The following is a 119,559-nucleotide window of genomic DNA, read 5'->3' as shown; positions in this document are numbered from 1 at the left end:
GCTGCGGACCAATTTAAACTTTGATGTTTGTTTTAGCTTGGCACTTTCAGGTCACCAGAAGGGGAGTTTTTTGTGGAGCCCCTTCATAGCTACAACTGTGAACATTATGAAGAAGAACACATCAAACCTCATGTCGTGTACAGAAAAGATGCTTCAACAAAGACTGTAGATGACCCAACTACACGTGAAACTTCAGGTAAACAGGAACATGTGCAAATCTTACCTTTTGAGTGGAAAAGTTTTAAGAGGTAAAACATGCAGTGATTTAAAAGTGATTCTTTCATAATTAGCTATCAGGGTCCAAAGTAACATTTGTTATTAATGTATATTTTAGTGAATCCTGCGTAAAATGTTTAAGTTCAGCATACAAGGATATATGTCTCAGTTGCTTTATAATAGTCTATATCAGCATTATTTATTGGGATTCAGCCACCCTGCTGCCTAATAACTGGTATCAGCTTAGGTAGCAGCCACTGAAGAACACTTATCAGTCATATAAATGCACATTGCTGGGACACAGGTGTTGGGACAGCCCAAGATTGGGAAACTACCATATACACGAGAAACCTCTGTGGACTTTATTAGTGATGTATAGTATATCATGTCATATTCTATTCAAGATTATGTTGAAGGTCAGGTAGTCAAATTTACAGCGCTCCTTGCTCTTTAAATGTAAAAGTTTGACCAAAAGCTGTTTTTATAAATGTAAACGTCAGTTAGTCTAAGAACCATCTTATAAGAGAGAGGCAACGGAACTGAATGTAGCCATAGCTGCACAGTCTGAAGTAGGAACAAGAACATAATGCACGTTTGCATGATCGTTATGAGTAACATATTCAGTGATTTTAAAATGAAGTTTAGTCTGCACGCTGCATTAGCGACACATATGGCAGGAGTGGCTTTCTGAGAGAGGGGTGTCTCTTAGAGTACGCCCAAGTCTCGGCTAAAGTAATCAGCAAACTGGAGACCACCACAGTTGCATCGACCCCCTTTCTGGTATTATGCATGCAAACTAAGAGCTCCGACCGAGCGCTTGTTAGCGACATGGAAGTCACTTCTATTAAGTAGAGGAGAAAAGTTTTGGATGTGGCAACCGTACGGCAGAAATACCGGGTGAGCGCGGCTTCAAGGAACAGCGGATAAGTGAATTCGGGCTTGCTTGCATTGATTTTTTTTTAACGTGGACAATCATGTTTTTGTTCTTCTGGGGACTAAGTTTTTTATTATTACTCTCTGATTTTATGAATGCACTAGCTTCAGCAGGGACACCGCGAGGTTCAGAAAAAGGTACGAGCTCTTTTCATGATCTTTTACTCTCTCATTCAACTCAGAACTTTGAGGCGCGGAGAATGAATGACTTTTCCTTGCTTGCTTCTGAGCTCATAGCGTGCTGTATGAAGAGTCTTCGAGTAATAGTAACTGACTGACACCTGATTTATCTCGTGGAGTCTTAGGGGAAAAAAAAACAGTTAGCAACTATTTTGATGGAGATTTTTCTATAGGCTGTATATTTTGTAAGTAGTGTAGCCTGACAATGAATTCTTTAAAGAAAACTTAAAGTTGTGTTCCTTATGCATCAACCCTGTTACTATTATATTTACCTATTTGAGAATAATTATCTCTCTCATTCTAAAAAGTGAGCTCTTCAAGTACAGGTTTAAGTGTTCTCTTTTTCATCACTTAATGTTTTATGTTCATCAGTAGACACGATCTTTCACTGTCAACCCTGTTACCATGATAAGTAGGTATTTCTGGAAATATCGACATTAAATTGTGACACTCTGGCAAGTGTAGTTTCGCTATCTTGTAATGGCAAATTAAAATGTAAAACTTTCAACCCTGTTAGCTACCTGTTTGTTACTAGACGCGCAGAGCAATACTTGATCATTTAGACAGTATGTCTGAAAAAAATGCTTAAATGTCACAAAAATGTACTTTACAAGTCACTGCAAACGACATTTATAGAAAGAATCACTTGTTGTTGCTTAATTTTTACTATTCAGTCTCTATTTTCTACCACAGCGAAATTATCGCACTTTGGCGCGTATGAGATTGTAACTCCGGCCAGAGTGAATGAAACCGGTGACAACCTGCCAACGGGCGTGCACTTCAAGAGGAGAAAGCGGAGTACCGACCCAGTAACCGGCAACATCTCCCATCATTGGACCTCTCCGCACGTCTATTACCAAATATCTGCCTTTGGACAGGACTATTACCTTAATCTTACACTCGAGTCGGGATTTATTGCGCCAGTTTACACTGTCACGATACTCGGAGCATCCAGTGAAGGTTATAATTCAGAAGTGTGGGATGAGGAGGACACAGAGTATCAGCACTGCTTTTATAAAGGACATGTGAACGCTGGGCAGGAGCATACCGCAGTAATCAGTCTCTGCTCCGGTTTGGTGAGTTTAATAAACGTTTATTATTAATAATAATTATCTTAATCATAATTTATGCGATACAGGTCGCAGTATGCATTCGGAAACTTTGCAAGTGTTCATGTGCACCCCAGATCCTTACTGTGGTTACATAATTACTCGCACACACTCACAGAGAAGTTTGGTGCAAGTTATTAGTCGGATACATGCGCACCAATTTTGAGACAGATCGGTTCGAAAGTATTTCCCCAACATTTTAAATAAGGTATCATACAAAATTACGCTCTGTGAACGAGCTGGGTGACGCACACTCATCAGGGGCATAAGCAGCAGTAGTGTGCTGACGTCAACGGCAGTCCATATATGGGACTCAGATGTCATCCGTTGATGTGAACGTGAGTTCGCGCCATGTGACGCCGTTTCTCACAGATCAAAAGTAGTCTTGGGAACGAACTAGGGAATCGGTTCTTCCGAATCCTTTAAAAGAACCTGTTCAAACCATATTTAGTGGTGCTTTCTTTGTTATGTGGTCCTTGACATACAGGCAATGCATGCTCTAAATTCTGAAACATTTAGATGATGATGCTGAACCTATGAAGTTTGGATTGCCTGCATAGATAACACTACCCCCAGTATAGAGTGCCTGTAATTGGGAGATCATATGGTTATGGTATTTTAATGTTAAAGTTATTGCACATGTATTCTTATGCAGAAAATCTGCAATTTTTAGTAAATTTGTCAGGCTTGTTTGGAATGGCCAGTTTGTATCCCTTAATACTCAGGTGTATACAAAAAATGTATCTAAAATGTGTTATCTGTAATACAATAACTGGCGTCAAACCTGTTCAGTATGTTTCTTCTTGAAGATAAGGAGGGCATTTACCAGTGTGCTTCTCGCTGGCTTTTAGGAAATTCACATTTCAAAACTTTATGCTTCGTAAGTGTAGCAGAATGTTCTGATAGTTATCAACAAAATTCTGCATTCATTACCCCACTGAGGCCAGTACACTGATATGCATTCAGTGTATGTTTATTTTATCACTCCATCAGCCACTTAGGATTTGTACGTAAATCAAATCATAGGGGGAAGTTGTAAGGGCAATATACATTCACACACAGAATGTGTCTATAGACTTCACTGGCTGCGGACCAATTTAAACTTTGTTGTTTGTTTTAGCTTGGCACTTTCAGGTCACCAGAAGGGGAGTTTTTTGTGGAGCCCCTTCATAGCTACAACGGTGAACATTATGAAGAAGAACACATCAAACCTCATGTCGTGTACAGAAAAGATGCTTCAAAAAAGACTGTAGATGACCCAACTACATGTGAAACTTCAGGTAAACAGGAACACGAGCACGTCTTACCTTTTGAGTGGAAAAGTTTTGAGAGGTAAAACATCTGCTTTTAAACTTTAAAGTAAACCATTGTCAGTAATATTTACAATAACAAAACTATACTGGACCGTACTGGATCTTGCATTACTGTAGTGAATTCAGTGACTCCCAGTGCATTGTACTGACTCATATTCAAGATAAGAAGCATTAATTTACCATATTGTTTCTATGTAGTTTTGCAAATGGTATGCTAATGCATAATTAAAACTAACTAACTAAATATGATTATGAATATAAGCAGAGCACAACGCTTTTAGGCACGGAAACGGATATGCTATCATTGGCATTCAAATACTCATAGTGCTATTCATGGTTTCTTTTGCATCCTTTGCTTTTCTATTTTGAAATGTCATTGAGTAGAAGTCAGTGGAACAGGAAAAATCATTTTGGAAGTTCTTGGTATCATTCCAATCTTAGTTTACTGCCACAAAATCCTGTTGACTCTTGCACTTCCTGTGGCCTGAAGATAAGGAAACTCAAGAGGCACAATACCATGAAAGCCACGTGGTGAGATGCATTCTAGTAAAGCAATGCCAGTTTTAAATGTTTGTAAATTCAGTGTTACAAAAGTAAAATATTTGGACATAGCTAATACATGCTGCTGCGTATCAATAGCACTCATCAGCAGCTTTGTTTTTTAATCCTTCGGAAATCATTCTAATAGACTGATTGGCACTCAAGAAACATTCTTCAGTTCAAACTAACTTTTACTGACCCTAAGCAGTTGCATGCATTCACTTTTATGGAAGCTCACCTGTCTACAATCCATATTATCATCTAATATATATAATGATTAACCCTCCTTGGATGCATAATCACTTCACTTTATTTCTTAACATGTATTGTTTTCTTCCTTTAATGCAGGACATAAAGAGCCACACCGCAGACGCAGGAACAGACTGAAGAAGAAGTCGCCCTCAAGCATGTTGTCCGACCTGGAGACTCTTAATTCCAGTCTCTTCTCTGCCCCCTTCCCCTCCTCAGAAAACAAGCACAACTCCGCTAATGAAAGCAGTGACTCCAAGCCACACCGGAGATCAAAGCGTTTCCTCTCCTACCCCCGTTTTGTTGAAGTCATGGTTGTGGCAGACAGCAAGATGGTGGAACATCATGGAAGCAACCTCCAGCACTACATTCTTACACTGATGTCCATCGTAAGTTCTGCCCAGTTAACAATAGTCTCCTGGTTTGATGGGTTTGTGTCTGGGTTTGCTTTAGGTCTGGTGCTCTTGCTCTTACACTTACTATGCTCTTACGGGAAAGATTATTAGCATGGGGTGAATATGTCTGACGGACTTGATGAATGTTGATTAGAAAACAAATAAAATCAGGTATGTTGCATGGACTGCATGCTTTAGATGCTTTTTCGTTGGAACTCGCAGGGAGGTTAGATGACCTATATTTTGATCTTGGCAAAGGCTGAATTCTCAGCAGGGTCTGGCAGCACAAGCTAGTTCTCAATGGCCAAGAAACAATTTTTTTTCAACAGCTGAGGTTAACATCACGTGTTCAACGAGGTCTTTGTGTACTGAAATTCAGAAATCAAAAAATCAAGACAGCAAATGTAAAAACCACCCTACCAAGTACTTTCACATTTAAAAAGATTATATTTTGATTGAAATATTTTGTGATGATTACAAAAGATTTAAAAACATTCTAAAAGTTTTTTGTCTCTTATGCTCACCTAGGCTGCATATTTGATCAATTTACAGTAAAATTACACCTGTTTTCTATGTTAATATATATTTTTAAAAAATGTAACTTATTTGTCTGATGGCAAAACTGAAATTTGAGTAGCTATTACTCCAGCCTTCAGTGTCGTATGATCTTTCAGAAAACATTCCGATACACTGGTTGGTGCTTAAAAATACATTTCTTATTCTTATCAATGGTGAAAACAGTTATGTAATATTTTTGTAAAATTGTAAAGATCTTTACTGTCACTTTTAATCAATTTAATGCGTCCTTGGAGAATAACAGTACAATTTCTTACAGTCTTACTGCCCCCAAACATCTCTGAACAGTAGTGTATAATATAATAACAGCTGAAACTCTCTGAGGCCAGTAGTTTGAGACCCCTGCTGTAAAGTAATTATAAGCCCTGACAATGAATTCCAGTTGTCTGTGTTCTCTCACTTAGGTTTCCTCCATCTATAAGGATCCCAGCATTGGAAACCTGATTAACATTGTTATTGTGAAGTTGGTCATCATAAAGAATGAGCTGGTAAGAGTTCTTTGTGTGGAAGTGTGATAATTAATGGTTGCATTAAGGGCACTTTTAAAATGAACTTAAGCAGTATTTTTACAGTTAAACCTTAACCTTATTCAAATGTTATCATCTGTATTCTATAGGATGGTCCCACTATCTCTTTCAATGCACAAGCCAGTTTGAAAAACTTCTGCATATGGCAGCAGAGTCAGAACCACCTGGATGACAATCATCACTCGCATCACGACACTGCCATCCTAATCACAAGGTAAGAACGTTTTTTTATGGAATGGTTTAGATTTTATTTGCTCACAGATGTTGTAAAATACAAAATGTTATGCTATGTTTGGTGTCCTCTCTCCACGGTATGATTTCAGTACCATTCATTTAGCAACACAGGAACTTTATACTTAGTGTGAACCTTGAGCAATACAGTACAGAAATTATTTGAGTAACAAAGTAATTATTTATGGTGCTACAACTACTTAGCTTATACTTTTCAAGTCAGTGAATGCATGAATAAATAAGAAAGCAAAGTACAGCACAGACACAAATGCAAGATAAAAGAGTATCCAAATTTGTGAAGCCTTGTCCTTTTTTTTTGATTTTAGGCAGGACATCTGTCGAGCACGGGACAAGTGTGACACTTTAGGTAAATCATCTTTGTGTGAAAATGGTGGTTATGATCATATTAAAGTTGACAGTTTAACTACGGTGTTTTCTCATGCACTTTCAGGTCTTGCTGAGCTGGGTACAGTTTGTGATCCCTACAGAAGTTGCAGTATTAATGAGGATAATGGACTCAGTACTGCTTTCACCATCGCTCATGAGCTTGGCCATGTGTGAGTACTATTTTTGTGAAATGTTTCACTTTGTAAATGTGTGCATTCTTTCCCCCTTCAACATAAATGCCACTAGAGTTAATTATTTGCTTTTTAGCACAATGACAGTCATGCATTTCTAAGTTTTAAGTGTGGCTTAAGTGTCAAAATAATTGTCTTTAAATCATTTATTTTTAAGTTTTGAGTGTGGCTTAAGTGTCCAAAAACTTTTTGAGCTGTAACATCTCCTACATTATAAATACTGTTTGTCACACTGACTTTGCTTGAGAAGATCTCTTATTATACCTAGAACTAAATTGTCTTTAAATCATTTATCTACTGTTGTGTTCTACTTTTGTAGTAGAACTTCTTCAAGGTCCACCAGTCTGCAAGTTTCTCAGGCCTCTTCACTGCCTTTTTTCCCTATTTTTTAGTTGTGTGTCTTTTATTTTGGTATGTTTTGGGGAGACGTGATTGCCATTTGTACAGCTCGATAATAGTCTGTGAAACTTCTCAAGGTCTGTTCATCACTGCTGAAATGACTCAGTTATGCTCTGTTTTTTTTTTTTTTTTTTTTTTTTTTAGCTTAATAAAGTCTTGGAGGTAAATTATCTTAATAAATGAGGTAATGGCTCATACAGTGGTCTCATGATGGTCATGTACAGTAAAACAGTATCTGTTTCCAATTTCAGCTTGGCAAAAATCTTCAATAAAAGGCTAATATTTATGCCACAATATTGAAAAATGGATCTATGCCTAAGTTTGCATGTACAGTCATATGGAAATTACATCTAAAAGCCCTTTAAACAAACTCGCTTTCTGAATTCCATTCTTATCCGGTGGCAGGTGGTGACATCAGTGCCATGTGCTTGTGTGAGGATTTAGTCTTGGTGCTGTACAGTGCTATGCAGCGCGTACCACTTCTCTCCCCTATGGTAGTCCCAGAATTAGATATGTTCTGCTGCTCATAGGATTATTACTTTCCTTACTGGTGGCCAAATGATATAGTTTTTTTTAATACTGGCAATATTCCTAGCAATATCTAGGGGGAGGGGTTTGGGGTGGCAAAAGGTCTATTTAATGCTGATATAAATAATACAGTTTATTGACGACAAATGAAAAAAAAAAAATCTGAACTAAAATAAACACTTATTTTATGCTGTATTACTGAAATATCCTTAATGCTTTAGGATATTTAATTGTTCATTCTCATCTCCCCTATCTCCCCCATTCCCCCTATATATATATATATATATATATATATATATATATATATATACATATATATGTATATATATAGATAGATAGATAGATAGATAGATAGATAGATAGATATGATATACATATGATTTTTAATACAGTGAAAAAATTGCTGGTAAAATTCCTAAAAAGAAAGTTCAAGAAACACATTGAAATAAATGTGAAATTTTGAAGTAGAAAGACTGAATGACTTCATTAATCTTTGTTTAATTTCTAAATTAAAAAAAAAAAAAAAAATTCATAGTAGGATTGTGGTGTAAATGGGAAAATAACTGGTTTTGGCCAGTTTTACAGATAGTGTGCAGATCAGAGTACATGTGTCCTGAACCTGCTCATCATATTGTCCTGTTTGTGTGTATGCATGTGTGTTTTCAATCATGCCCTTAGGTTCAACATGCCTCACGATGACAGTAACAAATGCAAGGAGGATGGAGTCAAGAACCAGCAACATGTGATGGCCCCTACTCTCAACTATTACACCAATCCTTGGATGTGGTCCAAATGTAGTCGGAAATACATCACAGAGTTCCTCGAGTATGTAAACCGCATTTTACAATCCATATAGTCACAGGGTGTTATTGAACCTGTGATGTTGGTTTGAACTCTCGATGTTGAGCCCCACATGTCCAGCGTCAACTTGCATTTGTTTTCTTCTAAACATTCTCAGTTGGAATGGAAACATCGTCATCTGTAGCAAACGGAACAGATTAATTTTTTCGTCTTCTGTAACTTACTGAGACCATTTGTGTTGTGTGTGTCTTGTTTTTCTTCAGCTCATTTGTTTATCATTTATCATTAGCACAGGGTATGGTGAGTGTTTGCTCGATGAGCCAGTTTCTAGGCCATACAGTTTGTCCCAGCAGCTGCCTGGACAGATATACAGCGTCAATAAACAATGTGAGCTGATATTTGGGCCTGGGACACAGGTGTGCCCATATATGGTGAGACGATTCCCCTCAGGGAATTACATACTGACATGGATGTTTTCTACTGTGTATTATCTGCTGTCTAATATTATTTATGGAGATGTTTTTAATAAAAAAACGTAAAGAGAATCCATAGTACAGCTAATAATATCAAAGTGACATTCTAAGCATGTTATGTGTGCAGAAAAAACAAGTGTCAGTACAAATTTTGTGCATAAGAGTGTGTGTTTAAGAGTTGTTTAAGCTAACAGTAAGTGTTTGGATGTTGTGCAGACACAGTGCCGAAGGTTGTGGTGCACCAGTCCAGAAGGAGTCCAGCGTGGCTGCCGGACCCAACACATGCCATGGGCCGATGGGACAGAGTGTTCTCCTGGAAAGGTAAGCACTCAGTAAATCAAATGTGAGCATATTTAGAAAAATGTCATTGGGCTCCAGTGTTGTTTAGATCCCAGCAATATCTTCTATTGTGCTAAATGACATGAGGGTGAATAAATAATGATAGAAATGTCATTTTTGGGTGAACTGTCCTGTTAAAGATAAGATTTGTGTAGAGTTTTCTATTGTGAAGCAATAATACATTTGGCTGGCTGCTTGTGGAGACTATGTTATTAGTTTTGTGTATGTCTTTAGCAGATGAAAAGCAGATTCTTCAGTGTAACTTCAAACACATATTTCCTCCAAATAGCAACCAAATAATTTCCACAATGACACTCATCCTCACTGATATACTGCTTTGCCCCTGTCTCTATTTTACACAATGTTTCCCAGATTGTGAACCCAAGTCAGACTTAATTAATGGTAGTGATTGTGAACGGCAATGCATTTCTCATGACCTCCATATGAAAACCGTTGCATCACAGAAGGGCAATTTTACATGGTTGCTAGGTATCTCAACATTAAATTGCTGCCATTCATTGTTTGTCATATGCTTTTGGTGTGGTATCATGTGGCTTGATGTATCTAGATATGCACAGAACCGGTCTCTTGCAGCTTGTTTTGATTTTCACGCTGGGACCACCCATAATATGTGGATTGTCTGGTAGCCATTGAGTGAAACTGTTTTAAATCTGAGCATTGCATCACAACGCTTGACCCACGTGCAGTTTGATGGTGGAATAGTGCTGTAGCTTGGCGCTTTGCTCCATTAAGTTTATTGCCACTGAAATAAGTTGACATGAATAATCATTCTAGTTGGTGGACTTTATAGCAAGCAGGCTGCACTGACTGATTTTGCAATGAGCTCATCTTTTTTGTGTTTGTTCCTCGCTTGCAGCATTGTAAACATGGCCTGTGCATCCATAAAGAGCATGAATCTGTTCCAGTAGAGGGGGCCTGGGGCGTCTGGAGTCCCTTTGGCACATGCTCAAGGACCTGCGGAGGGGGAATCAAGATCGCTGTGCGCGAGTGCAACCGACCCGTGTAAGCTGCCGCTCTTTGTAGTCTTGCATCCTCACTGGACTGTGAATTGGCACCAGGTTTCTCAATGTTCCTTGACAAATGACAGCAGCACAGCCATCCTGAAGAAGAATATTCTTCAAAAGAGATTGCTTACTTAATGCACATGGGTAGACAGCAGGTTTTGCTCAATTTAAATTGCAGTCAGACACAAACGTCATCAGGAAAGCAAAAGGGACTTTCTATGAAAGAAAGTTTTATTTATACTGTATTTCTAAATGTGAATATGTGCTCTGTCTATGTGTTTTCATGACTTTTAGGCCCAGAAATGGGGGAAAGTATTGTGTCGGACGCAGGATGAAATTCCGTTCCTGTAACTCTGAGCCATGCTCCAAGCAAAAGAAAGACTTCAGGGAGGAACAGTGTGCCAACTTTGATGGGCGGCACTTCAACATCAATGGTCTACCTCCAAATGTCCGCTGGGTGCCAAAGTATAGTGGAAGTAAGTTGCAGCTGGCACACTTCTCAATAGAGAAGAAGATTTTTACTGAATAATGACATGGGCTGCATTTCCCAAAAGCATTGTAAGCCACCAATGGTCTCTACAATTAACTTCGTTTATGATGCTTTTGAGAAACGCAGCCATGGTCTGTTCCTCACACAAAGCTTAAATGTACACCAATTGTTTTGGCTACATTTATGATGCTCTATTGTCACTTGGGAGCTTAAAAGACATCACTACACGGAAACAACTTAAACTATAATAATAATATTAAACAATAATAAATAGAAATATTTTTAAAAGTATTAAAAAAGACAAACAAAATCTAATTCAAAATATTAATAAATACTGTTATACTAAATAAAAAATACTGAAATAATGCTTTAGATGTCTCCCTTGATGTTTGCCAGTAGCTCTCAGTATTTGTTGAAGATATCCCTATAGAATAAGTTTCTTAATTGTTTCAGTTCAAACGTATTATTCGACCAATATACAGTATAATTGCTTTCAGTATGTATAACCCACATTAAACAATAACCCAGATTTTCCTCGTGATTTGAGACAAATCAAATTACCAAACACAATTCGATTTTAATTAAGTTGATAATTGTGTGGTACAAAGATGAATAGCTGTGATGAGAAACATATGATCAGTGTCCTGAAAACAGTAAGTCAGACTGTATTAACTCTTTCTCATGGCTGTGTGTGCTGTAGTTCTGATGAAGGATCGCTGTAAGCTGTTCTGTCGTGTGGCGGGCAGTACAGCTTACTACCAACTCAGGGACAGAGTTATTGATGGCACGCAGTGTGGGCCTGATACCAATGACATCTGTGTGCAGGGCCTGTGCAGGGTGGGTGCAGTTGTGTGTCTATGTGGTGTGAAAATGCACCTTAAATCAGTGAATATCCTGCATAATCTGAAGCATTAGTCCTGTATAGTCCTGATCAAGTGTCCTTTGAATTAATTCCACATTCTGTTTCTGCAGCAAGCAGGATGTGACCACGTGTTAAACTCCAAGGCCAGGAGAGATAAGTGTGGAGTGTGTGGTGGGGATAACTCATCTTGCAAGACTGTGGCAGGAACGTTCAACATTGTGCATTATGGTAGGTGACGCAGGCTGTTATTTTAGCGCAGTTCTTTTCATGTTAGTCAAGTAACCCAAAGCAATTTAATTCAAATTTAGCTTGATTCACTTTAGTTCCACGCAGTTCATTCCAATTACAGACCAAAACAACAATAATATTTACTCTATAATAATATCTTTTGGAGGATTATTTTATTGATTTTTGCTTTTTTGCAGGTTACAATGTTGTGGTGCGAATTCCCAGCGGTGCTACAAACATAGATGTGAGACAACACAGCTACTCAGGGAAACCAGAGGACGATAACTACCTCGGTAAGATAAGATAATGTGAATTACATTAGACATTAAATATAAGATTTTTTTTTTAGTTGTAGTTCAGTGGTAGTTCAGAGGATTTAAATAAAACTTGAAAGAGTAATAATAAAAATGAGCATGCACTGATAAACATGCTGATAATTATTTTCATATCATATTCATATTAAATTAAAATGATGTACTATTTTGTAATTAAAAATAAAACCCTATGTATTCTTTAAAAAAAATACTAAAATCTGTAAAATACTGAATTCTACATAGTACTGAATTATAAAAAGTTATTTAATTATTTAAAGATGAACTTTAAATGAAGATTATATGTTGGCAGATGTAATGACAAATGAGCGATTACGATTAATATCCAACACTGGCTGACAAGTTTTAATAATCTCTAAAATCCACAAATAACAATATTGCACTAAAATACCATGCGTCCCTTGTAAAAATGTAATATTTATGTCAAGAGTCTATAGAGCATGCTATAATTCAGTTAGTGCTGGTGCTTTACGCATCATTACAAGACAGTTGCCAATTGGAAAATTGATTTGCATATTCATCATGATCAGTTCTTATTTAAAATGAATCCTACGGCTTTGATGTGCTATAGGTGAACTGATGTCAAGATTTACTGCAAGCTACAAGAGGCTTTTGTAATTGTTTTCATAAATGTTTTCGTGTTAATGCTTCTGAACTCTACAAACCTAAGGAAATATGTGCTGTTTTCAACAGTTTACTGAGCTGTGCTTGTGTGTTTATTGATATCTTTGCATGCCTATGTGTATTTGGCGCATTTATGTGTGTTTATGTATGAGGAGCAGGGGTTGGCCGTTGTAATGTGTGAAGTAGTGAGGAAAGTAACTCAGGAAATTAGCTACATAATCACATTAGTGCGCATTTTTGAAGCACACTGACTTCAGTAGAGCAAGACGTGGCCTCTTCACAGAATGCTGGATTTCTTTACCCCGATTAGCCTAATCTGCCCTGACTGTTGCTAAATCTGACTGTAAATGAAAATGTTTTATTCCTTAGGTCATGCAGGTCTTGTAGTGAGAGATATTTGTGTTTAAACAAGTGGACGCTATTTAATTATTTATCCTGTGGCATGGCTGAATATATATCTGCTTTTTGCGCTTGAACATAAAGAAAATAAAGCATGTATGTTGTTTCAATTTTGTTTTGCAGCCTTGTCCAACAGCCGTGGAGAATATTTACTCAATGGAGATTTTGTGGTCAGTATGTTTAAAAGGGAAGTCAGAGTAGGGAATGCTGTTATTGAATACAGCGGCTCTGACCATGTTGTTGAGAGAATCAACTGCACTGACCGCATAGAAGAGGAGATTATTATCCAGGTAATATGGCTTCAGTGAATTCAATTTGAACTTTTATGTTGTCTTACATTGTGAAACCTCACATTTTAGCAACGTGTGAATAATGTTTAAAATCTTTGTAACACCATACTTTTGGCCTATATGTGATCTTTTCCAACTAGGTGCTATCCGTAGGTAACCTCTATAACCCTGACGTCAGGTATTCCTACAACATTCCCATAGAGGACAAACCTCAGCAGTTTTTCTGGGATGTGTACGGCCCGTGGCAGGATTGCAGTCTGTTGTGCCAAGGTGGGTGTGAGAGAAGCAACAAATACTTTTTGTGAACATATGCCAGAAAAGTCAGTTTAGAATTCGGTAAACTTGAACCAGACGTTTAATGCTGGCGGGGTCATCCAGTTCAGTGTTTCTTGGAAATTTGGAGAATGCAATGAGGAACTTTGTTTTTTCTTTCTTTGTCTAGATCACAAACATGTGTTTGAACTTGTGTATGTCTTGTGCTGTTTGTTATGCGCATCAGGAGAGCGCAAGAGGAAGATCTTGTGCAGTCGTGAGTCGGATCGAGTGGTTGTGTCTGATCAGCGGTGCCATGGCTCTCCCAAACCAGCTGTGATCTCTGAGCCATGCAACACAGACTGTGAACTCAGGTACATGTCCACATTCACTAGTTTTATAAACTTGTGTGTGTGTGTGTGTGTGTGTGTGTGTGTGTGTGTGTGTGTGTGTGTGTGTGTGTGTGTGTGTGTGTGTGTGTGTGTGTGTGTGTGTGTGTGTGTGTGTGTGTGTGTGAAAGAAGTTAAAAGGATAGATTACCCAAAAATGAAAAATATGTCATTAATTACTCTTGTATTAATTACATTAATTATTAAGCCCTTCATTCTTCTTCGGAACACACACAAAAATATATTTTTCATGCAATCCAATAGTTTTCTTATCCTGTAGAACATGCTGCTTTCCATAGAACTCACATGCGCTGCACCTTGTTTACAAACAGAATAATGCACACGCATGTGTCGTGGTACTCTCGATAAAGGGAGATGAAGAATTGTTGAATAAAGTGATTATTTTTGTTTTCATTGTGCACAAAATGTGTTATCGTAACTTCATAAAATTATGGTTAAACCACTGATGGACATGGACTATTTAAACAATTTCCTTAGCACGTTTCTGGCTCTCTGAATATTTTAGTTACATTGCTGTCTATGCAGGGTCAGAAAGCTCTTGGATTTCATAAAAAATATCTTAATTTGTGTTTGTGTTCCAAAGATGAACAAAGGTCTTAGAGGTTTGGAACAACATGAGGGTGAGTAATTAATGACAGAATTTAAATTTCTGTCATGACCATGAACAGCCAGAACTAACGCTATACGCTTGATTTTACTGTTTTTGATCAAATAAATGCAACCTTGGTGAACATAAGAGGCTTTTTTCAAAAACATTCTTACTGACCCTACAATCATTTGAATTAGTCTATTATTTAGTTAGTTAGTTTTTGTAATGAAACCAGGGGTTTAACTTTGTTGCATTTCTTCAATTTGCAGGTGGCAGGTTGTTCGCAAAAGCGAATGTACAGCCACATGTGGTCTGGGCTTCAGGACTTTGTACATTTACTGCATCAAACAGAGCAGCTTGGATGGGAAAACCCAGAAGGTTGATGACCGTTATTGCAGCAACCAGCGCAAGCCTGAAGACAAGGAGGTGTGCCATGGAGACTGCAACCCTGGTGGATGGGAGTACTCTTCCTGGTCTGAGGTTCGAAAAACCTCATTGGTCTCAAAACAGCTCTGTTAAATATATTCATGAACTTGAAAGAATGTGGACTGTATATATTTGACATGTGACTTACTTTGAGGATTTTTTTCTTGGTTTTCTAGTGCTCCAGGAGCTGTGGAGGAGGAACACGTCATAGGAGTGCAGTATGTGGAAAGTCAGCAGAATCTGATGACGAAACCAAGTGCAACCCACAAGAAAAGCTCACAGTCCAACCTTGTAATGAGTTCCTGTGTCCTCAGTGGAAGACTGGAGACTGGTCTGAGGTAAACACCGACCAATGCATCCCATGAAAACATGGGCAGCTTCAAATGTAATCTGGTTTTATGCAGACTATGCTTAAACCATCAGAGTAAAAATCTAGTCATCCACCATGACTTATTCTAATGCTGCTTTGGAATTCATTTTGTAGTGTTTAGTGACTTGTGGGAAGGGCTATAAGCACCGCCAGACTTGGTGTCAGTTTGGAGAGGAGCGTTTGGATGACCGCTTCTGTGATTCCTCCAAACCAGAGTCAGTACAGGCCTGCCAACAGCAAGAATGTGCCTCCTGGCAGGTGGGACCCTGGGGACAGGTGAGAAGCAAACAAACAAACAAACAAAAACAGTATTTAGGTGCATGATATGTTTAGGTATGTCAGGTATTACATGAAGTATATTTGATGCTTATGCGTGTAAAATGAAAATTCAAGTGTATTGTGATAATGGCAGTTCTTGAAGTGGGTCGGTACGTTCTGGTACGCAATACCTGCACTTCTATATTTTAGTCTTTAGAGTATCTTGCACTTTTTTTGTGCGTACCGCAACTTCTGACATGTTACAGGTACTCTAAGTAAAAATGTCAGTGTCTGGGTAGTTAGAAATGACACTATATAAATCACACTATACCCAGGCGGGATCACCTCTCATCTTGACCAATCACGTGAGCCAATTCAAGCGGAATAGGTCTACCTCATGTGTGGGTTACCAATCAGAGCATCTAGAGTAGAATAATTAATTTATTAAAAAAAATATATTGAGTGCTAATTTGAATAGTACTTTATAACGACAATAATACCTTAAAAAAAAAAACCTTTTGCGTTCACATCCTTTTAAACTGGTAAACTTCTGGAAAGTCCAAGCTAGGATCCAGTAAATTAATTCAGACAGTAAGTTCAAAACAGCGCTAATGCAGAGAAAACATGGCTGTTTTCTTTGGAGATTGCGGAGAGAATAGTCGCTTACGTCCAGATGTCATTAAATTATTCTGTCCAGTGTAATGTTAAATAAACAGATTCTTATTTTAATTTTATTTTTTTGGAGACTGTGGTAGTTTTTTTCAAGAGTCTTAGGAGAATAATCAGATTAAAAGAATTTAGTTGAAACTAAAATAAAATAATTTAAGAGTATTAAATATAAGAAACTTTTTTTTAGCATATTGCAAATCATACAGTTGAGCAGAATGTGGTGTTCAAATCTTTTTAAGCTTTTTGTAACAAAAGCCATCTTAAATACTTTTTAAAACTTGCAGACTCCATGTGAATATCATCTATTCATGGATAATCTGTTTTCTATCCACTTGAGCAATTTAAGACTGTCTTCAGAAAAGCAAATAGATTTTTTTCCAGAGTTCACCCAGGGGAATCATATAATTTGTAGCATTTGTGTGGGCAAACTATCTTTAAGTCCTAAAGTATGATAGAGATTAGACATCACTCTTGCATAGATTAAGCAATCATGATAAATGCATGTTTGAGGTGCTTTACTGAAGCATATGCGATCTATCTGCAAATGTTGGCACACAAGCTTGACCTTGATGTAGTCAAGTCAGCGATGAGGAAAAGAGATAAAGAAAAGGAGAAAGATGGCCCACAAATTACTGGCCCAGGTTGTCCATGCGGGTGCTGATCACATCAGTGCTGGATTGATGCCAGCAGTCCAATAGTGGCAATCTTAAATATCAACTTATTCTCCTGGGTAATTCATAGGCATTACAATGTAACATTAAATGAGATACTTTCCCTAACTGACATCCCTCTTTATTTGTGTGTGTAGTGTACCACCACATGTGGCCCGGGCTATCAGATGAGAGCTGTGAAGTGTGTGGTTGGCTCATATGGCTCTGTCATGGATGACTCTGAATGTAATGCAGCAACACGTCCAACAGACACTCAGGTAGGAGCGTTGATATCTAACATTCAAACTTACTCTCATTCACTTCTCTCTTTTTTTTGTTATTGATTACAAACTTAGAACTGTGTTAGTTTTTCATAATATAACTACTGAAAACCATAAAGGGGTGAACCAGACTTCCTGGTTCAGTTTGCTGTATGCTTGATGAAATTAAAGAGCAAGAAGCCAGGGAGTGTGTTAAAAGTTGCTTTTAATAGCTGAACCACAGCACAATTAAGAAACCTTGGAGATCATGCATTACCGTTATTGCAAACACTGTTTTGCCTTGAAATAGACATGATTTGTGGCACTGATACATTAGAGGGATAGTTTATCCAAAAATGAAAATTCTGTCCTCCTTTACAAATTGAGTTCTTTTTTCCTGTAGAACATAAAAGATGACATTTTAAAGAATGGAAGTAAGTGAATATTAGCAACTGTTATAGGTTTGTATCAACTTTAAGTGATTACAGAATTTTCATTTTTGGGTGAACTATCCATTAAAATGATTCTTTTACATTTTAAACATTACACATCACTCAGTTTTTAAGATAAAAGTAATTTTTTAGGTATTTTATTAATGACTGCGCAGTCATTTGAAGAGAGGTGTTGTCTTTTAGGAATGTACAAGTATTATTTTACTAAGTAGTTTTACATCATCCTGAAATGAGAAACTGGAAAAGAGAAAAAAAGTGCGTGCAGGTACAGCCTGAAAGGCAGGAAGGAAGTTTCCCACCCAGCATATTTATCACCTGCACTCAATAAGGCCTTGTCTGAAGGAAAAGCATGGGTCTACACACACAAAAAAACATGCTGCATCAGGCCATTAACAGGAAATTAACCTTAAAAGTGTTTCCATGGTTTTGAAATATCTGGAAATATCATGGAATTTAAAATTTATGTTATTTAGTGCTGTAAATTCAGATGATTCATTAATCTGAATCTGAATTTTAATTATTAATATTATTTTAAACGACTGGACAAAAATAAAGAAATACATTGGTCAAATAGTGTGGGAACCCTGTATGTGTGTGTGCACCATTAACTTGTGTGTTTGCATGTGCAGTTTTTTCTGTTGTGATTATAACTTCCATGTCTATATAGTTCCACTGCAGATTTATATTTAATAGTCATTTAAGTTCATTTGCTGTCATCTGGATCTTTATTTACTTAACAATCTGCACATACCTGCAAAATTACATTAACCCCGTTCCCCCTCCCCCAGTGTAATTGTGCTGCAGAGCTGGAGTGGCTGAATGCTGCATTTCACAGAGTATTTTATGAACTTTCCTGAGGCATTGGTTTTATAGAGCTTCATTTTCACAAGGCTTTTAGGAGATGAAAGAAAGAGCCCTTTTTTCCCACCATCAAGCCAACCAGGTTGATAAAAGTCTAAGAACATGTATACAAAAGACATATATTGTAATATACACTATAAGAGACAGAGAGAGAAAAGAATTTAATAAATAGGGGATATTGTACAGACAGACAGATTATCGCAAAATAAACCCAGGCAGGATGATCAGGACCCGGACGCGAAAGTGGAAGGATCTTGTATCACCCCGAAGGAGTTTCTTTTACGATAATACCAGGATGACTGTACATTATCCCACATATTACACAGCTACTTACCAAAGTAAAATTTTGATTTGAGTAGATATTATAAAGTTACATAAAACATAAACAGAAAGAACAAGCATAGCTCCGCAGTAAATCGATTGCTATGTAGAAAAACAGTCAATTATACTATAAAGTCTTTATACTAAACTATTTGACCGCAGAAAGCTGTTATTGACCAATCAGGGTCAGGTATTTCAGAGGGACATGTAAAATGATTGGCGAAGGCAGAAACCAAGGGGGAATAAGTGGAGGTAGGTGGGAGTGTGAGAGAGTCAGGAACCGAAAGGAGGGATATGGCAGACAGAACGAGAAAGCAGGAGGCCCCCTGGTTTTAAATCCTCTATTTGCCGTAAGGCACAGTGACCCAGAACAAGTGATTTCAGCCAGTCAAGCATAAATCAAGCACACTGGCTCCAGTCTTGAAGCCCTACCGGCCTCACCCCTAGAGTCACGGATCTTCATTACCGAAAATTGATTGTCCTTCCCCACTTCCTCCCTTCCACAGGACTGTGAACTCTCGCAGTGTCCTGTTACTCATCCTGTTGCCCCAGAGACCAAAGTGATGTCACATCCAGCTCATAAAACACAGTGGCGCTTTGGATCTTGGACACAGGTACATTCTTGAATAATGTCCTGTATTTGAATTACTGTTAGTAGTTATTGTGCTAGACGATGTAGTAGGTTCTGTATTGTAAAATGGTTGTTCTTTACAATAGTGCAGTGCCACCTGTGGAAAAGGCACCCGGATGCGGTATGTAAGCTGCCGTGACCAGCAGGGTGGAGTAGCAGAGGAATCAGCCTGCTCCCATCTTCCAAAACCTCCTGCTAGTGAGGTTTGCTCCATAGTGGCGTGCGGACAGTGGAAGGTCCTGGAATGGACTCCGGTAAATAAAATATACCTTTTTTTATCATATATTTAATTTAATTTAATTTAATTTAATTTAATTTAATTTTATTTTATTTTATTTTATTTTATTTTATTTTATTTTATTTTATTTTATTTTATTAATTTTAATTTTAATTTTAATTTTAATTTTAATTTTAATTTAATTTAATTTAATTTAATTTAATTTAATTTAATTTAATTTAATTTAATTTAATTTAATTTAATTTAATTTAATTTTTGTTTATTGTATTTTTTTTTGTGAAAAGTTGAAAACAGATGATTTTTGTATTTCAATGAAACAAGGAAAATCATTTGCAGAGATAGTTCACATGGTCAGGATCACAAATTTACTTATTTCATCTGTGACCTAGAAATAGTGCATACCTTTTTTTGCTCTTTTCTTCTTCTTCTTCTTCTTCTTCTTCTTCTTCTTCTTCTTCTTTTTTTAATTTTTTGCCATCCTTAAATATTTTGTTTATTTTCAAGTTTAAATTACATTTTGTGGTCTCAGACATTTGGACCCTACTGTATTTATTCAGTTTATTTGTGCAATATTAACATACCACTGTGTTAGCCAGCATTGTTTCAATACTGCAAGTATTTGTATTTTCATTCACAGCTGTTCTACAGCCTAATATAATAGACCACTGACCTTGATCATTCTGCTCTCATTCTGGTGTTCAGAGCTCAATTGGAAACTGATGAGAGTTCATTTTGTGTGGCTCTTGTGTGCAGATGGGGCTCGGTGTGCATACTGTTCACATTTATAAAGGAAGACAAGTATTAGTGTGGTGTGATTGCTTTGGCTAATGTACTCCTGCTTTTTAGTTTTTAAATCAAGACATTCAGATATTTGAAAAAGTCAAACACAATAAATTAAGGGGACTATTTTTCTTCCATTTTTAATATAAGTAATAGTTCATTCAAAAATAGAAATCCTGCCAGTTTTAAGTTTAACCATAAGCATGGTAGGTTATCATCTTAATATATGGTGTTATTGTTCAGTATAATGTGTTACAATGTATGCAATATACAATATAATGCAATCATGTGTGTGTGTGTGTGTATCTGTCCGTATTTACAGTGCTCCGTATCCTGTGGTCAGGGTAAGACTACACGGCAAGTAGTGTGCGTGAACATCAGTGATCAAGTTGTGGAAATGAATGAGTGTGACCCAGATGATCAACCAGCAACAGAGCAGGAGTGTGCCATGCCCCAGTGTCCGTCTCGCTCCAGCGACCACGGGGGCTTTTCACCTAACAATGATTCTCGGAAAAAAACAGTTCCCGCCGGACGAACTGACCGTAACAGAGCTGGCAGACCCCAGTCACATCAATGGAGGACTGGACCATGGGGGGCGGTAAGTACCTCTAAAAATGATTATGTCTCTGCATATCTTTAATATTTGATATATTCCATAGTCCTGTTAGAGGACTTTTTGCAAACCCAGGAACAGAATGACATCTAAGGTGTTGAGCTCACCAGTACATGAACTCTCTAAGAAGTCATCCAAGCAGCAGCATTTCCTCTTTCTGATAAATGCTTCTGTTTCCTTCATGATATCATTGCTTTAAATAGTCTTTAGAGTTCAAAGAACAGCTAAATATTGTGCAGCAGTTGGGAAGCTCTTCCTATTTGTCTTAAAGTAGGTATTTGTATAACTTTTGAAAAGTGCTTCCTTTATAGCTATATATAATTTGCATCCTTCCAAATGATGATAATCATGAGCAATTGAATGATTCGGATTCCACTTATTAAGGATATAATTCATGATACTTTGAATATTACTATCCATTAGTCACATTACATCTGTATAAATATACATAATTCAAAAGTTCAGGTAATATTAGAATTTCTGAAGAATCGTGTGACTCTGAATTGTGAAGACTGCTAAAAAGAAATTCAGTTTTTTCATCACAGGAATAAAAGAAAAAATGGAAAAAGTCATAATCTATTCCAGTCATAATCATTCTCATCAAAGGAGGCAGGGTTGGTCAGTGTTTATGTATTGATGTATATTTTCTGTCAAGGCTAATGGAATGTGAAATTGGTCTATTGAGAATGTGCTTTGTTTGTGATTGTGTGGAAGGCTTGTGTGTGTGTGTGGCCCTTCTCTCATTATGTAGCTTCTGTTTCTCTTCCACACTTCTCAGTGTTCAAGTACCTGTGCCGGAGGATTCCAGAGGCGTGCGGTGGTGTGTCAGGATGAGAACGGCCACCCTGCCAACAGCTGTGATGAAAGCACTCAACCCATAGAGCAACGCTCCTGTGAGTCCGGCCCCTGCCCTCAGTGGTTCTATGGCAGCTGGAGTGAGGTAAGATGCTCTCAGTTCAATTCAACTGGTTTTATTTACTACTGTTAAAAGGTTTGAGGTCAGTAAGATTTGTTTCAAGAAATTCATATTTTAATATTTTATTTAGAAAGGACACATTAAAATGTTCAAAAGTGACAGTAAAGACCTTTGTAATGTTAAAAAAGATTTCTATTTCAAATGTGTTCTTTTGAACTTTCTATTCATCAGAAAATCCTGAAAATATAAGAGGCACAGCTTTTTTCAACATTGATAATAATAAGAAATGTCTCTTGAGCAGGGCTCTGAACCGGTTCAAGGAACGAAAACGAAAACCGGAAACGAACAAAATTTTGACAGCAACAGAACCAGAAACAGAAACTAAATCAAATTTTATAGTTCCGAACAGAATTGAAAATTTGAAATGGCCATTAACCGGTTAATAACGTTATTTTATCATTCCATTTAATATTTGAAATTTGCTGTCAACCAATCACGAATTACAGTGGTATGGCCTATGCAAATGTGATGCTGAAGCCAACGAGTGAAATGTCTGCTCAGCTGTGAACTCATCATAGGTGTTGCAATGGCAATACACCCCCTTAGAGTTTATCTGAGGATAGTGTAAGATGAATTCAACAGATCAAATGCACCTGCAGCGCTTCTGTGAATGGAGAAAACAGGAAAACTATAGCCTTACATAAAAAGGAATATAGGCATATACACTTAATATATTTCACTTAAATCATATTGACAGATTAACGAAACGAAAGAAAAAATGTGCTAAATTACGGTTCATTGTGACACGTTCCAAAGTTTTCGGAAAGGAAAACGAAACAGCAGAGTAGTTTTCTTTATTTTAAAAAAGCTTTAAAGTTTTAATTATTTTGCAAAAGCTTGACAGCTTTTAATAATGTCTTGCTAGCATTGGTATGACCATCACGCCGATGCCTTATGCACAAACACAACATCATTTTGCAATATTGAAGCCTGTTCATTATCAAAATAAAATACAGTTAAAGAAACAAATAAAAAAGTTACACTGCTCCGTTTTACAAAATTTGTTGCGTTCCGCGTGACCACGCCTCACTGTGCTGATAGAGTCAATGTGAAGGATGATGTTTTATGTCGATGAAAGTACAAACACTATATAATAAATAATATTTTAGCATCCAGATATGTCGGGAATATGGAAACATTTGGATTCGCGCGGTAGACATCAGCTTCACCTTAAATTAATTTGTTTTTTGGATTGACATTTTTATAGCCTAAACTTTAGAGGATTTGTTTTGGAGAGAAACTAATAATTGTTTTTAGAATGTTTGTAAACATTTTGCTTCAGCCTTCAGTCATTTTAGCCTTTGTTTTGTTTAGTAGCTTACATTTGGCCAAAATCTAGAATAGATGATGCTGTATTGGCTGACTAAGCGCAGCGGGTTATTGGCTAATGTTACCAGATCTCTCTTTTTTCCTTTTCTTTTTGAGTAAAGAAAACGCTGTACTTTATTATTATTATTATTAGGCAAATTATAGGCAAAGAAAATTGTTTTAAAAAAAATAACGTTATTAACCAGTATTTCTTCCATCCGAACTGGTTTCGGAACGAAAGGAATGCAGGAACAGAAACGTTAAAATATAGTTTTTTTTTTTTCGTTTTCAAGCCCTGCTCTTGAGCATCAAATCAGAATGATTATGAAGGATCATATGACATTGAAGACTGGAATAATTTACACAGAAATCAATTACATTTTAAAATGCTTATACTGTATGAAAGAAAATAAATCAACCCCAAACGCATGTATGTATATGCAATCCATTAGCTAAGTAAGACAGGTTTTGGTCACATTACACGATTTACATTTTAATCATGCATCAACATTTTTAATCACATTTACAACTGGTTTGTAAAATTAATTTCTTGCATTAGGGTCAATATAGGATTTGTTTGCTGTACAGACAAAAATACAAATGATATTTGAGTAGGATAAGCCGATATGTCTTTTGTCTATTTGAACGAAGCTTTAGAAGTGTGCCTACTCAAGAGAATTGAGACGTTATATATGTGGTCCAAGGCATCTTTTGAAAATGTGCTCTCTGAAAAATGCAATCTTTTAATAAAGCCAGACTTTCACTCTTTCTTTTCTCTCACCCATACTCTGTTTCTGCCTCCCTAGTGTTCAAAATCCTGCGGAGGAGGGATAAAGACCCGGTTGGTCGCTTGTCAGCGGCCCAACGGGGAGCGCTTTAACGATCTGAGCTGTGAAATTCTTGACAAACCACCCGACCGAGAACAGTGCAATACTCAGTCCTGCTCTATTAACCCTCACTGGAGCACAGACCAATGGAGCTCGGTACGCTCGTAACTATTTTCACTTTTTCCCTTCATAAGTTCTCATTCTCACAACATGCCAATGTTTCTTTACGCTCAAGACATGAAGAAAACAAACTGAAACTCAAATGGTTTGATCTTCGAGGAAGCAAATAGCTGGTTTTGATGTTTGCTGCTTTTTAGCGAGTTTCGGTTGCACTTAAAGATCTACCAAACATGCAGTTAAATATTGTTTTAGAGGCTTATTTCCCGACTGAAAAAGTGAGCATCTCTTTGGTCGAATGCTGTTTTGTTTGCTTTTTTCCCCATTTAATTTTCTTTGTTAGCTTTCTTTTGCCCAATGCAGCTGTTCTTTGGATAAATACAAATCATTGTGATGCCCTTTGCTGTGGCTTGTGTTCAAAACACAGTACAGTTGTATATAATATTTAGAATACATGGGCAGCAACACTTGTATCACTTCACTTCAGAGCTATTACTTCTGGCCACAGGCAGTTTACTTTATTATACTGAAACAATCTTTCTGTGGTTTTTCTACCGATCTTCATAATTCATTTTTTTCAACCATACCTCACATGAACTCAGCTAGCCATTGACCTTTTTTAAATGTATGATGGTGCTTTTTCAGTACAAGGGAGACTTTATGTGAAAATCTGTCTATAGTTGCTATATTTTTGTATATTTAAGGTAACTTACAGTAGTACATTTTAAGTAAATACAAAAAGTGGTGACCTAATCTAAAATCAAATGTAGTTTTGTGTCATTTTGTCTGTTGATTTGTTCTGCAATTGTAATATTTTTCTAGGTTATTTACAAAATCAGTAATATCTCTTTTTTTGTGTGTATTAAGCAACAAAAAAACGTTTAGTGTAGTTTGTAAAATTCCTCATTGCATTTTCCTCAGACCCAGGGAAGGCCAGTTTTTTTTCTTCTTCTTCTTTTTTTTTTTTTTTCTTTTTTCTTTTTTTTTTTAAATATGCTTGTTGGCCAGTTGCTTGTGTCTACCTCAGACTTAATGAAGAGCCCCACATACATCTTCCATCCACTTTATATTTGTGGATAGTGATAACAAATGCTAAGCTATCCTGTAACATCCATAAGCAACCATTCACTGCTTAATTTGATCTCTAATCTCTCATGGATATATTAGTACATATTTAAAGAAACATACAGTGATATAAAAACAAAATCATTATTAAAAGTATGATTTATTATATTATAATTTATTTTATCTATTAACATTGTCAATCCAATGTCTGTCCTACATACTACATTTTTCATCGGGTGTACTTACTTTTTCACACCACTGTATTTATACAAATTTCTATATTTTTTTTTCCAAAGACGTCATGGTGCTATAGTGTCTATGGTGCTAATCCCTTTCATGACATGGTCTGTTAATGTAACCAGACTGAAAATTAAGCGGTTTAAATCAAATGGCAGTATTGATGAAGGTGTGCATGAACATTTCTGTATATTATTGCATGTATTTGTATTTATTTCTGCTGCCATATGTTTGTCCATATTAGTTTGAACCTGTTGATGATGATGGTCAAATTAAACAACAAGCTTTTTTTATTTTTTATTTTTTATTATTATTATTATTATTGATGTGGTTTGGAAAACTAGGCAAATTTGTGTAATTAATTAATAATACTAGTTGATTTGTGAATTAGTGATCTAGAAAAGAAAATGACTTTGAATGTTGAATGTCTTGTATTATTCTGAAGGTGTTGGTTGTTTAAAAACATAATTTGCCGATTAAGCATATGTTTTCAAATCAAAGAAGGTACAAAATCACTGAGCTTAATATGTGTTTTTTTTATGTGTCAAACTTCCAATTCTGTATGACTTTTTTGTGTTATCCGGGTGCTTTTATTTCATTTCTCATCTGCGTATTCAACATCTTTAACCTGTTTTAATGATCCTTAAATGGGGGTATTTTTTTGGTGCTCACTCACCTCAATACCTACAGAAGAAGTCTATTTCCTTTTTGACAGTACAGGATATTAACCAGCCCTGATGGTGGTGATATGGTCACAGTCAACCGAGTGAGCATACATCAAAATAACAAGGGCATGGGGGGTCAAGGATGTCCTTTGATGTGTGGAGGTCTTTACTGGCCTTCCCAGCTCATCTAATCAGAATGGACACACTTCTCGGAAAGTGCTTTATTCTTATGGGAAGAATGAACGGCAGGAGAGATGCCCCTACATAGCACGGAGGCCTCTGCACCCTGGTTATCTGTGTGCAGTTTGATACTTGGAAGTCCTCACGTTGGAATGTAGTGAGGCATGTGGCCAAGTACATTGCCATTCCTGGACTGATCATTTGTGGCAACAATTTAAAGGAAAAACAAAGCAATTTTGCATGGTCTAAAAAGCCATGATCAATGAACTAATGAGTGGCATTACAGTTAAACTTATATGGTTTGATTGCATTCAGATGTCATGAATTGGAATATTTGTTTTGAACGTGTCTTATAAGGATAACAAATATGAATGTTTTGTTCATTTCTGACAAAGAAACCCCATATACACTTGCTTTTAATTTGTGTTTTATTTTTCTATTGTAAATTTGCTGACATTTGGTGAAACAGTTTAGCTCTGGGAAACAAACCCAAGCTTGTGCGTTTCAGGATTGTGGGTGGGGAATTTCTGAGTAAATTACCCTGCATTGGAATCCTTTTGAGGGAAAAAATTGGTCATTTGTGCTCATTAAATCAGTGGTGCATTCATTTAACAACAGTATGGCAGCTTTCCACACCTTAACCACGACTGAAATAAAGGCCTTGCCATGTGAAAACAAATGAAATGATATATGTTATGATAAACTAAATGATATGGCCCCTTAAGATTCATACACATTATTGCTGTACTGTATGTAAAAATCATTTCAGATGTCAATAATTAAAATACCAGCCTCTTTTAAGTTTTTTAGAGCTGATTACAGAAATTAGCACCAAGATACAATTTATTAAATGTATGCTTATTGATGTTTCATATCAACTAAAGAGACCTTCACACACTCACACAAAACTAAGCATGCAACTTTTACACTTGTAATAGAATCCCTAAAAGAACATATATATTCCACATTGTCACACATAAGCACGCACTGTAATAATCTGAGGCAGAGTACGCAAGTGTATGATTTATTATGAATCAATATTTAGGGCTTTGGATGAATTATTAAAGTGGATCATTATAACAATGGTACATGAGGTCTTGCTTTAAAGATAAGTGTATTTTTATTTAATTTTGTGTATGTAATCAGTTGACCCAACTGTATATATTTTGGTACTGTAAATATTTGTAAAAGCAAATATATATATATATGAATGTTAAACCGTTTGCCCAAGACCTATTTTGTTCAAAATGAATTCCATCACTTTAAATACAACTGTGACACACTGACTTGCTAGACTTGCTTAAAAAAGTATCCCCATGAACACATTATCCAGTTGGGGAGTTTCTGTTCTCTTAGTTCCTGTATTTCGTGAATGCATGCTGGGAATGGACTCGTTCAACTTCAGACTTGTCGCATCATATCCATCCTCCCTCTACGGGGCCCTTTGATTATCCGTTCCTCTCCCATCCTGGGGTCCAGGGAAGCCTCTCTCTCTTTTCCCTTTACCCGCTTGTGCCAGAAAATATGTCACTGTTTCTTCAGCTCGGCAAGCGGATGTAGCAACTGCCATTCATTATGATTCAGAGACACTTTCTTTCCTCTTTTCATACCGTAAATAGTATTTGAGTTAAAAACAAATGATTTGTTTATGCTGCTCCAGTTGTATATCATGTATTATGTTATTGGTATCTTATATTGTAAATGTCCATATACTAATAGTCCACATAATATGATGTGCTGTCAAAATGGTAATAAATTTGAAAGTAATTACAATGATTACCACAGGTCTGATCTGTTCTTTTGTTTACTTTGACTTACCCATAAATTCACATGTTTAGACATAATCAGCTTCATAATCAAACATAATCACCTCAAATGACACACCAATTAGGCTTGTGTTTATCAAGCAGTTGGATTTCACTGTAGCTTTTTTCCCTTTCTTGCAGTGCTCTGCGTCCTGTGGGAGAGGATACAAGTACCGCAATGTGACTTGTGTCAGTCACACGGGCCAGCCAATCCCAGAAGAGAACTGCCTACACCTGCCCCTCCCACAAAAGCAAAGGCGTTGCAGAGGTGGGAGGTGCCCCAAGTGGAAGACGGGAAGCTGGAAAGAGGTAAAACTCACACTTTATTATATATTCCAATGTGTGTGTGTATATACGGACTACCATTAAAAATATTTGGGGTCCGTAAGGTTTATTTGTGTTTAAACGTATTTTAAAAATGTAATTTTAAAGACTTTTCATTTAATAGCATTGTGGTGCTTAATATTTTTATGTAAACCCACATAGATTTTTTTTCAGGATTCTTTAAAAAAAAAAAAAATTTAAATAACTTTTGTTTGTTTGTTTTAATTGAAATAGAGATATTTTGTAAGAATGTTAAAATCTTACCTGTCACTTATGATCAATATACTGCACCCTTGTTGAATAAAAGTATTAATTTCTTAAAAAGTTCTTTAAAAAGTTCTTAAAAAGTTCAAACTTTTGAACAGTAATGTAAATAAATATCAAGTTTTAGAGATTTACAGGCGCAGTCTGTAGTAAATAACCGAAGAGAATTAAAGCAGATATGCAGAAAGATATACAGTATGTATTTGTATTCCACAGCATGTCCCAATTTCACAAAAATCTATTAAAGCCCTCATTTAATCTTCACTTTACTTATCAATTTGAATTTGAGCAAAAAAAAAAAAAAAAACCTCAGTTTGAATACTGCCCCAACCAAAACCAATGTAATATATTTAATAAGTCATTTCAAATGTATATTGTTCTGTTTCTGCAATGCAAACATATTCATAGTGTAAGATGTGTTCAGAGATCACTCACTGTTTTAATATATTTCCCAATAGGATACAGTAGCACTCAAAATCTTTCTTTTCTATGAAAATTACTTCCATACACAGAATATCTCTGCCTGTTATCTTAAAATATTCTTGATAAAAAGCAATTCAACAACCTTTCCAATCAACAAACAAACACGCATGAACAAATGACTCAGCATGATCTACACACAATATTTAAACTCATGCAAATGTATGGAGAGCCCAATTCCATCTTATTTCATTTCATCCAGTTTCACTGCTGTTTTAGCTAAATGTCAAACTTCATCTTCTGTGTAAGCAGGCTTGATGATACAGTGAAATGAGAGTTGAAAGTAAACTGGCAGAATTTGTTTGGCAAAAATACTTTAATGGTTATTTTTATGGAAGAGTTGAATTTCTTTTCTTCTCCCTTTTACGCTTGTCTGCATTTGGATGGCATTCATGCAATGAAAAACCCACCTAGGCTCATCACATTTACAAAACTAGAAAAGAGAATAGAATATGCATGATAAAGATAAGAACTTTTACCTTATCCTTGGTTTTTCAGTGGCCCCAGCTAAAAAAAAATGCTGGTTGCTGTTGAAAGTCGTGCACATACGTTCAGGTACAGCAGCACTTTTCTGAGCTATAACGGAGCAGGATTGTGCAAACCTCTCAACAGACAGCTCATTGTAATCCTGTCATCACATTTTGATTTATGACTTTCAATGGAAGTAATTACTATCTGAACAAACTAGAGGACAGCTGTGATTTGTTAAGGCTTACAGTATGTAAACAGATCACAGAAATATAGAATTGATGAGTTCCATTAACCCACCTGTGTCGTTCTCCATAGTGTTCATCATCTTGTGGAAATGGGCTGCAGCATCGTGAGGTTTCTTGTGTCAGTGGTGACGAGCGCAGGATGCAGGAGTCTAAATGTTCCCGTATCCTTCGCCCGCCCTCTACACAGCCTTGCCGGGTCACCGATTGCATCTCACACTACAGCTGGGCCAAAGGAGACTGGCAAGAGGTGAATAAGTGACAAAGTGAGAATTAAATAAATGTGCATGAGCAGCGGCAAGTGTGTGTATGAGCATACGAATGCACCTCAAACCGTTCTCTCTCAGATGATATGGGCAAAATGCAATCAAGCACAACAGTGACCGCCTACTTTTTAATCATCCCCATCTCTGGAAGTATTTTTTTCCTTTAAAGGGATAGTTCACCAAAAAATTCTGTCATAATTTAAAGGGTTAGTTCACACAAAAATGAAAATTAGCTTGTGTTTTACCCACCCTGGAAGCATCCTTGGTGTATATGACCTTCTTCTTTCAGACAAATCCAGTCGGAGTTATATAAAAAAAATTATCCTGGCTATTCCAAGTTATATCATTGCAGTCAGCGGGTGTTGTACTTGTACAGTGCACATGTCGTCAAATAAAGCTTGCGCATTCATAATAAAACGTGCCGCAGACAGCTCTGGGGGATGAATAAAGCCCCCCTGTAGCAAATCCATGTGTTTTTGTAATAAGTAATAAACACTTTCCTCTTACTTCCGTTATCTGTCATACGCGGATCCGTTCCGGTGGATGGCGCAGCACGTAATATGCGCAGTGCACGCGCCTCTGAGATATGCTAGTCTCGTGGGTTTGTTTATAGGAGCAAAGAAAAGAAGCAAAGTTTCCTTACTTTAGCAAAGGAAAACCAGTCTCCTCTTGGGTTATATTGAAATCCTCCGACATTTTTCTTTACAAATCCTTGGTTTGTACTTCTAATTTTAGACTGGCGTTTTGTTTTGTTCTCTCTATGCATTCATCACTAATCACGCAATGCCGCGTGTCTTACGTCATCCGCCAGAACTGCTTCAGTGTATGACAGTCAGTGGAAGCAAGAAAAAAGTGTTAATTGCAACTGAAATATGGATTTTTTTGTACAAAAACACATGTATTCGCTACAGGGGGCTTTTTCGTCATTCCCCGGAGCCATCTGCAGCATGTTTTATTATGAATGCGCAAGCTGTATTTGATGATTTGTGGACTATACCTTAAACTTAATTTCCCTATATCATCACCTCCAGTTTCTGATAATAATATATTGCACAATATTTCTGCTAATATTATATTATACTGGGGCCTTTAAATATCATGTTAGACCGTTGGGGGGTCTTTGAGTCAAAAAGGTTGAGAACCGCTGCTCTACACAAAAACTTTTCAGACAACAAAAACGGTTCCATAAGACTCGAATCTGGGTCATCTAGCAGCATGAAATCACAGCACTTAAAAGAAGTGTAATTAGTTGAGTGCACTGCTCTAGAGAACACCTCCACTTCTCCCCCCTCCACAGCAGACACAGGCAGCTGGAGCCTATTAGACTAGCTCACTTTGCCTGTCGGATGCTTGAGGGGCCAAGTTGCCTCGCACAAAGCTTGGTGCTGCTCACTGTCAACACTTTACAGCATATGACAGAATTCCCAGAAACAGGTACCTTTCTTCCCACTTCTTTTATTTTGTCTACATTGCAGTTAACCCCAAAGTAAAGATTCCAGTCCAGGTTAGCATTCATCTTACATTATATTATTGGTTAAAGCTGAATTTTGCTTTTAAAACCACTAAAACACAGAGCGTATCACAAATTATGTAGTTTTTAAACAGAAAGGTGCACACATACTGTATACAAGATTGTGATGTAATTTCCTCCCACGCCTTATCTAGGCTTATCAAATTAGTATCAGTATTATCCTGCTTGCTGGAAATTGATGATCACTTTTCTGGATATCGTTTCCTTCAGTGCAGCAAAACATGTGGTACTGGGTACAAGGTTCGAGCAGTGGTGTGTTTGGATAAGGATGAAGATGAGGTGCTTGAGGAGTACTGCATGAACCAGAGAAAACCAGCTGATAAGGAACCTTGTAACTTACAACCCTGTGAGTTCATCTGGATTACAGGAGAATGGTCTGAGGTGAGAGACAGGCAATAATACAGTTATTTTGAAAATTATATTTGGAAATAATTTTACAGTTTAAGTTGCTTTGAATCCTGAATAACTACTTATACTGAATAAATAAATAAATGGATGCAATTTGTAAAGTGCACATTTATGATACACCAATGGACAATTTACAGTAAAGATTTAGACACTGTAGATTGGGTTTCGTTTCCATCAAGGCTGTTTTTCATTTTAGTGCTCGGTCACGTGTGGTCTGGGGTATCAGAGGAGGCTGGTATCCTGCAGTGAGGTTCACGCTGGGATTGATAATTATGAGTATAGTCTTAACTCTTCATTAGACTGCCCTGGCACCCCTCCTGAGGACATCTTGCCCTGCTTTCGGCTGCCTTGTCCTGCTTGGAGAGTGGGTATATGGGGACCTGTGAGTTTATTAAAGCAATTCTTCAGTTATTTGAATTTTTCTAATAAAATGTTATATTTTTAAGGAATGACTCTAACTCTTTAATCGAAAAATGTCATTTTGTACAAGAAAAAGAAGAAAAGAAAAATGTATAATATGTGGTTTTGCTGAATTTAAGAAAGATCTGGACTGATAATAATATATACCTAATTGAATAATTCTACAAGATATAAAATTATATTAAATTACTAGATGTCATTACTAAACCCATAATGTCTGTTTTTTGTTGTTGTTGTTTTTGTTTTGTATATTAGTGCTCTGCAAGCTGTGGAAGTGGTTGGACAGAGAGACAAGTCCAGTGTATATCAGCAGAGGGTGAGGTTTCTGAAAATTGTTCCTCCTCCTCCAAACCCGAGGAACTGAAATCCTGCATCAGTCCTTCTTGTGAGTAACAATGAATTAGTAGTAGCTGCAGGACAGTGAATTACAATGAATGTCCTTATAGTTTATTTATGCTCATATAGCGGTAGAAATTAAAGGTTTACCACCAAGGGGCAAACAAATCTCAGGTTGCTGTAAAGTTATATTATGGACAGTGTAGTTCTAATGAATTCACCAGTGTTACTATTACTATTATTTTATGTTACTATTGTTACTGTTATTATTAAACTCTTTTCTGTTGTTTAATTACCAGTACTAATTTTTTTATTTTTATTAAATAACATCAGTTTTTTTTTATTTGAATAAATATTTAAATGTTTTACAAGTATGAGCAAGATAAAATATAAATAGCCAAAATAGTTTTAAAAAACTACAGCAGGGAAAGTGTCCATTAACAATTCTAAAAAGTAGAAAAAATGCATCTGCTTCTGGTATTTTAATTCTCAGTGCTGAGAATACATCTCTGGTAAGTATACTTAAATCTAGTTTGAGTGACGAATGGAGCTTACCTTCCTCCATCCCCAACTCCTCCTTACATGATCACTAACTGCTTGCCCACGGAGGTATATCATCTATCCAGCTCATTGCTAAATTTGTCCATATTTATTCACAGTGCTGTATTACTCTACTGCAATATACAACTGTTGCATATAAAATATATCGCAATTGCTTAGGCTTTGGGGTGTTCAAACCTCAGCGGGGTTTATCTGTGGATAGCTCAGAATCTGAACCCTTCAGAGCAATGTCTGCCGCCAAATATAAAGTTCAGGACCTCTACAATAATCTTACTCAAAATTGTCCTACATCGCTGCAGAAGTACCGACCCAGTGTTTACAAAGTGAACATGCAAAGAAGTTCAAACGCCCTTTACAAAAAATGTAGGTTGATTTTGAAGTTGGAGGAGAAAATGAGATGGGAGTTTTTCGACATACCCTAACTGTCATGAACTGGAAAAACCAAAGTTCATGCAGAGCTAGACAAGACGAGCGTTTGAGGTTATGAGTTGAGTACATCATCTGTAAATTTTTGTTCTGGATGTGAACTACTCCTTTAATCACAAACTCTGAGTTGACAGTGAAAGTTTGTATCGAGCTTTGTGAGCCCAGTGAACCTGATCTAAACCAGGTTGGCTTTATCGGCTTTTGTCAACTGAAAACTTACTCTGCAACTCTGAGTTTGTTCATCTCGCTTCGTGCTACAGACCACTGATCAGATGTGATCAGTACTGTACAAATTCTTTTCCTCTCTCATTCTCAGGCCACTTCCCCACTAACTGTAGAGATGTACGGCTCCAGAAAGGTATCGTCTCTGACGGTGAACAGACTTTGAAAATTGATGGAAAAATGTTAAAAGTAAGATTAATTTTTAGGTCTCATTTGAATTTCAGCTGTTCTATGAAACATTTCAGAGAGAAGTGAACTTTGTTATTTGGCACAAATAATGAATTCCTGATTTAAAAGAATTTCTTAGTTTAGACATTATTTTTTTATTATTTTTTAAACTCCACTTACCTCCTCTATCCCTCAGATCTACTGTTCAGAGATGAACACGGACAGTCCTAAGGAGTATATCACGCTGATCACCGGAGAAGAAGAGAACTTCTCTGAGGTCTTCGGATACAGGTTACATTTAACCCTTTGACTTCCATTACGAGTGTATAAATAGGCATTATTGCATTATTTTATATGCTTTTACAAAATACATTTGTATTATATATTTATATTATTAATTTTTCCTTCAAAGAAACAACATTTCTTTATGTTCTTTGTGATGTTGTCCAGGCTGATGGACCCCACACAGTGCCCATCCAACCTAAGCAGGAGAGAAGATTGCCAGTGTAGAAGAGACTATACAGCTGCTGGTCTTTCTACCTTCACAAGAGTTAGAATGGACCTCGGCACAATGACCATTATAAGTAAGCCTAGCTAACACACATTTTACCAGAAATTATTTTTGTTCATTTATTCATTGCCCTTTTAATCTTTAATATGCCTACCTTAAATTTAAAAATGCCATTTATTCATTCATTCATTCATTCATTTTTGCATAGCCACAGACTGGAAATTTGCCTTTGTTCATGAAGGGCATAGGGTTCCTTTTGCCACGGCAGGAGACTGCTATAGTGCTGCTCGCTGCCCACAGGTTGGTAGCACACCCCACAGGGCTTTTCACACTCATTTCTCAAACCTGTTTACATAAAGACATCCTCATATTTCCGGTTTATATTGCTGTCTTCATGAATTTTTTCCTTAGTGGATTTTTGGGCTACAAAGTCTCTCTTCTCTGCTCTATTCTTCATTGCAATTTACATCTCTTTTTGATGTTTTCCCCTTTAATGTTGAAATAATTATTTATAGAACACATTTCCCTGACTGTTCAAAGCACATGAATATGAGACACGCAATTGGCTATCCCTTACCAAAAAGTAGTATACTTCGTTTATTTTATTAAGTATACTTAAGTAAAGTTCAAACATATTTTTAAGTATACTTTATGTAGTAGGTATACAAATATCAGTGTTCTAGTAGTATACTTGTAAGTGTAGTGTTTCAATACCCTTTGGGACTAAATTGGCCCACTTTCTAGTATATAAAAGTATACTTTTAAGTATACTTTAAGTATAACAGTAGGAAACTTTGAGTACACAGCTAGTTTACCTCTATGTTTGTAGTTTGTACTGCAATTATACTAAAAGTGAACTTATAGGTATACTGATAGTTCATTAATTAAATACTTTGTACACTTTGAAGTATAGTCTGAGTAAACTACTAGTTTAGTAGTTTTATACTGCAAGTATACTCATAAGTTTTCTTTAAGTGAACTTTACATCATACTTTAAGTACTGTATACTACTATGTCCCTATTTAGGTTTTAATTAGTCTATCTGACTGTAATTATTACCTCTTCATCAGTCAACATTTTATTCCATAACATTACACAGTTTTGATGCTGTTTCATGTCAGATGATCATGTTAGATTACATGTGTTAGCATCTGTTGTTTATTTTTCTTCTTCATATGTGTTTTTTTTTTGGAAATTCTGTACAGAAGATGTGTACTAGCGCCCTCTACTGTATAACAATGAAAACACAGATTCTAGGAGCACAAGTATAGCTAATATATTTAGACTTTTTGTAAGTATAAGTCAAGTATACTTAAATGTCATTTTAAGTATATTTCTGAGGAGTACATAATGCCCATTTCTGAGAAGTAAAAAAGCATACTTTCCTATTTTTAGTTTAAAAGAAGTATACTAATAGCACACCTGAATAAACTTCTTTTTCGTAAGGGGTCTGTTGCTTAGCATCTAGCCATAACATTCTAACACTGCGTCGTTTAACAGTGCATAAATGGTTCTAACCCCAGGTAACATACAGTGCTACCCCTGCTAATGTATATTTGTGAAACAATTCTCTATCCAGTGTTAAAAACAGCATTAATAATGACGATAATCAGGGGTTAAGCGCAGTGCGAAAAGATAATTTTATAACATTTTTACTCTTTCTATATAAATAAATATATGAATGACATGTTTGTCTTTGATTAGTTTACTCATCCAGATTTTAGTGTTCAGATAGTATGAGGTTAAAAGTCGTACTACTGTCACCTGTTGCTAGGAGGTAAAATGTTTTGACTACTCAAACAATACGCTCTTTTTTTCAGGGCCGGTTCAGGATTAACCTCTCAGGAACAGGATTTAAGGTGACAGAAAGCACTAGGTGGATTTCCCAAGGGAACTACGCCACAGCTGACATTCACAGGTCTCAGGTAAGTCCACCACCATGTACTGACTTAAAGAATGCTGAAAAGAAACTAATTGAAATCATAAAATCATGCATTAATACAGTTCTTTGTAATCCATTTTTATACCAAATTTATACAATTTCTATTTAGCCCATTAGGATGTTGTAATTCCACATTTCCCTTTCAATATAAAAGTTTTTTTTTTCGTAGTATGAAAACACAGCATGTTTAAGAACTTTATAAAACAAAAGATACTCTAGCTAATGCTGACTAGAAGGCCTAATGATTAGAGTAAAATGTGTGCAAGTTCACCAGACCATGTGTTGTTCCTGGAACCTGCAACTCTGAATGAATAGTAGATTAAGTATATTGTCCATTTTTGGCTTGGAATTTGTTTTTAAGCACATGTAGTACATCATCCATCTTATTTGGTATAAGTGTCCTTTTAATTAAACACAGCTGAGGAGCTGCTGTGCAGATCCAGTCCTTCTTGAAGTCAGCAGAGGGATAGTTTTTGCAGGGGCGCCCCCAAGGGGTATAAACTCTGGCCACCCCTGTGGCCACCCCTAGGATGATTTGCAGTGGCTACTATTAATTTAAATCTATTTTAAATCTATTAATTTTAGATCTATATAATTTATATATCATTTAATATAGTTACTATCACACGAAGAGTGACGTTTTTCTCCAGAAGTCTGCATAATTGCAAATGTGACATTGATTTCATACAACAGTTCAATAAAAAAGAAGTTAATATCAAGAGTTTTACGTTTTAGACAACATTCACTTTTTGCGCTCTATTTCTAAAAACAAAAATCATTCCAAACACAGCCACTGTTTTGCATCTCTGAGCAACATGACAGTGTTTCGTTCCTGAATGAATCAACCGTTTAAATGATTCGGTTCAATCGCAATGACTCACTTATTAACAGTGACTCGCTGCCACCTACTGGCTGTTTTAATTTCACAATTAAGGTACCATTTCATTTTTTAAACAATTTCAAACATCAGTTTTAAATGTTTTATGTTTAAAATATCAAAACATTATTTATTAATTTGTAACTCCAGGTTAAAGTATTCCATGTCCCTCAGAGCTCCATTAAACAGTGTGTAAAAACATCTAAATGGCACTTCAGATTCAGTTTCTGTTTTCTCTGCATTGCAAAGATCATTTTTGATGGTGCACACTTTTAGAAAAAAATGGCGTAAAGGTTAAAAAAAAAAAGCCTCAGCTGTCAGCACACTTAGAAATAAGATATCAGCACAATAACACACAGCAAAATATTGTCTAATTTTCGTTATCAATAAAATCCCAGAAATCACAGAGATATCATTTTTGTCAATATTGCAAACCCTTTATTTATTTATTTATTTATTGATGTGCCACCCCAAGATTTACTGTGGCCTCATCTGGCCACCCCTATTAAAATTTTCTGGGGGCGCCACTGAGTTTTTGGTGGAGATTAAACAGAATCCATTCAAAATGATCCACTGTCCTAAATCAAGAGCTCTGGAGGACATGCAGAGAGAGAGTTTTATCTTTAGCTGAAGTCTGTTGAGGTGTGTTTTCATGCCCTTGGGGTTTGAATTTCTCTAAATTATTTTTAGCGCGTTTTAGCAATATTAAGCAAACTTTAGATGTACTTCTTCTTGTATCCACAGGATGGCAGTAGAGTTTCTGGGATATGTGGTGGTTATTGTGGAAAATGTACTCCCTCCTCCAGCCCTGGACTTCTTGTTGAAGTGTCATGATGGCAGGTGTACTGGTCAGGTCTGCAGACAAACCAGCAGGAAAGTGTATGACCTGTTTCTAAATACTTATTTCTACTGTCAGACTTAATTTCTTTTAAAGGGAAATCAAAATTTTATGTGTATGATTCTTTAAGTGCCATACAGTTCACTTATGAGCCATTAGGAGTGATGGAAGTATAGATTCTTTGGCATCTATTTTGCTGGATGTATTTATACACTACTGTTCAAAAGCTTATTGTTGGTAAGTTTGTTTTTTTTTTCTTCTTTTTTTTGAGATCTCTTACGATTTTAAAATATATTTGAAAGAGTTTTTTATACTTGCCAATTTGTTTAATTTGAAATACAGTAAAACAGTAATATTGTGAACTATTATTGAAACGTAAAATAACTGTTTTTATTTTTATGTTTTAAAATGTCATTTGATGGCCAAGCTTAATTTTCAGGATCATTACTCCAGTCTTCAGTGTCTCATAATCTTTCAGAAATCCTTCTAATATGCTGATTATATTGATTATATTAATATAATTTATATTTTTTATATATTTAATATATAAACAAAACATTTTCTTAGATATATACATGTATGTATGTGTATTTATATATGCATAATAAAAATACGCAGTACACACATATATCATGTAAAAAAAAAAACATTTATTTTGAATGTGATTAATCAGGGTTAATTGTTTGACAGCACTACTTTTGATCAATGAAATGGTTAAAATGGTTAAAAATCCAAGCTTTTTGAACAGTAGTGTATGTTATTCCTAATTATTTATGAATGGTATATTTGTTGTGAAAATTTCAGTGATTCAGTGTCTTCTTGAATTTTATAGATGATGTCGTGTCTGGTAAGTTTAGTACTTTTCTTGTAGAAAGAAGGCTAAAGAGATGAGATATGACTTGTGTTCAGATTTTTGTTTTGACAGAGCAGGAAACATCTTAGTGGGAGAGTAGAGTTTAGATAAATATCTGAGAAGGGGAAAGAGAAGTCTGCCTATAGCAAAAGAGGGGAATTTGTAGGTTGCACGGTTGGAATTAGATAAAGGTTTACAAAATGAGAATTCCAAACTGTCACTGGATGGTATCTTTCAAAAGATTTAATATGTACAGTTTAGGTACTTGTACAGTATGTACCTTTAAGCTAGTAACATTTAGGGGTAAATAAGGTAAAAAAAAAAAGGTTTTGTACCTTAGAGTAACCATCCTAGTGACAGCTTTGTGTTTTGAACATTTTATTTTGAGAGTGTGAAGTTGGTCATCTTGTTCATTGCCTAAGCAGTACATTTTGAGACAAAGTGTTTAGCTTAAATAAAATTAAGATGGTCTAAGACGTTTGAATCAAATTTTTTAAATGATTTTAGGTGTTCCAAATATCAAACAGAACCAAATATCAGAACAAGTCTGTAGCCAGAAGCAGTCTGGAAGAGGTGACATGCATCAAAATTATGCCTCAAGTTGCTGGGTGAAGTGCAGTGTAATGTGATGTTTTTTTATTTTTAAATACTACCTCAGTCGTGCCTGTTGTAAGCTTTTATCTGTTTCATAACTTATTGAATAATTATTGTCATAGTAAATTACATGTTTCACTAATAACTGCACTGCCATTATGTGTATATTTTTTTACTGTGTATTTATTGGGGTGATAATTCATTCAAATCTATTGCCGCAATAATTTATGCCAATTGGAATATTGAAATATTATTATTTTGGTGTATTCATTACATAGACCATCGCAATATCAAAAGAAAAACATGCTCAAAAGACGGGTCAAAAAAAACAAAAAACAAAAAAACAACAAAGGCAAAGCCTAAAAAGCCAATATTGTAGTACTTGAACACATTTTTTAAGATTAAAGTACTAAAAAACATTCCCAAATTGGTCTTTGCTAGATGGTGCTGTTTTTTTAAATATTTGTTTTTAAATTTACTATGGTTATAAAATTATCAGATTAATTTATTTGTGTTGTTTTGTAGCATGTACCTTTAAATGCATATAATCTAATAATTAAAAAGGATTTTTTGAAATTAACAAAGCAATTATCTAGATAATAGAGCGATATTTCCTTAAATATTGCAGAAAACTGATGCGTCACTTTGAGTAATGCTGAATGCCTGAAGCCATTATTGTAAATGAATGTATATCAAATCATAAATCAGTTAATTTTGCATGTGAATAAAGTTAGACAGAAAATTCATAAATATTTTAAAACATTTTATACACAAAAATATAATTTGTAAAAATGTCTTAAACTGTTTCAATCCATCTTTTGATAAACTAGTAGCCTATTATTCTCTTCTTTTTCATTCCTTTACAGAATATAGAGAGAACACACATTTTCCTATTTACAGTTTTTTTTTTCTTTTAATTTTCCATCAGACAACATTTTCACATAATATTTATGTTACTGTAACATATTACATTTCAGTTGAGCTGCTTGGTGCAGGTTGTGATATGAGTTATGTGTAAAATTATGTATAAGAATGATTTAATGCAATGAATTTGTCTTGTCAATAAAGTCTACAATAGTCTTTAATGTCAAAATTAATATAATGTGTATGCCTCACGAATAAATCCCTTTGATATGATGTTGTGATGTTATGTTATGATGTCTCTTTGATTAACCTAATGCAGCCAGATAGACAAAAAATATTTGCCAGTGAGATGTGGTTTCTTTAATGTGTGTATATATAAATTATAATTTTGATTGATTTGGGGGTAAACTATCACTGGGCCGTGTTTTATGAGATTCACCCATCTTTGTAGTCACATAGTTATTAAGGTTCCTTTGCTCAGTGACATGTCCAACTCAGTCTTTTATAGTTATTTAGTCTTAAGGTTTGTAAACTCTTTAGTCTGGCCATGTTAGTTTATTTATGACCATGGAAGATTATGTTTTACAGCTGAAGCACCCAGAAATCTGTTGAGACAGGTAATGTTAACTGTCACCAGGACAACACACAGGCTTACTACACAACTTCCACTAACACCTACAGGAGTCATGGCACTACTGAACCTCCTCAACGGTGCACATCTTTGACAAAGACTGTCTTTGATTAAACCTATGTGCTAGTAAATATACCAGAATTCTTCTCATAAGAAGTCTAGTCAAACAGACTGCAATAAGATTGGCCAGAGATGATGGGACTCAAAACACTTTGTGTTGTTTCACAAACTTTTATTATTTACATTAAAAGTTGTAGAAAACTTCATAGTGAATTGGACTGACGTATTTACAGCTCTTTTTAGTGTTTTCTGTCAGTTTTGTAGGCATTCACTGCACATACTCCTACACAGAAGTACTGAGCTTGCTCTTTGAGCCCCAGTGAATGCTGAACCAAGACTGCACTTATTAGTGAGGTGATCAAGGAAATGTCTCTGTAGGGTCCTTGACATACAGCTTTGTTGATATCCTTTTCCTCTAAGTGCATCTTACTGAATAGCAAGAACAAAAAATGTAAAGCATTTCGGCACTTAGCAAAAAGAATAGACTTTTAAAAGGACTTTAATTTTATGCTTTTTATAAGTTCATGCATTCCTTGGGAATAAAACCATATTGCTAGCTCTATACTAGAAATAACTTCAACATAAAATATACATTTTAAGGTTAAGCATGCATTTATCATGCATTTATTATAGTAATCAAACATATTCAAAATAATGGAATTTACCATCGACAAATATACACTCTCACCATTGTAAGTGAAACGCTTATATCAAATTAAACAATTCACATGAATATTGATTTTTGTCGATTTTTTTTTTACACAGAAACTCAAATTCCTTTGAAACAATTACACCGTCGGAATCTGGGGTTTATATAACTGCGATTAAAGAAACGGTCTCACGCATTTATACAGGAATGTACCTGACGTTTACTGGGTTAGTTCAAAAACCCACTGGCGTGTCCGGAAATGCAGTAATTTCATTCACAAGCTCACATGGCACGGACTGAGAGAGCGCGCGGAGATGAACGGTCCCACCAATGCTCTCTTTCTTATATTGACTCGGTGACCCGTTCCTCTGCGCTTTGACATTCAATCCCTCACACTGTCATGATGTTTGCTCGAAGCCTTAAGAAGAGAAACTCCTGTCGGTCGGTGAGTAAATTGGTACGGGGTGTTTACATTTTAACGACTTCTAATTTTGCGCACGGTGCATATAAGACATTCAAGTATGGGGCTCTTTTTTGTGATTTATTTGGGCGGAAATGAAAATGCTAGATGTGATGAACGTGCGGACGGCTCGAGCTGCTCTGTGACGTGTGAAGTTATGATCAACAAACACTCAGCACTACATCACACAGGTTTGATACCTCAGCCTGAAGCGCCTGATATCAGATTGGTGCTCAAAAATTGGATGATTTTTTTGTTTAGCATTTTATTGTTAAATTAACAAATACATCTATCTTAAGTGTGACATCATGTTATGATATGACAACATTTGAGCAGATATATGTTGCTGTGTGAATTGTATTGGGTGTGCAGATTTACCAAATTTTACTTTTTGGACAGCTGAATGAAACAAACTGCATGCCTTTTCTGAGAAGGAAAAAAAAAAAGTTAAGAAAGTTGGATACAATAAAATAACAATGTAAAATTTTATGTGAGGCAGTTATTTGGAAATAAAACTATACCTGTTTTAATGTAACTCTGTGCTTTCAAATAATTCCAATCGATCAGTCAAATTGAAGCAATGAATCACTGACATGTTTACATGTACTGAGAGTATGATTTAAATTAGTGCAATCAGTAAGCTAATTACACTATCTATAAACCCTTTAAATATTATATGTATCAAATATGCTAGTTTTATCTGTATTATTACTCATTTAACATGTTTGTTTTAATGGCGCTTTGACGTAGTCACCATCTTTCAGAAGGATGAGCTGAAAATAATCAGCTTTAGTCAAGTGACTGTTTACACCTACCATGTAAAATGTTATCAGACAATATCAAGATTCTTTTTAAACCCTTACTATGCAAATGTACAATTTAGTCACCGGTGGAATTAAATGTGTGCAACCTAAAAATGATTTGGTGAAGTACTTCAGAAAGAGAATATGAGTTGACACTATTTAGGTGCACACTTTAATGCAAGTAGAGTATGCATTTTACATTTGGATGTTCTTAATGCCATACACATGCATTTATGTAGTAATGCCTTTTCTACAAAGTACCGCATAGCTTAAGTTTCTATGAAAAATAACTCTTGGCTCTCTATTCAACTTCTAAAGCCCACTGTGCTTGATGACTTAGAAAGAGGACAACCTTGTACCACATGTGGAGAACAGTGTCCTGGCTTCATTCTGCATAAGTGGAGGTGAGAACCCCGTCTTGCTAGATCTAAGCATGCTTTTTCTTGTTTTGCTACATGTTCAGGCATTCAGAGGAGAATAAGCTGTTATTTGACTTCATCCTGATAGTCAGCCTTTAGTGCAGGAGAATCCTCACCATGCATTTCAAAGCTAGGGTTGGCGTTTTGGAGCAGTATATGGTCAGTATTGAATGGCATCAGCATTTCCAAGCTCTTGGAATGTTCAGTGGAAATTTAGAGGTTCTTTGCCTTTAGATAGAGTCACTATAGGAGGATTCAATAGAATCTGAATTGAGCTGACAGTGCGTGTCTGAGCCAGCTGACAATTTGCAGGACCTGTATGTGCAAAGATAACAGCGTACACTAAGCTAGCTATTCATGCTTTCCAGGACATTCAGGCTTCATTTTTGCTTGGGTGAAACCAAAAGCCAACATTTCGTTTTTGGCTCAGAAGTGAGATGAACTGCTCTGCTGGACCACTCTGTGATTGGAGAATGTGATTGGTTAGAATTTAATAACATCTAATAACAAAATCATATTAAAACCAAGGGATAGTTCACCCCAAAATGAAAATTCTGGCTTCATCTCTAACATTCATGTTTGCTTTATAAAAAAGCCATTGGAGTTTTAGGAGTATCCACAGAGAGGGGAGTTGCTGGGATGGAGGGTAAGAAGAACTCCTCATCTGCCTGCTCTCCATTGCTGTAAACTATTATGGGGCAACAGTTAGCTCTGGAATGTGCCCTTAATTGCAGTGCTACAATAAAACTAAATGGTCTTCTAGACAAACTTAAAGCGGACATTTGTAACATAGTACTTTGTATCCGTCTTTGTGTGTGAGTGGGAGACCTATGGAACAGTATGGGGTCTCTTACACAAACAGTAGCTCCCGAAGATTTTTTATGACGACTGCAAAGGGACATATTTGAATGCAGATTGCTATTTGGATGGCTATTTAACTGTGTGTGTAAAAGAGAGAAAGAGAAATAGAGAGAGTTTAAGTAAAATTTGACCATTATTTGACCATAGACAGAGCAAGTAGGTGTTCATGCTTACAAAATTTTAAGCATGCATTCATGTCATGCACACTGAAGTTCATTGTGCATTGGCTAGATCATTCAGGGATTTTCCAACTGGATTCCTAGGAGTCTGTGGGGAAAATATATAGATGCACCATTTGTTGGATAATGAATAGTATAAATTGTAAGATATGAAATGGATGGTGGCAGTAGGAATGTCAAGATTTTGGTCCTTTTGTGTTCTAACAGGTAGAACCTATACTTGTATGCCTACCTAAAAATAGCTGTCCTGTGACATCACCAAGATGTTTTTCAAAATGAACTGATGTGCCATATAGGGACTTTGCTTAAAAGCAGTGGGTTAGAGCAGGGGTCTTGGAATTGGTGAAAATGAAAAGGCCATGCATCAACTCACATTCCAATACTTTTAACATCTGCTATGCCTAAAATGTACTTAAATATTCATAAATCTCTAAATATTAATGAGACGGTTGAAATATCTGCTGGAGCAGTCTAGTTTTCCTGCTTCCCCACCATTGTATAAAACCAAAAGGGGTATCCTGGGGTATGAACACCACTGTCTATTCAAGGATTTAATTAGTAATTCAGACAGTTGTGGGCTAGAATAAGCTGCACTGTGGACCAGACATTATCCCTATAGTCAGAAGTCTGTTTATGTGAAACTTGTACAGCTAAAATAATTTATTAGTATTTTTTTTTTCCTCAAAGTACCTTAATGATGTTTTTATGTGTCCAAGCTGCAGTCCATCAGGTTGTATTGGGCATGCTATGTAGAAGGAACGAACCAAGATGGTAGCATGCGTGTGTAACATGATGAGTTAAATAATTTATGAGAGCCGTTGGCTTGATTGATTTCTTTGTGGTAATGAGTCTCATTACTGCCCCTATTAGCATCAGTGCTTTGAGTATTTGCTATCTGATCAGCCAGCTTATATGACCCATTTATTCAGGTTGGCATGTAGCTGTAGGTTGTTTGTTCATTCATGATGATCACAGACCTATTTTAGCTGTCAGTGGTTCTTGTTCTTACACCAACTCAGTTTACAGAATAGCCTTATATTATACCACTTATTTATTTTATTCTGTATTTATTTTGGTTTGTTTCTGTATGTTTTATTTTTTGCAAATGTTAAAATATAAGGATGGTCAGTCCACAGTTAATCTTTTTATTTTCTCCATGTGTGCATTAAAAAGAAGTGTCTGAAATACAAAGCACTTAAAAGTCTGTTCATCATGAATTTTAATTATGATTAAAATTCGACAGTCCTCTGGTATTGCCAATGTGTGTAACTGTTTTTGTTAGAGAGCCAGCAAAACTGATTACTGGTTAGTCTTCCACAATGACTTCTGTGACACACACTTAATGGTGTTTGGATGCTAATGCTCACTTTTTGCTGTATAAAAGACAATTTACTGGGTAGATGGTCCATTGTTTTTGGTGTTCTGACACATTGTAGTGTTAGCATTTGGTAAAATTATCTTATTTTAAGCATATTTAAATATGGAAACCAGGACAAAATACTGATTAAAAATTATTTCTGAAGTGTAAAAAAATAAAATCAATTGTAGCTGCAGGGAGAGCTGCTGGACTCTGTCCTCCAAGTAACCTCCTCCAATCTGCATAACAGTGTCTTTCAATGTGTTAACAAGCGGCCCAGCCAAACCAATCCGTCAGGGCAGTCTGGCACATTGAATGGGCCTTTAAAGTGGAGTCTCCTTTTCAGCAGGTCAGGAGGAGGAGAAAAAGAGAGGGAAACCTTGGTCCTCAGACATATACAAAGAGGGCAAGAAGGCATAACAACATTCACCTCTAATGGTATAAAATCACTATATCCACTCCCAATGTGCTTTGAAGTGATAACCAGAGGAGTTTATGTTGCCTGCTAACGCTTAGTCCACTCATCATGTAAATGAGCTGGGGTTTTTTATTGTTTATGTGACTATTTGAGGTTATTTTGACTAAAGATTGATATTTTGGGGCCTGTGTAAATTAATGGGCTACACTATAGCCATGCAGATGATTCACAGGTTGACCATTCAGATTCAGAAAGTGCTTTTACTGGGGGGTTGAGACGACTGTGTGTGCATGTGGTTGTCTTTGATTGGGTGTAATGATAGGGTCATTTATTTGCTATTGTGGTCACGGAAACGGTGGGGTGGGTCACATACATGCAGACTGAGGCCCACTAGATACACAAATCACAGCTCGGTGCTGGTGAAAGTAACAACGGGTATCAGAAACCAAGATGCATTCAGGTTAATCTCTAACTAGAAGCTTAACTATTTTCCATGGTTTTGGGAAAAAAAAATGTTACTTGAGCTCCAAATCAGTTCATTAGAATGATTTCTGAAGGACCATGTGACTTTGAAGACTTGAGTAATGGCTATTGAAAATTTTCCTTGCCATCACAGGAGCAAATTACATTACAAAATATGTTCTTCTTTCCTTCCTTCCTTCCTTCCTTCTTTCTACAGTGTTTCTGTTTTACTGTGTTTTTGACAAAATAAATGCATTGAGTGTAAAATAATTATTTTCAAAGATTACAAAATCTTACTGCCCACAATCTTTTTAAAAGTAGTATATACTCCTTATCTGTTTCTATCTTTGCACATATACCTCTAATTGAAGAGTTTATTTGCAAAAACAGATACCTTTATTATTATTTTTTTTTATTATGTTATCATGTTTGTATTGTGTTAGTTAGCTGTAATTTTTAGTATTTTTTAACCTAATCAAAATAACCCAATTGCAGTTTGATTAATTGGAATGCACAATGAAAAAACATGATTTTTGAAAATTGTTTTTGCAAATTAACTCTTCATTTATCTTAAATCTATCTGTTTGTAAACATTTTGTCTCTATTATAAATATTATACAACAACTTGTGAAAAATCCCTAAATTTTTAAAACCTTATTTACCTTATTATGATTATTCAATAAACTTATACTGTAAACCTTAAACTGTAAAACATAACCAGATCACCAATTCACCATTGTAAAAAAAGTTAACATTATTCAGTATTTCTTACATTTAGTGCATCAAATATATCTATTCACTATGGCCAGTACATGCTGCTTTGTTGTTGCACAATTGCCTATTAAAATTAGACTTTGGCTAGACAAGATTGACTTATGAGGTCATTTCTCAACATCAGTGATAGTGTTTTTTTTTTTTATGGAGAGCTTCTCTGCCATGAGGAGTTTCATATCAAGAGGTTTCCTTTTCAAAGTTTTCCTTTTGATTTGAACATGCATTTGTGTCACAGGAAGAAAAGAACATCTCTAGGGTTTGGTTTTATCACACCTTCATATTTTACACCTAGCAGATGCTCAATAGGGCTGGAGTGGGTGTAATTGGAGAATGTTTTTATCCCTTTGTCTCTGAAGCTGTAGAGCTAATGATTACAGAGGAGTGTGTATGTGTGCCAGCTTTTGGGTACTCCATCTTTACCATAGTGAGCTTGTTTTTCACTACCCCATTATAATGTGTGCGAAAGAAAGAGAGCATGTGATGACAGGATGGGGCCTATTACTGGTGTCACATTGCCTTCAGTTCACTCTTTTTCTGACAAATCAGCTGCTTTATTGTAGTTATGTCATCATGTGGACCTTTGTTAAGAAACAATTTTTTTTGAACAATCTTGTCCTATTATACAAAGCATTACCTTCATTGAGCCTGCTTATGTAATACCAGTGCTGGTAAATTGCAGTCTGTGATTTAAAAGTTCAGACTTGTTTTGATGCAGTTTTTTTACGTCATTCACAACACAAATAATTGCAAAATGACTCAAAATCAAATGTCATTCGGCAGAACCTTGGCAACAAAATGAGTCCTAGTTTCTTGTTATTCAAGTACATTCAAATGCCATTGAGCTTGAAGACAGTGATTACTCATTATTGAGCTTTTTGAATTTTTATTCCTTTTTTTTTGCAATTAGAGAATCTAATTCATTGTCCTTTTTTAACTCTTTCAGTCCATAGCCTAATTCATGCATCATTCAGACGTCATCTCTCAGAACTGGTGGCTCAGTGATCTCTTGTTTGCTCTCATCAGTGAAGGGCATATTTCAGTCTTTGGTCAACATCACACCACAATCTAGATCTGACAACAGTCCTCATCATTTCAAGAGGCCTGTGACCAGGGTCCTGTTTACACCTGGTTCTAACATGCCTCAAATGTGTCTCCTGTGACCACTGGTGATCAGATTTCAACAAGGGTCTCTTGAATGACTGTCTGATTCAATTATTACTTTAAGTGTGTTTCTACGTGGACAGACGAATGGACAGACAGATGGATGGAGAGATGGATGCTTTGAGTGATGATAGATGGATGGATTGATAGATTGGTGGACAGACGAATGATTGGAGAGATGATGGAGGGATGGATGAATAGACGGATACATGAATAGACAGATGGATGGACAGATGGATAAATTAGTTGAAAGATGCATGATTGGAGAGATGATTGATGGATGGATGGATGGATGGATAAATAGATGGATGAACAGAAATAGATGGGTAGATACATGGACAGATAGGTAGACAGAAGGTTGCCGTGATAAAGAGATGTGAAATGGGATGGTTAATGTGGCATGAAATGAAATGGATGAAATTAGTTATTCTACTGCAAAGACTAGTGATGTGTGCAAACAAAGGGCAGCAGTGCAGTTGGTGGAAGAGATCAGAGATTGTAGTTGGCAGTGGGCTATGTTTCTGTGTATGAGAAGAGAGCTTACGCCTTATTCTCTCTTTGTCCCTGAGCTCAGGGTCAGTTGTCTGCTTGGTCTGTCCAGACCAGCTGCAGCTGCTAAACACAGAGATCATGTCTTCATCACCTCTAATTTACTTGCACAAGAGCCTCAAAGTGCCACTGGAATCCACACCCAGTTAAGTGATAGAATAAATGCATGGAATGTATGTGGATCAAATGCTACATTAAAAATGCATTTAGTCCATATTTGGCCTTTTGTCTTCCTTCTCCTGCAGCTGGCACTAAAGGCCCTCTTCTGAAAGCTTCTTAAACTTTATATCCCCTCAATACCCATATATTAAACAATAAACAGTGCTATTTTTATATATCATTGGATCACAACTGGATAGGGGTTTGAACATTGAATGCCATGAAATTACGCCATGCAAACATAATACCAGCTGCCTTGAAAAGTTTTTAATACCAGAAGGGTAATGTCTATTCAAACTGGATGGTTTTTTAAAGCATTTTAAAGCATCTTTCCAAAATATAAAAATAAATGTGTGTTTTTGGTTAAGTTGTCATTTTTGGAGATCATGCCTAGTTTCATAATGTATCAAAGCTGCTCTATTTCATATTTCAAATGTATTATATGTACGTATGCACTACCAGTCAAAAGTCTGAAATAATTAAGACTTTTTTTAAAAAATGGTTTTGAAATAGGTCTATTATGTTTACATTTACATTTAAAATTTTTTTTTGATTGCATTGTTTTGAAATGTAAATTACTCCAGTACCGACAAAGCTGAATTTTCAGCTGCCATAACTTCATTCTTCAGTGTCACATGATTATTAATGGCTCTTATTATTATGAATTGTAATAATATTATGAATGCTTTGGTCACATTTGATCAGTTTAATGCATCCTTTGACGAAAGAATTTAACAAACTTGGATTTAACCTTGGTGCAGCTTGCACGCTACACAAAAAAATATGTTAAATATTTTTAGCTTGGATGTTTTATCTTGCATAGGGCAATATATAAGTGCATGGCGCCCGTGTAGGGCTATTAAGATTTCTTGAGACATTAGTACTGTGATGTACCATCAGTTTTTGGCTCCATACTAATCCTTCATTGTAAGCTGTTTTCTGTATAGTGATCCATCTCAAGATGGAGAGAATAAATGGCTGCAGGCGCCATGGCTCTGCGACACTGCTGATCCGTAACCCTATCAGAGAGCTATAGGAATGAAAGGCTCTTTGAATGCGCTCAGGATTGGGTAGACATTATACTTGTGACTCCAGCTCAACAGCAATGGACCGCAATTGTGAAGTGTGCATGCAGCAGGGCTACAGTATGTCCACTGTAGTATGTTGTTGATATACATGGGCACAGACACGCATGCACCCACAAACACACAAACAGCTTGGGAACCACAGGTACAGTATCTGAACAGCTCCCTGCAGCACTTCAAACTGTCCTTTGATTCAGTTTTTCCTCTTCCCTCCCTCTCTCTCGCTTTGTCATCTGTCTCTCACTTACATGGAGAACTTTTACACCACCTCTACAGCAGTGTGGGTTGTTCTTTGGCTGCAAATTAAAACTTGTTCAGTCTCTTCTCTTCTTGATACCATCATGTTTTTTTTCCCATCCACTTTTCTTTCCTAACCTCTCAAATGGCTGCCATTCATTAAAAACTGCATCTGTGTGCAAACTGCTCTGTTGTAAATGAGCTTTAAATGGATGCATGTGATTAACACTGCTGCTGGAATCCTGCGGGAAAATGTGATTTTATAATGGCTGTGAGGTCAGGGCCAATTGCAGCAATATTTGTGAAGTAAAAACTTTATGACTGAATTGAAAGGTTAGTTTCCTTTGTTTTGAACAGGCAAAAATAATTTAATTAAAATTAATTGTATTAAAATGTCTAGTTGTAAACTGTGCTTGACTTTTAACAGCTATATAGTAAGGATGATTTAACAAATTACAGTATATAACTTTAATGTATATATTAAAATCAAAGATTGTTTTATATACTTTACATTGCATAATATAAAAAAAGATGTTGAAAGATGCCATGTAGTTTATTAGTAGTCTGTGAGTTATGAAAAGATAAAAAAAAAAAGTTGTGATAAAATGTAAGAATATATGACCAGATGGTTGTTGTCCTTGAAATATTTGGTTGCTGTAACTTTATTTTGTCAACAGAGGGCACCATTGCATTTGCATAGTAGTTGTACAGTACATCGGCTGCTATTCTCCATTAGAAGAACACATTTAAACTTGACAAACTACTGTAGTGTTGGGGCCAAATTCAGCTTTTGTTTCAGATCAGTTTTGTTTTAATGCAGATGAGCTGACAGTTTACCTAGTTATACACATCTGCAGTTACTGCATTAGTTGGTCCGCGTGAACATAAATGTGAGTTCTAAGGAAATGAAGGGTGAATGCTCAGGTATATCTGAATAGAAACGAGTCTCTCTGTGACAGAATAAATCTCAGCCTACAAAAGTGAAGAGCGCATTAATATGTAAATTACATCCCATCCTCTGCCTTACTGTACAGAATTATTTCAGAATCTCAGTGTATATTAGTGACGTATGTCCCTGTATGCATGCATTTTAGCATGTGTATGCATATGTACATGCATTGCTCAGCATGACAGGAAAGCAGTCATGGCCTTTCTGCCGCTGCCTATCATTCCATCTAAAAGGAAAGCACAGGAAATTGCTCTTAATAGAAGAGCTGAAGCAGTTCCAATTTCCTCTGATCACAGAGCTGGCACTCTCATGTGAGTCTAATTCGCACGTACACACACTCAAGTGCACTTTTTTGCCTTTTATCTGAACTGAACAGTGATAATCCTGTATATTGATAAGCCAGTGTTCTAATGCATGAAACACTGTAAGTACATATTACTTACCTCAAAGATTTACATCTGTAAAGGCATTTTCATTAATTGGTCTGACTACACCCAAACTTTTGTGAAATTAGCATATTTAGCCAATGGTAGCTAAATATAAGGAACATTTTCACAAATGGAAGAAACTGAAATGTAACTCTAAGAAGTGACTCTCGTTCAAAATGCTGTCTTTTTCGCAGTGAGTCATATAAAGAGAAGTGTTTCTAGGCGCCGGTTTCCAGGGTGATGGTACTATTCACACTCCTTTGGTGCTGTGACAACCACACTAGAAGGCAGACGAATGAGGGTGAGAGTGGTCAGAAATCAAGCACGACACCCCCGAGATGTGAACAAGGATCCGGTCTCCTTCAGTTTCATTCCTCCATGTTTTTGACAGCTGTTTTGTAGATAAATTGTGGAAAATCTCAGCCAAAGTCTCATACCGTTCTTAACATCCATGACAGTCCTGTTTGTTTGAAGTCCAGAATAATTATTTCTACATTAGGACAATGGGCCAATAAAAAGTTAAGCGGAACAATCTGCCTTCCCTTATTTGTGCTTAGAGTCTCTAGCTGTTGAGCTCTGACATCCCCACCCAAACATACAACAGCCACAGGGAGTGTAAAATCAAAACCAGACATGGCTTCTTTCCATTAATTTTATGATAGATTATTGGTAATGTAAACAAACTTGTGTGAGGATCATTTCAAAAGAATCCCAGGCTCAAGAGAATGCAGATAGCCTTCACTTAGTGACCCAAGGTGAGTCTTAAATTTGGCAGTTTTGCGAGCACATGCCTCAGAAATAAGAAACGTGCACAAGGTCGTGCATTTTTCAAAGGCTGAAAGCTATTCATCTCTTGATATGATATCCTTGTAGCTCCAATGAAGTGCAAAAGTCACTGATTTTGAACTTGAAAGCATTCAGATTTGTTTCGACTGGTCATGTGATATTTGACACTTTCCTGTCGATGACATCACAGGTAAATTAGGCAAGACAGGCTGAAAATTACATTGATTTTGTCACTGTTGAGAATGCGAAGCCAAGCGAGACTGCTTGAGCAAGGAAAGGGTTAATTATACAAGGGAAAGCCAACTGTGAGCTTCAGATCAGCAATGGGTGTAACTGCATGCTTTATCTATCCAGCTGCAAAAACTGCATTTGATACAGAAGATTTGAGATCCACATGTTTTTCCAGTCATTTGAAACATGAACAGTTCCTTTGCTTTGAAAAGCATACTCGCATATAAAGACAGAGTTATGCATCATGCAGTATTATGCCTCAAAATTAGCATTTTACATTCTAAATTACATACTTTTTTTTGTAATTTAGAATGTAAAATGAAATTACATACAATTTTTGACTACAATAAAATTACATTTCAGATAGTTTTAAAATTCTGCTATTGTGTTCTATGGAACAATAACAATGTACAGTTTTGGAGGGTCATGAGGGTGAGTAAATGATGACAGACCTTTCATTTTTGGATGAACTTTTCCTTAAACTCTTTGAAGTGTTTCTGCGAAACAGCCTTACAAATGTGACGCAGAGCCCAGCATTATAAAAGCATTCCTGTCTCCTATACTCAGATGAAGCAAACCCCTTATGATTCACGGCTACCCTCAGCTGTTTAGGAAGAAAGACTAATCCAGTTTCGAAAGTCAAGAAAAAGAAAAGAAAAACAGACTGAAATGGGAAAAAGAGAGGGATGCGATGACATCATCCTGGCTAGCCTGTGTCATTTTTTATCACTTCATTCTTTTTATGGAACGATTAAACCAACGATTATTCCATCAGTGCATCTGTGTCTAATCAGGGGAGAGAGCTGTTTGTTTCTCTAATAATATGTTTAAAAAGTCCAGCCCTGACTATGTTTATTGGATAAGTGTGTTTTGTGTGGGTTACTTATACTTTGGGGACATAATTGTCCCCAGAAGTTAGCTAAATCTGAAAAAGACTTCCTTTGGGGATACATACAAATGGGTATACAAAATCAAAACACAACAAGGTCAACAAACTGTTGCTTTTGAGAAAACATTTAAATACACTTTTAAAAGCTTAACATTTTTGAGCAGAAATAATTAAAGTATTTATTTATATATTTTTAAATGCAAAACTATTTATTTGGGGAAAACCTCTAGAACTTCTAAGTATTAAATGCAGTTTGAACTCAGAACTGTTTTAGGGTTCAGATTTTTTTCATTAGGGTTAGTATTTGCTTTATTTAAAAATGAAGCAAGTATAGGTCTTCATTAGGCAGCTAATTATCAGCTATTATTCATTAGACAGCTAATTATATCTATACTTAGCTATACTTTGGGGACAAATTTGTCCCTTGAAGTTAGCTAAGCATAACAAACTTCCCTTTTGGGATATTTGGGGCCGTCCTTATTTGTGATTCATAAATAAAACTAAAATGTTTCTTGTGGATTTAAGGGTTTAGTTGACTTTTTAGTCATTAACATTATCTTTGATATAACAATAATCAAAGTCTATGCTGGACTACAAATGTAAAATGCAGTAACTACACAATCCTGAAACTGAAAAAAAAGAAAAAAAAAAAAAATATATATATATATATATATTTTTTAAATAAAATTTTCAAAGGATAGTTTACCAAAAAGGAAAATTGTCATACCCTCATGTCGTTCTAGACCCATAAGACCTTTGTTCATCTTCAAAACACAAATCAAGATATTTTTGATGAAATCCGAGAGCTTTCTGCCCATGCATAGACAGCAACACAACTACCACGTTCAAGGCCCAGAAAGGTAGTAAGGACATCATTAAAATAGTCCATGTAACATCAGTGGTTTAACCATAATATTATGAAGCTACAAGAATACTTTTTGTGCGCAAAAAGAACAAAAATAATGACTTTATTCAACAATTTTTTCTCTTCCATGTCAGTCTTTGACGCACGTTCATGAGAGTACCACAAAAATATATTAATTTGTGTTCTGAAGATGAATGAAGGTCTTACAGGTTTGGAACAACATGAGGTTTAGTAATTAATGACAATTTTTATTTTAGGGTGAACAACTTTTTAGTACTATTTTAAATAGTATTTTTCTGAATATGGACTCATGCTTCGCCAAGAGACCCAGTTTCACTCATTATGTAATGCACTGATATCAAAATATTGTCCAGTAATTAGTCAGTAACCAATAGGGTACTGATAATTTGCATCCCAAGCTTTTACAAAGCAGTATGGTTTGTTCTCAGTTGCAGACAACCCACTTTATTAAACGTGTGTGTGTGTGTGTGTGTGTGTGTGTGTGTGTGTTGTTTTTGCATTCCAGCAAGTCCATCATCTTCTTACGATGATCAACCTATTTTGCTAAAGGAGAGCCTGCTCATGCTCAAATATGTTGAGTGAACCTCTCAACTGCCTCTCTCCTGTTTTGGAGAGGTACTTTTATTTTCTTGGCTCTTGTAGGAGATCTATGCCACTTAATCCTCTATTTCCACTGTGTGCTTTTGTCTTTATTCTAGTCTCTTACACAGCAAGCTGAATTATGGTTCCATGAGGAGTGAGACAGGCATGGGATAAGAATGAGCTCTTGTTTCTCCATCAGATGGCATTTGCTCTCTCTTCTCCGGTGCTGGTTATTGTATGTGTGTGTGGATTGGTAGACACAGCAGATGCCAGGTGATCATGCTTTTCTGCCCTGAGGCGAACGCTTACCATGTGCACCATGTGTTTGTACTTGTGTGTACGGGTGAAACCATGCTGGTGGATTTGGGTGTAGTCTGCATGTGCACTGGGGGACTCCTGTGCGTTGACTAGAAGTGTGAAAGTGCGACATCGGTGCCAAACGCGTGTAAAGCAGAACTTCTGTCATGCCGATTATCTAGTCATATGTTACACAGTCTGCTGGCTGGGATGTCTGGGAACAATTTGGTTCAGTATGAGTGAATGGCCTGTGAGGCTATGGTCTATAAGCATATAAAATTACACACACACAGACACACACATATAGTGTGTGTGTCTGTGTGTATGTATATATGTATGTATCATTTTTGAGAATGTATTGAATTGAGCAAAGCATTAATTTGTTCTTAAACAAAAAATAAAAAAAACTCTTACCTACCCCAAACATTTGAATGGTAATGTATATAAAAAATTATTTCTATATTATATCAAATTAAATCTAGTGGACAAAACATTTGGTTGTGGGAATTAGATGTGACTTGGAGGACACACTGTTTCATATGTTTTTAATTATGTATGACACCAAATTATGCTTTTGTCTTTTTTTCTTTTGCCTTTGCTTATATGTTCTTTTATCTATTTTCTTTATCACTCTCTCTTTCACTTTTTATTTCTCTCTGTCTGCCTCTTGCTGTTAGGTTGCCATAGACTGCAACTTCACCTTGACAACAGTCCCTCCCAATACCTTGTTTGAATTGTAAATGCTAGCACACTTGCAAGCTGTGCACCTTTACTATGAATAATGAATATACACAGCAAGTAGAATATTTGATGTTGTTTGCATGCACTGAAAGTTAACACTACAATAGCGTACGGTATCATCTTTACAAAAAAGACGTGTGTTGTGGATCAGTATAATTCAAGATGAATCCTTGGAGTATAGCTCATATACTGGCCTCATAATACTTAAAAATCCTCATAATCTTTAAAATGGAGACAAATAATTAGACGCATTAGAACCAATAAATAAAATGTATAGAGAAAACATTGATGATATTTCACCTAGTTTTTTTTTCTCAATTATAAACATTTTCTTCCAAAGAAAGTGCCTAAGGAGTGCTTTTTAAAGTTATTTTTAGCTGCTCACTTGAAGTGGTAAGAGATCGTACCTAATGAGGCAAATTGCTGACTTAAAGTTAAATCAAAGACCTTTCTGCAGTCATACATTACCATAGTACGTTCGGTTTCATCAGTTCATAGTAGATTCTGTTTATGCATAAAATCAAGAGTTAAATTACTCATGAATCAAAGGGGGAATTTTCACTCTGAGTTTTTGTGGATTCTCCTGTAAGTCCAGGTCATTGTAATGCAGTGGCTGTGTTAGCCGCTGGGATCTAGTGCATATATTAGTGGAATGTCTGATTTGATTAATGAGAGCAAACAGTTGACTGTAGAGCTGACAGGCCTTGCTGCGCAAATACAATAGACCTGCCATGAGGACACACACACACATTCGGAGAGGCCTGGATCCGCTGGGGTTAGTCTTTATAGAGCACTTGTGATCCAGTAAGGGACATTCCATATGGTAAAACTATCTTTGGGGAGATTTTATGAAATAAATTAATATTGCTCCATTTTTTAAAGAGGAAATAGGCTGTTATAATGTATTTTCCAGTGCCTGTTACTAGTGAAGTGAGAGCTGAGACCTCCGGCTTTGTCTTCTGTCCACTGGGTCATCAAAAATCATGCATAATTCTCTGTAGCATGCGCCAGGAAGACGCTTATATAGTCATGAAGTATCAACAAGAGACGCTGCTGCAGTTCTGATGATGTTCTAATGATGCTATTTTCATGAAAAGTGAATGACACATTTGTAATGATACTTAGAATTCTTAGTTTGTCTCGAGTGGATGTTTGCAAATGTGAAAAACCGCTATGATTATCTTGTGAAATAACCTCCAATTGTCAGAGTGAGATCTTCTGCGTCTTCTGTTCTTCACTGATCAAAGCTGGGTGTATGCGTCAGTGTTTTTTCAACCTTAAGGAGGCTTCAACGTCAGGCTTTGATAGGTCTAGAGTCTGAAATCTTTTGGATCATACTCGGTCTCTGCCAGCAAAATGTTCAGCTATTTTTGGAAACTGAAACGCTGCCATCCTCAAACATCTTCAAAGACCTGCTCATTGTTGATGTCGCACAAATCTCTATAAAAGAGTTTCTAGTTAAAATAGTAGCCATGATTCATGTGTAATCTGCATTGAGAGACTGAATGAATCATTATTAAGCATATAATGTGGATTTACGCTTCTGTTTAATGAATTTGTAAAATCTGTGTGGCTGGTATTAGCAAGTGTGTGTTTTAGCAAGTATATTTATGGGTCAGAGGAACATTCATTACCATTCCAAAGTTTGGGGTCAAAGTTAATAGATTTTTTCATAATCTATTATGAAAGCATATTATCATATTATAAAGAAAAAAAAATTACAATAAAGACATTTAAGATTTCTGTGTTTATTTGTTTATTTGTAACTTTCTATTCATCAAAGAATCCTGAAAAAAATATATCATGGTTTCCCCAAAAAACATTAAGCAGTACAACTTTTTCCAACACTGATATTAAAAATAAATGTTTCTTGAGCAGTAAATCATCCTGATTTCTGAAGGATCATGTGACACTTAAGACTGGATTAATGGCTGCTGAAGATGAATTTGCATCAAAGGAATAAATAGTATTTTAACATATTCAATAAATAATTTACTAATAATAGTTCAATATTTATTCAGTAATAATTGTAGTAACATTGTATAATATTGTAGTAATTTAATAAAAATTGTAGTAATATTTAATAACAATATTTCAGTTTTTACTACATTTTCACCCAGTAAATGAAGCATTGATGAGAATAAGAGACTTCTTTCTAAAAAAGAAAAATCTTCAAACTTTTGAACTGTATAGTGCAGATGAACTTAAAGCTAACAGACATGGACCAAAATCAACAAAAGTTGGATTGGGCAGCGGGTTAAAGTTGATAGTTCCTTTTAAGGTTATGCAATAGAAAAAATCATTAACTCTGTATAAAGTGATAGAAGTCAATGGAAAGTCTTCACCATGGCACGTTTGTGAGCTACTGAGTGTGATATGAGCTCTCGCTAGGGCTTTGCTTGACTACTTGACTTAACATTTCCATAGTTCAGTTTAATCCTTAACGACCATCTGTTGTTTGACCTACTCCTGTGCGGTAAGGAGACTAGTAGCAACACCCTCATATTAGCAGCACTGTTTCATTTGGCATGTGCAGAGCATTGTGTCATTAGCAGATCCTAGCTAAGTGTTCATGTTTCAGGTTAAGAAGGTTAGAGACTTTGGAACACTTCAACAGTTAATGTCCATGTGTCTAGCAATTAATTCCATTCTGTATTTATGTCCTGTGATCAATACATTTCCATCCTTTTTCAATAATTAACGTTTCCAGATGTTTTATTCATTTATTTTAGTTTGCTTTGCTAGCTACATTAGAATTAGTTTATCTGAAGACTCATCAGAGGCTATTTATGCAACTGGTTTATTTTAGGAGAAAAAAAAACATGAAATTTTACCTGCTTGCTCATGTTACCATGACAGTGGATCCAAACCAACAGCAAAGGTCGAGCCGAACCTGAATTATGCTGACAGCCTCCTGACAGACCTGCCATAAGCACTGCTGATTGCTGTACCTATTCATTGCAACCATTGCAATCAGTTTCCCTCTGATGACTTGATTTGCTTATTCAATCAGATCCCTCTGCTCTCTCTTCAAGCACATGTTTGAGTCATGTCTGACATGAACAGTTCTTATAGCTGCAGGAGAGAAGGTAAAATTTCTGTATGATTTATAAGATAAAGTAAAATATGAATTGCATAATAAAATGTACACTGCCATTGAATGTTTTGGGTCAGTAAGATTTTTTTTTAATGTTTTGAAAGAAGTCTCTATACTCACCAAGGCTGCATTTATTTGAAAAACAGAAATATTGTTAAATATTACCACAACTAAAGTAATGCTTTTCCATTTGAATATATTTTAAAATGTAATGTATTCCTGTGATGCAAAGCAGAATTTTCAGCATCATTGCTCCACTCTTCATTGTCACATTATCCTTCAGAAATCATTCTAATATGCTTGTTTGCTGCTCAAGAAACTGCTTCATATTATTTTTTATAAAGTAAACCACAATACTTTTTTTTCAGGATTCTTTGATGAATAGAAAGTTCAAAAGACCAGCATGGATTTGAAATAGAAATCCCTTTACTGTACTTTTGATCTGTTTAATGCATAATTTCAAAAACATCTTACTGACCCCAAACGTTTGAACAGTAGTATAAGTTTTATGTGTCAAGGTTTATATGTAACTTTTATAGTTATTTAACACATTAATTTAATGTCAATTAAATATCATGTTCTTCATGAAGTAAAATCTGGGATTTAAGGAATTTTAACATCGCTGTAAATGTCTTTTTTTTTTAACAGTTTCTTTCATAACAAATGTAGCTTTTATTCAGTTCCACTCTTTTTATTTTCTCAATCCCGTTTCCGTTTGTCCATTTCTCTTTAGAACCCATCACCCATTTTCTCCTCCATACCAAACACAATATAAAAGACTTCAGTCAAGCTCTGTCTTGAACACGATGCAGGAGACTGGAAGCCAAGCTGACTTTTTCTTGGCTGTCTTCCCCAATGCCCAGTGTTCAAATTTGCATAGAAATAATAATGAATTTGAAAACCAGTCCAGCTAATGTTTCAAATCAAATTAGGTAATTGAGTGCCATCCCACCAGGCCTGGAAAGACTCCTTTCTTAATTATGAGCATAGCTCGAATCCCTGAAACGAGAAGTAACAGAGTGCTTGGCAGTGGATACTGAAACACTTTGTGATTTGTGTTGGACTTGACACATCTCCCATATGTTACGGTAGTACATGCCAGACAATGTGCTCCTGTGAGAGGTACATTTATTCTTCACCTTTGTTGAAGCATTATTGTGCAGAATCACCAACAGTTTTTGCTGGGAATGACATGCATACATGCTATTGATGTAATGCTTCTTAGATAAATGATTATGGGTTTGGGTGTTCCCCCCTCCTGCTACCAATTGCCTCTCATTGGTTCCCTGTCCTGTTCGCTGCCTCTGTAGACTTGTTCTACATTTAAGATGGTCTGTTTAAGCCTGTTATCCAGGGGAGTGATGTAAATGTTGGTCTCTGGGTTGTAAGCAGATGGTATTAGTCTCGGGCTCTGAGCTTCATGCCAAGCAGCTTGTTTTTGCTTTATTAAAAGTCACATCTTATTAGACCACCTTACAACTTCTATTGCTCTCCTGAGGATCTCTTTGAAGTTGAGCAAACTTGCCCACCCATTCGAGAGCACAAGCGGTTTGTTTGTCATGCTGAATCATTTTTAAAAGTTGGTGGTCTGCACATTTCTCCACTTTAACTGTAGTTTGATACCTCAGACTATAAGGAATTTTATATATATATATATATATATATATATATATATATATAATTATATATGGCCTGCATCTGCATGAACTATTTTTTAATCGTTAAAGGTTGGTAGCCTGTATATTACACTGCTTAAAGCATTCATTTGTTACTGCAAAGTATAAGGATAAGAAAAATATGTGTTTTTGGTAGTGGCTGACCAATATTGTTTTTTTTTTTTTTTTTTTTGACAGCCGATGCCGATATCTTGGAAAGCAGGGTGGCCGATAACTGATATTAAACTGATAAAATTGTAATTTTTATTTTAATTAATATTTAAGAAATTTGAAATCATGGATTAAAAATTAAAGGTGTAAAATAAACATACTTATACTTTAGACAAAAAAAAATAAATAAAAAAAAAATAAATACAAAAAAAAAAAATAAAACACTAGTGGTCGACCGACAGTAACCAACAGGGCACTCAGTATTCTGGAAAGTTTGTGTGCATTGGGAATCATATTTTTCAAATAAAGCCAGGGTAACACTCTACAACATACAGCACACAGAGAAAATGACATGAATATGACAGTGGGCAAATGCATAAAGCAAACCAAAAAACAAAATCACAAGTTTAAAGTTTAAAGCATTCAATTCACAAGGACTTACCGTCACACAGAGAACACGCGATCATGCTGCATAAAAATGCACACTTCACAAGATCTCACAGCTGGATTCAACGAAGTTTGCAAGGTTTGTGATCGTGTGTAATAACTATTTTATGACTGATATTGCATTCTTTGAGTGAGCCTGAGGGCACTTTTAATTACTTTGCAAACAAACAAGAAAGATAACACTTAGGGCCTGATTTACTAAACAGTGAAAATTAGCACGAGAGCGCAATTCCAAAATAGCGGCAATGGGAGGGGAAATTTCTGCAGGTGATTTACTGACAATGTGCACATTAAAGAACACAGATGAAGCCAGATCATTTCCATAATGACCAGCGCAATCTACAAAGAGCAGCGCAAATGATCACCTGCTCTAAGACATGCTTTTTTGGCTGTTGAATAATGGCGCAAGTAATTTGATGAGTGCAAACATTAGTAAACTGCGTTGAGTGATTCATTTTAATACTGTCCTCCCATAAATTTTGCATCTGAAAGGGAAACTCCTACAAATGCATATTCAATAAGGTCAGGCACAAAAATAACTGTCCACTGTCCATGCCTTTTCAGTGCTAATTCGTCACTGCAAGTCTTTAGTAAATCCTGACAGTACTATTTTAATGTTTAATATTTTAATGCTGGCGCAAGATGTTAGTAAATCTTGCCCTTATAGTTCAGTAAAGTTATTTATTTTAATTTTATTTAATAGTTTTCTTGTGTTTGTAGATTTATAGTTTTTCAATGTTTTTTAATCTTTTTGTTATTTTATTATATTTATTGTAATACTGGGTGGTAGGTATACTATATAGAATTGTATCATGACATTGAGATTGGGAGTAATTATAAAGCTGGATGTAGAAATAATAATTAAATACATTTTATAGATTAAAAAAATTGAATAAACATTACAATTGTAGCATCTAGTATGTTTTTCACATAACAGGTCATTATATTTTACTAAAGACAGTTTAACACATTTTAAATTGTGGTAGTAATAATAATAATACTTTTAATTTTTTAATCTTTTTATAATTTTACACAGTTTATTATTTTATGATGTTATTGTTGACACCACTTTTACTGTAAATCCACTATTATTCCTAATAGCTGAATTTTTCTGTATTATATTAAGTATTATTAACGAGAAATTATTTTGCATTTTTGGTAATCCATTATTAATGTATTATTATTATTATTATTATTATTATTATTATTATTATTATCAATCATACTTTAAGGTGTGCTTCTTTTTGGCATACTGTGGGTTAATATCATGCCAACAGGGATGACTGTAACAATAAGACTTTGTGTATTAAATTCAATATTATGGTCAAATTAAACATTTGAATGCTTTTATTATTATGCCTGTACGTATTGACACGCATAAGTTTCTTGCACCAAAGAAAGGCTGTAAAATTTGTAACTGCTTGTGAGTTATGAAGGAAAATGTAAAATATATTTCAGTTGTCTCCCCTTCTTTGCATGTGTGTGTGTTCCAGTCCTTGTTCCAAGTGGTGTAAATTAGCAGTGTAATTGCTGGCAATGAGGCCAAGAGCTCTGGGAAAGGATTTTGGGATAACCTGTTGCTTAGGCACCAGAGGGAATGATTATCCAGACACAAACACACACACATACATACATACATGCAGACTTACTTTGAAGTTACTTCTCTCTTTTTATCTCGCTCTTGCATTTATTTGCATCCACATGATTTGAGCCTTTGTAGTGCAAAACCAAATCGAGTTTTACCTTACTTTAATGAGCTCCAATCCAGTGCAGTGAATATTTGTGTGAAGCAAACCAGCCAGAAGCGTTTTAGATGGATGGATAGTGACATCAGATACACAAAGAGTTTGTGGACAAGTGAGGAGAAGAAAAAGAGGAAAATCTTGTTGCTAGTGTGATTCATGTTAGACACAAACATCAGTTAACATTAACCCTCACTGCATTTATAATCACAGATCCCCATTGAGTTAACTTTGATATGGCTCTCTGACCTCTGCAAAGTTCAATTTAGCTGTGTATTCATAAATATCAGTCTGACAGCTCACGCCTCCAAACCTTCTTGTGCTGCTTGGAAATGAGCAAGCTCACACACTCAGCTGATAATGATTATACTGACTGAAATGTCTCCCGCAGTCTCTGCATGCACGTCTGTTTCACACATTTGAACACTTTGAGTGATTCAGGACAAATTCATGCTAAGTGTTTATTTTCTCTGCTTTCAAATTATCTTGTCTCTTTGCGAGAGAACAAATGGGAAAGTCCCGTAATCTCTCTGTATCTTCTATCTTTTACTTGACTGGCCTTATTACGACTATATTGCATCTGGTTTGATTAAGCATTTAGGTTTAAAGTTACAATAAATCTGAATCTTTGAACTAGAGCATGGTCTTTATCTCCCAGCTTTGTAAAACAATTTTCTAATATCTGAGTGCTATGAATGCTGAAAATAAGATGAAATCTGGAAATAATTTTTAAGGTTTGACTTTCAAGTGGCCTGAAAATTGACTGTCGCTGATTGTTTGTAATGAGAATTTTCTTTCTTATTTTAAGCTGTCACTTTCAGCCACTGGGGAATCAGTGGCTCTTCTTTAAAGGGTTAATGTAAAGATAAGGGGGCTGTAGAGAGGGAATTGAGGAAATGAAGTATTATCACATTGTCACTCTAACTCACATTGTCTATTTACACGTTCAGCTGTACAGATATTCATCACAGATAGAATGGGTTGGAGAGGAGGAGAGAAGGGGTAGAGGAGAGTAAAGAATGGGATACACATTAATCCACATGTTCAAACAAACTAAGCTTCAAAATATCCATCACATCACAATATTTGATTAATATCTGCCTAGTAGGTTTGGTTTAAAAGTTATTGGTTATCGGCCGATATTAAAGATGTTTAAATTTTTTTGGTATACACTGATGTTTAAAAAACACAAATAATTTAATAACACTGTTAAATCTATATAATGTTAAATTAAAAAATAATCAAATATATTTTTTTTTAAATAATATTGGTTATCGGCTGATATTAAAGATGTTTTAATTTTTTGGTATCCACTGATGTTTAAAAAACACAAATAATTTAATAACACTGTTAAAGCTATAGAATTTTAAATTAAATTGAGATAAACTAAATATCAGTGTTTCATACTGTAAATTATAATGTTGTACATTTTAAAGCATTTAAACTGATTGAGTTTAGATTTAGTGTTTTTTTTTTTATTATTTTTGTGTAATTTATTTTGAAAAATTGTTTTTTATATTGGCTATAATCTAATTATCGGCTTATTCAATTTTATTACCTCTCTCTCTTTAATTTTTGCACATACAGCAATGGGGGTTCCCGGACCCAAACACAAAGAATACACAGTCAATAAAAAAAGAGAGAGAGAAAGAAATAGAGTATATTGTCAATTTTGGTGCTTTGGGAACCTAAAATTTGCAGACAAGTTATTGCAGTTATGTTGCCAAAATGTTCACGCCACTGCCATTGCCCTAATGCAGCTCATAAGTTGAACATGTTTGTCAACCCCCCTACCAGAAACTTCCATACAAGGAAAAGCTGGAAAGTTTTATTCTTCGATTGTTTCAAATAACAACATGTTTCACTTTGAAATTAACACGAGTGCCTTGTTTGAAGCCAATAATAGCACTGTGTTTGACAGGCTGGCATTGTGCGCCCATTTCTATAAATTGCTCAGAAGTGAAGGAGCCCATTTTAATAGCCTTTCAATGCTGAAATGATTGCATTCATGGCAAATTGCCTTCTCCATTGTTTCTCATCAGTACAGGGAGGGAGAGAGAGAGATATAGAGCGAGCGAGAGAGAGCGAGAGCGAGAGGGAGGGGCTGGGGTTGGTCATTGTTTGAGGGGAGATGTCTGAGAGGGGTCGCGTTTCACTGCTCCTCCGTCTCTCTGGCTCTTCCTGCTGCCTCCTTATGATTAAATCATTCCCAAGCTTTCTGACACACAAACATATATGCACACCCAACACATGCAGCTCTAGGGAACTCGGGATGGAATCCACACTTCATAAACTAGAAGAAAACAAAAGAGGAAGAGTCTGTCTGTCTTGCAGACCAGGCCATGGATGACTCTTTGTTCTCAGGGCAGACGGAAGACCAGTTGGCTCTTATTGCAAGCTTCTTTGCTCTTTAATTCCCTCCTGTCCCTCTCTCTCTCTCACTCACTCACTCACTCTCTCTCTGATATATGACATCTGTTTATGTGAAATTGGATTTCAGTGGGTCCCGTGTGGCAGCCAGTCATACGTCTCCTGTATTTTATACAGGGTCTGAATTTAACAACTGATTCTCTTTCAATTCATGATTTGTAATTTAGTTGGCCACATGCTCCACAGCCTGTTATATTGGAATTTGAATTGGAATGACAGGTAGAGGATTTGCAATTTTTCATAACAAAGAAACAAAAATGTAATTTAATTTGTCCAACAAAACCAGGTGATTTTGTAGGTGTCCTGTTTAACTTGTCTACTAAGCTATTTGTTGTTTGGCTCCATCTGGAAGACTTTTAAATAAAAAAATAATAATAATAATTTTTACCATATATAAATATATTACATTGAGTGTGCAAGTTAGCATGTTTATTAGTAAATCATATTTAAACTTAAAAAAAAAAAAAAAATTGATTAGTCAATTGTGACAGTACATACTGTTTGCTATTCATTTAAAATTGAGGAACTGAGCTGCATTTAACTCCCAGTTCAGTTCTGAATGGCACACAGCTGTGATTTTCCTTGTTCCCCTTATAGGAGAAAGTGAACTAGAAAACAAGAGTGCTAAAGCTAGGGAAAGAGAGATGTGAGAAAAGTGAAAGAATGAAAGCGAGAGATAACAAGAGCAAGAAAGACTGAACAGGCTCAAAGAAAGGTTGTCTCTATGGCCTTGTCTCAGATAAAACTCTCTGATGCGTGACTGGCAGATGGGCAGACACAAGCGCTGCGAACTTTACACTTCACTGTCAGTAAGTGGATTGCTTATTTTCACATGGCAGTTGGACTCCAGTAGTCTCTTTCTCTCACACTTTTCTGAGTGCAGTTAATATCCCTTGTTTCCTATATCCTCTGGAGTTTTACTCCACTTTTACTCTCACAGTAGCTCTGTTCTGAGAGTAAATGACCAAAAGATCAGAGCCATAACCATTACATAAAGGAATAGTCCACTTAAAAGTAATGAATTTACCAACTTTCATGTTGTTGTAAACGTATATGACAGTCACACTTTATTTTAAGGACTAATTCTCACTATTAACAAACAAACTACAACTTTTTCCTCAATAAACTTCTAGTTTTCTGCTTATTATTAGTAAGGTAGTTGTTAAATTTAGGCATTGGATAGGATTAGGGATATTGAATATGGTCATGCAGAATATATGCTTTATTAGTACAAATAAACAGCCAATATGTTAATAATAGGCATGCTAATAAGCAACTTATTCATAGTAAGAATTGGTCCCTATACTAAAGTGTTACCTTTAGTAAAAGGTAAAAATTAAGTTGTTATTCACTGAAAATATTGTATTATAGCCATGGTCACATTATAGCCCTTGGATTTCACAGCCAAAGGAACATCATACAGACTTCAAAATGCAGGAAGCTGATTAAAAGGAAGTTTCAATGAACTGTTCTTTGGTGACTAAAGAGTGCACATCCTGAGACTCATCATAAATTCATTCATTCCACCCATAATAGATTAGATCAGGTTATTTCCCAAATAGCTTTTCCCCTTTTATGTTACGGTTTAATGCAAATGATGCAATATCACCAAAATGAAATATTCATCAAGCCAGCCCATGTCTTCCCAAAGGGGGAACAGGCTGTTTTTGGTCGATAAAGATCAATGATATGTGTGCATCCTTGCATGTGCATGGTAATGTGTTGACCAACAGACCATGGCCTCTTCAGCCGCTTGTCAATATAAGTAATATTTGCTGATTGATTTTGTCACTGCATCACAGGATGAGGTATCCCTGATTGGATACGTTTTTATTTGTGTGAGAGTGTGTGAGCATCATATGTCACATTCAAGAGGTCCGTAACAGGGAACCCTACCAGCCACAATAGATTGTGAAAGGAATTTACCACACCTACTCAATTCTGTGGTCAGGATTACTTGACTGGTCTATTGTCTGGGTCGCTTTCAAGGCAATAGGTCTTTAATTACAGCAGGAAACCTGTTTCGTATCATTGGAGATGGTTTAATAGACTATTGTTTGGCTGCTCTACAAATGGCAATGCTGATAAGATAAATAAGCTTTTTGTGTTTACACCTACTAACCAAAGAATGCTTTTAAAACAGAGTAGAAAAACCCAAGAAAGCTTGTGTGGCACAGTTTCCATCCATCAACCATCAATCATCCTTGGTTCTATATTTAGCTATTCCTTTCAAACATTGTGTGGGTCTGATGTGGTTTTGGTTTATTTGTTAGTTAATAGCCTCTCTAAACCCACATCATGCAAATAAGTAATCGTTTCAGGAGGTTTCTGTACTCATGCTGTATTCCTCGTGAAGTTATAATCCCATTAGTACCAGAAAGAGTTAAAGGCGAGAAGCAGCAATTCCCAGAATGCATTACAAAATCAAAAGGGTCCAAAAATGGTCATGTCTTTTGGGATGTAAACATCTGAGATTTGTCTTTTCGTCTGCTATGTATTGCACAAAGAGTCTGTTATCGTTCAAGACATTCCTCCATGCTGAACACTGTCAGTTCCCTCAATATGCTGATGCTGTGCTTTCCGGGAGAGGTCTTGAGTCACATCTCCACTGACCTTTGTCCGATATCTCTCCTTGTGGTTTTAAGCAGAGCGCGTGCTCTTGGAAACCTAATTTTATATGTGCAGTCTTGTATGAGAGAACCAAAGACAATAAAAGGGAGAGAAACATTGTGAGAACAGAAGAAACTGTCAGTCTCTCAGTTTTAGAGACTGGAAATATAAAGGTCGCGACCTCTAACGGTTTCTTATCGTCTCTTCCTGTCTAATCAAAACCATAAGTCTTCTCCATCTTCTTCAGTACGGCTGTCGCCCCGGGCTGACTGCTGACACTAACACAGACATCGTTTCTTCATTGGTTAATGTTCTGCTTAGTTCATTTGATTGGCAGTTGAAGTAGATACACAAATAAACCCTGTCAGTGTTTGTGTCTTCTGATGTGCCTTTTGGGACCTTCTGTGATGGGCAAGTTAAACAAGCAGTAATGCTGTCCTGGCATTTGCTCCTCTATTTTGAATGCTTGAAGGTTAAAATTATGTCATAGAGGAAGCTATAGAATGTCAAATGTAATGCAAAAAAAACAATTTTATAATCAAAATTATAGAAGCCTGTTTCCGCCACTGAATAAATATAAAAAAGGTAATTGCGACTCTTTATCTCACAATTTTCATTTAGTTTCCGTCACATTTCTGACTTCTTTTCTAAGAACCTTGAGATATAAACTGCAACTGTGAGTTATAAAGTCAAATTCTGAGGAAAAACTATGAAACTATTTCCTTACAATTGAGAGTTTACATCTCACCGTTCTGACTTGAATTTGCGAGTTGATACCTTGCAGTTCTCAGAAAGAAAGTCAAAATTGCGAATTTACATTACACAGATCTGAGAAGAAAAGTCAGAATTGTGATGAGATTTAAACTTGCAATTGCTAGAAAAAAGTTAGAATTGTGAGGTAAAGTTGCAATTACCTTGTGGAAACAGGCTTTCATATTAAAGTTAGTGTTGAACTTATTTAGTTATCAATGTATTTAGTTTATTTATTTATTTTATTTTAAACAACGTTTAGCATGGACTAATTTAATGGCCCTTCTAATCTGAAATAAGCTTTTCTGCTTGTTTTCAGACTAGAATTCTGCAGAATTATATCCCCATTCCTCAATGCTTGATTAAAACCAAATGTCAAATGTTATTGTAATATCTTGTAATATGTCTAGTTATAGCAGATTTACATATTGTAACCTATTACATAAAAATATATTTTTATGATTAAGAATAAACACACTGCAAAGTGATTTTTCTCTTCAAGGGGGGTAGGTTTCTGTAGGGGGATTGGATCTTGCATGACACTGGCTCAATAATTAATTTCTAATGAAAAATTAAATAACATCCTTCCTGGTGTACATTTCAAGTAGTGCTTTCAGTACAAATACATGCAGTGCATACTTCTAGTCAACTGTAATACACTACAGTATAACTGCAGTTCAGTGCAGTGTCCCCATATTATAATTAGTTTACTGCATTATGAATATGCAAATGCACTGTAGACTATTGTAAACTTCAGTGCAATTTAAGTTAAGCTCAATGCAAGCCAGTCCATAGTGACAACAACTTTATGAATCTACTGCACTACAAAATGAACAAAATAAGAAAGATTTCATATTGCACTGAACTGCAATTTTAAAGCAAAAGAGAATACGTTGGAGAATACATTTGTTTTGTTTTGTTTTTTGTTTCTTCCTGAGTAAAAGAGCTGAAAGATACACAAATGTATTTCTCTTGTTGGTTGTTCAATGTGAAGCAGCAGTCTGTGAGCTGTATTCAACCCTCTTTTACATAAAGTGCTATAGCTTTTATGCACATTTGCAAGATGTTAATGTATTTAATTAAAGTTTGCAAAGGGCACATTATAAAAAAGATTAATAATTTATAACACTAACTGAAATTTTCCATTAATAAATTCCATTAGTTAATTAGTCTGCAGTAGTAAACAATTACTGTGGGTTACTTTATTAGTATAATCTTAAAATGGTGACCATGCAGATTTTATTGTATTAGAATGGCATTCATTGAGTTGATGGATTGGTAGATTTGGAGTGGAGTTTGGTAAAAGGCACAGTGGATGTGATGAATTGAGGTTGAATTGGATTACAGTGATGTTTTGATACACTGATGGAGACAGCAGTATAAAGCAGTATGAGTGCTGCAGAACACTGCCTGTGTGAATTAGCAGGATGCTGCTGGTTTTAGCTTTTATAATGAGGAGATATTAGAAAACAATTGTATCTCAATTGCATTTTTATCAACATCATAACCATTATAGATTCCATTGTTGTCACTATGTAATTATCTTCATAACAGACTGTTTTTATCATTGAATGTGTTTGTGTCCATTTCTTGATTTTCTTTCTCTAGTCTTTTCTTTTCTCTTCTGTAATGAGACCAAACCCAGCAGTGAAAGATCTCCCTCCCACACCAGCCTGTGCTTAGACCAGCTATTGCTCATCACTTCTCAAGAGATGTATGGAGAAGTATAGAGTGAAAGAAAGACAGAAAGAAGCAAATAAAAAACCCTGGTATTCTTTCTTACAAAAACAAAACCTAATCAAGTTAGCCTAGCTTACACCTAGTCAAACTGGCATTTAACTGGTTTAATTGATTGACTAGCTGGTCTCACGGCTTCTCTAAAAACCTTTTAAACCAAGTATGATTTAAAAAAAAAAAAAAAAAAAAAAAAAAAATGGTTTAAGATTTTTGTTAATTTAGAAATTGCCTACTTTTCTAGGCCCTTTTTAGACTTTTGTTACTATAATGACTTTGTACATGTTTTATTTTAGTATTATTAATACATAATATTTTTTGTTAATTTTTGAACTACGTTTTATTTTGATTTTTTTTTTTTTTTTTTTTTTACTTTAACGGTTTAGTAATTGCATATTTTTATAATTCTTGTTTTTTTTTTAACAATGTAACCTGAAGAAAATTGGTGTATAAACAAGTTTCAATCAGAAATTGTTAGTATATTTTACAAGTAAATCCAAAAAAACTGGCAAGTAACATTACACTGAATGTGAAATTTTGAGATCAAAAGACTAAAATATTATTTTCTTGTAAAAGGCATACTGCAATAATCTTTGTTAACAACTTCGAAAAAGAATTTTTCACGGCATGGAGTAGTTTTAGGTTTAATTTGAGTATTTCGTACTTTAGTTATTTAAATTAATTATTTAAATTAATCTAAACAAAGATGAGAAATGTTGACTTGGCAACTAGCATGAAAAAGTTTTTTTGTATTTTATTTTAATTCTGTTAGTTTTTATTTTTGTAAGTAATCTTTTTTTATGCTTTTAGTTAACAATAGTAACCCTGCTTTATAATCGTCAAACTGGATGATTTGTAGAAGACCACATTCGTGTGTTCCTTCATGAGTTTGTATTATATGCATATGGTGTTGGAGACCATTCACACAAAACCTCAGCAAAAAAGAAATGACTTTAACATATGATGGAGTCATTTTCGTATCATATTCTGCTTCCTTCCCCCGTTTTTCTCCTGTTCTGTCCTAAATGAGAGTGAGTGTATTCATTTAAGAGGAAGACTGATTTTGATACATGAGTGTCTACTATCCTGTACCCTTCCACAGTCCAAAAAGGTCCTGTCATTGATGGCTTTTCCTTCCCGCTCTCAAATTTCATTACGCATTTCTTAATGCCTTTTTATGCATGCTTCTCTCTCATTCTCTCTCTGCCCTCTTAAGAGTATTTTGAGGTTTTCCACACCCAGTGCTTAGTCAAAGATGTCTATGTGGGTCACAAATTATTTTCCCACTTAAAGAAGAATAGAGTGCATTTGTTAACTGGCGGGTCAAGCTGTTTCATTCATTAAGTGTAGAAACAGTTCTCGCTCTGTTTTTCTCTCAAATCCCTCGAATCCTTCTCTCTTGGGATGCTCCTATTGATTGATAACTTCAGTTAGCGATGATGTGAGATGGAACATGTTACGTGTTCATGGGAGCACGCAGGGAAAGACTTTCTCCCTTCCTCCTTCTCCTTTTCCCTTTGCTTCACAATTTAATATAACAGTCACGATTTTCTCTCAACGGATTTCTTTACAGGTGTCATTACATACTCCTTAAGTGCTTTTTTTACTTGAAATACAGGCACATACAATATAAAAATGTCATATTTTGAGCCGAAAAAACACCCAGTAATAAGCAGAATGCAAATTTGTGCAAATACATGAGTCGGAAGACAACAGCCGATTATTTAGGTGCTCTATCTCGCATCATATGACCAACCACACTTAAATTGCACATAAAAAGCTTCCATTCAGAGCAGGTTGCCTGGTGCCAAGCTAACATATAATTACATTAAAGAGTCGTGCAAGCAGCCATGGAATGTTTACCGCTCCGAGTCTTGGCATAGTCTCCGGCTTCAACATTTAGAGATAATGTCAGAGTAGCATGCTGCTTATAGGGTCATATTATGCGCTTATAACTTGTGGAAAGAGCAAGCATGATGGGGTGCAAAAAATAGGGTTTATGGGAATGTTTCATCCAAGAATGTCAGTTGTGAGCCACTGGCATCAATATGATTTAATGTTACTTAAATTCTATTTAAATATACTGCTATTCAAGAGACTGGGGTTGGTATGTTTCTTACTTTAAAAAAAGAGACTGCATGTATTTGATCAAATATACAGTTAAAAACAACAATAATGAGATAGATTTTTACAATTTAAAATAACTATTTTCTATTTAATATATTTTTAAATGTCATTTATTTCTGTGATGGCAAAACTGAATTTTCAGCATCATCAGTGTCACATGATCCTTCAGAAATTGTTCTAATAAACTGCTTCGGTGTTCAAGAAACATGCTGCCTTGGAAACTAGCTGAAAAACATTTAAGGGTTTTTTGATTTTTATTTTATTTCAGTTAACCCTTATTTAATTTCAAGTAACACAATTTGGATGGTTTTAGATTTAATTATAGTTTTAGTTATCTATAATAACCCTTAAAAATTACATTTGTTCAATTTTAGTGATAGATAGATAGATAGATAGATAGATAGATAGATAGATAGATAGATAGATAGATAGATAGATAGATAGATAGATAGATAGATAGATAGATAGATAGATAGATAGATAGATAGATTTTTTTTTTTTTTACCTTTTTTTCAGCTGAGAGGTGATTTTAATCCGGTGGACTGCTGAGCTGTGATTGGCAGAGAGATTGATGACTCATGAATGGGGGACGGTTGGAGAGAATTTAGTGGGTGGAGGGTGCTGGGAGGCAATTTTAGTCTGAGGAAGCAGACTTACCACCTCTCACCACTGCATGTATTCGTTTTAGCCTCTTTCTCTCTGTCTTTCTTCATTGCTTATTCCTCCATTCCATCAGCTCTTGTTTTTAATGGCTCTGCCACAGATTGCAGAGTGAATGAGTGAAATCGTTCTCTGGCACAACGATTAGCTCCAAGCATTTGTCTTTCACTTGCTCTTCCCATTTCGCCTACTCTCTGCACTCAAATGTGCACATTTTCCAGTTAAGGAAGGACAGAGAGGTTTTACTGAGGCCTGTTATTTAGAAGCGATTATTCCATGAAGGTGTAACAACTTTTAAACTCTCCTCAGAAACCTAGTGCCAAAAGGAAGTGGTAAGTACATTTTACACACTCTTAGACTTGTGGTTTTGTGTGTTTCATACACTTTACTGACACATTGGTTTGTCAGACTTGTCGTACTTGTGCTCAGTTTTAAAGTTCTGTCATTTTTGTGTTGCTTTTCATCTTGCTTTGGTGAGAATGTCTTTGTTTTATGGCTGTATTGCAAGCAAATGTGCCTCGAATGCAACTCATATGATTAACAGACCAGGCAAAGTGCAAGAGCTACAGAAATCCACAACTCTTGTCATCTCAGCTGTTGAGATTTAAGCAGACTGACAGCACACAAATCTTAAAGTATCTCACAGCTGTGCGACATGCCTCTTGCTTTATTTTTAACCTTTGGCGTTGTTTTACTGGTCTACGGTACTGGTGGGGCAGGCCAGCATATAGTCTAGAGCTTCAGTATAGGAATTTATGCTGCTACATACATATTTATAAACTTTGCCTTTGTTGCAAGATCCTCGAAGTTCAGGGTCACTATCCTTGTTGCTTGTAATTCTGCGTTCTGAGACAAGAAATTGGCAGTATATTTTGTTATTGTGTAGTGTTGAGACAGTTTATCTCTGTTGTGTCATCTGGATAGGACTGTAAATCATGACTATGCATTCTGCGAGTATTTGCTGTTGACTTTGTTTATGGCGCTCATGTGTAAAGGCTTGTGGCACCGGCACGCATTCGGGACAGATCTACCGTGTCACCCCGTGATATCCTGCACACGCCCAGAGTGGGTTTTCTAGTCACTTGAAACTTGAATTTAGAAGTGCATGATGAATAAAAAGAAAATAACAAGTTTTTAGAAATAGGCTTTTTATATACATGTTCATTTCAAATGGTTTTGAAAAGCTTTTATTTAATTTTCAAATTTTCATTTAATGACATCATAAAAATAATTATTGTTAATAAAGTTTTACAAAGATTTTAGCAAATAAACACATTTTGCTACAAAACATCATGGATAATTAATAAATATAATGTTTTAGGGGAGTTGCATAACATGATTTACCTTGTCATAAAAAGTTAAAATTACCCAATATTTTAAGGTCAGAGTTTTCCTCTCTATGTTACGATTTTCTGTTTTTTTTTTTTTTTTTTTTTTTTTTTTTTTTTTTTTTTTTTTTTACTTTGCAAGTTTGTTTACGCCACACAATTCGCAGACAACATTCGATGTTGCAGTTTAGTTGAAATATGTTATCTTTTGTTTTCTTTTGTACTATGGTCAAAGCAGTTGTATCACACGGACATTTTATACCTTTGCAAAAATTCCCTTTGCCTTGTCTTGCATTTTTGTGGATTTTTTTTAAATAAATAAATAAATAGATGTGAACAAAACAAAAAAAAAGATTCTCTCACATCATTAAGCATTATGCATTCAGTACCATACACAAAATTCCTGTCTTTATACTTTATCTTAGTTACTTTATTTGTCTCTGTTTTTTTTCCATCTCTGTCCTTGGCATTCTTTGTGGAGCTAACAGGATAAGTGCACACGCTGTGGACTGAAGATAAATACAGAAACAGCCAGTGAATGAAGAGTCTAGCTGTACTTTGAGAAGAGTGATTATGAGGTGAACGTGTAGATAGGAGAAGGCATGTTGAGAGGTGACAAGGATAAAGCTCTCAGTCTACCTTAATGCACACTGCAAGCAATGAATGTGGCCATTGATTTTTTTTATTTTATTTTTTTGGCGGGTGCGTGGGTGCCTCCTAAACACAATCTTTCCTCTCTCCTGCTGCTCGCTCTATTTCCTACTCTCACAGTCACAGCCAATCAAAGCTGAATATGCAGGACTCCAAGAGATCTGAGTTCGTCACCCAGACGGCATTCGAGTCATGGACCAGTGATTCATAATGGCCCTCTTTAATACCCCATACATATATAAACACACAGTGTTTTAAAGCATCGTTAAACAAAGGGTCATGAGCCTGGCTCACTTACAGGAACCATATCACATTTTTTAATCCTTTAATTTATCATGATTCATTTTTTTCCACTTGTAAAATTAGACAAGGCAGTAAGAATTTTTTTTCATGACTATTTTCCAACCTCACTTTGACCCTTGATATTAAACAAGCTTTTACTGCTATGTCTTTAAATTTATTTAAACACCAGAAATTTGTAGAGCTGCAGGTGTAATGTATTTTGCACTGCCCCTTTCTTCAATAACAGCCTCTTAGCACCATTTATTTCCATTTAATTTGATAGGATCATAGAACAAATATTTCAGATCAGTTCAGTCTTTGAAAATATTCTGGGAATGTTCAGGAGGTGCAGAGTGGAAGGTGCTACACCCAGCACAATGTCTGGTCAACATTTGTACGTTTTTTGCCATACTTCCTTCTTATAAGTAGGCCAAGTTTATAAACACCAAATAGGCATTGTTGATGCGTAAAAGTGGGCAGTCATATGTTAATGTTGCAGATAGGGATTTGTTTTTTTTTAGCTTAGTTTACATTAGGGCTGTTGCAGTATCCCTACATGATTATTGTGGCCAAAATAGTTCACGATAATGATATTATCAAAATATCTATAGAAATAGAAAAAATATAATAAATAATGCCAAGAGTCAAATTCATCCTTAATTTTATTAGTTTTCTGTCTTTTTTGGCCAATGTATCCAACTCAAAATACAAACGTAGGGAGGCGATTCCAAAAAAACTCCCACACTGGAGCTTTTTTTAGAGTGCTTTTTCCTGTCATCTCCATATCTCCATGCTTTTTCCTCATCTTCTGTTCTCCATTTTATGATGAATGAACAGCTCAAATGTTAAGGGACTGAGAAATTTCAAAACACAGATTTTGCATCGCACTTAACTTTTTTTTCCAGTGATGTAAATCATGACGTGCTTTTGTGGGCAAGACAGAGATGTTGTATAAAAGAACAAATTTGAATCACAGCGCCTTTCATTGTTTAGGTGTCAACAATATCAGATTGCGGCATGTTGCGACACCCCCCTTCCCCCATCCTGTAAGACAGAGGCAGGGAGCCAAACAAACCAGACTGCTACTCAGCACTCCCACCGCCTGCCTCCTAACGCCTCCTGGCCAGGGATGTGCTATTCTGAGGAGCTGTCAGTCAAACACAAGTGCTTCTGTCCATCGTCCGAAGGAGTGAGAAAAAGATAGAGGGGAAATGCCAGAGAGAAAGACTGGGTGAGAGAGGAAGGGACGCTAAGATTAAGAGAGAGAATAATGAAAGGCGATGACAGTAAGAAAGACCAAGAGAGAGAATAAAAGGGGACAGGTTTCTTCTTTGATTTTTCAACCGTCCATAATCCCTTTTGGTCAATCATTTGGTTGCCAGTCTCTGGTTCACTGATCATCTTTGTTCTACATTCTAGCTTTCCAAGCTGCTGTGCTTAAAATACACACAGACAAGCATGCAACAAATTAACTAGTTGCCATGAAGCTCTAATCTTCTTTCTTAAATTTCACAACGGATAGATTGTGCATATCCATTAGAATCAATCTGAGCATAGACAAGTCCAAGTACACTTTTTTTTTCAAGCAATTAGTCATCAAAGTGGAGCCGCATGTGTCACCAAACAGGGAAAGGGCTTTTGGAAAGGCTTGGTCGCCTGCTTTGTGGATTCATGAACCATGAGGAGCTCTTTTGGGTTTAACTAGAGGAGCTTGAATCTGAGCTGTTTGACTTAATTAAATGGTGTCATGCTAAGCTGAGTTATAGGATTAACTGGGTTAATGTGCTTTTACTGTGGTCTCTCATTGGCGCACACTCCTTGACTCCTTGATGTTTAAAAAGAGATAGAATGTCAGGGGTTTTGGGGAGTAGGGATGAGAATTATAAGGAATTTAGCAATTCTGGTTCCAATTCTGATTCCTTGATGATTCTTGAAGTATTTTTATTTATTTATTTTTAAGGATGCACGCTACCTCTTCAATAATTTGCCCTAGCTACATACTAAACAAAAATACTAAATAAAAACAATACTGTTTTTGTATAATATACAGTACCATTCAAAAAGACTAGAAAAAAGTAAGATTTTGACATTTTTATGCTCACCAAGGCTGCATTTATTTGATCAAAAATACAGTAAAAATAGTAACACTGAAATACAATTTATGTCCATCACTTATTACTCCAATCAGTGTCTCATGGTCTTTCAGAAATCATTCTGCAGATTTTAGCGCTTATTATCATTAATGTTGAAAACAGCCTGATGTTTTTGTGGAGGCCATGATATTTTTTTCAGGATTCTTTGATGAGTAGAAAATTAAAAAGAATAGCCTTTTTGAAATGTAGCATAATACATTTCTTTACTGTCATTTTTGATTACTTTAATGCATTCATTTTGAACAAAAGTGTTAATTTTCTTAGTGTATTTACGGATTTGTAATTAAATTATTTCCTTTTTTAATTAAATCATTGTTACTAATTGCACTGATTTAAGCCTTGAAGAGTGCACCAAAAAATAATTATTTTGTGTTTCACAGAAAAAAATCTTGCATGTTGGAACAACATGAGTGTGAGTAGGCTAGTTGATAGCAGAAATTACATTTTTGGGTGAATTATCCCTGTAAGCAAAAAGTAGCCGTTAAAAGGGTTCAATTTGGCCTGACGAAATAATGAGCCGTGATGAACCTCTCTAACTGATTAAGTAGAGAGTGACTCATTAGATTGATTCAAACCAATTCATCTGATTAATTAAAAAGACATTAATCATGAGTGTTTGTTTGTGAATCAGAATACACTGAATGCATCGATGAAAGAGTGGAGATGTTCAAAAACCTCTAACAGTCATGAATATCATTCGGTTCCAGTTCTTTTAAAAATAGTTCTCAACCCTGTTGCTGACACCCACCCACAAACACATGCACATGTCTTGGCAGACCATTTGGTAGAGTTTCTGCCTATGGAAACTTCGAGGGCTGCTCCAGACAAGAGTATGCATGGTTAAACCAAGGACTCTTGCAACCATTGCGGTTGTAATCACTTAACATGGAGCCGTCTGTGATTATTGATGACACACACTAATTGGGATCATAGATCATCTCCCAGACACTGACATGACCACTAAAGTCAAATGCTAGGCAGCCAAAGGTCATGTGTTAATGCCAAGTGTCATATGTCATGTGTCAAGTTAAAGTGAGCCAACCCCAAAGGCATGTCTAATATCTGCTGTGTACGTGCATATGTGGGGCTGATTTTTCAGAAATGCACGTAAATAGCTCTGTACTACTTGCATTCACAATAACTGAATTCAGTAAGAGTATTAGCTCTCTCTCTCTGACCTGCAATCTTCTTTTTTTTTGTGGATACTTTGTGAACATGACCCTCTTGGTTGGAAAATGGTGTGTCTGCAGCAACTGGGATGGTAAAGTTCATAGCTGCTGGAAAGTCTGAATGTCTCTGGCATGTGATACTACGGAGATTGGTGAACTGTGAGAGGCTGAGTAGAAAAGTTAAGCTTTAATGGGGGAAACTTGTGGTCTGAACATTGTATGTTTAATAGTTGCAATGATTTTTATGTAAAAAAAAAACATAAAGGGTGCTGACTAACATGGAGTCAAGAGGGTCTTTGTGTTATTGATGACAATGAATTGAATGCAGTGACTCATACGGCCTGATTGTGTAAGATTTTGAAAAGATTCATTTATCTAAGAATACTTCAGCATGATTAGAAAGACTGTGACTCAGTAAGCATAAAGGCTTGATGACTCCTCAGGAAATATGAAGTCTGTATGTGAATATCTGAACAGAAATTAAGATTTTTGATTAAATCTGAGAGCTTTCTGACCATGCAATGACAGCAACACAACTGACACGTTTAAGGCCCAAAGAGGTAGTAAGGACATCATTAAAATAGCGCATGTAATATCATTGGTTCAATCATAATGTTATGAAGCTATGAGAATACTTTTAGTGCACAAATTAGGGATATGCCGGTATCAAATTTTCATGTTGCGATTAATTGCTAATGGTATTACCATATACGGTATTATCACAGTATTGAAATTTAGTCGCAAAATGTGGTCATAATACAGTATAACAGGTTTAATAACTTTTTTCTTATAACAAAAATAACTGAACATTTAAAAACAATAAAGCAATACACAGACAAAAAAATAAAGTAAAAAATTTTCCACAGATTTAAGTGCAAAAGTTTATAAAGACTAATAGGCATCACTTTAAGATCTAAGTAGCTAACCTTAGTTAATGCATTAACATTAACAATGAGCAATAGCTATATTGTTACAGAAGTTATTTGCAAATTTTGATTGTAACGTGTTATTAAATATTGGAATTACCTAAGATTAATGAATGTTTACAAGAATTTTTCATTGGCAGTTTATGTTAACTAATGAATTAACTGATGTTAACTAATGAAGCCCTAATGTAAAGTGTTACCAAACAATAAAGAATCAAAACACTTTCAAACAATATATAGGGCATGTTGTAGTCCAGATTAAAATGTTAAAAAGTTAGAAAATAAATAGCCTATTAAGTCTAAATATTTGAGTATTTTGCTTTGTGATGAACACCATAGCGAAAACACAAACCTGAATGCTATTTAAATAAATTTCAGGAACAGAAGAAACAGAAAAGGCAGCTGCTTTGTTTAAAGGGTTTCTGGGGTAACAGCTGCATTTCTGCTGTTCAGCGCCATCTGCTGTCAGAGAGTAAATTTTAGTGATGGGAAGTTCGGGTCATTTTACCGACTTTACAGAACGATCTTTGAGTCTCGTTCAGCAAAATCAACAAATCTTTTTTTGAGTCATTTGGTTCATTTTGTTCATTTTAGCAAAATCTAATTAAAATGTTACATGTTATTTCCCTAACACATCTACTATTTACGCAAACGTTGATCACACTACAAACAAGACAAAACTATAATGCTATAAGAAACAGAAAATATTAATTCATTGTTTACCTGGTACTTTAGTCTATGCTAGCTCACCTCAACTCTTATCTGAAAAGTATTCGGGTTTGAAGTTCACTTGTGTGGGGGTGTGTGCGTGTGTGTGTATAGCTCTGAGATGCCTGTTCTAAATGCATAAAATGCTGATCTTCTGATGTTTCAGGAACAGGTGGTGGAGAGGCTATAGACAAGCTCCTTTAGAGCTAGCAGTACTGATCCAGAGTCAGTCTGAAAACTGGATACAGGTCTGAGGACACTGTTTGCAAATGAAGAAAAAAAAAGAGTCAGAAAAAGAAAATGATGACACATGGATGCAGTTAGAACAGATTAAGATGGAGAACAGAGTCAGCAGGTTTGAGGAAGAAAAAGAGGAACATTTAAAAAGAACAAGGAAATATGGAAGGTGCAGCTACAGTACCTGTGATGATGAATGAGTCTTTAATGAAGTAGCCCTCCCTCCCCCTCTTCATTTTTTCCTTAATCTCACTCTCTTTCTCTTTCACTGGCTGTCCAAAGCCGCAGCCTTGGCAGCAAACAACCCACTCCATCACGTCACGCCATGCACGATCAGCAGACACATCTATACACACTCATTTTCAGAGCTTTGCCGCACAAAATGGCAAACGGAGCCCCAGGGATGACTTTCAATAAGTCATGCTTAAGTGTGACAAGTGTGAACTTTAGAGCGTGTTCTTGATATGATAACACAAATGGATGTCAGATGAAACGGATAATGCGTGGTTATGTGTTTGTCAGGCTATGAGAGCATCATGGGCCACGTACCACTGCTAGCCTCTGAAAACTTTGGCATTGGACGTCGAGAACAAAGAAAAGGATAGAAAAGCTTCCCGATTGAAGTGTGTTCTCACTTTGCAATAGAGCCAGCAATGCTGTTTGTGTACCACTGGAACTTTCCAAATGTCCTGTAGTGTGTGTGTGTGTGTTTGTGTGTGTGTGAAAGCGTGTACAATGGCTGGGCATGCTTGAGATACCTCTGCATGTTTTGCCAGACAACAGGCGAGATCTCCACAACAGCTCTCCCTCTGTGCGCTGAGTGACATAAGGGGACTTTTTCCACCAATTTACTGTGCGTGATGTCTTCATAATCCTGTCACAATTGGAGGCTCTTGTCCAAGGGAATGAGAAAAATTATAGGTTTGTGCGTGTGCGTACGCGTGCAGAGAGCAGCGTGCTTCCAAGTAATGCTAACGCCCTCGGAGATTCCTTGGAAGGAAAATGAAAAACACACTTAAAAGAAAATAAGGGGGGAAAAGTAAAAGAAGGACAATAAACTAAGAGAGAGAGAGAGAGAGAGAGAGAGAGAGAGAGAAAGATATTTATATGAATATATGTAAATTAGGAAAGCCAGGTAGCATTGTACTGTAAGTGTCCTTCACAGATGTATTATTTTTATTATACATTTATTGTAGTTTTATAAGAATATTATTAAATGTACACATTTTTGGAGAGAACTTATGAACTTGCTGGCCTGTAAAGAACATCTCAAATCACTTGAGGTTCCAATTTGGTAAGGATACGTCAAACCATGTGTTCAGCAGTGTGTATATACTCTTCTTTTGCTACAAGAATCTACTTAATAAATGTATTAGAAGCCTAAATCAGATTAGAGAACCTTATGGTATCCAAATCCCAATCATACTCGACTCTAATGTTTCTTTTATCCTCATTTATAACCATTAATTTAGGCAGTGTTCAGCCAAGCTTAAGTCGCGATCATGTTTCCAGTTAAAGATTCATACTGAAGTGTGAGTGTGTGTGGGCTTGATGTCTGTAGTTCTGCAATATTCAGTAAAGATTAAATTCACAATGTTGGCCTTCATGCTAACAAAGCTCTGCCAGCAAAGGCATCACTGGGCCATCACACACTGTTTCATCTAATCTTCGATACAGGTCCAAGCCTGATGCACTCTCATTCACTCCCCAAGCCTGACAATCTGTCAAAAAAATCAAGCATTTGGCCCCCCACCCCCCTTTTTTTTCTTGTTCTCTTTCTTTAGCTTTGTCTGTTTCCTCTCTTGTTTACCTCAGGGACACAGGATCATCCGGGATCATTTATTTTAATTTATTATCTTTATTTTTTATTTTATTTTATTTTATTTTATTTTCGTCAATCCTTGCCCTGTAATTTTCTAATACAGAATCCAGTCTTTTTCTGCCTTTAAAACACACAAACCATTATTTTATTTTATTTTATTTTATTTTATTTTATTTTATTTTATTTTTATTTTTTTTTTTTTTTATTTTTTTATTTTTTTATTTTTTTTTTTTTATTTTTTTTTATTTTATTAAAAGGGTATTAGTTATCAGAATAATGCTGATGGTGCAGTTTTTTTTAGCCGCTGTGTGAGGGAATATGTGTGTTCGTGGCCTCATCTGCCCCGGTGGTATTGTTTTGCAGGTCTTGCTAAGCAGTCCTTCACTCATTTAGCTGGTGAAAGCTGTGGTGATTGTGATAAGACTGCTAGTGATTGTTATTAATGTAACACACTTCTGTAGCCTTTCACTGGGGCTGACTGACTGTGTAGATGTAATTAGGTGGACAGGATCTGTAAATGTGCACAGACCATGAGTTTTAGTGCTTAAATATGGCTGAGGTGTGGACTGTGTACTGTGTTTGTTCATATTGCATGTGTGTAACTCCAGAGGGCAAGTCAGAGTATTACTTCCCTCCAAGTGGAGTGTTGCTGGCATTCGTTCTGGTTTTCAACCGTTGCATTTTAAAATTACACAGACCACCTCTTTAACTTCCCTCGTGCTTTACACCTCCCTACTAGCCTCGAGATCTGCCCTGATTGCCTTTAACGGTTATGCATGCAGGACTAGAAAAAAAAAATCCAAAAAAGGATGTTTTGCACTGAGTTTTTTATATTAGGTATTATTCATAAGGTTTATCTATGCACTGCTCTTATTTTAATGCTATTTTACGATTTAACCCTTAATCGTAATGTGGATTGTGTATGCATTTCACACACACAAAAAATAAAATTTAACGGTTGGTTTAAGCTGTTCCTAAGCCTCACAGTAGATAGTGTTTGTTTTGATGCTTAGCTCTGTAGAAAAATGTGACTTTGTGACTTTTCTCAAAGAAAGCAAAAGCAAGACTCATGTTGACTCTATTAGTGCAAGCATGAGAGAGCAAACTTCATCTTTCTTTTTCTCCTCCCTCTCTCTGCTCTTTTCATCTATTCCTCATTTTGAACACTGACACATAACACTGCTAAAAAACCTATCCATCTTTCTGTCCAATGCCTCTGCCCAATAAATGGGACCGGTTTCTTTTTGGACAATGACCTCAAATGTTTTCACCGTATTGTGTTTAACACTGGGTTAAATGTAGAGAAGGAATGTTAATTTATAAATATCTGAGACCATTTTTGGTATTTTTCTAAGATCAATCTGATATCTATGACCAGAAATTAAGCATTTCAAGATTTCATGTACCCAGAACTGGTTTCTCCTTGCGTTCAGGGTTTAATTTCAACCACATGCCGTGTTTTATGGAAGATATCTTGATCCAGTGACATCAGAACAAGGCGAGTGAGACATTTAACCATTAACACCCTAACCCTCCCTCCCTAATGTCCCTTCCCCCTAGGCTCACACATTCCCACAAAGCCCTAAATCTGAGGCTAAGTAAATGGTTGGCACAACATCCTCCCAGACGCCAGCAAGAGGAGAAGTGTGATAGATCTGTGCCGTTGAACGGTCATGCTTCAGTAGATGAGCTGGATGGTTGATGTGTCTCATTCTCTTTTGTTTGGTTTCTAGTCAGCATGTTATATGTTGAACATTTACTCACATGAACACATTTAGCCCCATGGTGTTTTTTCATCATTGCTTGACTAGACCATTTGCAAACAATTAGGTTCTTCCTGAAGCCCATTGTCAACTCCACACACACACATACACACAACTCCCTGGGGCTTGAGGAGGGGTTGTTTCTCTAGTAATGAAAGAGAATCTTCCATGGCCACAATGAGTTTTCAAGCTTAATCATTTCTTCATTTGTTCAGTCTTATTATTGAGACACACACAGACAACAGCTCTCTGTAGCACCCAACCCAAATCTGTCAAATATTCTCATTAAACTCTGATTAACAGAATTTGAACTGGTTGTTTCACATGTTAACAAGAATATTAAAGGAAAAGCTCACCCAAAAATGAAAATTCTGTCACTGAAATTTTCTTGATTCTTTTTTGTGTGTCATGAGAGTTATTATCAGTTGTTTGGACTATTATTCTGACGGCACCCATTTAATGCAGAGGATACTCTGGTGAGCAAGTGATGTAAAGCTAATTTTTTTTAAATCTGTTCCGATGAAGAAACAAACTCATCTATATCTTGGATGGCTTGAGAGTGAATAAACATTAAACAAAATTTCATTTTTGGGTGAACTATTCCTTTAACTGATCACACTTGGAATATAGTGCAACAGTTGTATTAACCACTTTTAAGATACTTCTAGTGATTTCATGTCATTTGAGTCCTCATTCATTGTAATTTTATGGTAAAGAGCAAGCAGGGCAGTATGTCATTTCCATTCATCAAAGAAAGTCGTACAGGTTTGAAACGACATGAGGGTGAACATTGGTGGCAGAGTGAATTGTCCCTTTAAGCATTATGCATTGTCCAATAGTTTAAAATACCAATATAACCAACCTTGTGCTATACTTACAGAAAATGAGGTTAAAAGCTTTGCTCATCATGACAATGTTTGGTTTAATGCTTTAATGGGCTGCTGTCATGTTTCATCTCTGTAATTTATTGGATGACAAAGACTTAGTCATGCAACGAATTGCCATTTAAACAAATCTAAGACTGTGCCTTGTAGAGTCCTTGCAATGGCCTAAAAAGCATAGGTGAGAAAGCTGGTAGCAGATGAGCAGAGAGAGGGTGAGACCCACAATGAGTCATATATTCAGTATTAATGTCAACTCAAGGCAATTAGAGGCAGCAAAACTGGCTTAGAAAATATAAAGGACATAGAAATGAATCATGGTGATTGTTTCTTCCATTAAGCAGGTGTGAGGCTTTGATACAACTGATTTGCATTTTGTCTTTTTTGTGTATCTGACTCATATGCTGAATTTTGTTTCTGCTGTTCTGGAAGAGTGTGAAATTTTGTTCCAAAGCTGAATGAAGTGCGTCACATTCATCCACTTACATCACTAAATTAATTTTCTAAAACAATGCTCATTCACCAAGCGTGCGCATATCCAAATTGGTGCGTGAAATATGCAAATAAGCGTTTTCATGAACAAATCATCAGTCACCAAAAACATTATTCTAAATTTAGAAAAAAATTAGGAACAACTGAAACCACACATGCACACGAATCACATACTCTACTGTAGGTAGCCTTTATAATTGTGTTGAAATGTTATATTTAATAATAAGTTTATTTTATCATATATAATGAAAGAATATAGCTTGTGTTATAGCTTGGGCTGCAAGATTTCGCTGTATAAATATATGCAGATGGCTAATGGGAGGTTTGTAATCTGGGTCTGTATAAAAGATGTTTATTGTTGTTTAAACTGGTTTTAAGGATGACACACTTGGCTTCACTTGGGAATCTGCATACTATCAGGCAAGATTGCATCTTTAGAGCATCATATGTTTGCTGCTGTAAAATAAATGTTGTATAAGAAAGCCCTTATATGGAGAGATATGGTTTGGGCGTGTTTTATGCAAATTACTATCCTCAGTGGTCACTCATTTGGAATTAAAACAAGGTTAAGAACAAATAACGTCCATATGAACATAGCGAGTTCTGTACATACACACATGAAATAATTCATGCCATTAATAGTGAATGAGACCCAATGATTGGCAGATAAACTGTTAGCCCCACCCCCAAACTCAAACCACTGGCTAAGGATGCACGAACAAACAGATAAAAAAATAAAATAAAAAAAAAATTAAATTGGACATTTTTTGCTTTTATTGTGATAGGACAGATCAGAATTGACAGGAAGCAAAATGGAAGAAAGAAGAGGGGTGGGATTGTGAAAGGTCCTCGAGTCAGTATTCAAACACCGGATGCCCACAAGGATATTACCACCAACAAACAAATGATTTTAAATCATTAAATAATATTTATGGGACTTTTTTAATGAATGTTTTCTCTTGGTGGAGCTAAAAGTTAAATATTTCAGATCTGGAACATCATGTTGGTTAACCCAAGTAATTTCCCTCATGAAAAGGATCTTTTAACTTTGGTTTGTGTGTGAGGGGTTTTTGTTCGTGTTAGGGTTTGGATTAGAGCTGTTTTTATTTATGTGTAAGTGTGTGTTTGCAGCCGACACAGGATCTCTAAAGTTTAACGCTGGTCACCATCTTTAGTGTGTCAAATTCCTCAACTGGCCTCTAAAACGGAGCTCTGTGGTGGAGACTCGTGTGAGTGTGACCGGTCTTGTCCTGAACTCCTTTTGTTCTTATCTCGACAGCATCTCGTAGATTGCATGTTTGTCTGCTTACCAATAAAAAGACAACTCTCTTGAAGGAAGAATAAAAACCAAATGAAAACTTAAGATGCTACTTTAGAAATAGGAAGGATTTGCAAGCACAGGCTGTAAAACAGACCAGATGGTTGAGTTCATACATTGTTTGCACTCCCACACACAGAATCCTGTGAGGAAGGAAAAACTGCTTACTAGCGTCATTTCAAATCTGTGAGCCTTACATATTTATTTAATTTCATTGCCTCTGCACTACATATGATATGCGTACTTAAGAGGTCTGCTAGATCATGTTTAGATGCACATATGGCCTGATTTGCTACATAATTTGCTTCATACTAGGCAAAAATAAATAAATAAAACAAGATCTCTGTGGGTAGCTGATAGGAAAACCTCTTTAGGCTTAGATTAAACACTTAATGATAGTATAAACAGATCAATAATGTGATCAAGAACACCTGTGGGTCTGTTAGCCTCTCTACAGAGGACTTCAACCATGCTAGTTCAGGCTAATTTATGCTAGTTTGGCACTAGACTAGCTGGTGGAGGTTCGTAGCCATATTGTAGCCAGTAAAAGTTAGCTGGTGTCGCTGTTTAAGCTAAGGAGGTCTTGTAGGTTTAACTAACTAAACACCCTGCAAAGACACTAACATCTAAAACACAACATATCCTGCTAACTGGTCTTTTTAGTGCCTTTGTTTTGTGCTGTTATACTATATTAGAAAAGCTTATCTGTATGACAAGAACTTTAATGCCAAAAGTGCTAATTATCAGTCATGTGTCAACACCGAACGCTCACATGCTAGCCTCTGTGCCACTGACCTCTGGCCTGAAGATGGTAATTCACGATAACCATGATGAAAACAGACACGGTGCCCTTTCCTCTGGCCTTGTGTTTCTGACACACATAGTTTTCTTTCAGTGTTTTATGGGTTCATATTCAGGGCATGATAGCTAGCGTGCAACACAGAAAGAACAAAATGGGATAATTATGTCATATCCTCTGACTTGTTACGCCCGCACAGTGACGAATCGCCGGAAGGGGTGACAGATGCAGCGTTCAGCAGATTGGTCTCTCGGCACCAGCCGTGAATGATAAAGTAGAGCGATTACATATTCCAGCCATGAGCTAAACGGTTTTAACATTTTAATCAGTAATTAACATCAAGCCAAGAGCCGTTGGGATGCAGACAAACGGGATTGAGTTTTTCATTATAGTACGTGGAGTTGTTGTTTATTTGGCTGGTGATTTTTAAACTACAGTCTTCAGAAGGCACAAGCTCAGCCTCATAAACACTTCAAATTAATGACGCTTTAAGCACAGCAGCATTTATTACAATGTTCAATTAAATTTACCTATTAGATTTCAATGTTTTAAACGGCTTGTTTTTTATGTTTAGTGAAAGCATGCTATTTATGTCCTTTCTACACCCACATGCTTGGGGGGTTTAAGAAACTGCTCTGATTGGCACTGTAGAATTACAGCCTACCTTCTCTAAGGCGTCTATGGAAGGAACTGAGAGTTATTTCAGATTTCTGTGACGTTCACCCGGCAATTAACAGGGATAGAAAATAGGTCAGAAAAGGCAGGTGTTATACGAAAGTTTGTGTGTGTGTGTGTGTGTGTGTGTGTGTGGGTGGCTGGGTGGGTGTATGTGTGGTTCAGGTATAATCTAAGTTATGGTGACAAAATTGGGACAAAGATAGTCCAAAATCCTTGTCTATGTGGTGACATTGTTTGGTCCCCATGAGAAACAAGCTTATAAATCATACAGAATGATCTTTTTTAAAAGCTAAACAGCAGAAAGTTTTGAGTGTTTTTTTTAAGTTTGTAGGGTATGCAAAGTTTGTAAAATAGAAACATCATGTCTTTGGAATATCCCCATAAAACATGGAAACCAGTGTGTGTGTGTGGTCCTGGTAAACCCTACATTATGGGGACAAAATGTCCCCACAAAGACGGCAATATCTGAAATACTTGTCCTTGTGGGTAGGGATTGCATCAATCCTATACTCAGTATCCAAATCCGATATTCTGTGTATGGGCCTATTATTCTGTATTATTGTTAAAGGGGTCATATGATGTTGCTAAAAAGAACATTATTTTGTGTATTTGGTGTAATGAAATGTGTTTATGCGGTTTAAGGTTCAAAAAACATATTAGTTTCCACATACTGTACATTATTGTTTCTCCTCTATGCCCCGCCTTTCTGAAACGTGTCGATTTTTACAAAGCTCATTGGTCTGTTGTGATTGGCCGAATGCCTCAAGCATGTGACGGAAATGTTACGCCCCTTGCCATACTGTGATGCGTGTCCCGATCAGAACACCGGCGCAACAAGACGGTAACAATGAAACCCATTACAAACAAGCCATTTGTTGCATCCAGTGGGGACATAATTAAGGATTATAATGACTTATACTATATTTTTACACGTTGCGTTGCATCCCACAGTGTAAACATAAAACCTGCATCTGCATTTGTGATCGGAGAAACGACAAACAAGCGCTCCTCTACACTACTCAAATCTCGCGTTTAAGTCATCAGTGGCAAATCCTTTAAATATGTAAACATACTTACAGACTGTGAGTCAGAACAGCCGGCATTGTAGTCTTCTCTCCCAGGATCAGGAAACAGTCCTCCATAAAATGTGCTGCACTCATCTGAATATTTGGGTTGAACAGTTCTGGAACAGTGTTGTAAATACAACCACTGATTTCTAGTTGTGTCCTCTTTTGGAAGGCAAAACAAAGTATTTTTGCTTTCACAACGAAACAGCGTCTCCACACCATGGCGCTGGCGGCAACAGCGAGAATCAAAGTTACGCCTTCTTTCTTTGCCTGAACATTTGGACGGCGTTATGCAAATATTCCCACATTGTGACGTAGACATGTGGGGGCGTGTTAAAACGAGTCATTTTAGGAGGGCGTGGAGTCTAAACTTTTATAAAGAATATCTCTTTGGGTTTGAGACTTTAATCATTGCAACTTTAGGGATCTTATCTATTCACAAACAGCTTGTAACACTCATATGACCGCTTTAAGCCCCACGAAAGGCACAAAAACATTGTAAAGCACCATAAAGGTTTCGTGCACTATATTTAAAGTATTCTGAAGCTGTTAGCTGCAAGTCATTAAATTCAAGTTCACGTAAGCTTTTCTCTCCGCTGCGGCTGTCTGTCATCCTCCATTCAGCATTCAAACTGTGTGTCTGGTTCGATTACAACAGTCAAAACGATGAAACTCTCTTCAAGAGTGCACAATAACTGAAATTTAAAACTGTTAAAATAAGAGGCTCATAAACTATTGATTTAATGCACTATGCATCAGTAATATCTCTTCCCTTTGTGCTCTGAAGTTTTCTATGCAGAGCACTGCACGCTGTGACTCCGTGTTGCTTCAAGCGCATCATTAGCCGGGTTTCTATCCAAAGTTGTGAATTTAACTTCTGTACAAAATTGGAATATCACATGAAACATTTGCGAACAAGCACCATTTCCATCCAAAGAGTCAGAGAGAACAAAATCGTCACTTCCCTATAAACTGGCACTAAATATCACTAAGAAAAGTAGAAGCCACTGAATATAATAATTTCTCAAATATAATAAATTATTTGCGTTTCGAGTGACCAGACGAAACACAATAAATGCGGTCTTGCTTTCGGAGGTGAATATCAGCTGTTTGGGAAAACAGACACAGAAGAGCGTAAGCTGACTGCGTTCAGCTCATATTCTCCAAAATGGCGCTACAGTGATGTGGAGAGACGCAGAGGAGAAAAATTGTTATTTTTATATAGTCGTTATTTTTGTTTTATTCGTGTACAAAAGGTATTCTTGTCGCTTGATAATGTTACAGTTGAACCACTGATGGCAGATGGACTATTCTGACGATGCTTATCATACTTCTCTGGACCTTGACAGTGTTATTTACTTGGCAGTCTGTGGGACAGTCACAAGCCTTCTGGTTTTCATCCAAAATATCTTAAAGTGTGTTCCAAAGACGAACAAAGCTTTTACGGGTTTGGAATGACATAGGGGTAAGTGATTAATAATAATAAAAAAATCATTTTGGGGTGGAGTATCCTTTTAACCCTTTTTCACACAACTCAAAAACCACCTCAAGCAAGCGTTAAAACTTTTTTGTGAATAAAAATTGGTTGTTTCCATCACTCGTTTCTGATTCAATACTTTAAAATGTGCATAAAAAGAGGGTGAATGAGGCTATTTCACGAAACAGCTATTCAGTGCACGGGATGCTCAAGTGCTTTATGCCACTCTGTATGGAGGCATACCCTTTTGTATTATAATACTTTTGCACAATGAAAGATTATTAATAGTCTTTCTTGTTTTGTCCTATTTATCATATGTTGCTATATTCATTACTGTTCATTTGTTATTTTTCAATAAAATGAAGTTGTCAGTATTTGTTGTCAAAAGCAGATTGTTTAACACACAAAAGAGTGATGATCATGTCGACACACAGAAGTATAGAAATTAGGGCTGCACAATTAATCGAATTTCTAATCGCAATTACAATTATTGATGCCACAATTACGTAATCGTTCAAAGCGGCAATTAATCGTTCAAAGTCCACTTATGTTATTCTGCATACTTAAGATGCATTTTTTTTTTTTTTTTTCTACATGTTATCTTAAGGGTTTTTCCCATTTTTTTGATTTTAGTTTTAGAATAACATTATAATACCATTCATATTTTTACTTTTTTATAATTTAAAGAAGAAATCAATCCGATGTATAGTTGACATTTGAGGCTTAATACTATAGTAAAGCACTTAGTATTATTTTCATATAAAAATATGACATGCAGCTGCATCAAACAATGATATAAACATAATTTAATGTAAATTGTGATAATCGTAATTAATAATCGCAATTACAATTTCAAGGGAATAATTGACAATTATGATTTTTGTCATAATCGTGCAGCCCTAATAGAAATGCTATATTGATTTTAAAAAGCTGTACTGGTATCGGATCAGATCTGTATTGGCAGATACTCCGAATTTTCGTTATCGGAACGGTTCTGAAAATTTTTTATCATTGCATCCCTTCTTGTCGGGACATTTTTGTGGTCCCCACGAGGAAACAATATTATAAATCATACAAAATGAAGTTCTAAAAATCTAAAAATGCAGAAAGTTTTCTGTATGGGGTAGGTTTAGGTGTAGGGCGATAGAAAATACAGTTTGGACAGTATAAAAAGCATTACACCTATAGAATGTCCCCATAAAATGTGGAAACCCAACGTGTGTGTGTGTGTGAGTACATAACCATATTTTGGGGACAAATTTGTACCCAAAAGTGAGCTTAACCAAAAAAAATCTCCAAAAACCTCAAAAATGCAAAAAACTCATTTGTAAAACTGGTATAAAAATAAATTAAACAAAGGTTTTTTTAAATGGTAAAAATGCAGAAAGTTTTCTGTAAGGGGTAGGTTTAGGTGTAGGGTTGGTGTAGGGCGATAGAAAATACAGTTTGTACAGTATAAAAATCATTACGCCTATGAAATGTCCCCATTTAGATAGTTAAGTAAACGTGTGTGTGTGTGTGTGTGTGTGTGTGTGTGTGTGTGTGTGTGTGTGTGTGCGCGCGTACAGTTTGAGTTTCAGTGACGCATTTTAAAATATATAATTTTTTTTAACCTTTTTATGATGAAGTGATTTAAATTTAAGTCATGTTGTGCAACATTATATGTGTTTAAAAAAAAACCTTTTTACCTTAAAAATATTTCAAAGCTATAAAATAAAAAATATGTAAGTATAAAAATAATGACTAAGTTGTTCACATTAACATGTATCTGGTAAAGAAACTATGGTTTTTATTTTAACCACATTACAGTTTTAGAGTAATTAAATGTACATTTTGGATATTGTTTTCAAACCAACATGAATACAAATATTACATATTTTATATATCTGCTTATATATCTGCTCTGGATCTCACATCACTATCCCAGAGTAATCTCCATATTTAATCACTGGCAGCTTGCTTAAGTAGACTGTGGAGATTTGGAACGGCTCCAGTCAATGCCATTGTGTGGCAGAAGGGCTGTTTTCCATGTGTGGATCAGATCTGGCCTGACAATTCCCACAATGCCTCAGTTTCTTCCAAGTAAGGAAAATTAGTAAAGACAAAGAAGGGTTTAATTCCAATGCTAAGAGGATTGGGGTGTGTGTATAATTCCCTCTACCCACACACTCTGATCCATCTCCAGGACATCCCATACAGAAGAGCGACTGTGTATGAAGCAGAAGGAGTCTGCATGAAACAAGGGCACTGTGAAAAGCATACTAAGAGAGTAGATATGTGTGAAATGGACCAAGACCTGCAGTTTAACACCAAACCTTCTCCATATCCAGTATCCCTCACACACACACACACAAACACTCCATCCCCCATCATTTGCAGTTTAAATAAACACACCAAAACGGTAGGTGTGTGTGCTCCCCTTTCTGCTTGATGCCTGCCTGGGCCATTAATGCCATGTAGGGTGTAACTTTCTTCTTCAATTCATATGAAGGAAATGTAAATAAGCACAGACCACAGGTCAAGATTTAGAGAGTTGAGGACTGTTGAATAGCAAAGAGGATTTATGGGGCTAATATGGGAAAATAAAGTCCATCTTTCTTTCTCACTCTGTTTATATGAAGATTTATCACCTCGCTTTTTTCTCATGTTTTTATATTTTAACTCTTACTTGGTCAAAAGAGTAATATTGTGCAATATTATTACAATTGGAACCATTTTCAACTTTAATATATTTTAAAATATAATTTATTCCTGTGATGACAGATCAAAATTTTTAGCAGCCACTACCCCAGTCTTCAGTGTCATATGATCCTTCAGAAATCATTTTATATGCTCATTTCTTTTATTATCAATGTTGAAAACAGTTGTGCCATTTTTGTGGAAACGTAATACTTTTTTCACTTTTGATCAATTTAATGTGTCCTTGCTGAATAAAAGTATTCATAAAAAAAGAAAAAAAAACTTACTGACCCTATACTTTTGAACAGTAGTGTATAAAAATTGTACAAGGCACAGCTGCCCTCCAAAGAAACTCTTCCATTAAGCCAAATAAAAGCCAGAGTTTTTGGACAAGAGTTTATTATCAGATTGAACTTTAATGCACTTTTCAGATTTCGATTTGTACCTCTCACCCACTACTCATGTCACTGTTCGATATGCTATTTTTTCTTTCTCTAATCTTTTCTCATCTATAATTGAATTTGTTCATTTTCCGCCATGTCTCATGCTTGTTCTTCTATCTTGTGGATTTCTGCCTTGTAGCAGTAACACAAATTAATTCCATTTCTTCATTCGCCATATGCCATTTAAGCTCTTAACAGATTAACAGCCATAATGAATAGTTTAGATAAAGTCATCTCTAATAAGTCTCCTCCTCTTTGTTACGTCATTCCTGGATTGTCCTTTTTATTTTATCTTCTGTTGTTTCCATAGCAGCCGAGCCTCCCTCCTCTAATAAATTGTTGACCATTTCTGGGTGAAATCAAACTATAATGGATACTAGTATTCTTGTTTTTCCACCACTGGCCGCTGGAAATCTCTAAGGTGCAGGGCTAGTCCAGAGGTAATATATCTCTTTTAAAGATGAATTGTTGAAAGTGAGTCCTGACATGGTTTGTCCGTAAGAAGGAAGTGTATGTAGAGCATTTTGGGCAGAGAGGTCATACATCTCTGATAATACATTTACCAGATGGGTGATGAAAATTGTATGCTATCACTCTTAAAAATACATTCCACTTGGTTGTTTAATGCAATGATATTTATAAGTGTGGTTTAAATATTGATCCAAACATTTTTGGCTATTTGTATAATGATCAATGATAAAAGAATTTATTCCGATTTCACCAGAGCTACTTTTCTGAAATGTGAGGTAAACAGCATAATCTAAATAAATGATTTTAAAAACATATTGAAATGGCTTTTTACATGTGCTGGGAAGGTTTAAGGTGATGCATTATAATGACACAAGGTTATCAGTCATGAAGTGGAGCATAAGTGTGACTCAACTATAGTTTCTATTTTCTGCCAAAATATATCTAAACAAACTAATTGTGCACATTTATCTTACCGTTCCTCTTCATCTGACTCTTTCTGTCTATCTGAGTCTCTGCTCTGTATAAAGGACTGTTCCTTGGCTGTTGCAGTCTCCCCAAACTAAATATTTAAACAGGGCATACTTGAGCACCCATTTATTTAACTTTAAAGTTTAACTTGCTGCTTTAAAACCATTGCAAGTTGCCATGGGGAAACTAAAATGCTGTCCTTGGTGATTTCCTTGCATTAAATGGTATAAAGATCAAAATATTCCTCTTTTGTTCTGTTTTGTAAGATTGCATGATATTTGCACTGTATATGAACATGAAAAAACTATGATTTGGGCTGTAGTTTACAGTAAAATTACATTAAAATGCTATGTTAAACCATGCACAGCTTTTCACCATATATGGTAAAGTAACCCTTAGTTAACCAGTAACAGTTTTTATTGTAGCATCTTTACAGTGCAGTTTATCTATTCTCAACTTTACTAAAACTTCAAGGATTTCAGTAGCTTGCTGGCAACATCATGCCAATTTAAGTGCATATAGTTCTTAACTTTATATAAAGACCACTGGCAAGACCATCTCCTGTGTATTTTGTGAGAAATAACATGACTGTGCTGTGGGATGTAACACCTACAACCATCTCTGAGTGGATCTTCTAGTAGTGAATGAATGGAAGTTCAGTGAAATGGGCCCCAGAATATTATGTAAGACCCTTTGAGAGTCACTGACCCAGCCCCCTCACATTGTTCTGACTGAAAGCACATTTATATTAGTGCATATGATTGCTATGTGCAAGATCAAGAGATGGGGAGAGAGAGAGAGAGAGAGAGAGAGAGAGAGAGAGAGAGAGAAATGTTTGGAGTAGATGAATCATCAGTGCTGCTCGAATGCTTCTGGTATTTTTAGAGACACTTTATTGTTCCATCTTAAAACAAGCCAAGTGCACCATTAAATGTACAATATAATAGTCCATGTATCATGTTGTATCGCCACTTGTAACTCTTCAGTGCGGTAAAAAACTTCCTCACTACTGTCAAAGCAAATGTGCTCCACTTCTGGGTTGAGTTAGAAAAATGCTTGTGGATGGCTCAGAAAACTTCCCATCATGCTCTGCAGCTGCTGTCCTCCCTTTAATCTGATGCTTTGATGGATGTGGCACAGCAGAACTTGTACTGTACAGTGAAGAGCCCTTTCAAAGTGGAAGAAGTGGGGCAGAAATAGCCAGCTAATCCACAAGGTCATACAGGAGCTCAGGGTCCCAATGCAGCTCTGGATCGCTTAATGTATTACACAGCCTGTCTTTTCTTCCCTGTCTTCGCATGTGCAGGCTGTAAATAGTTAACAAATCTCCAAAGTAAATTGAATTCCAAGCAAAGTCACTGTTGTAACCCATGAAAAGAGTTTCACTTTTTTATACCACAATCACATATACCGCATGTAATTCAGCCTGACATGTGAAAAGAACGTCCAGGCATAAAACTATCCAAGACATGGAATATATTAAAAACAACTCCATAATCAGAATATTAGAAACCTATGGCAAAAAAAAAAAAAAAAAAAAAAAAAAACCTGCACTGAATGTGGAGGAGGTGGTTTGCTGTACCTTGATTCGTTGAAGCCCATTCACCAGATGGAATTTGGTTATCTCATCCTGAGGTCACACCAGAAAAAGAGATGTAAGCATTCCTCGGCAATCAGCTGTTGAGCTGTACAGCTGCCCCAGTGTTGACTGAGAATGATAGCCATCAGCATTTTTGCTAAAGTGGGTGTGGTGCCTTCGTGAAATTAAATGACATCCAATTTATTGCACCTTTGCATTTCTTATTCAGACAAAACCAAATTTACACACGACTAAAAAAAATAAACATAATAATAAACATAAAACTAAAATGAATAATATTTTTTTAAGTGAAGTAAAGCTGAAATAAAATAAAACATAAATATTAGATGTAAAAATTAAATTAAGCGAAAATTAGAAATGGTGTCTTAGCAACTAACTGAAATAAGTTCAAGCTGAAGCACTAAAATGACTAATAAATCATAAACCTTAACTTAAACTGAAATATTAATTAAAGCTAAATGTTAATACAAAATTATAATAAATGGCTAACTAAATTTCAAATGAAAACTGAATATATTCAGATTAAAAAAAAAAGAATTCAAAATATTAATAAAACTGTTTTCACTTTAAATTGGTAATTCATAGTTTTAAAGTCCAAACATAAATTTGACAGTATATAACAGTAAAATTACATAGAAACATAACATCCAATGTTAAACATTTACAGTTTTCCCGTCTGCAGTGAGGTAACTTCCAGTTAACAAGTTAATTGAAATAAAGCTGAAATAAAATAAAATATAAATATTAGATGTGAAAACCTAAAATTGGCTGGAAATTAAGAAAACACAAATCTGAATCTGAAATATAAATTAAAACTACATAGCTAATAAAAATTACAAAAACGCATAACAAAATGACTAAAAAATTAAACAAAATTTAAAATCAAAACTGAAAACATAAAAATTCAAAAGCTTATAAAAACTATAAATACTAAACACTGTAGGTGTGAAGGTGAATTCAAAGTTTTATATGGTAAAATGTCATGCATTCAGCTGCGCTGTGCTTCTTTAGATCCATGCACTAAAGGCTGTATTGTGGTCTTTTGATGTTAGACAGGCAGAATACTGTGATTTAACACACCTTTAAATGCGATCATTAAAAAAAAGGCAATCAGCCTCATGACTTTGAGAGAGAGCATTGTTTACAGGATTTCTATAGCAAAGTAGGCTTGTAGCCAGGCATGTCAGTGAGCTTGTGGCTGTCAGTGGGTGTTACTCCAAAGCCTAAACACTGGGATGGGGCAACTGATACTACTGTGTATAAGGGTTTGGCTCAGGATAAAATGAGAAGCACAGTCCAATAAGAGATACCCTTCTTTCAGATGGATGCACATCCACACCAACAACTTAAGCCAGCTGCATTTAAATAGATTTATAGACGTTTTATTAAGTAATTTAACCGCTGCTGTCGAATTCCTGTTTTTCCCTCTTTGTTGCAAACTGGTGTTGTGAGAAGGCTTTTGATAGGAGTATTGATTTACCCAACCAGGCGTAGCTCATGCTGTTAAGCATCATCTATGATTCCTCTGTGTTGGTTTTTAGTGGTCTTTGACTCACTGGGAGATTTCGGATAAGGGGAGAGTAGGTCAAATGTGTTGTGGTAAATAAGGAAATAACAGCACCCCTTTAATCTTTCAAACTGTGCATCATTTTTATGCATAAAGTTTTGAGAGATATGGTCAGATGTGCTCTGTGGTACATGGGAAAATATACATAAAATATTATTAAATAGCTATAATAAAGGAAAAGTTGACATCAGGAAAAAACTTTTTATATGGAAATTAAGTTAAGCTAATGCATCACATACTGGCCTACAGTTTATAAATAGGCAACCACATCATTTACATAGGCTATAAACGGCGTTCTTTCCTCGGTTGCCTTTTGGCTTGTAAAAATCCATGTATTGCTTGGGGGTCTTTACAGTTGGAGGGAAAGTGACTGATTTGCATGTGAATGATTCCAACAACACCAGCTATTCACGTCGCTAATTAAACTAATGTACGGAACGTTGACTTGCTGACATCATGGACGCTCATTACCATTCACAAGCTCGAGTGGGCAGAGCGAAGAGCGAGCCAGTCGAGTCCAAGCCACGGTTCACTGAGCTCTCATAGCCTGTTATTGACGAGCAGCGCAGACTGTGCATGGCTTTAACTGCTGGAACTATCACCGAGAATCGCACTGGATCTGCGGGGACGCTTCGTGCTTTCACGTTATTGTAGATGTTTTATCAAAAGCATCGCAGCTTGAGGCATGTCTTTCCTGGACGATACCTTTGTACGAACTAAAGCTGGCCAGTAGTGCTCGACAAAGCCGTGCGGACTGAATCGAAGCGAGCGCTTGTTTGTGGAGACTGAAGAAGTGAAAGTGCGCCAACCGATCGCTTTTTATGCTGGAGATGTGTAGCCCGTGCTGTGATCGATTCACGACGGAAGACATCAAACTCTCTTTTCTTCGTTCATGGTAAAAGGTAAGCGCTTGTGGCTCTATGTTGCTTTAATCGGGTCTGCAGTCTGAATTCTACGTTCGCTGCGTGATGTGGTCGAGGTATTCCAAAAAGTTGATCTGTAAACTTCCTTTTATGAATCAAACGCAGATCCTGGTTTTCTTTAGGTTGGTTAACTCTAACTTACTGATCTACGCGTCTGTTAAAAATACTGTTATTGCAGAGCAGTCTTTTGTGGGGTTTACATTTTATGCGTCTTTGATTTCATCTAACAAGATTGCGAAAATGGCTGTTAAAGACCGAAATGAAAAGGCTACAACTTTTCACTGATACCTTGTAGATTCAGTCATTGCTAGTTGACCTGTTCCAGTTAGTCGGATTAAGCTTTTGTTTGGGGGTGTTTTGTTGGATTAACACATGAAGGGACAAAGTGGAGAATAATACCCAGCAGAGAAAGAGAGCTCAGACAGCTGCTGTTGAATTCGTACAAGGGGTTTGTCCTCACCCCACATACACTCGCGCTTCTCTCGTTTGCAGATCATAGTTTATTATGAAGCTACCAGATTCGTCAGTGAATCGTTCTTATGATTCGGATCTTTTAGTGAATTGGTTGACCAGGGTCAAGAAACCGGGATGAATGATTAGTTCACGAATCGGTCCAGGCGGTTCTTAAGTTAACAATTTATTGAACCGATAGTCAATTTCGGACTTAGGCTATTTGAGTTGAGATGCGAATCGATTAATACGCTCACTGTAAAGGCCCGTTCACACCAATACCTATAACTATGAGGTCGCCGTGATTTTGCCAAGTAAGACATGTTCCTGGATCAACATCTTCTGATGATCCTGGATCAACATTATTGTCCAAAAATATAGACTAAACCCAATCCCTACCCCTAAACTTAACCCTACCCATAATTTATTCCTAAATCAGTGGGAAATGATAGCTGATTAACAAGGGTGTAGAAGCACCTAACTCTGGTTGTAAGCCTAACACAGACATTTGCTGAAAAGTTATATCTCAATTCTGATTGGTTGATTGGAATGTTGTTCCAGGATCAACAAGGATGTTGATCCAGGAACATGTTGTACTTGATGAAATCACGCTCGCCATAACTATGACTACATAGTTTTTATAATCTTTCTAGTTCTATGAGAATATAAAGTCCATGCCACAGCTGTTATGGTAAGGACACAGAAGAACTAGCCTATATAATGGAGATCACTTTCAGAATTTTGATTTTAAGTTGCTGATGAACGGTAAAATCGACAGCCAATCGGAATCCACTGAGGAATTTAAAGTGACAGACAACAAGAGCAGCTCGACGTTAATAAATGGAATGTTATCATATATTAATAGAGTTACCATTACAGTTATCTTTGTAATTATTGTTCTTGGTGTGAACAGGCCTTAAGAGCTTTTGGAGTAGGCCGTGCATTTTACTGATGCGTGAAAGGTAAAAGCTGAAGATCAGAAATGTTACAAATAAATCATAATGGATATATGGTAGCAATGATTGTGTGACTGTTTCGTCAACGCGAACAAAACAGATGGTTAGAAATTTAGCTGTCCAGGATGACGTTGTGACGCCATTATTTAATAACGTAAAAATAGCTGTATCAGTTTAACCATCAAAAGAACCAAAATATGGAATGTCTCTGCTTTCCATCACTGTTTTGATGCTTCGCTTGCTTGCTGTCAATGGGATGTTACTCTGGGCAGAATTCATCTTCTTTTACAGCACTATTTCGATTAAATCAATACCGCTTCTTCCTGCGGCCCTTGCACATTTGAAGCAGCCTCCATTAAACTGATTTCCTTTTCTTTGAATAATTGATTTACCTAAGTTCATATAGTAGTAGGTCATCAGTCATGAGGGTTGTCTTGTTTCAATTACTTGTGTCAGTGTTTACATTTATGGGAGCTTTTAAAGTCGTGAAGGCTCAGAAATGTGACCACAGTCTTGTGTTCTATTTCATTGAAGCACAAACTCAGTCAATATCACAAAACAATGCTTTGAATATGAAATCAACCATTTCAAAAAGTGGTCACCAATGTTTAATGTGGGAAAAGTATACACGGTTGCATATAGACAAAAGATAAGTGAGAGTAGATGGTGAATTGGTTTTCACTAGCACCCAGCTGTGACCAGCTTCTCCACTGTGTGTTGCCCTTTAAAAAGCTTGTTTAATTCATCCGGAATGATGCCATGGAAAAGCCTGGGAGCCTCATCAGAGACTGGAATTTTGCAAAAGCTACAACCAGTGTTATTTTAGCATTATTGAGATACAATAATAGTTTATACTAATATTTTTAATTAGGTTTTTTTTTCTGTTCATTGTAATTTGTTAAAGTTTTAGTAATTTTGTGTTTTTTTTTTTCTTTTTTTTTTTTTTTCAGCTAGTAACAGAAATGTGTGTTTTTATATATAGTTTTAGTTTACTATAATAACCCTGGCTACAGCAGACCTGGTTTCTCACTTTTTTAAAATGGCAGTTGTATTAAAGATGACAATCCCACTGTGTCTAGCCATAGGCTATTGTTAAAAAGAATTAGATGAGATAGTCTGGTGGTGGCATAGGCCTGGTTTTTAAGGGGATAAGTTTCCCTCGAGCTAACAATAAGTCCACATCTGTTGTTGTCTGAACAATTTAAAAATGCAATGATTAACCCACAATAAGCAATTGTCCGATCAGATCATAAATCACATTTACCCTGTTCCGCCTAGATGCCTCTGGGGCATAACAGCCTTCTGTGTCATCCCTAGATTACATTCCCAGTCTTCCATATTTGCTATGTAGGACAAATCCTTTCTAAAGGTTCTCAGTGCAGGCTAGCAGATCACACTGACTTGGTCTTAGCATGACGTTTGTAATGAAATCAGCATGCATTGCAACCCAGCGTCCTTTTTAAAATCACATTTAGATGATTGGAAAAGCATTATCAATGGACCGTGGAGTGGTATTGAGCCTGGAATTTGCAGTCATGTGCGATGCATGTCAAAACATGGAAGGGGTTTCACTCAATCTGTTCTGTGTGGTTGAGAAGGGAGATACGGTGACCTCATTTTTGTCCAGTTCATTTATCTGGACCAGACCAGCATCTCCATGGAACTCTTTTATAGTAATCCCAGAAATCTCAATGTGGCTAAATGGGTTCATCCTTTCAGATATGCATGCATTATTAGTTATGACCAGATAAAATGTTCTTCATTTAGTGCTTATCATGGTGGAGATACTGTTGACAAGAACAAAGCAATATGTGTGATATGCAATGCTAAGGTGAAATGCTATAGTAATACTACAAATGGCGGATGGCGGATGGCGCGTGTTTTGTTTACTACACACATACTAAAGCGTGGACGATGCTGGCGGTGTTTTCAGCTTCTGCCGTCTCTCTATATGACAAATATCATCTCCAGCTGCCCTGAGAGTCACTTCATTAGCATTTTACCATTTAATTTGTGAAAACTAACGTCATAACATATACACAGCAGCTGCTAGTTCCTCATGGCATCCCGTCAAAATAAAAGTTGTTTAACTTGAAGAAACTTTGTCAGAAATATATTACAATGTAACACCAATTCTACTACTACTAATAAATATTAATAAATCTTTATTGTTAAAGGAATAATCACCTTTTTTATTTTATTTTAACAGTAAAACCTATGTTGTGCAGCACTTGATTTGCCAAAAAATAAAAGGGTTCTATTTTCAATTGATTAGGATACATTTTAAATTTTTTTGACTTGATTAGGATAAAGTCTTCATCTGATTACTAGAAGAATTAAGAACATTTTATTGGGCCCTATCGTTTTTTTTTAAAAAGGACCCAATACAAAAAAAGAATAGGCCTAGGTTTAAAATACAGGCCTGTGGCTCTTAATTTCTTTTTATTAATTCACCATTTGTAAACTAATGATTACTGTTCATTTTATAGAAATATCAATAGCATTTGTATTAAAACTATATTCACTGAGTGTAATCAAAAAATCAAGAATCGAACCAAGAATCGAATCGAGAGCTTACGAATCGAAATCGAATCTGAACATCTGAATCGATACCCAGCCCGTTGTTACGCTCTGCAGAAAGACCAAGCACTGTTGGAGAGAGCGGATAAGTTTCTTAACAGTATTTGGTATTCACAGATGGACTGTTTGTGAGGGCCTTCATGTTCCTGTGATTGTTCAATATTAATGCGAGTTGTGAAGTTGCCACCCTCAAGTGATGCAGATGAATTGTCCTTGCTGAAGGGTGTTGGAACTGCAGAGAGACCAGCTGCATGGCCTATATATAAGTCTGCTCACTGTTACCTCCCACAGAACCTCCTATCTAGTCTGAGTCTTTCATTTTGATTCAGAGAGATGCTTTTAAACTACTTGAGGTTCATGCAGGTTTTAAAGCACTTTATCCATTTATAGGTTGTTTTTGTTTCCTTCATCTTAAATATTTATAAGTGAACTATTGTGTTCTAGGCCAGTGTTTCCCAACCTGTTTTTGTCTCGTGTACCCCCATAGCCCCTATTAGTAAGTACCCCTTCATTGACGTGAAGGAATGTCTTTCTTTTGAGTTTTATTTTACTGGAATGTTATTTGCCAGCATTATTATTATAGTCAGCATGGAATGAAAATCTTTTTTCTAAATGCAAGTTCTTGATCTTGTTGTAAGCAATTCATCCATTCTCATATCTAGATCTTCCGGTGAAACAGTGGACTTCTCTCAGGGGGCTGAATGCCATTTTTTTTTTAATCACATAAAACCCACCCATTATGTAAAACTGACTGCAAGCTCACATTGAAATAAAGTCTCTGCATTTTTTCAGATAGTCCATTTCACTGGGATCTACATCATAATATGAAAGAGTCTGCTCCTACTTTTGTTACATCGTGACTTTAATGTTATTAAAGTAATGAGAGACCTGAGGTTGTTTGTTGTCTGTAAGTTTTAACTTTTCTGCAGGCAGGCAAAGAACCTTTCCCTGAGGGACCTAACAGAATATAACGGAAGTCCAGATGGGATGTTTAACAAGTCTTTGTATAGTGCTATTTAAATACTATAGATACTTGTATGGATAGTATGAAATAATATTCTCAAATGAATACAGTAATTGCTAGAAAGTTCAGGAAGATATGAATTTCATGTAAAAAGAGTACACTACCATTCAATTTTTTTTTTTTTTTGGAAAGAAATTAGGACTTCAAAAGACATTTATAATGTTACAAATGATTCATATTAGACATAAATCCTGTTCTTTTTTAAATTTGTATTAATGAAAGAATTCTGATTATTTAAATGTTAAAAACATTAAGCAGCACAACTTCAGCCTTGTGGAGCAGAAAATACTTTTTGGGGGGAAAAAATAAAAAATAAAAATTGTACCGACTCCGAACATTTGAACGGTACAGGTTTAAAATTTACCTGTGTAGCCCCCTGGAAGCAGTTTTAAACCCCCTGTTCTGTAATTGTGTTATAGTTATAATTGAGTCACAATGGCTTTTAGTGTAGTTAAGCTACAGTCCGAGTATGACACAATGAGTATTTGAATAATTGTAGCAATAAGTGCGTTCCTAAAACGGTGCATGTCACCTCTGTCTTTCAAAGCAAATGCACAATGCCAAGGCCATATATGTAGTCTGGTAGTCAGATAACAAAAACATGACTGGTGAGTATTTCCGTGAAATTTGGAAAAGGCAAATAATTGTTTTAATCCAAATGAAATCTTACATTTAAGTGCATGTTAATGCATTCGATGGTTTAGACATGTCAATTGCAAGCTTGTAGAAGAAATACCATGACTCACTCTTCGTATCCTTAGGACAATAGAAGCATGATGACAGATCTGCTGATGGCTTAAACTGAACCAACAGACTTTTTTTTTTTGTCTTGCTTCCATAGCAACTAGAGTTCTTTGACGTAGATGATTCTATAGATTAAACATGTCCTTAAGTTAACCATCTGGCTGGCGTGAAAACGTCAATCAATCATTGTGTTACTGTCCGCTGTCTGTCTTTGACACCTTACAGCCTGTCAGGCCTCTGAGGTGCTAATGGGATTGGCCCTAAGTGGGCGGCTTGTTTTCTCTTCCTTTGGTCTAAGAGGTTAGTTAATCTGACCAACTGGCCGGCGTGCTCAGAAAGTGTGGTTTTGGCAGAGCTTGACGCCTGTGTCTGCTTGTCTGGACGCTAACCAGACGCTGCATGTTTGACTGGTGGAGTGTGTTTCATCGTGACATGAGTCATTGGACATGTTGAGGGTTTTTGTTGGACTCTTTGGGCTGCTTCTGGCTCTAACCAAATGTGGATATGTTGATTGACAAAGCAAATGAATAAAAAGAGAAAAGCTGTGTGGGAGAGTTGCTTGAGAGGTTTAATTGTAACTTGAGATATTAGCACAAAGTCAATTTGTTGTATTCAACTCATGTATCGCTCATTCTGTTGTGTTAAATGAGTTTACTGTTTGAGGGAGCGAGCTGAGAAATAAATTTTTAAATGTGTCAAAATGTGCTTCTTATTAGGCTCATTTCCATTATAAATTTGCGCAAAGCCTATTTTTTTTAATTTAAAAAAATATATTTTTTATTGATATTTTATAAATGTTGATAAAGTATTGCAAAATGACAGCGTTTCCATTAACCGATGTTATGACTAAAACATTTTTTTTTCCTCTCGCAATAAGTCCTGGCAATGGATTTTGATGCCATTTTGACAGATTTTGGCTACACTTACCATTATATTTAATTGAAGGAGGCGTATGTGTAAAAAAAAAAAAAAAACTGTTAATGCAAAAAAAAAAAAAAAAAAAAAAACATTACCATTGCAGTTTTGCAATATATGGGCGTTTTTGAGAAACCAACGCATTTACATTAGCTATATTTTCAATTAGCAATTTCAATTTGCGCAATTTGAAGGGTAATGGAAATTAGCCTATTGAGATAAATTGCTGTTAATGTGATTTTATTCAGAAAATTCTGACATGTAAATTTAACTTTATTTTAAATTTATATAATTAACTTATTTTACCATAAAGATGCTGACAATAGTTTCCAGAGTTGACTTGGACAACTCAGGATGAAGAGCTTATTTTTATAAGATATGTTAATGTGAAAAGTAAATGGAAGATGGAGTAAACTGTCCATTCAGTGGTCTAATGTCTAACCAAACTAATGACTGTTAACAGAGAATTTTATTTTTTTTTTTTTAAATAAACAAATGGCAGAGTGTACTATTTAACATTTTTTTTTTTTGTTTTCTTTTCTATTTTAGGAAAATCTGTCTCCACTGTAAGTGCCCTCGTGAGGAGCATGTTGTGAATGTCATGCCTCTAGAGATGGAGAAGACGGTGACCAAGCTGATGTACGACTTCCAGAGGAACTCTACATCCGATGATGACTCAGGCTGTGCTCTGGAGGAGTATGCCTGGGTGCCGCCCGGACTCAAACCTGAACAGGTAAACACATTTTTCCACCCTGTACCCAAATCATACTTACGTTACCATTTAAAAGAGTGTATGTTCGTATATTTTTTACAAATTAGTTCTTTTATTCTGCAAAAATGTGTTAAATTGTTAAGAAGTAACAGCAAATACAGTGTAAAAAATTAAATGCTTTTAAACTTGCTACTTTTCTAAAAAGGATCCTGAAAAAATGTATCATGGTTTCCACAAAAATATTAAACAACACAAATGTTTTTTAACATTGCTAAAAAAAAAAAAAGAAATGTCAGCGATCAGCATATTAGAATGATTTCTAAAGGATCATGTGACACTGAAGACTGGAGTAATGGCTGCTGAAAAATCAGCTTTGCCATAAATTAAATTAAATATTAAAATAGTTATTTTAAATTTAATCATATTTCATAGTATTACTGTTTTCAGTCAAATAAATGCAGCCTCTGAGAGCATAAAAGACTTTAACAAACTGTTAAAAAATCTTACTGGGTCGGTAAATGGAATGCAGTATGTTAACAATGTAGTTTTTATTTTCATTGGAATATTTGAAGCATTGAGGCATTCTGCATGAAATTTCACAAGGTTTTAAATGTTCAGAATTGAAATACCTTTGATATGAATGTCTCTTTATGATCTCTCATTTTGTTACTATAGCAATTCTCAGCTTTAGAAGGCTGGTGTATGGGGTTTATTAGGCACCGGTGTGTGTAGAACTCTTTATGGGCTAGTGAAATCATTTATAGAAGCGAGATTCATTTTCTCGATGAACTGAAAAAAAGTCTTGTTAATGCTACAGCAAAGCGGGTCAATAAGCAATAAAGCACCTCCACCATCTGCAACGGCTGTAGACTATATTGGGTCTTTGGAGGCCACATGATGTGCATCTGATCAGTTCTAGTTTATTTATTCACATTTGCCTGTCTGAATAATCCTATATAGGAAAGACTGATGGCAGAATTTTTTTTATCATCTCATGTTTATTAGAAATACTTGATAAAAATTATGGTAGTCAGTGTATATATAGTAGAATCTCCTAGTTATTGTGTGTTTCACTGATAAATGGTTCTCTAGGCTATATACCAAGAGCCCTCGGTTAGTAGAGGCTCTGGTTTAAGTCAGTTTTTCACCGTTCAGGCAGATGGATGGGAGGAAGTTGCTGGGATACTAGAACTCAGTGTCCATGCATGTTATTAGCAAGCTATTAATTATGCGTTTCTCTGTGCTTTGAAAGCTGGTGTCTGCAGTTTCACCCAGAGACAGTGATTACCTCAGGCCCGTGACAAATTAGCTTTGCTTAGACAGAGAGTGGAAATTTAGGCCATCCACATCCATAATAAGATAAGATGGCAGCTCTGCAATGCATTTCAGAACATTTGGGATCTGGTTTAGAACAAGAAAGCATGTTTTGCTGTAAGTTTCCAGAAACGGATTATGTTGGCTGCAAGGTAAAAAAAAAAAAAATAATTTGTACCAGATTCATTTGAAAGTGTGAGAATCTGCCCAAAAATCATTATCCAACAATATTTTAAAATTTGGTCTTTGCAGTGAAGACACCAACCATGTTTGTTTCCAAAATCTCTTTTGCGCTTACATGTGTTCTCCAATGCTCACATGAGTGGAATTAGTCGTATAATCCAATTAGCTGCTAAGAAATGTATTGGCCCATCATGTTGAGTCATCTAAGCAGCTCTACTTGCTACAGATCTTTTTTCCTGTTTTTCTAAATATACTGTTATATCTGCTGTATATTCCAGATGGGCTGCATACAAAACAAGTAACCACTGTAGGCCGACTTCTGAACAAATGACTCTAAGTGAGTTCTTTTTAGTAAATAATGTACAACTTAGTGAATTTCAATTTACAGATTGAATGACTCTTATGAACTGGTTCTTTACAGTTATTCATTGACATTACTATGTGATCAGTGTAGCCAATTTACAAACAAATGACTCAAAAATATACAGCATAACCAGTGTTGTTCAGTTGCTGATACAAATTATTCTAATGAGTTGGTGTTTTATAGTGACCAATATAAGAAAGAGAAATTCTTTCATACATAAGCAAAATGTATATTATAATTTAAATAACTGGAATTGATTCAAGAATTTGTGAATCAGAATCAGGCATTTTGCGTCACAGCTCTAGATGTTAGTGCCAGTGAATGTGTAGCCAGTTCATTTAAAACGTAATTATTGTTCAAATAACAATTTTTTTTCCATCAACAAATTTTGGTGCAGATTTACTGTGTCATCCAGCGTATGCTATGCCTTCTTTCTCTAAGGCATTGCCTTTATTTATTCAATGGAAAACAGCTGTTTGGGCTCTGGTTAGTTTGCCCTCAAATCAAGAGCATTTGCATTTTGTTCACCCTCTCTCCGTCTGACGCAAAATGCAGTTGCCAGGTCCCCTGACACCAGGGCAGGTTGCCAGATCCCTTCCTGCTGATTATAGTTATTTCCACAAGCTGTTCCTCTGTGTGAGTGCTTTGGGCTGTGGATCCATGTCCTTCTGATCACTGCGTCACAACAGTTCTTTTGCTGGCCCGGGGAGCATGTTATTGTTGGATGTCTGCACTGTAATTTACCAGGACCAGACCACAGTTGGTGTTTCGTGAAATTTTCAGCTATCCCAAAAGAACCTCTGCACGGGTCCTTCAGAAACCCCTTGCTGACACCGTACCGGCCAACACAAGCAACAAAAGAGCCATCACCTCGTTTAAAGAGACAGCTCCTTATTACAGGGAGGCATTAAACACCGGACATGGACGGGGCTCTGAAAACAAATCCCAGGCCTCACTGAAGAAGCTGATGATTTTGTTTCAGAATGGATCCCAAATGTTTCCTGCTCCCTGTAAAAACACATTTTGATGGGACTCTGAGATTAACAATATTTCATCCGTGTCTATACATATCACTCGTTCACACTGCTCTGTAAAAACACAGGCAATGCAGAGTAATAGTGCCACATTTATGTTGTTTTTTTGACGGCAAAGGTTTAATATTTAGTGGCACCAAACAGAACTGCAATTTGTGTCCTTCAGATTTATGATGCATTTTTTTTTTTTTTTTTTTGAAGCTTAATTAGTCACATGTTATTTGTAGATCAGGTAATTGGCCTTAATGTCTGTAATTTCTAGTGCAAAGATTGCAGATTCCAAATCAAGGATCTATATTTTCTGCTTTCATATTATTTTTAATTTAAGTTTTTGTCATTTTCTAAAGTGCTTTGTCATTTTTAATTAGTTTTTGTTTCAAACATTTCTATTTTTAAGTTTTTGTTTAATTACCCAAGTGCAAAAATCCAAATGTGTGTACTTCATTTCAGTTAGTTGCCTAGTTTTCTTCTAATATTTGTTTTAGTTTTAGTTTTAATAACACTGCTGTTGCTGCTATGTTCGATCATAGTGAAAAATGCTGCTTGCATGCCGTTTCATTACAGTTCTCAGTTGCTCTTTAGCACGGTTTCTTATACCTTGCAGTTTATATGGTATGTGTGACAGAGGCAGATGGCCCCTGCTATATATCAGATTAAGCCATTAGGCCATCAAATCTGTGTAATAGGTTTGGATGTGTGGTCTGAGGCTGCAGGACCTTATTATTGCTCATACTAAGTCTGGATTCCTCCCTGGCCTGTTTGCTTTCCAAAACAATAATCCAGCCAAGAGTCAATTGGCAATTATATTATTGTGTAATGCAGACTTGTGTTCTCATTATTTGGCCAATTATAAAATGCAATGTGTGATGTAATTACACTTCAGTTTCATTATGTTAAATGAACAACTGTGATAATTTCTATTTTCGTCCAAAAAAAAAATGTAAACCTCATATGGCTTATTAAGTTGGGATGAGCTCTGGTCATACATTCTTATTATCTTGAGATAAAGGGTCCTCCATATAATCAGGGGGATAGAAGCCGATTCCATTAACTCATGCATTGCTCATCCATAAATCACTCTGACTGTTATAGCTGTGTGTGTAAGTGTGTGAAAGGCAAGGACGTTGGGCAAAATGGGGGGAAGGGGTTAACAACAACAGGGATGTAGAAATTTCACCCCTGTGTTTGTGACTGTGTCACCCAAGTGCCACAATCCCAAGTGTGTGAGCTCTGAAACTTGCTGGTGCTTTATTGTTCGTTTTAAATTGTATTTATTTCTATATTATTATTATTATTCATTTCGTAGCATAAATCATGTTCAAAATAATTCACCCCTCAGTTTGAGTCCTTCAAGTGCCAAAATCCAACTGTTTAAGTAAAAGATAATTTTTTTAAACATAAATTGTAAGCAATCATTTTATTTATTTAAACAATAGCTATTAATTTTTTTTTTTTTTTTGCTCGCATCACTCAAAGTAATTCAAAGCTGCTGTTGTTTTCCAATGACATTCCAGGTACATCAGTACTACAGCTCTTTGCCGGAGGATAAAGTACCATACGTGAACAGTCCTGGGGAGAAGCATCGCATCAAGCAGCTTCTTCATCAGCTCCCCCCACATGACAATGAGGTAAGATCAGCTTGGGGTCTTACATGAAAAGGTCACCAATCAGAATGCATGTGTGTTTGTACATGCCATCATTTGCGACGTGGCCATGTATATGTGACACCACTGACCTGAGCTCTTGTTGTGCAGGTGCGATACTGTAACAGTCTGGATGATGAGGAAAAACGAGAGCTGAAGCTCTTCAGCAACCAGAGGAAAAGAGAGAACCTGGGCCGCGGTAACGTCAGGCCTTTCCCGGTCACCATGACTGGAGCGATCTGTGAACAGGTGTGCAAGTGTGATATCAAAATGAATCGTGGTTTGGGGTGGAGGAAGACATCAGCTTCAGTGGTTCATTGAAATGGGTAGTTTTGTTCTTAGCCACTTATTTTCATTGTCGGCTTTAAGGCTTCCTCTGGTTTTGTGTGTGTTAGCCCACCTGGGATGTCGTGTAAGTGCCAGTAAGTGAATTAGAGCTAAATCTAAGCTGGATATGTATGTTTGTGACCACCTGCCTAGTTTTTCTCTCCTTCTGTTACTTCTTCGGAACAGATGTCACACTGACACAGTTTGGCTTTTTTACGCTTGTTTTAAATTTATCATCTGCGGTGACACTCTTAAATATATAAAGCCCCCATTTAGCCCTAAGCTCCGTTGAAAAGATGCAGTCTTTCCGATAAATATTGGTCTCGAAGGTAAATGACGCGCAAGTGTGTGTTTTTTGTGAATAGTTGCACGCATCTGTCTATGCCATTAAACGTTTTCTGACTTTCCACGTAGCGCTATATTAGAAAATGCTGAGAGAGAGCTTTAATGAAGAAACCAGCTAATATCAGCAGTTCCCTTTCTCTTTTCAGAAACAATATGGTGGCCATTTGTTATAATTTTTTTTTCTCTATGCTTTATCACTGAACGTGCAAAAATACACTAAAAATAAATTAACACTTTTATTTTATTTTTATTTTTTGGAAGAAATTAATACTTTTATTCAGCAAGAATGCATTAAATTCAAAATTCTCAGTTGGTAGACAAATAGCCGGTCTGTAAGCACAAAATATTAATCTAACATTAATATTATTGATTTACCCTGTTGCTAAATGACCCATAAATGTCAACAAGATTTTCTTTTTAACTTTCCTTCCTACCTTTTACCCACTCCATCTGTTTCTTGCGTTTTCAGTGTGGGGGGCAGATAAACGGAGGTGACATTGCCGTCTTTGCGTCACGGGCAGGCCATGGGGTGTGCTGGCACCCACAATGCTTCGTGTGCAGCATGTGCGATGAGCTACTGGTGGATCTTATCTACTTCTACCAGGATGGGAAGATATTCTGCGGCCGCCACCATGCTGAGAGACTCAAACCCCGCTGTTCAGCCTGCGATGAGGTTAGACACACTCTCCTTGCTGTTGCAGGACATGAATGTCTTTACATTAGTTTGTATATTGTATGTGCTAATTAACCATTAGGCCATCGCAGGCCATCCAAGATGATTTTGTTTCCTCGTTTGGAACAGATTTGGAGAAAGTGCAAATCTGCAGTGAATGGGTGCCGTCAGACTGAGGGTTAAAACAGCTGATAAAGGCGTCATAATAATTCATAAGCAACGGTTTGAAGTTAAAACACTTCAGTGATGGATTTATTTCTAACACACATGCAGCTTTTCACTTGCCAAGACATTCATTGATGGACTGGAGTGGTGTGGATTACTTGTGATGTTTTTATCAGCTGTTTGGACTCTCATTCTGAAGGCACCCATTCACTGCAGAGGATCCTTTGGTGAGCAGGTGATGTAATTCCAATAAAAAAACAAATTCACCTTGGTCAAAACTACACATTGGTAAACAGCTAAATTTGGTGTGAAGAGTTGAACAAACTTGAATCCATTGTGAAATCACAAGAGTTTTTTTTCCCTCCTGTCTCTCATTCAAAATTTCCAATCGCTTGGATTCCTATTGAGATAATAGCACTTCACTTATGGACTCTCACCATACAAAAGCAAATGTGATCGCACCATTAAAGTGCAATAGAAAAGCGATTTGCTTAATTTGCTGTAAAATGTTAAAAATTGAGATGTCTCTCATTGTGTAGTTAAAGATTGCACACAATGAGCCCTGTTTCTGTAGTTCTCATTTTGTGTAAAGACAGCTGAATACATTGCATGATTACCATGGTTACAGAACTTCATCTCTATAGTGATAATAGAGTTACTGCTGTGCTGCAGCTCAGTCTGTTACCTCAGTGGAGCCTTTAGCTTTCGTCCTGTCACTTCCGTTGCAGAAAAATGGTCTCACTCTTACCTCTTATCTCTCTCTTAGATAATTTTTTCAGATGAGTGCACAGAGGCAGAGGGCAGGCACTGGCACATGAAGCACTTTTGCTGTTTCGAGTGCGAGACTGTTCTGGGCGGCCAGCGTTACATCATGAAAGAGGGCCGGCCATACTGCTGCACCTGCTTTGAGTCCCTGTACGCAGAGTACTGCGACTCCTGCGGGGAACACATCGGTAAGAGCCTATCTATCAGTGCCAACCTGGAATCCTCTCATGTCCACGATAGGCCGAACAACTTTGCTCTTGCAGAAACTGTAGCAACTGCCAAGAGACGACTGACCTGCTTTTTGTCTTTGTCATTAAGATATTAAACAAGAAGAGCACCATTGCGAGTTGATAGTTTAGTCTGGCCTTCACATTTAGCTTTTTGGCAGCTTATTTCGCAGAAATTCAGTCTGGAATTACTTTCCACATAGAACCACAGAATGTAATTTTGTGAAACTGATTATAAACAGGAAGCAACAGTGCAGGTTTTCAAAACAGATGTTGTCCATTAAAGTATGGCTGCTTAAAGAGAGCTGTGATTAAAATCGAATGCATTTCTGCAATATGCGGCACACCATATAATCAGTTTTCTCCAAACACGTCTACACCTCACGAGGATGCAGTCTTTCAAAGACATCTTTGTTCTGTGTTTGTTTACATAAAGTAGCTGTCATTGAAAATCCACACATTTTTAAGCTTATGTAACTACATTATGCATTTAAATTTTTACACAGTGCTGTTAATTGCTCTTGTATCTTTTTTTTTTAAACTAGATGGTTTTTCTTTTTTTTCATGTGTCACGGACCCATAGTTTATGAGCAATCTCTACATATTTTTGATTTTTGGTATAGGTGCATGTGAGTTGTGTGTAATTCATATCTTCTGATCATGCAGGTATTGACCAGGGTCAGATGACTTATGATGGTCAGCACTGGCATGCCACCGAAGACTGTTTTAGCTGTGCTCGGTGTAAGAAGTCCCTGCTCGGTCGTCCTTTTCTACCCAAGCAGGGTCAGATCTTCTGCTCTCGGGCGTGTAGCGTTGGCGATGACCAAAACGGCTCTGATTCCTCAGATTCTGCATTTCAGAGCGCCCGTTCACGTGAGGCCCGGCGCAGCAGCTCCAAATCCAACAAGAGCAATAATGATGGTAGAGGAGGTGATGGGAACCAGGGAGGAAAAGGTTCAGCCGGGCGTTACTCTGCTGATGTTGACCCGCTGTCCCTGCAAATGGATTTGCTTAGCCTATCCAGTCAAACTCCAAGCCTGAACAGAGAATCTCCATCCTGGAAGACGCCAGCTGAGATGTATGGGTTCGAGAGCCGTAATGAACTCTCTTCAAACCCTCTTCATTTGCTCAGTCAGTGCAACATCCGGACTTCCTATTCTACAAATCTGTCCCCTGGTCACCCAGCAGATTCAAGGCCAAAGGAGCCTGTGGCCTCCAAGAGACCCCCAGTATCTGCTCTGAAAGGACAGTCTTTGAATGAAAACTGGTTCCAACCCGGACCTGAGGACTATTACCCACCTGCACTGCGAACCCAGGCAAGCTTTCAAGAGGTTCCACACAACAGCTTTATGGATAAGCGCTCAGTCAGCCTGCATGTATTCCAGAGGGAGAAGGAGAAGGATGTTGGACCGCAAATGGGCCGTAGCAGGAACCCCATTAGTACACTTGGCTTTAGTGAACATCTCACACCACTAGAGCAGACACCACATGGATCTATGGAGTCACTGGCTCTATCAAATGCTACAGGTATTTGATTTTTTTTTGTTTTGTCACTTTTTCCATTTTTATATATATATATATATATATATATGTATGTATAGTGCTGTCAAATGATTAATCTCGATCAATAGCACTGTGTTTATTTCTTATGTGTATATATAAATACACACATGCATGTATATATTTAAGAAAAATGTTATCTTTATACATTTAAAATATATAAATATATACATGGAAATGTTTTCAAAATATATACTGCATGTGTATTTATATATCCATAATAAATATACACAGTATACACACATATTATGTAAACAAAAACTTTTATTTTGGATGTGATTAATCGCTTGATTGCACTAAAATATATATATATATATATATATATATATATATATATATATATATATATATATATATATATATATATATATATATATATATAATATATAATCAAAAGTTTAGACATTTTTTGTTTTTGAAAGAAGTCTCTTATGCTTACAAGGATGCATTTATTTGATCAAAAATACATTAAAAAAGTAAGATTTGAAAATATTATTAGAATTTAAATTAACTTTTCTATTTTAATGTAATGTATTCCTGTGGAGGCAAAGCTGAATTTTCAGCAGCCAGTACTCCAGTCTTCAGTGTCCTCCTTATATTTGTAAGAAAAATTTCTTCTTCTTATCAAAGTTGAAAACCGTTGTGCTGCATAATATATTTGCAGAAACCGTTATACATTTTTTCATGATTCTTTGATTAATAGAAAGTTCAAAAGAACAGCATTTATTTGAAATAATAGAAATGTAATGTAAAAGTCTTTTCTGTCACTTGATCAATTTAACGCATCCTTGTCAGGGATTTGACCGGGCCTCTAAAAATCTTGTTTATTGTTTGTCAACTAATTGTCACACTCAGTTGGGGATGCAAGAGAATATTACAGTTGTCTTGCATGTGTTTCCACTCTACAGGTGCCTCTGCAGATGGAGGCAGTAAACGGCAGGAGCACTTGTCTCGCTTCTCAATGCCAGATTTGAGCAAAGATTCTGGCATGAACGTGTCTGAAAAGAGTAACATGGGCACCCTCAGCTCCTCTGTGCAGTTCCACAGCTCTGAATCTCTTCGCAGCTTGAACTCCGCACAGCCCTACCTGGAGCTTGAAGCCCCGATGCAAGTTAAATTCCCTGTGCAATACCCTCGTGAACAACCTGGAATCAGTGCTTTGCCACCTGGTTTTGCCTATCAGGAGGAGGATCGCATAAGTTTGGTAAGCAATGCCAATAACGCCCGTCTACCACCCATGAGTGAACGCACCCGCCGGCGCAGCATCGACCATCAGGAGCCACGGCGTCGACACCACCACCATCACTCTCGCCGTTCCAGGCGCTCCCGTTCAGACAACGCACTTAATCTCGCTGCTGAGCGTCGCCCAGCTCCGAAACGATCTCAGCTTCATGTGCGTGAGGATTATGACCAGTTTCCTCCACCCCGTGGGTCACGAGACAACTACGGTAGTGGAAGCAGCAGGCTGAGACAGCAGCCTTTTAGACCTTGCCCTCGGACAACCTCCGACCTAACGCTTCAAAACCCCGCACTGCACCGACACCAGGGCCCTTATTCATGGGACCAGTATGATTACGATGACGACTGGTGTTCGACCTGTTCCTCATCTTCCGAATCAGAAGATGAAGGGTATTTTCTGGGCGAGCCCATTCCCAGACCGGTCCAGCTGAGGTACATGACCAGCGAAGAGCTGCTACACAAATACAACTCTTCAGGACTGGGTGCATCCGGTCAGTTTGGAAGCCGAGGACAGTTACATACGCGCAAACGTAGGAAAAGCAAGAACTGCATTATATCCTAAAAGTCGCACCTGCTGCATCCTGCACAACCTTGCACAAGATTTTTTTCCCCGTCCCTATAGTTTGAAAGGCTTTTCGGTGTTGTGAGGCTATCAGTGAATAATACGCAGTCATTTAATTTGTTCACAGCTCAATTGCATATGCATGCTTTCCCATGTGATATTTCTGAATTACTCTGGATGTTACACTTTTTTAAGGACTTCTATATATTAAATCCGCAGCACTGTTGCCGCATTTGTTACAGCTAATGTGCAATTTTTTGTTATGTAATCCATTCAGGCACAGTGATGTTTTTTTTGTATGGTGTTTGCTTTGGGCTGAAAATCCCATTGATAAGATGTATATAGGCAATTGAATTAAGAAATTCACTAAGTTAAGGATGTAATGTAAATTATCTGTAAATGATGTACCACATATTTTTATATTTTGTATCAATAGATTCATTTATGTACTAAGCATAATGTAGAGAAAATAGTAAAGGCATGCACGTTAATTTGTTGATATTTGTTCTGTATTGGAAATTAAAGAGTATTTCTGTGAAAGATTTGATTGACAGCTCTTGGTTCTTCATCATCCGAGCATTCTGTGATCTCTGACTCAGATTAGACACCAACACACTCACCATCTGCTCCATGCATTAATGCAAAAGACCACAGAGCATCCACAGGATCCAAATGGCTAGTCTCGCTTACTGATACACCTCATTGCTAATGACAGGGCTTATGAAAATTCAAGAAATTGTTTCGATTTCCATCTTCGATTTGGGATTTTAAACGGTGGAGAACCGTTTTTGCATCTCTAGTTCAAGCTTTGCTCTGTGTTTGCTTTCTAAACCATCATTCTGTCAATAGTGCTGCTGTTTAAGCAATAAGATTTAAGAATATCATATTACTCATAGACTCGGAATGTTGTTTTAGCTGCTGGATAATACATACGTGAACCATGACCACAGTCCCATGTGCTATAAGCCTGAACATTTTATCTGAACTTGTTAAAAAAAGTGGCAAAGAGCTAATGATCCTGACAGGCCAGAAACATGAGATGCTTTGCACTACTGTATGAGGAATGTTTGTCTGCATATGTAGGCTACTTAGAAGTGATCAGAAGAGTCTTTTCCGATTCGTGAATGAATTGTGCTTTTCAAATCTTTTTGGGTTGAAACAATCCATTTCACAAATGTGAGAGGAACAGACTGAGCTTTAAGTA

At 36.3% G+C, this 119,559-nt stretch overlaps 2 protein-coding genes across 6 annotated transcripts; both read left to right on the top strand.

Annotated features, from left to right (window-relative positions):
• The first annotated feature begins 776 nt into the window (after positions 1-776).
• Positions 777-39,150, top strand: LOC109079769 (A disintegrin and metalloproteinase with thrombospondin motifs 9-like). The gene is made up of 39 exons (XM_042734337.1): positions 777-1,287; positions 2,023-2,405; positions 3,559-3,718; positions 4,640-4,929; positions 5,916-5,999; positions 6,128-6,252; positions 6,596-6,636; positions 6,721-6,826; positions 8,453-8,599; positions 8,865-9,006; positions 9,265-9,369; positions 10,265-10,410; positions 10,707-10,888; positions 11,603-11,739; positions 11,875-11,992; positions 12,190-12,285; positions 13,471-13,637; positions 13,778-13,907; positions 14,137-14,263; positions 15,158-15,368; positions 15,491-15,652; positions 15,799-15,960; positions 17,420-17,539; positions 19,662-19,769; positions 19,873-20,040; positions 21,127-21,402; positions 22,196-22,357; positions 24,508-24,684; positions 28,739-28,906; positions 30,452-30,628; positions 32,386-32,556; positions 32,780-32,965; positions 33,259-33,388; positions 34,643-34,737; positions 34,913-35,007; positions 35,167-35,300; positions 35,436-35,527; positions 37,048-37,152; positions 38,791-39,150. The coding sequence occupies exons 1-39, from the start codon at positions 1,191-1,193 to the stop codon at positions 38,878-38,880; spliced, it is 5,772 nt and encodes a 1,923-aa protein (XP_042590271.1). The 5' UTR covers positions 777-1,190; the 3' UTR covers positions 38,881-39,150.
• A 3,640-nt stretch (positions 39,151-42,790) lies between these two features.
• On the top strand, positions 42,791-118,897 carry prickle2b (prickle homolog 2b). Of its 5 annotated transcripts, none has more exons than XM_042734333.1 (9): positions 42,791-42,992; positions 44,117-44,202; positions 107,792-107,975; positions 112,364-112,477; positions 112,604-112,741; positions 113,634-113,837; positions 114,769-114,955; positions 115,661-116,521; positions 117,463-118,897. In XM_042734333.1, exons 1-9 carry the CDS (start codon positions 42,936-42,938, stop codon positions 118,353-118,355), a joined length of 2,724 nt encoding a protein of 907 aa, XP_042590267.1. In that variant the 5' UTR covers positions 42,791-42,935; the 3' UTR covers positions 118,356-118,897. The 5 variants fall into 5 exon arrangements, with proteins under 5 accessions (XP_042590267.1, XP_042590268.1, XP_042590270.1 ...); XM_042734334.1 differs by having other exon boundaries at positions 42,792-42,980; XM_042734336.1 differs by lacking the exon at positions 44,117-44,202 and having other exon boundaries at positions 42,832-42,980.
• Positions 118,898-119,559: the final 662 nt, after the last annotated feature.

This window comes from Cyprinus carpio, chromosome B11 (genome assembly GCF_018340385.1).
Source record: "Cyprinus carpio isolate SPL01 chromosome B11, ASM1834038v1, whole genome shotgun sequence".
Taxonomy (NCBI): domain Eukaryota; kingdom Metazoa; phylum Chordata; class Actinopteri; order Cypriniformes; family Cyprinidae; genus Cyprinus; species Cyprinus carpio.
The sequence above is the reverse complement of the archived record's forward strand: the minus strand, read 5'-3'. Positions and strand labels throughout refer to the sequence as shown.

Coding starts and splice junctions, on each gene's coding strand:
- LOC109079769 (XM_042734337.1), top strand. CDS start 1,191: ATGTTTTTGTTCTTCTGGGGACTAAGTTTTTTATTATTACTCTCTGAT. Junction 24,685..28,738: donor GCACAGACCAATGGAGCTCG/GTACGCTCGTAA, acceptor CCTTTCTTGCAG/TGCTCTGCGTCCTGTGGGAG. Junction 32,966..33,258: donor GAGTGGGTATATGGGGACCT/GTGAGTTTATTA, acceptor TTTGTATATTAG/TGCTCTGCAAGCTGTGGAAG.
- prickle2b (XM_042734333.1), top strand. CDS start 42,936: ATGATGTTTGCTCGAAGCCTTAAGAAGAGAAACTCCTGTCGGTCGGTG. Junction 44,203..107,791: donor TTCATTCTGCATAAGTGGAG/GTGAGAACCCCG, acceptor TTTCTATTTTAG/GAAAATCTGTCTCCACTGTA. Junction 112,742..113,633: donor CTGGAGCGATCTGTGAACAG/GTGTGCAAGTGT, acceptor TTGCGTTTTCAG/TGTGGGGGGCAGATAAACGG.